The sequence below is a fragment of the Apodemus sylvaticus genome, chromosome 6, assembly GCF_947179515.1.
Source record: "Apodemus sylvaticus chromosome 6, mApoSyl1.1, whole genome shotgun sequence".
In the NCBI taxonomy this organism is placed as follows: Eukaryota; Metazoa; Chordata; class Mammalia; order Rodentia; family Muridae; genus Apodemus; species Apodemus sylvaticus.
Window position 1 is genome coordinate 135,713,136 of NC_067477.1, and position 127,991 is coordinate 135,841,126.

General features: G+C 46.3%; 3 protein-coding genes across 4 annotated transcripts; all 3 read left to right on the plus strand.

Annotated features, from left to right (window-relative positions):
• Positions 1-22,603: 22,603 nt before the first annotated feature.
• Positions 22,604-38,358, plus strand: Epcam (epithelial cell adhesion molecule). Its single transcript, XM_052184810.1, has 9 exons — positions 22,604-22,820; positions 26,271-26,378; positions 26,623-26,863; positions 28,018-28,083; positions 28,728-28,791; positions 30,001-30,102; positions 32,476-32,679; positions 37,090-37,134; positions 37,873-38,358. The coding sequence occupies exons 1-9, from the start codon at positions 22,745-22,747 to the stop codon at positions 37,912-37,914; spliced, it is 948 nt and encodes a 315-aa protein (XP_052040770.1). The 5' UTR covers positions 22,604-22,744; the 3' UTR covers positions 37,915-38,358.
• A 10,112-nt stretch (positions 38,359-48,470) lies between these two features.
• On the plus strand, positions 48,471-105,377 carry Msh2 (mutS homolog 2). Its single transcript, XM_052186573.1, has 16 exons — positions 48,471-48,773; positions 53,493-53,647; positions 55,424-55,702; positions 57,841-57,987; positions 62,449-62,598; positions 63,107-63,240; positions 66,516-66,715; positions 75,002-75,111; positions 91,065-91,188; positions 92,288-92,438; positions 94,113-94,210; positions 97,691-97,936; positions 98,856-99,060; positions 99,486-99,733; positions 101,063-101,238; positions 104,999-105,377. Exons 1-16 carry the CDS (start codon positions 48,563-48,565, stop codon positions 105,164-105,166), a joined length of 2,802 nt encoding a protein of 933 aa, XP_052042533.1. The 5' UTR covers positions 48,471-48,562; the 3' UTR covers positions 105,167-105,377.
• Positions 101,597-104,992, plus strand: LOC127687692 (uncharacterized). Of its 2 annotated transcripts, none has more exons than XM_052186574.1 (2): positions 101,597-103,021; positions 103,245-104,992. In XM_052186574.1, exons 1-2 carry the CDS (start codon positions 102,040-102,042, stop codon positions 103,418-103,420), a joined length of 1,158 nt encoding a protein of 385 aa, XP_052042534.1. In that variant the 5' UTR covers positions 101,597-102,039; the 3' UTR covers positions 103,421-104,992. The 2 variants fall into 2 exon arrangements, with proteins under 2 accessions (XP_052042534.1, XP_052042535.1); XM_052186575.1 differs by having other exon boundaries at positions 101,597-102,913.
• Positions 105,378-127,991: the final 22,614 nt, after the last annotated feature.

Sequence of the window (127,991 nt, forward strand, 5' to 3'; positions counted from 1 at the left end):
AAAGGCACACGTTGATGCAGAAAGAACGGGATGCGATATGCACTGAATCAGGGCGATTCCTACAAATATTCCTAAACAATGCCCGCTCTTTGAACATTTGGGAACTACAAGGCAAGAGTGTGGACTTTACAAAGACCTGGGACAAAGTCGCTTTCAAGTAAGAATTTATTAGCTTAGCGCCGTTTTTTTTGTTTTTTTGTTTGGTTTTTTTTTTGTTTTTTTTGTTTTTTTTTTTACGTTTCCACTGACCTTAAAACAGGGAGATCTAAAGAACTGGCGTTTGGAGTTAGAGGGAAGAAAATCTCAGGGCTGCGGAGACACAGCCACATCAGTATCCAAGCAAAGGGTAAATGACAAAAAAAAAAAAAAAAAATGAAGCCGCCTGAAACACACCCTGGTCCCCCAGGAGCACCGCCCCCTCCTGCCACGTGATCATTCTCCAGCCTTCCTCCCAGACAAAGAAGCCGGGAGGAGACTTGGGAACAGAGTGAGAGCCGAGCGCGGTACTCCTGCCTGGGCTCCTGTCGTCCTCTTTTACTTTACCCAAAGAATATTAAAAATTAACCCGAGCTGCAAAAGGAGCCGAGGCACCTGACTATCTCGGCCTAACCTAGAGGAGAGGGAGGCTTTCCCAGCCCGCCCAAACCCAAATGTGTTCCTCCTTTTGAGTGTTGCCTCTTCTGGACAGATCTGGGTTAAGTTTCTTCCCTCCGTACCCCGCCCCCAGTACCCCGTCCACCCCAGCCCCCGGTCAGCATGTATGTATTTGGAGAAAACTGCCTTCTGATAAATGAATGTCGCCACGGGAAAACTTGGGAAAGGGCTTACTTCTGCTATTTAGTGTTGTTTAGGAAAATGCAAACAGAATTATGATGCCACTCTAGAAGGTAGTTGAAAACTAGACAGAGACTCAGGACTCCCGCCCCAAGAGAGACAGACAGTGAGGCAGAGAGTCAGACAGAAATGGAGTGAATGGATATTAACGAATCAGGGCCTGCATTCACTCGGAGACCATGCCCTCTAACTACTGCCTCTGACTTCACAAATACGACTTCCATTATGTTCAGTATATGTGACTGTCTTACATACAGGCCCACATTTAGAAATAGATGCAATTTATAAATAAAAGCTGTTGAGCAGTCTGTGAATCTAATTTTTTCAGAAAAGGAATAAAATCTCATTTCTAGCCGGGCAGTGGTGGCGCACGCCTGTAATCCCAGCACTCTGGGAGGCAGAGGCAGGCGGATTTCTGAGTTCAAGGCCAGCCTGGTCTATAGAGTGAGTTCCAGGACAGCCAGGGCTATACAGAGAAACCCTGTCTCGAAAAAAGCAAAAAACCAAAAAAATTAAAAAAAAAAAAATTAAAAAAAAAATCTCATTTCTATAATTCAGTGTGTTTAATCTGCTTTGTCATTTTCTTTGTAGATTTGCTTATAGAGATGACTGGCTTTGTATGTGTGTATGTATGTGAGTGTATGTGTGTGTGTATGTGAGAGTGTGTGTATGTGTGTGTGCTTATGTGTGTGTGTCTGTGTGTGTGTGTGCGTGTGTCTGTGTGTGTGTGTGTGTGTGTGTGTGTGTGTACTACTTGCATGCTTGGTGCTGGTGAGAGTCAAAGGGCCTGGATCCCCTGGAACTGGAGTTAAGGATGATTGTGAACCTCCATGGAGGTGCTGGAATCTGAATGTGGGTCCTCTACAAAAGGAGCAACTGCTCTTACCAGCTGAGCCATCTCGCCAGCCCTGGCCTTGTCTTCTTGTTCTGAGATTTGCCTTCGGCTTGTCCCTGCTTCAGCTGCCCAGTGTTCTCCTCTGACTGCTGGAGCCCCATCTTAAAGTGGTAAAGCTCTTTCCAGACTCCTATCACATCTAACACACCCTCAGCATCACACACAGTCTCTTAAAAGCGACCGGCTGTGGGGACAGCAAAGATAGCTCAGAGGTTGAGTGCTGGCTACTACTCCAGAAAACCTGAGCTTAATTCCCAGCACACACAAGGTAGCTTACAACCACCCATAGCTCCAATACCCAGGGATCTGAAAACCTCTGACCTCTGTAGACACCGTGTGGAACAGAGACACACGTGTAGGCAAACACCTATACACACAAAATAATGGTAATTTTTTTAGTGACTCACATGAGTCAGACACAGTTGCTCATGCCTTTAGTCCTAGCACTTGAGAGGCAGAAGCAGGCAGATGCCTGTGATTTCAAGTTCAGCCTTGTCTGAAGAAGAAGGAGGAGGAGGAGGAGGAGGAGGAGGAGGAGGAGGAGGAGGAGGAAGAGAAGGAGGAAAAAGAAAGAAGAAACAGGAAGAGAAAAAGAAAGAAAAGAAAGAAGGAAAGAAAGAAAGAGTTCCAGCCCAGTTAGGGCCGCACGTAAGACCTCTTCTCAAAACAAAACAATGGAGCTGGGTGTGGCGGTTCAGGCCTGTAACCCTAGTGCTTGGGGTCCTGAGGCAGAAAGGTCTCTTCGAGTTCAAGGCCATTTTGTATTATGCAGTGCTACCCTGTCCCCCCACACAAGAACACTTCACTAATATATGTAAGGCCCTAGGTTCTATTGCTGGATTTAAAGCCAACCATTGTGATACCCAACCCTCCCCAGAAGGAAGCTGAACACATACACGAGCTACACACTGCACTGCATGCTCTCCTGGTTATTTATGTCCCTGTCACCTTTATTTGCTGTTCCTGTTATTGTTTTCTTTGGAGACAGGCTCTTACTGTGTAGGTCGCCCTGGCTGTCCCGGAACTCACTCTGGATCCAGGTTGACTTTGAACTCATAGAGATCCTCCTGCCTCTGCCTCCCCAGGGCTGGAATTAAAGCATGCACCAACGCAGCCGTGATTTAAAAAAAAAAAAACAAAAACAAACAAACAAACAAAAACAAACAAAAAAACCCGATTTACTTATTTAAGTGAGTACACTGTCACTCTTCAAACACACCAGACGAGGGCTTCAGATCTCATTACAGATGGTTGTGAGCCACCACGTGGGTGCTGGGATTTGAACTCAGGACCTCTGGAAGAACAGTCAGTGCTCTTAACCACTGAGCCATCTCTCCAGCCTGATTTTTTTCTAATGTTTTTGTTTATTTGTTTTGTTGAGATAGAGTCTGGTTGTGTGGCTCAAGCTCACTTTGAATGTTTGACTCTCATTCCAGCTTCCATAGTGCTGGGAGCACCTGTGTGTGCCAAGCCCAACCTGGAGGAACTTTAAATTTAAAAACTACACACACACACACACACACACACACACACACACACACACACTCACGAGAGCAGTTGCTCTTATAGTCTAGTACATCAGCCACCCATCAAGTGTGCTAGGAACTAAACTGAGGTCCTCTGCAAGAACAGTACTCACTCCTAACTGCTGAGCCATCTCTCCAGCCCATTACAGGTGCTTTTAATAGAACCCCCATCAAGTTTCTAAGTCTTGTGTGTAGCATCTGTTTCTTTCTTTCTTTCTTTCTTTCTTTCTTTCTTTCTTTCTTTCTTTCTTTCTTTCTTTCTTTCTTTCTTCCTTTCTTTCAAAGATTTATTTATTTATTATATGTAAGTATTCTGTAGTTGTCTTCAGACACTGCAGAAGAGGCATCAGATCTTCCGGATGGTTGTGAGCCACCATGTGGTTGTTGGAAATTCAACTCAGGACCTTCGGAAGAGCAGCCAATGCTCTTAACCACTGAGCCATCTCTGCAGCCTGCAGCATCTGTTTCTAAGCACCGGTTAGTGTGGAGGGGACAGAGTAACTCTCTACTAGTTTAACCAAGCTAAGTGGCAACTAAATGTCCCGAATCCCTATCCCTGTATATCCTAAGTCAGTTAAAGCATCCTGTGGTGTTTGGAAGACACAAGTAAGGTCAGACTTTTAAACGCTCTGAAGGTAAGCTATGGGCAATAGGTCCCAGGGCTACATGAGCCTTGCTCCCGGGATTCGACCCCATAAGCATTTGGCAGCACCAGGCCCACAGTTCCTCCACCTTTCCAAGGTCTGGGCCTTGTACATACTAGACAAGGGAGGACAGCATCTACCGCAAGGCTCCACCAGCACCAGGCTCTGAGGGAACCTAAGTGAGACCTGGCCTTGAATCAGTTTTTATCCGTCCTCATGAGTTCCCATATGGCCTTGCTCCCATCCATGTCTGGCTGTCTTTCTTGGCTGCCAGTGTGATGACCTACAGTGACTTCAGGCTAACCAGAAGCAACACCTGCTGCTTTCCACCAGTTCCCCCAGCGTTGTGACTCTACATCATCCTGACAAGTCCTCCAGTCTCTGCTTCTCCAACCACACTGCAAAGGACTCAGGAGGCAGAAGCCAGCAGCCTTGTGACAGCGCATCCCCCCTTAGGTGGAAACCCACAGCAGTCCCCAGCTAAGCCACACCCGAAGCGCTGGGACTCTCAGGACCGCGACACCTCAGCTTCTCCCACACAGAGTTTCGTTCCTCCTGTTTCCTTTCTCCCTGGACCACACCTGGCCTCCGCTTCTCCTTTTTACCCCATTTCTTGAATCTCAGCAGGCTTCCCCCTCTGCTCCAGCGAACACCCAGAGAGCATCACCTCTGCTTCCCTGCAGTCTCAGTGCTGTAAAGAAAATGCAACCGCAACTCCAAAACAAAGTGACTGCATGCCTTCTCAATGTGGGCTAGCCTGGTTAAACAGGCTTGTCAGGGGCTATTTCATATCTAGAACAAAGAATCTAGTGTGACTTTGCTATTTCATGTGATTATAGCCCGGATACAATAAGTTACATGTTAATTTTCAGGTTGTTGTCTAATAGGAAAACTTTTTTTTAAGATAGCCTTACTCTGTAGTTGACCCTGGCCTAGAACTTACTACGTTGTCCAGGATAGCCTCGAACCCTCAATCCTACTTCAGTCTCTTGCGTGCTGGAATTGTAGGCATGCATGCATGTTTCACTATGCCCAGCAAGATACAAATCATTTCTATCTGGTGGAGATATAAGCTCTGTTTATACTGCTCTATGGGAGGCTGGCCAGTTGGTATCTAACTTAGCAAATGCACTCTACCATTCTAAACGCCCAGTGTCTTGGTGTCCTGGACCTAGCCTTACCGTCCTTCTGGTTACTCACTAATAGGAAAACTGAATAAAAATAGGTTCTCAGACTTTTGGCTAAGGACACATGGAAAGTTTGGACATATATAACCAGACTTTTTGGCTTCTTTATTGGGTTCTTATATCTTCCTCTGTACTCCACCCTTATCCCTTTCAACCCCCAACATTGGGTCGGAGAGAAAGGACAGAGGGAAAGGGGGGATCATGTCAATCTCATTAGACTACTTCCTGCTCATAGGGGCAAGTCTGATCTTCATCTTCAGGATATCCAATGTCTTCTTCTAGTCTCTTTGTTCACAACCCCTTGACAAGCAAACCTAAGCGCAGGAGCAGATGCAGGCAGCCGCCGCCTCCACAGCCTCTCTGGGCACTGGCATTGTTATATCCTCTCAAGAGTGCCCAGAATGCCAAACGTAAACTCTCTTCAGCTGGCAAAATCACACCCCGGGGGCTGGAGAGATGGCTCGATGGGCCAGAGCACTGGTAGAGGTCCTGAGTTCAATTCCCAGCACCCACATGGTGACTCATAACCATCTGTAATGGGAGCCAATGCCCTCTTCTGGTGTGGAAATGTACAAGTAGGTGAAACACCCATATACATACATACTACATACATACATACACACATACTACATGCATGTATACATACTTATATACATACAAACACACGCACATGCATGCATACATACATACTACATACATACATACATCACACGCCTGCCAGAGCATAAAACAAATCCTAGTCAGCTGCTGTAAATAATCTGAAACAGCCCCATATCCCACACCTGGGATTAAAACAAAACCACAATACACCTGGGTTTTAAAGAAACCAAAATCTCACGAGCTGAGAAGCACCTTAAGAAATGTTCAACATCATTAATCATTAGGGAAATGCAAATCAAAACAACCCTGAGATTTCACCTCACACCAGTCAGAATGACTAAGGTCAAAAACCCAGGAGACAGCAGGTGCTGGTGAGGATGTGGAGAAAGAGGAACACTCCTCCACTGCTGGTGGGATTGCAAGATGGTGCAACCACTTTGGAAATCAGTCTGGCAGTTCCTCCGAAAACTGGACATGACACTTCCTGAGGACCCTGTTATACCATTCCTGGGCATATACCCAGAGGATTCTTCAGCATGCAATAAGGACACATGCTCCACTATGTTCATAGCAGCCCTATTTGTAGTAGCCAGAAGTTGGAAAGAACCCAGGTATCCCTCAACGGAGGAATGGATACAAAAAATATGGTATATTTACACAATGGAGTACTATTCAGCCATTAGAAACAATGAATTCATGAAATTCTTAGACAAATGGATGGAACTGGAGAACATCATACTAAGTGAGGTAACCCAGTCTCAAAAGATCAATCATGGTATACACTCACTGCTAAGTGGATATTAGCCTAGAAACTTTGAATACCCAAGACATAATCCACAAATTAAATGATGTCCAAAAAGAATGGAGGAATGGCCCCTGGTTCTGGAAAGACACAGTGTAGCAGTATAGGGGAATTCCAGAACAGGGAAGTGGGAAGGGGTAGATGGAGGAACAGGGGGAAAGAAGAGGGCTTATGGGACTCAAAGTGGGGAGTGGGGACCCAGAAAAGGGGGAATCATTTGAAATGTAAATTAAAAATATATCAATAAAAAAAAATAAAGAAACCAAAATCTCACTATAGAAAATGCTCATTCCTTCTAGTCCTCTTGGCTTCCTCCCCACATCTAGGCGGGCCGAGTGCCTGCGGCTGGGGTTTCTCTGCAGCACACTCACTGACTGCCTTCCTTGTATCTTTACTTTCTCTTCCTAGACTCTTCCCCTCAGCCCATAACTCTGCTAAGATGTTGCCCTCCTTGAAGAAAAATCACATGCTTTGCCTGAGAGCACCCACGTCCAGGGTCAGTCCTGAGGGCTTTTGTTTTTTTATTGGACTCATTTATTTTTATTTATTTGTGTGTGTGTGGGGGGGGGGTGAGAGGACATCCTGTGGGAGTTGATTCTCTCTTATTTCACCTCATGGGTTCCAGGAATCAAACTCAGGACATCAGCCTTGACAATCAGCACCTCTGCCCTCAGAGCCATCTCAGCAGCCCCATAATTATGATTATTAACCGAGGACATTTTGCTTACTTATTGTAGCAGATCCTGGACAAATTATACACCGACACCTCTACCACCCTCAATCAGCCTTTCTTAGTGTTTGTGTATTTAATGTGTGGCCCAAAACAATGCCGCTTTGTCCAAATTGGCCCGGGAAGCTAATGCTTGGGTGTGGAGAATCAGGGCTTTCCTCCTGAGCGCAGTAGGAATGACATCACCACACTTCCCTCTGGTCGCTGTGTCGACAATGAGCTGCTAGGCCCAGGAGCAGAGGAGGAAGAGGTAGGCATGGTGCTGGGTGAGGTGCCACGGATAAGGAACCAAATGTGACTTCATCAACAGCGTTGACGCCCCCACCCACCCCCTCCCCTGAGTTTAGGTTTTAGAGTTCTAGTGTTCATCTTACCGGTCGAACTGCCAAGGGCAGAGTTTTGTGTGTTTTTTGTTTTGCTTTGTTTTTTTGTTTGTTTCATTTTACTTGCGGGTTTTGTGTGTGTGTGTGTGTGTTTCTTTTAAATTTATTGATTTTTAAAGTGTGTGTGTGTGTGTTTGTGTGTGTACCTGCATGCACGGCTGCTATATGTGGAGGGCAGAAGAGGCTTTAGACCCTCTGGAACTGGCGCTTCAGATGGTTGTGAGGCTGCATGTAGGTAATGTGTGCTGAGCCCAGGTCCTGCACGAGAATAACAAAGTGCTCTTCGTTGCGAAGCCACCTCTCCAGCTCCGGCTTCTTGTTGTTGTTAAGCCAAGGTCTCACACAGTGCAGCCCACCCGCTAACTCCCCATTGCCACTCCTAGCCTTCCTGCCTCTGCCTCCTAAGCCCTGGGATTTATAGCACGAGCCACACCCAGGTGAGAAGTTACTCCTCCTCACCCTTTTATTAATATCTTTATTACTTTATTTATTTTATGGTATATGTATTTGTGTGTGTACATGTTTGTGTGTGTGTGTGTGTGCATACATGCATGTGCCATGGTGTGTGTAATGAGACAGAGGACATCTTGCAGAAACTCTCTTCTCTGCTCTGACTACATGGGTTCTGGGAATGAGTGAGGTCGTCAGCTTACAGCAGATGCCTTTCCTTACCTCTGAGCAATCACCACAGACCCTTATTATTATTGTTGTTATTGTTGTTGTTGTCATTTTAACTTTCCTGTTTGGAAATTTTTGAGTTTGTTTCCTTAACCAACTCTCTTTAGATATATTAGTTTTCTGTGTTTTTTTCTTGTGCTTGTTGGGAGACAGGGTCTATGTAACCCAGGCTGGCTTTGAACTCACTATTCATCAGAGAATAGCCTTGACCTCCTGATTCTCTTGTTTTTATTCTAACATTAGAGACACATGTCACCACACCTGGCCTGCTCATTTGTGGTTTCATTTTGCTTTTTTCTAGATTTATTTGTGTTTGTGTGAATGTATATCACATGTGTGTGGGTGCCCATGGGTGCCAGAAGAGGGTCTCAAAGCCCCTGGAGATAGAGTGACAAGGGGCTGTGAGCCACCCGACTTGGGTTCTAGGAACTGAACATGGGAGGGCAGGAAGCACCCTTAACCTCTTTGGCCATCTCTCCAGCCCCCTTTATTTGCATTTTTATAAAGCAAGGTCTCATTGTATGTCACAGACTGGCCTGCAGCTCCTACAGAGCAGGCTGACCTTGAACTCATCAGGATCCTCCTGACCCATCCTCCCAAGTGCTGAGGCTAGAGGAATGAGTCACCTCACCTGGCTTTCATCCAGAGTTTCCTATCGGGTCTAGAATGATCTTCCTTTTCTTCAAATTTTGGGGTTCTCAGAAATCCTATCTCAATTTTCTTCTTTTTAGGCAATTCATTCATTCAGGTTTGAATCATCAACCACAATCTTAAATACTAATGACTGCTACATCTATGCATCTACCTATGTATGTATGTATGTACCTACTTATCTATATATCCTATGTATCTATCTATATCTAACAATATTCTTAACCTTCCTCCTCCTAAGTGCCAGATGAATGTTTTTAACAGAGCGTCGATGTTTGTACCCTGAGCACAGCTCAGCTATGAGTTTCCTATTGGAATCTTCAGCCAGGCTCCGCTCCAGTTCCCCACTTCCTGTCTTTGTGAACGGGACAATCTACAGCTCTATCAGATGAGGAAAGTAGGAATCATCCCAAGTTGCTCTTCTCTGCGCTCTACATTCTGTGGCCATATCCCCAAACACCTCTTGTGCCTCTTCCTCATCTCCACGACTGAGGCGTTTAGCTCAGGTCCTGGGTGAGCTCTCCTGTCACGTGGTTTCTGGGCCTTCTCCTCTGGCTCTAAAGCAATCTTCTGTATTGCTACCAAAGGAATTTCTCCATCCATCTGACCACTCATAGTCACTCCCCAGGTTAGTCATCAGCAAGATAACATCCAAATTTATCCAGCGTGATAAGGATCACTTGCCCTTTACTGGCAGATCGGCCATCTTTCCTACGCTATAATAATCTAGCCACAGCCAACTACGGTTGGCTTCCCAAACTTGTCATAGAGTTGACCTAGCTTTTGTTTTTGTTTTTTTCTTTCTTCGATACGGAGTATTGCTGAGTGGCAGAGCCTGGTGTCTACTTTGAGATCTGTTGTAAACTGCTTGTGCCTGGCACCAGGGCCGATCCCTTGAGTGATTGGGTCAGGCCCGGTGGATCACACCCATCATTAAGAGTGGAGGCGGAGGAAGCAGGCCAGCCCGGGTTACCTAGCAAGACCTTGCTTAAGAAACAAACAAACAAACAATAAAAATAGAGGGCTTGGTTAAGTAAAAAGCATAATCAAGAAATGTACGTTTTCTGCCTAGCATAGTGGCATTTTTTTTTTTAATCTCAGTACTTGGGAGGCAGAGAGTTGCTGAGAGTTCAAGGACAGCTGGTCTACATAGTGAGTTCTAGGTCAGCCAGAGCTGAGTAGAGAGACACTATCTCTCCACCCCTACACACACACACACACACACACACACAGACACACACAGACACACACACACAGACACACACACACACACACACCTTTTGGTTTTCTGGAGTCAGAGTCAGACTGGAACTCACTTCATAGACTAGGCTGGCTTCTAATTTGAGAAAATCCTTCTGCCTCAGCTTCCAGAATACTGACACTACAGGCATAAGCCGGATGCCCACTTTTAGAAACTTACTACAAAGCAAAATTAAACTATAAATAAAGAAAAAAATGTAGAGCTAAGTCTTAACAAGTATAAAGTAATAACATGTCATTAGTCTAGGATCAGAGCTTCTTAACTAGATAGGCTTCTGATAAAAAATCATGTTTATTTATTGTCACACATAAAGATTATATGCATACATATATTGCTTTCTAACACTTTAATTATATTATACTTATTTTGTGTGTGAGTGAGCATGTGATATGATGCACACATGGCGGTCAGAAGACAACTTGCAGGACTAGTTCTCCCCTTCCGTCATGTGGGCCTCGGGACTGAACTCAGGCTCCTCTGGCTTGGTGGCAAGTGCCCTTACTGCTGAGCCAGCTTGCTGGCCCACGGGATATTTTGATACATGTAAACATTACATAATGTCTGAATCAGGGTAAACATACTTACCTCCTCAAACATCCTCATTTATTTGTGGCAAACAAACAAACAAAACCCAACATTTAAAAGCTTTCCAGGGGCTGGATAGATAGATGGCCCAGTGGCTAAGAACAGGGGCTGTTCTTCCAGAGGACCGGGGTTCAGTTCCCAGCACCTACATGGTGCTCCTGACTTTGTGCCCCCGGTTCTAGAGGATCTGACACACTCACCTGGCCTCGATGGCAGATATACAAGCACTGTACAGACACACCCACAGGCAAAATACCCATATGTATAAAAAACAAAATAAAATAACTTCTTTCTAGCTTTCAGATTATACAGAATAAACCCATTAACCTGGCACTCTGGCGTTTAGGAGCGTAAGAGGATCAGAAATTCAAGGTCAACCTCAACTACAGAGAGAGTTTAAAGCCAGCCTAAACTAGATGAGACCCTAACTTAAAAAAAATGTAACTGGGCAGTGGTGGTGCACGCCTTTAAATCCCAGCACTTGGGAAGCAGAGACAGGTGGATTTCTGAGTTCGAGGTCAGCCTGGTCTACAGAGTGAGTTCCAGGACAGCCATTGCTACCCAGAGAAACCCTGCCTCGGAAAAAAAAAAGTGGAGTGAGGGTCTTGAGACATGGCTCAGTGGTTAAAAGTGCTTGTGACTCTTGCAGAGGACCTGGGTGCAGTTCCCAGCACCAACATGGTGGGTCACAGCCACTATAACTAACTCCAGTCAGAGGGGTGCATCCAGCTTGGTAATACACATGCATGCTTGCAGGTAAAACACGCATGCACATACAGTTAGATAAGGAAACCCAACCACAGCACGTTGTTATTATCCATAATCACTCTGTTGTGTAGTAAAACCTCAGACTTAGGTAATTGCATGTTAACATTGTTTCTTGTGGGGTCTGGGCAGGAATCCCAGGCCTTTTGCACACAGTGTGCTCTGCCCCACTGACTGCAGTCCTCAACCCAGTCACTGTTTTCATTCATTTATGAGTGTGTGTGTGTGTGTGTGTGTGTGTGTGTATGTGTACACATTTGTATGTGAATACCCTCAGAAGCCAGAAAAGGCTACTGAACCCCTGGAGTTACAGGTGTTTATTAGCACTCCGACTTGAGGGCTGGGAAACCAACTTCAGTCCTCTGCAAGAGCAGCAAGCCCTCTTAACCTCTGAGCCATCTCTCAGTCCTATTTTATATTGTATTTGATTTACAGATTACCCCCTTTTACAAGCAGTTACATCTGTCAGACCTTGAATCCCTTTCATATGTAGAAGATCTTCTACCCACACAGGCTCTCCCCATGTAGCCCTGGCTGGCCTGGAAGTCACTATGCAGAGCAGGTTGGCCTACATGTGGCTGGTTGTTGTATTCTTGCTTGCTTATCTATTTTGATTTTAATTCTTTAACAGCTTTCTACCAGGAAGTTAGAATGAGGACTGTGTCATGGATAGAGCTAGAGAATGTTGAGCCCCACTTTAGTATTACTTTGGGGTGATACTAAAGGTGCAGAATCTGGTTCCAGCAATGTCGGGGGACTCACAACTGCTTATAACCATTTAACACCCTCTTCAGGACTCCATGGGCACCTGCACTCACACACACACACACACACAAGCACTCACACTCACATACAAGCACTCACACACACACACTCACAAGCACTCACACATACACACACACTCACATAACAGTCACACACTCACATATACTCTCACACACAAGCACTCACACATATACACACACACACTCAGAAGCACTCACACACATACAAACACACTCACACAACACACACACTCACATACTCACATACAAGCATTCACACACACACTCATATACACGCAAACACACTCACACACACAGCACACTCCCCCCCCCCACACACACACATGCTCATATGCACACACACACCATTTTTTTTCTTAAGAAAAAAAAAGATAGCAGCTGGACATGGGTGTCACACACCTTTATTTCCAGCACTCAGGAGGCAGAGGCAGGAGGATTACTTGAGACCAGGGGTTTGAGATCAGCTAGGCAATTCAAAAAGATCTTTTCTCAAGAAAGAAAGAGAAGAAGGATCATGTGGGAACTGGTTGAAAGGCATGCCCTTTGACCCAAGTAGTGCCTCCGTGTGAATCAGATGTATACTCAAACACACCCACGTCTGTCTGTGTTACATGGTAAGGACCTCCGTGTTCCCAGCTTCCCTGTGTTTTTCTAAGAACTGCCTTCTAGGGTGAAGGGAAGCCAGGAGTCAGCAGTCAACCAGAGTGTGTGCACGTATGACGGCCACCAGGCAGGACGGGCCGTCCTCCCAGCTCTTGGCAGGAAGCAGATAGGGACAGCTCCTATGGCTCCCAGGGCCATTCTGCTTTATTGCTTTCACTCTGATGAGTGGTTCTTACATAAGCAAAGTACAACTATTTTATGGCCGTGTGAATAGAAAAACTGATACCCATGTGGAAGATTAAAGTATCTCTGATCCACAGCCCCTGTGGGGATCAGCAGGAGGCTGGGAACTGGGGCTTGTCTGACACTGGCTCTCTAACACCTGACTACTAAGACACAGGCCTCCATGTTGACAGTGCTGAGGCCCCATGGGCTGGTGGTTATGGCCACAGGCCTAGGACCAGGCCTTGTAGTCCCGTGCACTAAGATAGCCTTGCTACCCACTTTTCCCATGTCACTGGAAACAAAAGACAACTGTGCACAGTCTGGAGATTCAGTGAGAAAAAGAAGGAAGCACACTCTGAGCCTTAACAGACTTCTTCTTCCTCCACCTTAGAAATACTCAGCTGTGTAAGCCAGTCACTAATGAAGTCTGGGCAGTGGCCGGAAGACCCTGAAATAAATCCAGAGTCAGAGGATTTTTTTTAAGGTCTATTTTTAATTGTGTGTGTGTATGTGTGTGTGTGTGTGTGTGTGTGTGTGTGTGTGTGTATGTGTATCATTGGAGTGCAGGTGTCCCCAGAAGCCAGAGGTGTCAGGTGCCCCTGGAACTGGAATTACAGGCAGTTGTGGGGTGCTGCTCCACATGGTGGTCTGCATGGGTCCCGAGGAGGAAAAAACAGGATCTTAAGTGCTGAACCATCTCTCCAGCTCTAAGAATATTTTAATTATTAATTTTAATTAATCTTTTAGCACGTTTTTTATTTGTGTGTGTGTGTGTGTGTGCCTGTGCCTACTGAGCCACCTCCCTGCTCCCAAGCATGAGAGACTCTCTGAGTAAATCTGCAATAAAGGAGAGGAGTATATCTCATTAAGAAAATTATAATTAGCCAGGCAGGGGTGGTGCACACCTTTAATCCCAGCACTTGGACAGCCAGGGCTACACAGAGAAACCTTGTCTCCAAAAACACACACACATATATATATATATATATAAAACTTGGGGCTGGAGAGATGGACTTAGCAGTTAAGTGCACTGTCTGCTCTTCCAGAGGACCTAGGTTCAATTCCCAGCAACCACATGGTACCTACCAAACATCTATACTTCCAGTTTCAGAAGATCCTATGGCCTCTTCTGTGCGCACATGGTACACAGACTGAAGTACTACCAAACCACCTAGGCACATAAAATAATTAATACATCTTAAAAGAAGTATAATGATCTAGAACTGAGTATTGTCCTGACTGATACCTATTCTGTCTGTTTTATGCAGTGGGGTTATCTATCAATCTGGGTACTAAAGCAACAAACTCCTCAAGAAAATATATAAAGACAAGAATACCATCTTGTTGAACCTTAGTCTCCACAGAAATGTTTAATTGCTTATTAAAATGGAGGCATTTCAAGTAGAGGTACAGACCTGTAACTCAGAACTCAGGCAGCAGCGACAGGAGGATGGAGGATAAAGTGACCAAGAAAAAATGGGGGAAAAGATTTGTGGGTTGAGTATGGCGGCACGTGTTGTAATGTCAGCAGGGTGGTGTTAGGGCTGCAGAACCCGGGCAGGTCGCAGAAGGGCGAGGTGAGCCTGGCCTGCACAGCTTGTTCCTGGCCACCTTGAGCTACAGGGTAAGACCCTGTCTCAGAAACTGACAGGACAAAACAAGACTTCCCTCCGGACTCCCGGAAGTTTCCTTTCATTTCAGACAGAAGCGACAAAGGCAGACTGCTTCCACACACTCATTCTCAATTTTCTTCTTTCTCTTCGGTCTCTAATTCTTTATACTCTTCCTCAGTCCCCATGACTGCCCATTGGCACTCCAGGGTGTCGACGGGGAGACTCCCTAGGACGCCGTCCAGTTGGCACATTGGGAGTCTGGGATGGTGTTTGTGTGTAGTTCATCTGGACTATGATGTACATATAGCTCAGCCCCTGAACGTGCTCAAGAGGTGGGACACATCATTCCAGGAAGGACCGTCATCAAGCATGAGTTTCCTTTTTCTTGTCTCCTTATCATGGATTTCAAACAGCGAATGTATTAGCTCTCAACCAGCTTCATGAGAAACCGCAGCGATAGTTGTTTGCTGCTGCATGGCTACCGAGAGAGGCAGCTTCCTCGTAGTTACCTGAGTAGTTACCTGAGTAAGCCTGGCGGTGAGGTCATTAAACTTGAAAGCTGCCCTGCCTGAGGAGCGTCAGGTCTCGTCAGGGTACACACGGTAATGGCCCTCATAAAGACCCACCCTCTCTGAGCCTGATAAGACAAGGTGAAGGTCCAATTTGTCTGCCATTTCTTAGTTCCTTCTAAGTTAGAGAGTTATCTAGAACCAACAGTCTCATTTGACTCTAAGAACTAAATCTTTTTATTTTCCTAAGATGTATTTTTTTTACTTTTGTGTATGAGTGCTTTACCTGCATATATGTCTGTGCCCCATGTGTGTATCTGGTGCCCACAGAGGTCAGAAAACCTTGCCATTCCCTCTAGACCCAGAGTTCCGGGTGGTTGCGAGCCTGCGCTCAGATCCTCTGAAGAGCAGCATGCTCCTCAGCAGTTGCTCCAGCCTCTCCCTTTCTTTCCTCAAACCCCGTATTGAAGAGTTAAATTAGACAGGTAGATGCTCAATAAATAATTCTTTGTTTTGTTATTTTGAAACAGGATCTTACTGTGTAGCTCTGGCTGGTCTGAAACTCAGAGATCCAGCTGTTTCTGCCTCCTAAGCGCAGAGAAGCTTAAAGGTTTACTCTGCCACATCTGGTTTCAATTAATCATTCTTTTTGAATTTCTTCGAAGCCAGGTCCTTCGCCACCATACTTACCTAACTCGGGATAGGAAAGTTGCTTTGAAGCTAGTTCTACTTTTTTCTGACACCACAGGCACCACAAGCCAGAGGCTGTCCTTTTCCTTCTCCTCCCCTTCCTCCTCCTTCTTCCCCCCTCCTCCTCTCCCTCCTCCTCCCCCTCCTCCTCCCCTTCCTCCTTTCCCTCTTCCTCCTCTCCCTCCTCCTCTCCCTCCTCTTCTCCCTCCTCCTCCCCTTCCTCCTCCCCTTTTGTCTTCTCTTTCTTCTTTTGGAGATTTGGTTTTGCCATGCATCCTAAGCCAAGGATTACTCAAGGTAATCCTGCCCCGGCCTCCTAAATGTTGGGATTGTAGCTGTGCCACCACTCCCAGCTATGGAAAACTTTCTGCTTACTCTTTCCAAAATATCTCTTTACATTCTGCGACCTAGGAGGTAGAGGCAGCAGGACTGGTTCACACTCCATCTGGGGCCATGGTGAGCTCCGTGCTGCAGTGAGGCCTTGACTCAGGAAAACAAAAGAAATCAGCTCTGCCATCATCCTTCAAACTTTTCTCACACTGATGGACTCCGGTGTCTTCTCGTGTGAGCCTGCCCATGTTCTAAGGCCCAGCCTTCCACCCTGCCCTCCCCAAACCTCCCTCCACGACCTTTCCCTTCCTTTTTCTGTTGTACTGATCCATTGATATGGACGATGTCCCACAAAACTTGAATCCAAGCGCATGCCTGGTCACAGGCTGCACCTGAGCAGCTGTGTCACCCACACAGGTAGATGACAGACTTTCCTTGGAAGTGGGAACCCTGGAGCAGCTAGCACTGCCACCGTATTTCTCCTGCTTACCTCCCAGTCTGTAATGAATGCTGCTCACACACACCCCAGCGCCTCCATACCACAAATCTTTGAGGAATAACAGGGTATCCATTAGCCTCAAAAATTTCAGTCAGTGGGGACTGGTGACACAGTCCAGTGATTCAGAGCAAGGGCTGGGCGGTGGTGACGCACGCCTGTAATCTCAGCACTCTGGGAGGCAGAGGCAGGCAGATTTCTGAGTTCGAGGGCAGCCTGGTTTACAAAGTGAGTTCCAGGACAGCCAGGGCTACACAGAGAAACCCTGTCTCGGAAAAATCAAATCCAAAAAAAAAAAAAAAAATGCAGAGCAAGGGTTGTCCTTGGGGATTCAATCCCGTCCAGAGAATCCTATGCTAGTTCTGGCCTTGCGGGATACTACAGTCATATGGCACATTTACATATATGCAGGCAAAACACATACACATAAAATAAAAAGAATTTTTTTTTTGAACTTTGGTTTTTTCAAGACAGGGTTTCTCTGTGTAGCCCTGGTTGTTCTGGAACTCACTCTGTAGACCAGGCTGGCCTCGAACTCAGAAATCCGCTTGCCTCTGCCTCCCAGAGTGCTGGGATTACAGGCATGTGCCACCACCGCCCGGCAAAAGAAATCTTAAAAACAAAGATCTGCAGGGTATTTATAACTCTAGTGGTCTTAACATGTACAGTTTTGTGTGTGCTGGGGGGCAATCTTGAGTATTGTTTCTCTTCAGGCACTGCCATCTTAGTTGTTGTTTAAATGGTCTTAATTTCCAGATTCACCTAACATCCATCCATCCATCTGTCTCTCCATCTATCATCCATCCATCTGTCCATCTGTCTGTCCATCCATTCACCAGTCAGCCATCTATCTATATTTTTTTCTTTGTTTGTTCTGAGACAGGGTTTCACTGTGTAGCCCAGAATGCCTGGAACTCGCTCTGTAGACCAGGTTGGCCTCAAATTCACAGATCCTTCTGCCTCTGCCTCCCAAGAGTTGGGGTTGAAGGATGAATGCACACCCCACAGCTCACTTACTTATTTTCCTTTATGTGTGTATATATGTGCGTCTAAATGCGTTTATGAGTGAAGTGTGCATGCAGATGTCCTTGGCAGCTGTGATTCCCTGGGTTTACAGGCAGTCACCAGCCCCAACGTGGGTGATGGGAACAAGACCCAGGCAAGAGGAAACATTCATAACTATTCTGGGTTCTGCCTTGCTTTTAAAGGACAGGTGTCTTGCTAGGCCCAGGCCTCACCAGTTAGGCCAGGCTGGCTGACGGTAGTGCAGGGTTCTTTCTGCTCCTGTTGCTGTTCAGTGCTGGGACCGAAGCATCTGCTTCCACATCTGGCTTTTTATGGATGCTGGGGAGGGAACTGAAGCACTTTACCAGCTCAGCTATCTCTCCAGCCTCCCTCACATAATTTTTAATGCCTCTCCTTTCAACACACCTTTTAATTTCCCTCCCCTCAGGTTACACTCGGTGACTCACTTCTCTGTGTGTGGAGTGTATATGTGCTGCTGCGGAAAACAACAAAACATGCACACGCATTAGACCAGTGGGCTGCGCTCCAGTCCCTAATTATTTCTTCTCCTCCTCTTCTTCCTCCTCCTTCTTTCTCTTCCATTTTGAGGTCTCAAAACATTGGTTCAGAGTGGGTCCTTTGCACAGAAATCTTTAGATGAAAGATTTACACACAATCTAAAGAGGAACTAGAGTATATGAGCCACAAACGTCTATTGAATAGCAAATGAAAAAAAATAAGCTTTTTTTTTTTTTTTAAGAAAAAACAAAACCCAACACTGGGGTGTCCTGGGAGACTCCACTTTATCCAAGTGTCCAGGGGGAGCATCACCGGCAGTAAACTATAAGTGAGATCGCACACCTGCTGACATGGGCGTAAAGCCTTTGTATCATCTCTGTCTTCCACACCTCATCCCCTCAATCCACTGCTGAGGACGAGTGTCTGAAGCACCTGACCAGACCTGTTCAAAACATCAGGATCAGGGAAGGCTAGAGAAAGACTGAGCTCGACTCCCATGGGTTGGGGATGGTGGCAATCTAATAACTAATATATAATATGGGTAGAGAACTTACCTAGCATGTGCCAAGCCACAGGTTCACCCTCCAGCCGCACCCTCCAGCCATGGGTGTGTGTGTGTGTGTGTGTGTATGTGTGTGTGTGTGTGTGTGTGTGTGTGTGTAGGGAGGAGGGGGCATGGTGGTTCCTGCCTTTTTTGTTTGTTTTCTTGTTTCTTTGTTTAGCCTTGGCTATCCTGGTACTCACTCTGTTGACCATGCTGTCCTTGAACTCACAGAGATCCGTCTGCTTCTGCTTTCCAAGTGCTGGGGTTAAGGCGTGTGGCACCACAGCCCAGGTGTAGTTCATGTGCTTTTAATGATGACACTTAGGTGAAGATTGATAGGCGTTGTGTCCAATCTCATACAGTGAGACCCTTCCTCAAAACAAACAAACAAACAACAACAACAAGAACAAAGACAAAAAAACCTAGGTCAGGCATGGTGTCCTATGCCTGTAGCCTCAGCACTTGCCAGCCAGAGATGAAAGAATCAAGAGTTCAAGGTTATGCTTAGCGACAGAGTGAGTTTATGGTCAGTGAGTGCTTCCAGAGACCTGTCTCAAAAAACAAGCAACAACAAAAGATTCCAGATTGGTCTTGGTGATACAAGGGAAATTGGGGTCCCCTCTTGGGGTTCTTAGACTCATTAATCAAAGAATGTAAAAAAAAAAAAGGACTCAATCAGAAGCTCAAGGACACTTTTATTAGAGGTTAAAAGAAAACATCCAGAGCAGGTAAACTTTAAATCCCAGCAGCCTGGCAGAGGAGGAGAGAGGAGACATGGAAAAACTGTTCCCCTGAGTCAAGCCAGTGGAGGAGTCAGCTACAGGGCAGCCAGCAGCCACAAGGGGACAGGGGGTCTCCGAAGAAAGAACAACAGAGTCCCAAGAATCATAAAAAGCAGAGTTAGGTTCTGGCCAGCATTAGAAAGAGAAGACAGAAAGAAGAAAAAGGAAAAGCTGCACTTGGAGCAGGCAGACTCTCCGGCTGCTTGGGTAGTAAGGACTGCACCAGGAAGAGGGGATTGTGGGAAGGAAAAGTACAGGATGTCATTAAAGGACTAATTATTCTACCTCTCTGCTTTAGAAGGCTTAAGGTGAACCCACCTTCCTAAGGGTGATCCCTTGGCCAGGTCACTGACCCAGGCCCAGGCCCCTGATTCTCTTGACCAGAAGTTTCCCCTAAATAGACCTTTGTTGCTACTCTAACACACAGATAGGGAAAAACAATTGTTTGGAAAGAAAAAAGAATAAACCTGCAGTCTAGCAACACTGAACCAGTGCTGATGTCTTAGACTTGGCAAAGTCATGTTTTGTAAGATATCAGCAATGATAATAACTCCATAAACACATATGGGAGCCCTCAGTTCTATTCTTGGACACATAAACAGCACCATTCCTCCTTACCCCACGCCATCTCCTCAGCTGGGAGATACTTTAACACACAGGGCATTGCACAAGGTATCATGTGGCACATGCCCGTATCCCAGGACCTGGGAGGAAGTGGGGGTGGGGGTGGGGGGTGAGGGGGTTACATGGTGAGTTTGGAACCAGTCTGGGCTGCAGAAGACACTGCCTTGGCGCTGGAGAGGCGGCTCAGGGACGACCAGGGTTCAGTCTCTGACACCCACACGGCAGCTTACAACTGTCTGTAACTCTTGTTTTGGAGGATCGGTGTTCTCTTTGGCCTGTATGGGCACTGCATGCATGTGATGTACAGACATACATGTAGGCAAAACACCCACACACATAAAATAAAAATAAAATATCTTTTTAAAAAGAAGGCAAGCCACCACCATCCGACTCTCTCTCTTGCCATCAGTGATGACACAGAGCAGTGAACACAGGAAGGAGCAGCCTTGGTGGCCATTGCAAATCAGCGTCTCAAGATAGCCCAGGCTGGACCCCAACTGTAGAACTAGCTGAGGATAACCTTCAACTTGTGATTTTCTGCTTCATCCTCCCTGTGCTAGTATTACAGGCCTAGGCCACCAAGCCCGGTTAAGGAAATGCTGGAGATCAAACCCAGGTTTTCAACTGTGCTCAACAAACACTCTTCTAACTGATCCACATCCCCAGAGGGATGGAAATGTGTGCAACCTTTTCTGAGTTGTGAGTTAACTGAGAGATTGGGGCAGGAGGGAGGTTAGAGGCTATCCTCCTCGAAATGCTATAAAGGATATCGTATCCAAAATTCTCTGTGCTCTAGGTAGAGCTATCTAGTCTATGCTTCCCTGTACCCCAGCCCCACACACGTGGAGTGTGTCATGCTACTTCATGAGTGTGGTGGTCAGAGGATTAACCAGTGGGGGTTGCCTCTCTCCTTCCACCCTGTGGGTCCCAGGGCCTGAATTTTGGACATCGGGTTCTCAGTGAGGAACTAGATCAGAAGATCCGCACAGGGAGACATTTGAGACTTCCAGCTTGCCCCTCACCCTGCCGACCTGAGACAGAAGCCTCGGCCTGCTTTTTCTCCCGCCAGCAGGGCCCACCTGCAGGAGGACCGGTCGGACAAGTTCAAGACAATCAGGACTGTTTATCACAGCGGTTCGACCTATCGGCTGCGCCGCCTTTGTTCGAACTGGCCAACCCAAACGGGGCTGAACAGTGTGTCTGCCCCCCACCCCCACCCCTCCAAAGACCCATAAAACCCGGCTCTGGAAGAGAAGCAGCGCTTCTACCCTCTGGCTGCTTCTTTATTTTGTTGTGTGAGATCTTCCGCGGCGTCTGCTGCACGTTGCACTAGAGGTCTTACATTGCTCCCACCCCCCCTTGTTTTTTCGAGACAGTTTCTCTTGTGTAGGCCTGGCTGTATTCGAACACACAGAGATCATCCTGCCTCTGCTTCCGTAGTGCTAGGATTGAAGGTGTGTGACCCCTGCCCGGCTTTTTCCTGTCTTTTAAATCTTTGTTTCTAAGACTTCCCTAAATCTTCGAAGACTAAGGATGCCTTGAATCTGAAAGAGAGCAGGGAGGGATATATGGTAGAGTTTGAGGGAGGGAAGTGGGGAATTAATGCAATTCTATCATAATCTCAACAAATAAAATAATTAAAATTAAAATGCGTAATAATCAAAGCAAGCACTATCTGGGCTGGGGATGGCTCAGCGGTTAAGAGTTCTTGGTTCTGTTAGTGTTTCTTAACCTGTGTTGAGTCGCCTATGAACATCGGAAAACTGGCGTTTACATTACGAATCATAACAGTACCAAATTACAGTTAGAAGTAGCAATGAAAATAATTGTATGGTATGTGTGTGTGTGTGTAGGTCACCACGACGAAAACTGTATCAAAAGGGTAAGCAAGGCTGAGAAGAATCACTGCTCTGGTTCCATTTTGAGCACTCACAAGGGGGCTCCTAGCCATCCATCCATAACTCCTGCTCGCGGGGATCCGCAGCCCGCTTCGGACTAACGCGAGGACCAGGCATGCCGGTGGTGCACAAGCATGCAGGCAAAAATTCGTACACATAAATAATAATTTTAAAAGTTTGAAAAGGCATTGGAAGGTAAACGGCCAGGCGCAGCGCAGACGAGTATTCTCTATTGTCTTTCCTCCAGGAAGTTCTCGGTTTGGCTTGGTATCCCTTTCGGCTTTCACGTCCAGTCTCGTCCTGGTGTCCCCGACATCCGGTCCTCTGGGGGCACTGGAGTCCCCGCCTCAGGTCTGGGGCGGCGCACACCTGGAGAGGGGGCGGCGTGGGGCGGGTGACTCACCGCGGGCGGGCGAGCGGAGGGGCGTGGCCGGGGCGTGGCCGAGGCGGCAGGTCCGCAGGTCCGCTCCCGCCTCGCCGCGCACAGAGCGCTCAGTCCTCCGGCCGCCGCGCGACGCCACGGTCACTGGAGCTGCCCCGCGCCGCACCTCTGCGAGTCCCCCGCCGCTCCGCGCGCAGCATGGCGCCCCCCCAGGCCCTCGCGTTCGGGCTCCTGCTCGCGGTGGTCACGGCGACGCTGGCCGCCGCTCAGAAAGGTGAGGCGTGGACCTGGGACGGAGGTGTGGGGTCGTGTTCGGCCGGGGATGGGGAGCGGACGGCGGGGCTGCACTTTGGCCCCGAAACCGACGGTGCGGGCGGGACGCGCGCTCAGAGGTAGCGGGGTGGGGGGGCGTGGGGCCAGGGTGGCCGAGCGGCCACCGCCCGGGGTCTGGAGACTCCAACTTGGGGTTCCGAGTCCCAAAGCGCGGGCCTTCGCTGCTGCGACCTGCCAGTCAGCCCTCCCTCCCTCCCTCCGTCCCTCCCTCCGTCCCTCCCTCCGTACCTGCCCGGGTCCCCGGATGTGGGCCCCGGGAGGGGACAGGTAGCTCCCCCGAGGCCGCTATGCACCTGCGCGGCGTCGGAGGCCAACCTGCTGGGACTTAGTGGCCGGAGGTGTGTTTTCCCTTTTCTAAGAATCATGACTAATGCAGTGTTTATTGTAGGGAGGACGGAGACAAAGATAAACTGGAAGGACCTTTCTAAAAATCGCATAATCTTTCCACTCTAAAAATTCCCTGATTAAAAATTGTCCATATTTGTGTTTCAGAATACAGGTAGATTTATATATCTTTCTAACATTTCATGAAGGAAGTTTTCTATTTCTTTTAGGCTTTTATTTTTAAAACTGTGTTTGCATGGAGTAGGACAGTTTGTGGTCGTCAGTTCTGGGGACCACACTCATGGGCCTTTGTCCCCAGAGCCCCCGGGTTGTCCTCGGTTCCTTTACGAGATGCGAGGACATGAAGGACATGAAGCCCGAGCTTCGTTGTTCTTACTATAGAGTTTTGTTCCAACTTTTGATTTATTTCTAAGATGGTGTCTGGAAGTGGAGAATTGAATAAAACAGTCTGGGTAGAATTTCTTTTCCTTTTGTTTCTTTCTCAATTTTTAAGTTAACTATAATTTTGTTTTGTTTTCTGGGAAGGATTTCATTTCTACTAGGAGGTGTGGCCTGTATTAATTACACTTTCATCCGGTTTAATCAAGTTATAGTTTTCTGATCTCTTGGGCTAAATTGTAAATCGAGGGCTGGGATATGGGGTGCTTGCTAGCAAACCCTGGGCTTGGTTTCCTAGCACCCCATTAACAAGGGACCTGGAACCCCAGACCTTGGGAGTGGAACCTGGAGGGTGAGCAGCTCAAGGTCATTTTGAATTGGTGTAGAGTGGAGGCCAGCCTGGGCTAAGGGATCCTGCTTAATGAAACAAAGCTTGACTAGATACCTCCTGGGCCCCAAGTAGGCATTCCTTAGGAGAACTTGGCAAAGAAGGAACACGAGGGGAGGATCCATACAGTGCAGAATTGGAGTTGTTGGCTTGGAGGAAGAGATAAAATTACTACTAGACAAGTGTGTAATCGTAGGTAAAGAGGGAGAACCTGGAAAATGAGGGAGCAGCCAGGTGTGGGAGCTTCCGTCTGGAAGCTGGGCCCCAGCCCTTGAGAAGCTGAGGTATCAGGGCTATAGTGAGCCTGGGCTGTAAAATCCAGAAACATCCAGAAAGGGAAGGACGGATGGAAGGGTGGGGAGGGACTCAAAGAAGAAGGAAGGGGAAAAGTTTTTTTTTTTTTTTAATGACAGGACCTTTACTGGCTCAGTGGGTAAAGTTACTCCTGAGTTAAAATCCCAAGGCCCACAGGCAGAAGGGGAGGATGGACTTCCACGCTGGCCTCTGACTAACACATTTGAACTGTGGCATGTGTGTATGCATATGTGTCTATACACAAAATCTATAGCTAAATGCACAGAGCAAACGAATGAACGTTAGCTTTAAAAAGGAAAGCCCGTAGTGCGGCAGCAAGGCTGATAAGATCTTTAGAGGGCGGGTTTGTTTCTGGCTGGGCTGGTGGTGCGAGCCTTCAGTCCTAGCACTCTGGTTGAAGAAGGCCTAGTGTACCCAGAGCCAGACCAGCCGCGGCTACATATTATGTACATAACTACATGTCTGTGATTCCAGCCCTTAGTATTGTGAGCTTAAGGCTAACCTGCATTCTATAGCAAGACCCTGCTTTAAAAAAAATAATTAAAAATTAAAACCAAAGCTAGCAACAAAAGTGTCCATGGGTAGTAATCAAGACCTCTAAGCCCAGCACTGAGGAGACCAAGGGCAGAGAGTCTCTAGTGAGGGAGCAGTGAACCGGCTCAGTGACTGCAGGCACTTGTGGGTCACTAGACACAGTGAGCAGCGTTTGATCCCAGCACCCAGGATGAGAGGAGCTCTACAGGTCTATCCTCTGACCTCTGACCCCAGAGTGCCCTGTTCCAGTTAGTGAATAAATGTAATACACTTAAAAAGAAAGCGAATGCCGGGCGGTGGTGGCGCACGCCTGTAATCCCAGCACTTGGGAGGCAGAGGCAGGCGGATTTCTGAGATCAAGCAGCCTGGTCTACAGAGTGAGTTCCAGGACAGCCAGGGCTACACAGAGAGACCCTGTCTTGAAAACCCAAAACAACAAAGAAAAGAAAAGAAAACCCCAAAGTTGTCTTCCCTTGGGGCCACTCCCACCCTGCAGAGTTCTTGGCCACATTTCCTTAACAAGTGTTGATTCCCTCTGCTTAGAACAAAGTTCTGCCCTGAAAAATGAACAACATACAGACAGTGGAAGTGGGAACTCACAAAGATTAGACTGTATGAGCTTACGAAGTAGCCGGTGTGAGACGTTTTTTGTCTTAATTTTTAAATTATTTATTTTGATTATTTAAGAGACAGGGTCTGTCTACACAGTCTTGGCTTTCCTGGAACTTACTGTGTAGACCAGGCTGGCTTTGAACTCACAGAGATCCACCAGCCTGTATCTTTGTAGTTAGAACTGGGATTAAAGGCGTGCACTATTATACCCTGGTTTATTTATTTTATTTTATTTTATTTTATTTTTGGTTTTTTGGATTTGGTTTTTTTCAAGACAGGGTTTCTCTGTATAGCCCTGGCTGTCCTGGAACTCATTCTGTGGACCAGGCTGGCCTTGAACTCAGAAATCCGCCTGCCTCTGCTTCCCAGAGTGCTGGGATCACAGGCATGCGTCACCACCGCCCGGCTATTTTTTTTTTAATAAGATATTTATTATAACTACACTGTAGCTGTCCTCAGACACTCCTGAAGAGGGCATTAGATCTCATTACAGATGGTTGTGAGCCACCATGTGGTTGCTGGGATTTGAACTCAGGACCTTCAGAGGAGCAGTCAGTGCTCTTAACCATCTCTCCAGCCCCCTATTTATTTATCTGTTGAGGGATAACATTTGTATGACATGGCACATGGATGGAGGGTAACTTTTTTTTTTTTTTTGGTGTTTTCAAGACAGGGATCTCTGTGCCCTGGCTTCCCAAGTGCTAGGACTAAAGGCATGCACCACCAGCATGTCTGCCTCAGGACGTCTTAAGGGCATGATTGACAGATTGAGTTGACAGTTGGAGCTACATCTTAAACTAATTTTTTACAATTTTCTAGACTGTGTCTGTGAAAACTACAAGCTGGCAACAAGCTGTTCTCAGAATGCGAATGGGGAATGCCAGTGTACTTCCTACGGGACACAAAACACCATCATTTGCTCCAAACGTGAGTAAAGGTTCTTACTGCCTGGACGTTTAATCTTGATAATACTTTTCAAATCAAGGCTCCCCGAGTGGAGTTTTATTGGCTCTAATCTGTTATTTTGTGGAAATTATCTTCAGTAAGTAATTAAGTGCGGGGAAATGGAAGGGAGCGTGAATAATCTTTGGCCTGGGCGGCAGCAGGTTAAACGTTCTGCCCTGGGCACGGGAGGGTTGGTTGCCATTTGGCGATTCTGTCCTCTTTTCAGTGGCATCCAAGTGTTTGGCGATGAAGGCGGAAATGACTCACAGCAAGTCTGGGCGGAGGATGAAGCCGGAGGGCGCCGTCCAGAACAACGACGGGCTGTACGACCCCGAGTGTGACGAGCGGGGCCTCTTCAAAGCCAAGCAGTGCAATGGCACCGCCACCTGCTGGTGCGTGAACACCGCTGGCGTCCGACGAACCGACAAGGACACGGAGATCACGTGCCCCGAGAGAGTGAGGACCTAGTGAGTGAGCCCCCTCATGCGCTTGCTTGACTTTAGCGTTGAATACGCAAGATTTTGTGTTTCGGAATGCAAAAACCAGGAAAAGCTGGGCATGGGAGTTCAGGGCCAGCCTCGTCTACACAGTGAGTTCCAGACCAGCCTGGGCTACTTGAGATCCCCTTTGGAGTGACAAGTGTCCATCCTGTCTCTGTGCCTTATAGAATGGCAGTCACCAGTCTTGAGTTGGCCTTTATCAGCCCTAATCCAGTTACATTTGTTTTCTTGGCTCTGATCCAACTCTGTTGTTTGGTGGAAATTGTCTGACTCCTGAAGCTTTTTATCTTCAGCAAGTAATTAAGTGTGGGGAATGGAAGGAGGCCTGGAATGATCTTTGGCCTCAGCTTGTGACATTTCCAGAATTGGCTTATGAATTTCCTGTGTAGACAGGTTGGGTATTAGGTTTTATGGAAACAGTAGTGGGCGCGACATCATTCCCTTTCTTGTCACTGAACCTCTGGTCCCCATGTCTCCATAATCAGGAACACTGGATTAGTGTAAGTGTGCATGGGTGACTCAGACTGTATGTGCTCGCTGACTGGGTTCTAAAGCTGAGCTATTTGTGCTGGAGACAAGGGGGGGGCTCTACAGAGCGCTGCACAGACGGTGAGGAGAACAGACGTGAGTCCTGTCAAGCAGAAGCCACTGCTGGAAAGGATGAAACTGGGAAGGGGCAGGCCAAGGCTGGGCGTTGCCGGCTCTGACTCTGGTCAGCTGTTGCTCTCTGTTCTCGTTCCCCACCCCAGATCTTTCTGACATGGTTTTCTGCTGGAATCCTGGCTCGCCTTCTCCTGCCTCTGCCTCTGCCTCTGCCTCTGCCTCTGCCTCTGCCTCTGCCTCTGCCTCCACCTCCGCAGTGCGACGCCGGGCCCTCTGGAGCAGGGCTCAGCACAGCCAGCCCGGCCCTGACTCCAGGTGGCCTTGTGCAGTGGCAGTAGCGCAGTCAGTGTCAGAAAGGGCGTTTCCTTCTGGGTGCGGTCTCTGCATGATATGGGAGGCACGTTTACCTGGACCCTAGTTCAGTTAGCTCTAATCCCTCCTTGTTCAGAATTAGAATAGTGGCCTCTTTGGAAAACAGGATAAGAGTTATACACCATTGACACCATCTTGTCTTACAGCTGGATCATCATTGAACTAAAACACAAAGAAAGAGAAAGCCCTTACGACTTGCAGAGTTTGCAGACGTAAGTGTGATTACAGTACACTCTGTATTTATGCACCTTGACAGGAAAACTGCCAAAGTGATCGTGTGACTGTCCCAGACTCAGACACATCACGGTGGGCTTCGTCCCTTGAAAGCTATGTCTGCCAGGTTTCTCTATTGTGAAGTTACCATTTTCCCTTTTGGAATTTATAAATATTGTGTAAATGTTCTGCTTCCAATCAGACTGACACTCAACAGTCTAGGATCAATGGCGGATGCTGGCTTGAACCACTTACTGTGATTTTAAATTACATTAATTAAATTTGTGTGTGTGTGTGTGTGTGTGTGTGTGTGTGTATTAAAATTATATAGTCTAGCCATCACTGCACACCAAGTCCCAAGTCAGCTAGGGCTAGCTACATAGCCCCTTTCTTAAAAAAATGTGTGTGTGTGTGTGTGTGTGTGTGTGTGTGTGTGTGTATTAAAATTATATAGTCTAGCCATCACTGCACACCAAGTCCCAAGTCAGCTAGGGCTAGCTACATAGCCCCTTTCTTAAAAAAATGTGTGTGTGTGTGTATTACAACAACTATAGCAACTAGGTCATAAGCTGCTATTTGCTTAAAAGGTAAAGATTCTATTAAGCTACAATTTAAAAAAACAAAACTTGTAAATTATTTGCAGTGCACTTCAGGAGGCATTCACATCTCGTTATAAGCTGAATGAGAAATTTATCAAAGGCATTATGGTAAGTTTTGGGGGGGTTCTTTTTTTGTTGTAAATGAGCTAGTTTTAGCAGCAAGTTGGTAGGGAAGTATGGTTTGAGTATAAATGACAGCCACTGTTGATCTCTCCCAGCCCCAGACAGGGTTTCTCTGTGTAACCCTGGCTGTCCTGGAACTCACTCTGTAGACCAGGCTGACCTGGAACTCAGAGATCAGCCTCCCTCCGTCTCTCAAGTGCTGGGATTAAAGGTGTGTGCCACCACTGCCCAGGCGAACAGCCAGTGATTTTTAATGGTAGCTAAATGATGGGGCATGCTGCTCTTATACACTGTAGGGATCTGTGGCTGCCTTCAGCACGTCCTGCCTTAGCAACCTGCCACAGGCTGTCCTTACCCAGGGTCTTGGTTTCCTTTCCTGTTGCTGTGATAAGGTACCCTGAAGAAAGCAAGTTAGGGGAGAGAGGGTTTACTGATGGCACTTTCAGGATTATTTTACTTGTCTGAGTGTTACACCCACGTGTGTATCTGAGCACCATATTTTTGCCTGGTGATCCAGGAGTTCAGAGAAGGGCCTTCGACCCTAGTGTTGGTGTTACAGATGGTTAGCGGCTGGGAACTGAACTCCTGTCCTCTTCAAGAGCAACAAGTGCAAAAACTGCTCAGCTAAGTCTTTAGCCCCCACAGGGTTTATAATTTTAGCTTACAGTTCCAGATGAGAGCGTCATTGTGCAGCAGGAACTTACTGTGTGGCGGCTATTAAGCATCTAGCAATATCCGCAGTCAAGAACGGAGAGCATGAATACACGCATGCCTTGTCCAGCTTTCTGTCTTTTTAGTCCAGGCCCCAGCCTAGGAAGTGATGCAGGCCATAATCTTCTTACCTCAATTAACATAATAGAGATAACCCTCACAGACTTGCCCACTGGTCAACTCAATACAGACAGTCCCTCATCCAGACTCAAACGATTCTAGATTTTGGTTGATGATTAAAACTAACCATCATACCTAGTTAGTCCTTTCCGTAACTCTTTAAAAAACCTGTTTGTATGGCTAGTTCATTTTCTTAGATAAAGTCCTCTCAAAGATTTTTCAATTACTAATGATAAATTATTAATTAATGGATACATCCTGGTGGGTGTAGATTACAGAAAATAAAATTCTATATTCAGACTGTTGAATAAACTTTTCATATATTTTAATTATATTAATTTGTATTCTCACTTTTTCCCCCAGTATGAGAATAATGTTATCACTATCGATCTGATGCAAAACTCTTCTCAGAAAACTCAAGATGATGTGGACATAGCTGATGTGGCTTACTATTTTGAAAAAGATGTAAGTATAAACTGTGTAATTTTTAAAGCTTAATGCTTTTTTTATTGTTTGTTTTTTGAGACAGGATCTCAATATATATGTCCCCGTCTGTCCTGGCACTCAAGATACATACATACATACACACACACGCATATATATATATATATATATATATATATATATATATATATATATGTGCGTGTGTGTGTGCGTGTGTGTGTATATATATATATATATATATATGTATATATATATGTATGTATACATGCATGCATACATATCCCCGGCTGACCCTGCAGTCACACAGACCTGCCTGCCTCTGCCTCCCGAGTGCTGGGGTCAAAGGCATGTGCAGCCATGTGCAGGGCTTGTTCCTTTTTGAGACAGGTTCTTGTAGGCTGGCCTTAGACTCCTGATCCTCCTGCCTCCATTTGCCCAGTGCTGGGCCCTTTCTACAAAGAGAGAAGTAGTTTGGGAAAGGACATGCTATGGAATTACCCTTCCAAAGATGAGCTTTACGAGGAGGGAGGGCCATGCAGTCACAGGGCTGTGGCAGGGCCCTGGGCAGGAGAGCTTTATCAGAACTCACTCTGCAGGGCAGGAAGATGGCTTAGCAGAGGAAAGAGCAGGTCCTGTTCTTTCAGAGGACCTGTGTTTCATCCCCAGCAAGCACAGCAGGCAGCTGTCAACGGAAGTTAAAGGGTGGAGGTGGCACTGCCACGTGGGAGGCAGAGGCAGAGGCAGGCACATCTGAGTTGGAGGCCATCCTGTCTACAGAGTGAGTTCCAGGATAGCCATGGCTGCACAGAAAAACCCTGTCTTGAGAAACAACAAAACAACAATTAAGGATAATAAAAATAAGTCTAAGTCAGAGAAAAATGTAAAATGAAAGAATAGTGATCTTACCGTGGCAGGAGCAGGCCGGCTAGGGCACCAGAGGGAGCCCTTCCTTTCGGAGCTCTGGGGAGCCCAGCCACAGTCAGAAGATCTTCGGGAGGGTGTCCAGGCTTCTGCATCCATGCTAGGAGCGGAGAGATGAGAAAGCATAACTCCTGTCAGCAGGCGCTATGGTAGAAAGTGCACGGTCTGCCATCTTGGGGGGGGCACTAGGGGCCTGTGATGCAATAGTCCCAAGTGCTAGACTACAAGTGTGTGTCACTATGACTAGTCTATGTCATACTGACGGCTGGACTCTGGACATGCTAGGTAAGCATTCTGCCAGATGCTAGGCCCGCTGACTTCTGTTTTAATCTTGCTGTGTTAGGAATTGAACCTAGTATGTATTCCAGTATGCTGGGAATAGTCCACTACTAAACTATGTACACCTAGCTTTCACTTCTTATACTCCTTATTTTCTCTTTGGTTATTACATTGATTATCTATCTATCTATCTATCTATCTATCTATCTATCTATCTACCTACCTATCTCCTCATCCAGTATTCTAATAATTTCTATGGATAGGAGTCGGTCTCCATTTTAAAGACTAATTATTATTCTGTCGGTGTGTGTCTGTGTGTCTATGTGCGTGTTAGTGCAGGTGCTTTGAGACCAGGGGCTGAGTGCAGCCCCAGGACCAGGATTACAGTTTGTTGTGAGCTGCCCGATGTGGGCTCTGGGAATCAAACTCAAGTCCCTTTCATCGCTGAGGCGTCAAGTCAGTCTCTGTATTGTTTTTCTTTTTTCCTGTGACAGAGTTTCTCCATGTAGCCCTGGCTGTCCTGGAACTCATTCTACAGACCAGGCTGGCGTAAAATTTATAGAGATTCACCTGCCTCTGCTTCCCGAGTGCTGAGATTAAAGGCATGCACCACCACTGCCTGGCTTCCATTTTAAAAACATGTGAGCACCAGATGTAGATATACTGTAATTCTGACACTGAAGGCTGAGGCAGGGGGACTGAGTTCAAAGACAACTTTGCATATAAGTATATGTTTGTTTATTGTTTGTTCTTTCTTTATTATACCTCTTTGTTTTGAGACAGTTCTACCTTCATCTAGGCTGGTCTAGAATCCATGTAAGGGGGGCTTCCGCCTTCTCAGATGGAAGATACGCACCTGGCTAAGCTTGTGTTTGTTACAGTGAGGTAGTCTTCTGAGGTCTCCTTCAGAATATTCTGGGCATGGAATGAAGGGATAGAAGAAAGGCGGAGACTGAACTGGCCCTGTGCTGTTAGTTTTAGTCTGGAGGGCAGGTCCATGGGCTTCATGTCTCCTTTTGGGGATGGCATTTTCCTGTAATATAGATCGTGCCTTAAAGTTCACTGGATCAGATTGTTACCATGGCAACCGTGAAGATTCTCGGCAGTTCTCTTCCAGCCTGCAGATGGTGTGTAGAGACTGGTGCCTGTGCTGACTGGCTGGACGGCTTTTAGATTGTCTGTTCTCCTTTGTAGGTGAAGGGGGAGTCCTTGTTCCAGTCTTCTAAGAACATGGACCTGAGAGTGAACGGAGAGCAGCTTGAGCTGGACGCCGGGCAGACTCTGATTTACTACGTTGATGAAAAGGCACCCGAGTTTTCCATGCAGGGCCTCACGGCTGGGATCATCGCTGTCATTGTGGTGGTGTCATTAGCAATCATCGCGGGGATCGTTGTCCTGGTAAGAACAGGCTGAGTCAGAGCTCAGGGAAAGATGTCTTCTTAGATTATCCTTAAAAAACTACCCATGTCTGGAAACTAGTGAAGTACTATATTGTATTTCTGGTTCCTCTTTACAAAATAGTCCCTTCCTAAAGCTGGAAAAGACTTATCACTCACGAGAAAACACCTCAGCTGATTAACAGAGCCCAGTTCCCTGCAAGGAAGTCAGTGCTCCCGCCAGAGCACAGCGGACTAGAACCCCCGGAGCAGTCACTGACATGCGCAGCACAGCACTTATTTGTTAGGCTTTGGTGTTGGCAGTGCTGCAAACTAAGCTCTAGCCCCCAAACAAAACAGAGCTTAAGTTAGCAAGAAAACAGTTAAAAGTATCCATGTAGCAGTGATTCTAAGCAGATGACACTGGCACTGGGTCCGGTGCAATGGTACATACTCCTAATCCCAGCACTGCAGAGGTAAAGTAATCTTAGAGATTTAAAGAAGTCTGCTTTATCCTGGGACCTGAAGGGTGATCGGTATCAGGTACTCTCACCAGTACATCAGAATTCACAATATGACAGGGTATGATGCCATACTTCTGTATTCCGATTCCTTGAGGAGCTCAGGCAGGAGGATGGAGACTTTAAGGCCAGGGTCTAGAGAGATGGCTCAGTGGTTAAGAACACGTGTTACTCTTGGACAGGTCCTGGATTCAGCTCCCAAAACCCTTAGGGAGTTGACAACCATCTGTAGCCCAGGTCTAAGGGATCTAATTTCCGAGTCCGAGGTACTAGGCATAAACATAAAATGAGTAGAAGTCTTGGGGCAGGGAGTGGATGGGAGGGAGAGGACCCTCATGGAAGCAGGGAGAGGGAGGATGTGATGGGCTTCCAGAGGGGAAACCTGGGAAGTGGAGAACATTTAACATTATATTAACATTATATTTAAGCCGGACAGTGGTGGCACAAGCCTGTAATCCCGGCACTTGGGAGGCAGAGACATGTGGATTTCTGAGTTCGAGGCCAGCCTGGTCTACAGAGTGAGTTCCAGGACAGCTAGAGCTACACAGAGAAACCCTGTCTTGAAAAAACAAAAAACAAAAAAAAAACAAACAAACAAAAAAAAAAACAACAAAACCCACCACATTTTATTTAATAAAATATCTAATAAAATAGTTAAAAACAAAAAAAGAAAAAGAAATCTTAGTTGGGAGGGGGAGCGTAAAAATAAAACAGCTAGAGTTATACAGCCAAGACGTTATCTCAGAAAGCCCAAATAAAGCTAAATTTGAAGGTGTGTGGTGACTTGGTTTTCAGTCTAGCACTGTTACCACACCTGATTACCATCCCATAAAAGCAAAGGACTGCCCATGCTATCCAGGGCTTGGGTTAGGCACTGGAGGGCACGGGCACCCAGGAGCTGGGCAGCTCACTTGTTCTCACACAGACTCTGGATGAATAACTTCATGGAATGTAAGAAGGTAATCTCAGACGTTAGCACAAGGAAGGCTGATACTCTACAGTAAAAGAAACCATGTGATGCAAGAAACTTAAAATTATAAAGGGATATATTAGTACATAAATGTAGCTGTGTTTTTGTGGTACTAGGGATTAGATATTAGGGCTCTCACATATGCTAGGCAAGTGCTTTGCCACTGAGCTACTCAAGCACCCCCAACTGCCTTACACACGTTGGTGTGACAAACACTGTAACCTAGTCAACTTATAGAAAAAGCAAGAGTTTATTGGGAACACTTGCTCATAGTTCCACAGAGTTAAAGTCAATGACCACTGTGGGGAGCATGGGGAGGGTGGGGGCGGGGAGGGGTGGGCAGGCTGGGAGGAAGGCAGGAGTGGTGGCCTAGAGCTTACTTCTGACCCATAAGCAAACCTCAAACCTAGTAACACACCCCTCCTACAAGGCCACGCCTCCTAATCCACCTACTCTGGGCCAGGCTGGCATTCAAATGTGTGAGCCTGTGAGAGCCATTATCACTGAACCGTCACACTACCCTTTTCTTATTCCGCTCAGTAGTCCCATTAGCTTCCAGTCCTACTGTCAAACCTCAGCCTCCCACGAACTGGAGTTACAGACGTAAGATACCTGGCTTTTTCTTTGTGTCTTTGTGTATGGGAATTTTTATTTTAATTTTGTTTTGTTTGTTTCCTTTTGTTTTCAGTAGTGCAAACATGGACCCCTGTCCCCACAGAGATGGCCAGGGGGTGGAGAGGGAGGGAAGGAACGAGGGGAACTTCTGAGTGTAGGAGGGTAGAAGGGGCTCCAAAGGGAGAAATACCCTTTATTTGCTTGTTTTACTTATTTTCTTGTGTGTGTGTGTGTGTGTGTGTTCGTGTGTGTGTTCACATGCGTGGGGATACTTTTGTGTACAAGTGCCCATGCATGTGTGCCAGTGCACATGGAGGCCGGGGGTAATGCGGAATCTTGCTCTCCGGCTCTCTATTGACTCCTTAAGACAGGCTCTCTCAATCAAACCCAGAGCAAATGGCGATGGTGAGGCTGGCTAGCCAGCTCGCTTTCAGGCTGGGGATCTCATCTCTGCCTTCTAAAGATGGAATTTCAGGTCTGTTTTCACACTTATCCGGTACTTTTGTGGGTTCGAGAGATCCAGACTCTAGGCCTGTTCTTGTGCAGGAACTGCTTCAGTTACTGGGCCATCTCCCTGCACCAGACCAGCTGGTGTGTGTGTCGTTGTCAAGTATGGAGGTCAGGGGTCAACACTGGGAGTCTTCCTTTGTGCCTCTCCATTTGTTTGTTTGCTTGTTTGTTTGGGTTTGTTGAGACAGGGTCTCTCTACACAGCCCTGGCTTTTTTATTTTGGAGATAAGGTTTCTCACAGAACTTGGAGCTTCACCATCTCAGTCAGACTGCTTGGCCAGCCAGCAGCTCTGGAGAGTCTGTCAGGTCTCGACTTCCCGGCACTAGGCTTGCAGACACACACGGCTACCTGTGGCTTCTTTTACAGGGACATGGGATGGACCTCAGGTTTTTGTGTTTGTCCAACAAGCACTTCACCTACTAAGCCATCTCTTCTACCTCGCGCGCGCTTGTGTGTGTGTGTGTGTGCGCGTGCGTGTGTGTGCGCGTGCGTGTGCCTGTTCCTGTCTTCCCCTGCCCATGGAGTCTACCCAGGCTGGTGTTGGACTCTAGGGTCAACAGATCATCTCACTTTGCAGGGACACTAGACATGTGCCATTGTGTCCGATTAAAATTGAGCATTTTGACATTTGGTGCTGGCCTGACCCGCAGGAGGCTGGGCTCAGCAGGCAGACCAGGTGAGCACTAGTTCCTGAGAGTTGTTCTCCTGTCTCCACACATGTGGGCTTGCGCACACCACTCCTACACCCAAAAATAAAAATAAATACAGCAAAGCTAGACACAATGCCTGAGGAGGGAGGATTGGGACATCAAGGTTCAAGGCTAGCCTAAGCTACATAGCAGAGTCCTATCTTAAAACAGCAACAACCCCTTCCCTCAATCCAAGACTGGTAAGGAGGGATAGATGGAGACTGGGAAGGAGGATAGATGGAGACTGGGGAAGGAGGATAGATGGAGACTGGGGAAGGAGGATAGATGGAGACTGGGAAGGAGGATAGATGGAGACTGGGGAAGGAGGATAGATGGAGACTGGGGAAGGAGGATAGATGGAGACTGGGGAAGGAGGATAGATGGAGACTGGGGAAGGAGGATAGATGGAGACTGGGGAAGGAGGATAGATGGAGACTGGGAAGGAGGATAGATGGAGACTGGGGAAGGAGGATAGATGGAGACTGGGGAAGGAGGGATAGATGGAGACTGGGAAGGAGGATAGATGGAGACTGGGAAAGGAGGATAGATGGAGACTGGGGAAGGAGGATAGATGGAGACTGGGAAGGAGGATAGATGGAGACTGGGGAAGGAGGATAGATGGTCTACAGGAGAGGAGCTTCAGCTGGCAGATAACACACAGAACAGATAGACGTCTGATTGTCACATAGAGACCCAGTAGAAGTAGAAACTCGGGGAAGATGCTTGACTGTGAACACTTTCAATCCCCGTGCTCAAGGAGTCAGAGGAGAGCTCGGGCCAGCCTGGTCTCCATAGTGAGTTTAGGCCAGCTGGGGCTACGTGTGCAGAGAGACCCAATCAACTAACACACAATGAAGAAGCACATTCAGGGTCACGCGTGATGTCTGAGGGTGAGCTGAGAGCGGGCTGAGTATTCATTGTTTGACGATGGTGGGGAAGTGAATGTGGGCTCTTCTGCCTGCGTTCAGTTAACAACTTTTGCTTCAGCAAGGTACCTCTGGTATTGATTGATATAGCTGTTCAGAGAATTGGTCCTCAAACTTGTATACACGTGTTTAGGTATGTTCAAAGCACATATGTTAATTTTGTCCCTTTTGAATAGTAACAGTAATGGTTTTTCTTTCAGGTTATATCTACAAGGAAGAAATCAGCAAAATACCAGAAGGCTGAGGTAAGGATAAAGGCTGTGCTGAGCGTCCTGTCCCGAGGGGAGGGTCCCTCCCTTCAAGATACTGGCAGGCAGGCACTGAAGTCCTTCACACTGTAGACTCTGAGTTCTGTGACACGCCACTTCATACTGCTTTCTGTTTCCTTGACAAGTGATGCAGAAGCCTCTGGCTTTAGATTTTGGAGTCTTGTAGAGGCATATTCCAGTGAAGCCATGTTTGAGAAACCCAGTACAACTGCTGACCTGACTTCCTGTGTCTCTACAAGTTTTTAAGAAATCATTTGAGTTGGGCATAGGATGCACACCTTTAATCCCAGTACTAGGGAGGCAAGGGCCAGCCAGGACCTCACAGAGAAATGAGAAACTCTTTATTTGAAATATATATTGAAATATTTAAGGTATTTTGAAAAACCTTTATATATATAAAGGTCCCTTTACATAGCTGTGCTTGTCCAATAACTCACTCTGTAGACCAGGCTGGCCTCGAACTTAGAGACCCGCCTGCCTCTGCCTACTGAGTGCTGAGATTTCAGGTGTTTGCCACCACATCCAGCTGAAAAAGTAACTTTAAGACCCAAAAACATTGTGTGGTAGTGGTGCTCGCCTTTAGCCCCAGCACTGTGGAGGCAGAAGCAGGGGATCGCTGAGTTCAAGGCCAGCTTGGTGTACTGAGAGAGTTCTAGGACAGCCAGGGCTGCGCAGAGAAACCCTGTTTCCTTGCATGTGCCTCTTCTGCTGCAGATAAAGGAGATGGGTGAGATACACAGAGAGCTCAATGCCTAACCTGCTGAGGGCGGAACTGAGGGAGTCACCCGACGGACGGCCAGTGGCAGAAGGACTCGGACTGCAGATGTGTGAACCTGGGAAGATGAAGACCTTTCAAGGTTACTGCTTTGTTAGTTATCGCCACACATTTGTAATAGTGAAATCTGTACTCGTAAATACAAGCAGATGGCATTGGCATTACCAGTCTTACAATTAGATGACTGTCTTACAAGTGCAGGCCCAGTGTGGGGCTCGGGACTTAGTCTGCAGAGATAGTTCATGCTTATTGTTAGAGTGTACGTCACCTCACACACACACACACACACACGCACGCACGCACGCACGCACAGGAGAATGCGATGACTAGTCTCACTGTTCTGTGATTAAGGCCGCCCTTCTATAGACCTGAGTCTTGTACATAATAAACTTTTTTTAATGAAATAAAACATTTTTAAACTGAGTTTCTAAGTTTGAATCAAACTTCCTAGTATATGCATATTTAAGATAATAGATCTTAAATAGATAATTAAATGCTCTGGCACTGCTATCTGGTACAGACTTGTAATTCTGTACTTGGAGGAGGATTAAGGTTTGCAAGGTATCTGACTGGCCTTGGGCATCCAACACCCTATCAGAAAGAAATAAAAAAACAAACTTAAAAAGCCTGGATAAGTCTTGTGTTGTGGGAGGCTAAGGTTTGATTGTGGTTTTGAAGCTAGCCCAGGCTATGTAGACACAGTTCCAGGCTACCTAGTGAGACCCTGACTGTCAGTAACATATTCTGGAGGCAGGGCAGTGTGGGGTGGTTGGGGAGAGTTGTTCAGTGGTAGTATCTGCTTAGCATGTGAGAGGCCCGGGGTTCAATTTGTACTACTAGGAAACACTATTTGTATTACAATCTTAGTTCAGACTGGAGCTTTCGTGAGTACTTTACACATCCAGGATGGGAAATGGCCCTCAATGTAGAACTTCATAGAGAACATGCTGTGAAGATTCACACACACAGTGGGCTGGTGGTGGCGGTGGCAGCAGCGGCAGCAGCAGCAGCTGACTACTGATGCCTTGTGGGCAGCTGCCCCTCCCCGCAGCTGCCCCTCCCCACTGCTGTGATGGACTTGGACCCTTCCTCCCTCTGTAAGCTGCTTTCCTCAGGAAGTTTTGTGGGAGCAATGAGGAAAGTGACTGACACTTGTTTTTGAGCTCAGGAGAACAACTGTGAGACTGCTACTGGGCATGTGAGGACTCTGAGGTATAGACAGGGCTGTGGAGCACAGCTGCAGTGGTTCACTGATGCCGCCGTGTGATACGGCTGCAGAGCTGAGTGACAGCAGCCTGTATGGAAAAGTTGGCTGACTTCTAAAGTGCTGGGAGAAAGTTATCCACAGGACGTGTCTCACCTTGAAGGATACGGTCTTCGGGTTTCTATTGCTGTGAAGAGACGCCATGACCAAGGCAACGCGAACAAAGGACAACATTTAATGGGACTGGCTTACAAGTCAACAGGTTCAGTCCGGTATCAAGGCGGGGGGGGGGGGGCATGGCAGCCATAGTCAAACCGCATGTGCCAACAGCAGCTTTCTTGAGACGAGGTCTCACTTTGATCCCAGTATTTGGGAAACAGGCAGGTGGATCTTGGAGTTTGAGGCCAGCTTATTGAGTTCCACGCCAGCCAGAGAGCTACTTTCCCCATATATCCCTTCTCAAAAATAAATAGGTAAGTAAGTAAATAAATAAATAAGTAGCATCCTATGGGGTGAAGCAGCAGGTGTGCTGGTGGCCCCAGAAGAAGCTGGAGGCTGTGAGTGCTGGAAGCCACCCAGACTGCAGCCTTGGATGGTGCAGAACTAGGCAACAAGGTCCCCTTGCTCTGCCTCTCTAGCGCCCTCTGCTGATATCACATCATATCTACATGCACGACATGGCGAATTTGGAATTGATACATTTAACACATTGAATTCTCTTCTGAAGCTTCCCCTGCTAAGGTGTGTGCCTAGGCATGTCCTGTACCTCCTCTCCAAAGCCTGTCATGGTGATACTGCTTCAGGCCCCACCTAGTATGCTGTCTGTACATTATCTTTGGTGTCTCCTGGCCATTTGTCACTTGTACCAATCCTGAAATGCTAATGTTTGTTCTTTGTTTTGTTTCTCCTGCAGTGGTCACATGCCGTCCTCCACAGACCCATTTCTTGTCTTCAGTTTTCGGATTAGATTCAGGCTGTGTGTGTGTGTGTGTGTGTGTGTGTTAGGCAGGTGCTCTACCACTGAGCTCTAGCTCTAGCCCCATTTCAACTCAACCATTTAATGACAAATGGGGCTTGGTGACAAAGACCTTTAGCATTTAGGATATAGACACAAGAAGGTCCCTGTCAAGTTACAGCCCCTCTGATATACGGCATGAACTCCAGGGCTACTTCACCTCCAACACTAAAACCCAGGAAAACAAAGATGGATTGCCTGCCTCATCAAAAATCAAGCCCCAGCCAGGCGGTGGTGGTGCATGCCTTTAATCCCAGCATTTGGGAGACAGAGGCAGGCAGATTTCTGAGTTCGAGGTCAGCCTGGTCTACAGACAGCCAGGGATACACAGAGAAACCCTGTCTGGAAAAACCACAAAAAACAAAACAAAATAACAAAGAATCAAGCCCCAAATAGTCTATGACTGAAATTATTTTCAGTCACTAGATCCAGTCTCCATCAGGAATACATGTTTCTTTAATTTCTCTTCACTGATCACTTTGCAATGTATTATTCTCTCTCTCCCAAATTCCACATTGGCACCAAAATAATGTGCCTAAAGCTTAGTGTACCGTCTTTTGGAAGTGCTGGGTACTGAAACCAGAGTTTCACAAATTATTCATTATTTAGGTGAGTAGTCTACCATTGGACTACATCCTTACCCTTGGCAGGTTTGTTTTGTTGCTGTGTGTTTTTGAGACAGGGTCTGACTATGTAACCCTGGATGGCCTAAAACTCACTCTGTGAACCAGACTGGCCTCTTACAGAGATCTGCCTGCTTCTGCCTCCTGAGCGCTGCTCACTTATTTTAGAAATTTATATCCTTGGCCCTTTTCCTTCTATTTTTGAGACAGGAGTTCTTTAAGTTGCACAGGGACATTGCAATTCTCTAGTTTTAGTTTTCAGGGGTTGCCGCCAGGCCTGATTTATTTACCCTGTCTCATGCTGTTTATCTGACCTGGTTGAATGTCGGTCATCCATATCTCTTCTTGTTTGTATTGAGATAGGGACAGAAAGTCTGTAGGCAGGAAATGGTTGAATCTAACTCAGCGCCTGCCAAAGTGACCGCCACAGACAACCTCCTGTTCTTTATAATCCCACCTGCATGTTAAGTGACATGTTCCCAGTGTAGCAGGACAGTTGAAGACAGCCATGGCTGGAGCCAGGGAGAACTGTGTGAAAAGAGGTGGCATTCAATAAAATCTATCATTTCCAGAAAATGCAGGGATTGTTTTTATTTATTTATTTATTTATTTTTCTGGAGACAGGGTTTCTCTGTGTAGCCCTGGCTGTCCTGGAACTCACTCTGTAGACCAGGTTGGCCTCGAACTCAGAAATCCACCTGCCTCTGCCTCCCAAGTGCTGGGATTAAAGGCATGCGCCACCACTGCCTGGCATCCTGTGGCTTTTTCAACCCCATATTTTACCTTAGCTCTTAGATAAAGTTCCCCGTGTAGCTCTGCGTGGACTTCAGCTTGCGACAATTCATCTGTCCTTGCTTCCGGATCACAGACTTTGCTTGTGGGTCACTTGCTATTTGTAGGTTTTAATTTTTTTTCTTTTGAGTCAGGGTCTCATGCACAGTCCAGACTTTCCTCAAACTCCCGCCTCAGCCTCTGGAGGGCGCTGCACGCTCAGCTGTCTCTCAGCCTGTACCTGTAAGCTCCCTGCCCTCAGCAGGGTTTCTGTTTTGTTTGGAGACCGGGTCTCTTGTTGCCCAGGCTGGGCACAGATTTCATATGTGGCTGAGGCTGGCCTTGAACTCCTGCTCTACCTGCCCCCACCTCCCAAGAGCTGGGCTTACTTCCTGTGTCCCCACACCCACCTGCCGTGCTGTGAATGAGCAGCAGTAGGTAAGGATAGACTGTGCGCTATTCAGCTCCCACCATCCTGTTCGTGATTCCACAACGTCATGGGGGAAACTGGTGATGGCCTACCTCAGTGCCCTCACCTTACATATCACCGGCAAGAAAGAAATGTTAAACCACCCTCTCAAAACAGACACACTGGTGTGACCCCAACACTTGAGAAGGAGGCAGCAGGTGGAGGTGAGTCCTGGCTGTCTATCTATGGAGCCTGGGCTGCTACTATTTAAGACCTGCTGCTTGTCTTTGCCAGGGTTGATAGCCAGCTCATAGTCTTTATTTTATAGCCATTAACTTCCGAAATGGTAGTAAAATGTCCCCCAAACAGTAGCCATACGTGAAGCTAAAAACCTGTCAGACAAACTAGTAAATGTTTGTTGGTCAATATTACTATGAATAAATGCATGAGCATTTACCCCAGTCCTTTTTAGGTGTGTGGTTTAAAAAAAAGGGAGGCAAGTGCCCAGACTCCTGAAACCAGAGTTGCAAAAGAGATGTGGTGGAACCTCAGAAGAAATGCAGCTGGTCACTACCCGGGGAGTGAGCAGGCTTTCCTCGAAGGGATTTGGACCAAGGATTGAAAGATGACCACATATTTCTGACAGAAAGGTCAAAAGAGAGTCATTCCAGAGCAGAAGGTCAAATATGTACAGAAGCCTCAGGTTGCACGAAAACCTAGGTTCATGGTCCCAGATCGGTGTCAGGGAAACAGGCAGGCAAGCTCAAGCTTCTGGAAACGTGTGTGTGTGTGTGTGTGTGTGTGTGTGTGTGTGTGTGTGTCAGGGCAGGGGGCAGTTCGTGGGACGTCTAGAACCCCTCTGTCGCTAAACATCATTTTCCGGTTGTCATTCAGTTACTGGACCCTACCAGGTACATCACCCAAGCTCAATACCCCCTCTCTCTCCAGAGCCTCAGGGGACTTTAGCCTATCATTTCTGACCTCTTAAGAAAAAAAGCTTCTTCATCCCACCTCTTCTCCTTTCAATACCCCTATACTAGCAGTTAAAAAGCCTAATAGTACCTATCACCTGGTTCAAGACCTCAGGCTCATTAATGCTGTAGTGGTTCCTCTCCATCCTGTCATAGCTAATCCCTACACACTCCTTTCTACTATCCCCTCAGGAACTTCTCATTTCTCAGTCCTAGATCTAAAGGACACATTTTTCTCTATCCCTCTTGATGCCCAGTCACAGAACATATTTGCCTTTACCTGGACGGATCCTGACACCCACTTTTCTACCCAACTTACCTGGACTGTTCTACCTCAGGGATTCCGAGACAGCCCACACCTATTTGGCCAGGCTCTGGCTTCTGACTTACTTTCTTTATCTCTCCCCAGATCTAAAATTCTTCTTTATGTAGATGACGTCCTTGTCTGTAGTCCTCGCTAGAGATTAGCCAAGCTGACACCTCTGCTCTTCTAAATTTCCTTTCTAGTCGAGGCTACAGGGGGTCTCCTTCTAAAGTTCAACTGTCCACTCCTCAGGTTACCTATTTTGGATTAACAATTACCCCAACCCATAAGGCTATCACCTTAGATAGAAAGAATCTAATTCAGTCTTTAACTGTTCCTTCTACAAAGGAAGAGATTTTATCATTCCTAGGAATGGCTAGCTTTTTACGTTCCTGGGTTCCTTCCTTCTCCCTCCTCTCTCTTATATGAGGCAGTGTTAGGCCCCACCCAGGAACCTCTTCTCATATCTGTTGCCAAGCCCTTTCAGAGGCTCCAACAGGCTCTCCTCAAGGCACCAGCCTTATATCTCCCTGACCTGACTCGCCCTTTTTCCCTCTATGTAACTGAAAAAGAGGGACTTGCCCTTGGAGTCTTAGGCCACCAACTGGGACCTTCCTTTGCACCTGTAGCATACTTGTCAAAAAGACTGGATTTAACCATCCAGGGATGGGCACCTTGTATTCGTGCCTTAGCAGCTGCTGAACTCCTTATTCGAGAATCAAAGAAATTAACCTTGGGGTCTCCTATAACTGTGCTCTCTTCTCATAACCTGTCACAGCTCCTAACTTACAAAGGCCTGCAGACTCTACCTCCTTCTAGAGTTCTTTCTCTCCAGGTAGCACTAATAGAAGATTCCATGCTCACCTTCCAATCATGTCCTCCTCTTAATATTCCTACTCTTCTCCCCCGACCTAACCCTAACCACTCCCTGTCTCATCCCTGCACTGAGACTTCAGAGCTGACTTTCACTGACTACTCCTCTTTGTTTTCCAGGTATGTGGATAGTGGCCTGTGGGCCAGTGGTGTCTAAATCTGGCTGTCAGAAATACCCTGGAAACTCCTTAACAACACTGGGAAAGGCCAGGAAGGGTGGTTCGTGCCTGTAATCTCAGTTTATGATCATTCTCAGCTACATAGTGAATTTAAAGTCATCCAGAGCTACACATAGTCTTGTCCAAACAAAACAAAATAATACAAAATAACAACAACAACAAACCAAGATCTCCAGAGTAATTTTCTACAGAATGGTGTGGGGCGTGGCAAGCACTGTGGGCCCTGACCTCCTTCAGGTCTTTATCCTATAGAATTCAAACCTATAGCAATACAAAACACAGCCTTTGCTTCAAAAGGACAAGTAGAGGTGACCATGCCCTAGAAACGCTGTTGGCTGTTAGTCTAGGCTCCGCCCACAGTTGCCTGGCAACAGCTGGGTGTGCCTGACTCACTATAATAGGGGCTGCTTGCCCCTCCTTTCTCTTACACCTGCTCCCCCTCCCGATTCCCTAACCCCCTCTCCCTGTGCTAAAGCAGGCCTCTACTCCTCTCCTCTGTCTCTCTCTCCTCTCTGCCTTTCTCTGCCTCTGCTACCCTCTTAACTTCCCTCCCCATGTCCCGAATAAACTTTATTCTCTACTCTACCTCTGTGTGACTGGTCCCTCCGGGAAGGGGTGCCTCAGCGTGGACCGCAGAGACTCCCCTCCCCCACACCTTACCTCACCTACACCAAACACATTCCTTCTCTCCTTACACCCCCCCACCCCCAGACAGGGTTTCTCTGTGTAGCCCTGGCTGTCCTGGAACTCACTCTGTAGACCAGGCTGGCCTTGAACTCAGAAATCCGCCTGCCTCTGCCTCCCAGAGTGCTGGGATTACTGGTGTGCGCCACCACACCTGGCTTCTCTCCTTATCTTTTTATAAAACACAACAAACACTGTTGGTATCAGGACCTCCAAAACCTGTGACATCACATAAGCAACAACGCAACCTGCACACCTGTTGCCAAGGCAACAGTCACCATAGTTCCAGAATCCACTTGGCTCACCCCCCACATTTACCTGCGACTACATCACCATCCCTATATAAAGAAAGGCCCCTCTGATCTCTCTCTTCCTTTCCCCTTCTCTTTCCGCAGTCACCTTGCTCTTTCCTGTCTCAATAAACCTCACGTGGAACTGTCTGGCCTGGTGTGGTCTTTCTGGAGCCGCCTGACGATCACAACAGAGTCTAGGTCAATTCCAAATACCATGTTCCAACATGATACCAGGTTTCATGAAGTTTTTTTATTAATTAAATCAATAATTTATTTGTGTTTTGTATGTTTTTGTGCTCACATCCATAAGTACATGAGTCCCATAGCATGGGCGTGTGGAAGTCTAGGAATGACTTGTGAGAGTTGGTTCTCTCTATTTTGGGGCCTGTAATAGGCCCCAGACCTTAGCACAACTAACTCCATGATGGAAGTACCTACCATTCGGGCCGTAAAGTCAGCACACAGACAGCACCACTTGCCAAAACTAAAACAAAGGCCCAATTCATCAAAGTTTATAGCTCTGGGAAAGTCTCTAAATGTACTAATATTGTATTTTGGCTTAGGTAGCTCTGCTTTGGGCTAACTGTTCTTGTTAACTGAAGTATGACAACCCAGAATATATTTTTTTGTGTGCTTAAAAGCTCACCCCATGAAAAGTTCAGTGCTACACTGGGATCCTAAACACCCAGGGTAGTTAACTGTCAACTAACAAACCTGTCCCATTGGCTTAAACCTGTGTATAAGTTGTTTTCTCTGGTGTGTTAGCATTCTGTCAAAGCCCCACCCCACAGTTACCTGGCAACAGCCAGGTAGGCCTGACCCACTATAAAGGGGCAGCTTGACCCCTTGCTCTCTTGCCTCTCTCTCTCTTGCTCCCCCTCTCGCCCCATTCTCTTCTCCCTCTCTCCACGCGGCCATGGCCGGCCTCTACCTCTCTTTCCCTCTCTCTGCCTCTGCTACCCTCTTAACTCCCTCCCCATGTCCTGAATAAACTCTAGTCTATGCTCTACCCCACCACACCCATAGAACATATCTTATACCTCTTTGCCCTTTTATACACAGGTCATGGTGGATACCACACAATAGGTCCAGGCAGGGAACTCAGGCCCTCAGGCTTGGTACAGGTGCCTTTTTCCAGAGCCATCTCAATGGCCCTCAAGAAATGTTACAGTAACAGAACAAAGGAAGTTTTAAGTCAAGGCTGTAGACGAAGGGCTCTGTCTGTCTGTACAAAGATTTTACTTGATAATCACACGGCTGTTAAGGTAAAAAGAGGTGGGCGGTAAGCAGCTCTTCAGGGGACTAAAATTAGCTCAAGAAGATTTGGCTCAGGGCTTGCAATATTTCAGCTCTCTACAATCACATCTTAATCAGTTAATTAGTCCTAGAGAATATTTATCACCCTGTAGTTTTCCCTGTCAGTTTATACCTCGCCCTTCCATCTCTTTCTGTGTATTCCTACTTCCAAAACAGTGTGCTGTCGGCACCTATTCACTAGCACATAAGGAAAATGAGATGCAACCCTTCTGCCTCTTTCCTCCCTTTTCATTACTGAGACAGGGTCTTGCTACCCAGAAATCCAAAGTGGGATGTTTATTGGTTTATTTAGAACTGCAGTGCAGGATATTTATTTATTTTGGATGCAGTCTCTGTTGTGATCATAAAAAGCGGCGTGAGGATGTGTATGAGGCGATGTGGGAGAAGGGGGTACTTCAGCGGGACCATGTTGAAGCATCCCTTCCCTCTGAGGGACCATACACACACACACACACACACACACACACACACACACACAAAACGGTAGTGTAGAATAGAGTTTATTCAGGGCATGGGGAGGGGAGTTAAGAGGGTAGTAGAGGCAGAGAAAGGCAGAGAGAGGGAGAGTAAAGAAATAGAGGCCACCATGACCATGTGGAGAGACAGGGGTGGGGAATGGGGAGAGAGAGGAGCCCAAGAGGGCAAGAGAGAATCTAAGAGAGCAAGAGAGAAACGAGGGGCAAGAAGCCCCTTTATAGTGGGCTAGACCTACCTAGCTGTTGCCAGGTAACTGTGGGGTGGAGCTTAGACAGAATGCTAAGTCTCTGGTAGCCCACTCTGACCTCCAACTGGGTAGCTCAGGACAATACTGTACTGAGTTTCTCTAGACAGCCCGACTTTTAACTTTTGGCCCTTCTGACCCGACCTCCTGGGAGCTGGGGTGTCAAGTGTGTGCCACCATACTCGGTTTCCAAATTTTATTCTTTTCTTTAAATTAAGACAAAAATAAATTATTATTGTGTATGTGTTTGTCTTTGTGAGTACAAGTGTCTTCCACCCACACAGAGAATCTGGAGTTACCAGTTATGATGAGCCGTATGGGACTGAACTCAAGGTAGGCAACTGTGAAAACATTAGCAAGTTAGAAAACTGCTGAGCCATCTCTTTAGCCCCCAATGTGTCCTTTCTTGTTTATTTTTTTTTCCCAGATAGGGTTTCTCTGTGTAGTCCCGACTAACCTGCAACTCAATTGGTAGACCTCAAAGGCCTCCCGAGTGCTGGGATGTTTTAAAATAATTTATTCATTATATATATACACACACGTACACTGTAGCTGTCTTCAGACACATCAGAAGAGGGCATCAGATCTCATTACAGATGGTTGTGAGCCACCATGTGGTTGCTGGAAATCGAACTCAAGACCTCAGAAGAGCAGTCAGTGCTCTTAACCGCTGAGCCCTCTCTCCAGCCTTAGTGGTGCAAAATGTCTTTTGGATGAATTAGTCAACCGATGGGCGAAATGCGAAACTGAGTCAGTAGGAGACTGCAGAATAAACCGCAACACTTACCTTGCGCAGTTTGCACTACAAGCCTATGTCACACCCTCAAGGCTGGATTTAGGAAAAAGGAAAGTTATAGGTTTACAAGCTCTTTGTGATTCCGCTCCTACATCTCCGGTCATTTGATAAACAAATTCCTAGCTGGCCCCGCCTACCCTAGCTGCCCACCCACCTGGCACCAGGCAGTGCCGACGTGAAAGCGTAGCCTCCGGAGGGGTCGCACGTCTGCAGGTCGGCGTGCCCGCAAGTCGGACGCATGCGCAGTAGCTAGAGTCCCTCAAAGTTCGCGGGAAGCTGGGGCCTTGCTCGCTTATGATTGGCTGTCGTGGTAGACTCCCACCCACCGAGGCGGCAGCGCTGCATGGTGATTGGGCGAGGCCACAGAGGCCGGACGCGGTTTAGGGGCAAGGTTGGGGAGGCGGGAAACGACCGGGCAGCGCAGGGTCGCGCAGTACTTTCTCTCTGGTCTGTGTGGAGCGGTTCGGAAATGGCGGTGCAGCCTAAGGAGACGCTGCAGTTGGAGGGCGCGGCCGAGGCGGGCTTCGTGCGCTTCTTTGAAGGCATGCCGGAGAAGCCGAGCACCACGGTGCGCCTCTTCGACCGCGGCGACTTTTACACCGCGCACGGCGAGGACGCGCTGCTGGCGGCCCGCGAGGTGTTCAAGACCCAGGGCGTGATCAAGTACATGGGGCCGGCAGGTGAGGGCAGCCGCGGCGGGGCCGGAGCGCGGCGGGCAGCTTTGCAGCGCCGAGAACCCGGGCGCATCCTGCGGTGGGCCAGCGGCGCTGCTCCCCGGCGCCCGAGGGGAGCCTCGGGGCCGCGCGTTGAGCGTATTGTTTTGGTTTGCTTCCGCACCGTGGGCTGGGCTTGTCTAGGCACCGTAGAGCTCAGGACGACACATCGCCTGGTCCAGGCAGTCCTCGAACGCCTCGAGTTTAGCCTCCCAAGTTGCTAGGATTAAAGTCTTGTGTCACCATGTATAGCTCCAAATCATTAACGGCCTGCAGCCTACGAGCGAGGAGAACCTGTGATGAACCATTGCTGAAGGGCAGTATCGCCAAGTGGTCAGGACCTGGGATCTGTCCTGGAGCTGAACTGCCCGGATTTCAGTTGCTAGTTGGAAAGCTGTGCTCAGCATTTTTTTTTTTTTCCTTTCCCTGCCACCTGGCTCTATCACCATAATACCACACCCACCCACCCATCCATTGCTTTTTCTTTCATTTACAATGAATGCCTTTTCTATCCTACTTTGGAGTTGTGAGTTCTAATTCTTATGCTGTTTTATGCAAATAGATGAGATAGCTCTATCCGCCTGTCTGCTGCCCGCATACCCAGTTGAATTTGTTTTTGTTAGACAGCAATTCTTTATCTTGAGTTAAAGAGTGAAACTCACGCGCGCGCACACTCACACACACACAAGAAAAGTTGTGTCCATCATTACTCTTCCCTCTCAGTCGTCCCTGCTCTTGCCACTAGTTTATGTTCCTTCTCTAGATATTCTGGGATGTAACATGTAAATGAAGTCGTATTTGTTTTTTGTTTCAAGGTTTATCTGTGTTATCAACATTGCATTCCTTTTGGTAGAGCTCTTCGTTCCTGGGATTTGTTTTGACTGGGTTTTTGGAGACGAGGTCTTGCTGTTTAGCCTTGGCTGACCCTGAACTCTGTTACTTGAGCCCACGCTTCCGTTTGCCTTCGTGCCTGCTCCTCACAGCAGTGCACAAACAGCACGCGCTTTACCTCTATGGGTCTCGGGCTTGGGCAGGCTTCTGCTGCTGTTTCACAGTTCGCTGCCGCTCCCTTGCTTCTGGTGGCATTTACAGACGTTGTTCATGCTTGATTGTGACCTGTAAAAGATCTGTTATCCTAAAGCCCTGTGATGAGGGACAGCCTCCTGCCTCAGCCGTGCATGCGTCTTCATGTGGATCCATTCATGCCTCAGTACCCGGCACAACGGAATGCAGGTAGCATTCTCAGGAGGCTCTTGTGTGAATGTGAGTCTGTTCCTCCCGTGGAGCTTGGGTAGGTTGGAGTTCTGATCGTTTGTTTCACAGCAGAAAAATCCTGTTCTCTTTATAGTTGCTCCTTCAGGAACTTAGAGTATACACAGACAGGGCCTCAGATGCTTGTCATCAAGTGTACACTGACTGTCATTGTGTCACACATACTCTGCCTTCTAGGGAAATGGCTTCTTCAGAGGATAGCTGCAAACTCTTTTGGAGCTGGATCTACATGGGGAAGCGCAGGGTGGCCTCTGGCTTCAGACCTGTTGCCCTGGCCTCCCTGTGCGCACTCCCTTGCCTGGGAAGTCTGTGTCTCTGCGGTGTTAGCGTTAGAAGAGGGGACTCTCTTTATTTACCTCTTTGCTCCTGGGTCTTAGACAGTAACACATTTAACAATGAGTTCCTGTCAGTAAAAAGACCAAGAAACACGTCTCTGGGTTCTAGCTAGTGCCAGGTAGGTACCAGGTACTGTAGTTGGGCATGAGAACAGAGAAGCCAGGCATGGTGGCGAATACCTTTAATTCCTAGCACAGGAGCAGGTGGATCTCTGATATCAAGGCCAGCCTGGTCCACATAGAGTGTATGTAGGACAGCCAGAGCTATGTAGAGAAACCCTGTCTCAACACTGTCCCCTTCCCCCCACTCCCCCAAAAACCCAGCCCCTTCAAACTGAAAAACACTTAACTATAAAAAAGAGCGGAGGGCCTTGTACATCTGAGATGGCTCCATGAGGTGATGAACCTTTAATGCAGTGGTTCAGCAGCCCCACCCAGACCAGATGGTTCTGACTCTGGGTCAGCCGCCTTTCCAGAATTAATCCAGACCATCTTCCCCAACCATCATATTTTTGCCATAAGACTTTGAATTTTAGTTTCTTTGAGGGGGGCGGGGGTGGTTGGATTTTGTTTTTCGAGACAGGGTTTCTCTGTATAGCCCTGGCTATCCTGGAACTCAGAAATCCGCCTGCCTCTGCCTCCCAGAGTGCTGGGATTACAGGCATGTGCCACCACCTCCCATTTTAGTTTCTAAATTGAGAGCTGATACATTTCTATTTATTTTCCTTTTTGTTTTTTTGAGACAGGGTTTCTCTGTGTAGCCCTGACTGCCCTGGAATTCACTCTGTAGACCAGGCTGGCCTTGAACTCAGAAATCTATCTGCCTGCCTCTGCCTCCCAAGTGCTGGGATTAAAGGCATGCGTCACCAACTGCCCAGCCTGTTTTTTGCTTTTTACACAGTGTCTTAGTGTGTATAGCCTTGGCTGACTCTGAATTTACCATGACTTACAGACATCCACCTGCCTCTGTCTTCCCAGTGTTAGGGCATTCTCCCTCAGACTAACCTCCTAGACATTTGTCTACTGGATTTTATATGTATGTGTTTTGTCTGTGTGTCTGTCTGTGCATCGTATGTATGCCTGGTGCAGAGAGAGGAGGCCAGAAGAGAGCTTCAGATTCCTTGGAATCACAGTTAAACATAAATGTAAGCAGCCATGTAGGTGCTGTGACAGTCGAGTTTTTATTCCAGTGGATGGTTCGATGGTTTTATTTGTGTGCCTGTGTGTGGGAAGATTTACTTTATGTGTCTGCATGCATGTCTGTGCACCATGTGCGTGAATCTACAGGAGGGCATTGGAGTCCTTTAAAACTATTATATGTCCCCCCAGAGGAGCAGAATAAAGCCCAGTTGAGATACAGATGGAAAAGTTTGAATTTTTTTTAAAAATGTATGTGTGGGTGTTTTGTCTGCATGTATGTATGTATGTATGTATGTATGTATGTATGTGTATCATGTGTATCTGGTGCCCACAAAGGCCAGAAGAGGGCATCTGATCCCCTGAGACCAGAGCTACAGATGGTTGTGAGCCACCATGTGGGTGCTGGGACCCACAGAGCTTACGACCTCTGCAAGAGCAGCCAGTGCTCTAAACCACCAGGCCCTCTCTCCAGCCCCTGAAAACCCTTGCTTCATTATATTTTTTGTTTGTTTGTTTTTTCTTTTCTTTTTGAAACAGAGTCTATATACACACACACACACACACACACACACACACACACACACACACGGCCTGGCCTGGACCTGGGTCCGGCCTAAACCAGCTTGGCCTTTCCCTCACAGAGGTCTTGCCAGTCTGTGCTTTGACTGCAAAGGCACCCAGCTTCCTGAGCCCTCTGCTGGCTATAGGAAGGTAGATTGCACATAACCGAAGCGGAAGCGGGAGAGAGGCGGCTGGTATTTTATTGACATCACTCACGCGATGGAGCGTGGTTTTAGAACCTGGAGGTTTGCTGGCTTCTTTGTGAAGCGTGGCGATGCTGAGGAGATCGACGAGATCACTAGACATCTCCCAGTACACGGAAGCCAGTTCTGTGTGGTTGGAGCAAGCCCTAAGGTGATAGGGACCAGCATGGGTACTAGGAGTATATAAGAGGGGAACTTAATGATTTACATATGCTAGCTATGAATATAGATGGTAACGTTCAGCCCACTCTAAGCTGCCGGGTAGGGACAGGGCTAAGAGGGAGACTTCACTCGTTTGCCTCTTGAGTTCTGTGAGTGGAGTGTGACGAGCTGTTGTTTGGTGTTGTGTTGCTGAGAAGCCAGCCCAGGATGTCGTGTCGCACACGCTGGGAAGATGCTTTAATGATGAGCACAACCCCAGCCTGAGCAGTTCCATTTTCAGGAGCTCTAGAGTCCTTTGTAAATGTCCTTTTTTTTTTTTTTTTTTTTTTTTGAGACAGAATTTCTCTATGTAAACCAGGCTGGCCTTGAACTCAGAAATTCAACTGCCTCTGCCTCCTGAGTGCTGGGATTAAAGTAGTGCACCATCACCACCCAGCAAAGGAATTTGCTTTTTGTTGTTTTTTTTGTTTGTTTGTTTTTCTGAGACAGGTTTTCTCTTGGTGACATCCCTGGATTTTCTGAAAATCATAGAGATGCTCCTGCCTCTGCCTCCTGAGGCCACCACATCCATCTCCTAAATTATTTTTATTGATCTCTTTTGTGTGTTATGTATATGGGCGAACACAGTGCAATAGGTATGCAGGAATCAGGTCTCTTTTCTACCCTAGGGTCCCAGTGATTGAACTCAGATTCCCAAGCTTAACCCCCCAGAGGTGAGGTGCCTGGATAGCCCATGCTTACTTGTTTTGAGACTGTATCTTGCTATTTAGTCCAGGCTGCCCTCAAACTCCTCCTGATCTGAAGGTATCCCCCTGCCTCAGACTTCCAAGTGGCTAGAGTGCTGATATATGCTCCATTGTGCCTACGTAGTGTTGGTTCATTCAGTAGTTTGTTGAAAGGTTGGCTTGCTGAGTGAGGGAATACAAATTTGGGCTAATTTGTGAAGTTCTCAAACATGCATTGCCTCAAATCCTCATCTTTGTCATTTAATCTTGTTTATTTGTTTATTTTAGGGGCCAAGACACTGCAGAGTGTTGTGCTTAGCAAAATGAATTTTGAGTCTTTTGTGAAAGATCTTCTTCTGGTTCGTCAGTATCGAGTTGAAGTTTATAAGAATAAAGCTGGGAACAAGGCATCAAAGGAGAACGACTGGTACTTGGCATTTAAGGTAATTATCTTCCTTTTGAATGTTTTAGACAATTAAATTCAGTGCATGGTTTACTATATTAGCTAGGTTGTGATAGCAAAATGCTTTGAGAAATTTTGATACAGTGTTGGGTTTCTAAAAGTTACAGTTTAATCACAATTTAAAAATTCAGTAGTCTTTATAAAATGTTTCTGAACATGCTGAACCCTGTCTTACTGTTCCTGAAAGACAGCATAAGATGATAACGTGCAGCCGGGCGGGGGTGGCGCACGCCTGTAATCCCAGCACTCTGGGAGGCAGAGGCAGGTGGATTTCTGAGTTCGAGGCCAGCCTGGTCTACAGAGTGAGTTCCAGGACAGCCAGGGCTACACAGAGAAACCCTGTCTCGAAAAAATCAAAATCCAAAAAAAAAAACCCAAAACAAAACAAAAAGATGATAACGTGGACATAAATATAATATTTAAAAGATTGGTTTTATTTATTTATTTTTTTTAATTAAAACATTACTTATTTTTAATGTGTACTAGTCTGTCTATACCATGTGTCTGTCTGTACCACTTTCACGCCTGTTGCTGGAGGGAGGAATCCCGAAGAGAGGGCGGGCCTTGGATCCCTTGGGACTGGAGTTAGAATTGGGAGCTTTCTGGGGCCTAGATTCTAGCAGAGCACCTAGTGTTCTTAATCTCTGCGCTATCTTTCAGCCTACAGTTTTTTGTTTTTAGGTTTTTTTTTTTTCTTCTCATTGTGTCCTCAGTGCAAGATGGCCTAGAATTCATGGCAGTCCTTGGAGAATGGCTGTCTTGATGGGCAGGTGGCCACGCCTCTGATCCCGGCTCTGGGAGGCAAAAGCAGGTTGATCTAGACCAACTTGGATGGAGAACTGCACAGGGAAACCCTGTTTTGAAAGCCAAAAACAAACAACAAAAAACAAAGAAAAATGCCTAACTCAGCTTCCCAAGTTGAGGGATTAAAGGAAACTTATTTTTTCTTTTTTAATTTTTCTTAGAAGAAGCTCATTCTGGTGTCATTGATCATCCTGCCTCTGCTTCGCCAGTGCTGATGTGATTGATTCCAGACATATTCTGCCACACCTGCCTTTGCCTTTTCTGTATCTGTAGTATGTCAGACAGGCCTTAGTGTCCCTAATGTCTTATTTATAAGAACATTAGTGACTGTGCACATTTCTCAGTCCACACCTTTAATGAGCAGTATAGAGTCACACAAGCCCGGAGGATGCTTTGGTTTTTCAGATAGCATCTTCCTGCAGCCCAGGCTGGCCTTGATTGGACTCTGTCATTCTGTCTCAGTCTCTCCTGTGCTGGGAGGCTTGAAAATCAGTTTGGCAGAATAGTTTCTCTGTATGGTCCTGGCTGTCCTAGAACTCATCCAGTGGACCATCTCTCCTCAAACCACAGAGATCTGCCCTCTGGGGCTAGGATTAAAGGGATGTGCCACCATTGCCCGGCGGCAGAACTGCTTTTAGATGTGCCTGGTTGCTACAAAAGCACCCATAGCCAGGCCTGGTGATGTGTGCCTGGAATGGTAGTGCTCAGGGATCCACAGGAGCACAGTGTCGTTGTTGTTGTCTGGCTAAGCTTCAAGGAGGCCTGTCTCTGGAGAAATCAGTAACTGCAGAGGAGGAGAGGGTCTTCATAGCACATGGAATGATAATTAAAAATATACTGACGGGTATGTTTTTGTAAGAAAATACAAAATTGATCAAGTTTGGATAATTACTCACTTGCAAAATTTAAATATGTTCAGTATTTCTTAAAATGTGCTTTTGTTTTTGCTCAGGCTTCTCCCGGCAATCTTTCTCAGTTTGAAGACATCCTGTTTGGTAACAATGACATGTCAGCTTCCATTGGCGTCATGGGTGTTAAGATGTCCATGGTCGATGGTCAAAGACAGGTTGGAGTTGGGTATGTGGACTCCATCCAGAGAAAGCTAGGACTGTGCGAGTTCCCCGATAATGATCAGTTCTCCAATCTCGAGGCTCTTCTGATTCAGATTGGACCAAAGGAATGTGTTTTACCAGGAGGAGAGACTACTGGAGACATGGGGAAACTGAGGCAGGTAAGGGCCATCTTTAATTTAAAAAAAAATACCTTTTCCCCTGTATTTACTTGAACCTAGGACCTCTAGAATGCTAGGCCAGTGCTCTACCACTGAGCTGTGGTTCCAGCTGGTGATGCTTTCATTTATGGGGGGAAGAAAACAATCAGTTTTAATTCTAATTAAAATAATGTTTTATTTTGAGGACAATCTTGACTTAACTTTGAAAGAAACTTGGCATTCTTAAGTTATCATGACAAGAGTTTGTATAAGACTTGTTCTACTAGGCAGGGTAGTGGTGGCGCACGCCTTTAATCCCAGCACTAGGAGGCAGAGGCAGGCAGATTTCTGAGTTTGAGGCCAGCCTGGTCTACAGAGTGAGTTCCAGGACAGCCAGGGCTACACAGAGAAACCCTGTCTCGAGAAAACCAAAAAGAAAAAAAAAAAGGAAGGAAGGAAGGAAGGAAGGAAGGAAGGAAGGAAGGAAGGAAGGAAGGAAGGAAGAAAGAAAGAAAGAAAGAAAGAAAGAAAGAAAGAAAGAAAGAAAGAAAGAAAGAAAGAAAGAAAGACAGACAGACAGAAAGACTTTACTGGAAGAGATGGCTCAGCAGTTAAGAGCACAGTGGCTGCTCCTCCAGAGGTCCTGAGTTCAATTCTCAGCAACCACATGGTGGCTCATGACTGTCTATGAGGGGATCTATGCCCTCTTCTGTCATGTGGGCATATGTGTTCATATACTTGAGTAAATAAACCTTAAAAAGAACTTGTTTTACCTTCAATCTTTTCTCCTTTTCTGTTGTTACTCCAGGAGAATAGTTACAGTATTATTGTATTTGGCATGGTTTGTATTTTCTTGGGGATCTTGGCCAGGAGTGTGCTCAGCAGGCAGTGTATCATTGAGCTATATCAACCCAAACCTAGAATTTTTCTTTAAGTGTCTAGGTTTTTTTGAGTCATGGTCTTACTTGACAGCCCAGGTTGGCTTAGAACTCACAGCCATCCTGCCTCAGCAGCCTGATTTCTAGGATGACTTGACTGCTGCCACAGATGGCTCCTTTTTCTCTTTTTAAATTTAACCTTTACCTAGTGTTTGTGTGTGTTGTGTGTGTACATGTATATGGTTTACTATTATTATTTTAGATTTACAGCCAAACCTGGCCTTGAACTTAAAAAATAATTAGATTTTTTTTTCTCCAGAGACAGGGTCTCTCTGTGTAGCTGTAGCTGTCCTGAAACTCACTCTGTAGACCGGGATAACCTCGAACTCAGATCTGCCTGCCTCCGCTTCCCAAATCTTGGGATTAAAGCTGTGCAATGCCACACCCAGCTAAAAATTTATGAATGTTTTGCTTATATGTGTATATGTGTACCACATGAATGTCTGGTGTCCATGGAAGTCAGAAGAAGGCACTGGAACTTTGGAACTCTAGTTACAGATGGCTGGGAGCCACCGGGTGGGCGCTGGAAGAGTAGCCAGTGCTTTTACCTGCTGAGCCATCTCCAGCTGCCGCAGGTGCCCCTTTCTTTGTCTGCTAACTCACTGTGTAGTCCATGCTGACCTGCTTGTAAGGGGCAGTTCTCTTGTTTCTTCCTCCTAGGGCTATGATTACAGGGATGGACTTCCCTGCTCACCTGATGATACCCCTTGTAGCACTGGGCAATGATAAGGTTTCCAGCATGCCAGGCAAGCTCTCTAGTACTGACTGAACTTAGCCCGAGCTACCCCCTCTCCCCCAAGGGTCTCAACATGGTACTCAGACTCCATTCTGTTTCAGCTTCTTAGCTGGATTAAAGGTGTGCATCATCACAGCAAGCAAGAAACTTTTTTTGGAAACTTTCATTTAGTCATAACTTTAAAGTTGAAGTCAAAGGTCACAGGTGTTTGTTTAAATGAATGGCAGGGTCTCACTGTGTAGTTTTGGCTATCCTGGAGCTCCCTGTGAAGACCAGGCTGACCTTGAACTCAGAGATGTGAGACCACTACCTCCACTTCCTGAGTTCTTAGATGTAAGAGTTGTTCCTAAAGGCTTGTACAGTGAATGAAATTTGGTGCATATTAATAGTCTTCTAGGCTGTTGTTATTTTATGCTTTCTAATGTTAGACATTTCCTTTGCTCATTGATTTCCTCAAAGTAATTTGAAATCTTTCCTATAAACAGGTTATCCAGAGAGGAGGGATTCTGATCACAGAAAGAAAGAGAGCCGAGTTTTCCACTAAAGACATTTATCAGGATCTCAACCGGTTATTGAAAAGCAAAAAAGGAGAGCAGATAAATAGCGCTGTCTTACCAGAGATGGAGAATCAGGTCTGTGGGTTACAGATGTGTGCTTAAATCACAATAGTGATGCTTTTTTTTTTTTTAAGATTCATTTATTTGTTATCTGTAAGTACACTATAGCTGTCTCCTGACACTAGAAGAGGGCATCAGATTTCGTGGTTGTGAGCCACCATGTGGGTGCTGAGATTTGAACTCATGACCTTTGGAAGAGCAGTCGGTGCTCTTACCCGCTGAGCCATCTCTCCAGCCCCCAATGATGCTTTTAAAAGCTAATTCAGTCACTTTAAAAATTGCATTTATTTATTGTGTGTGCGCCTATGCTCATGCACATGCATGAATACATACCACACCATGCGTGGGGAAGTGGGGACAACTTTCAGGAGTCTGTCGACTTTTTACAACAACTGAGTGAATCCTGGGGTCACGGTCAGGCTTCTGCTAAGCCTCCTCACTGGCCATACTTCTGCCATACTCATTTTGAAATCTAAACTCTGCATCTGTGACATTATGTACAATAAAGTCTGTGGGAAAAAAATCAAGAAAACAACTATGACTAGAAGATTTTAAACATAACCTTATATTTAGGTATTTACTGTTATTCTAATTTATGTGTGTGTGTGTGTGTGTGTGTGTATGCTGCCCTTGGTGGGTGGAGACGTGGGATCCCTAGAGCTGGAGTTGCAGTGGACGGAAGCCACCTGCAGTAGGTGCTGAGGAGCCAGTGTGGCTTCTCGCGAGGAGCCTGCTGAACTGTCTCTCACCCCATAGGCATATCTCTCTGCATCTGTACAGTTTGTATGTGGAAGGGGTTTAATAGTTACACGTGAACTCAAACCTGTAGTCCTAGCAGTTGGGAATTGGATCAGAAGTCCAAGATCACCCTTGTAAATGTTGCAAACGAGGCTAGCCTGGGTGATTGAGACCCTGCGTTTCTACAAAGAGGAGGAAAAAGTTGTCACAGGAAAGAACTTGATGACTGTCACTTTTGTAGGGGATATAGCATAGTCTTGCCTGTGCACCAGTTCCAGGAAGCATTGATAAATTACTTAATGTTTCTGAGTGAGAAATTCATGTTTTGCTAAATAAGTATAAATATGTCTGCAGTGAAGGATTGTTATTGGAGGTTAGCAAGTAATAAACTGAAAGTATGCATACCTTTAAAAAAAGATTTATTTATTTCATGTATATCAGTACACTGTAGCTGTCTTCAGACACACTAGAAGAGAGGACTTTAGATTCCTTTGCAAATGCTTGTGAGCCACCATGTGGTTGCTGGGATTTGAACTCAACCTCTGGAAGAGCAGTCAGTGCTCTTAACCGCTGAGCCATCTCTCCAGCCCCTGCTTTTTTTCTTTTTAAATGAGAACATAGAACAATGTGGGCAGGAGATGGAGGCAATCTCAGATATATATTGTGTTGGAGGGCAGCTTGGCTAAATGAAACTACCTCAGAAAGGCAAATAAAAACCTGATAAGGATGAATAAAAATCCCAGGGGTTAGAAAACTTCCTTCCTTCCTGAAAATGTAAAGAAGCTGGTAGAGATTTGGTTTTTTATTTATTGTTTATTTTTATTTTTTGAGACAAGGGTTTTATTCTCTAACTGTGCCTGGCCAGGAGCACACTGTGTGACCCAGGCTGGCCTTAAACATACAGAGATTTACCTGCCTCCTGAGTGCTAGGATTAGAGCATGTATCCCCTGCTTTTTAGTTAATAATTTCTTAGATATGGTGGCTGGCTTCTGTAGTCCAGTACTTAGGAAGCTGAGGCAGGAGAATTACTGATCAGAGCAAGCCTGGGCCACCAAGTGTGCCCATTTCATAACCAAAGCAAAGAAGGCTGATGGCTGCTCCCTGGTGAGGTAATGGGAGATTGTTTGGGCAACCTTACATGTTAATTAGTTTGACACAGGCAATTAGAATATAGTTACCATATAGGATAAAAGTAGGCCTATTAAAATGAGCCAGTACCCTGCGTTGGTGGTGCACGCCTTTAATCCCAGCACTTGGGAGGCAGAGGCTGGCAGATTTCTGAGTTCAAGGCCAGCCTGGTCTACAGAGTGAGTTCCAGGACAGCCAGGGCTACACAGAGAAACCCTGTCTTGGAAAAAACCAAAAAAAAAAAAAAGTAGGCCTATTAAAATGAGCCAGTATGTTTCATTTGAAACAGAGTTTCATGTAACCCAGGCTGGCCTTGAGTTAGTAGTATAGACTTTGAACTTTTGACCTTGCCTTCATATCCTGAGTCCTAGGTTTATAAAGGCTACCGTGTCTGTCTCACCAAATAGGTTTTATGTATTATTGTTGTGTGTGTGATTGCTGATGTGAGATGGCGGTTGGAAGACAACTGTCCTTACCCCGTCGCTCCCATTGATTAACTTAGTCATCAGCCTTGTGTACAAACAAGAACACTTCCTCACTGACTACAAGACAGTAGAACACCTTACGAGTTCTCAAGTATATTTTAAATCAGTGTTTATTGTTATTTGATGTCTTGAATTTCTTACTGTTTTAATTTTTATTTTATATTAATAATGCTGAATATAGATTACATATTTATTTGAGGCAGGGCTTTTCTGTGTCGTCCTGGAACTCACTCTGTAGACCAGGCCAACTTCAAACTCAGAAATCCACTTCGAGATTTTCTTATTGTCTTCATCTGCACCAGGCATTGTCCTGGTTCTGACTTCTGACAGTATAGATTAGTTTGTCTTTTTTGTTTGTTTGATTATATAAATGAATTATAGGACATTTTTCTGTCTTTTTTTTTTTCTATTTTGTTTTTGGAGACAGGTTTTCTACTTTTTCATGTATACTATTGAAATAAATATAGTGTGGCTTATTTATAAATAAAAGTAAATACTAATGAGCAGTATTTTAGAAGGTATAGAAAGGCAACCCAATGCTGCTGCTGGTGGTGGTGGTGGTGGTGGTGGTGGCACACACCTTTAAGCCCAGTACTTGGGAGGCATAGGTAGGATGATCTCTGGAGTTGGAGGCCAACCTGGACTACAGAACATGTCTCAGGACAGCCAGCACTACACAGAGTAACCCTGCCTCCAAAATCCAAAAAGAAAAAAAAGTTGTAAAAATACTTCAACAGGATTGGGTCCATGACTTTTATTTCTTCCAGACCAGAAATTTGGGGCTTAATTATCTAAAGATGAAGGATCAAGTTTCACAACCTAAAAATATTTACATATTAAAACTATATATTAATCTATACAAAAAGAAAAGGAGACAAACATAGGATTATGAGCTGCATGCCAGTTAGTCCATCTTTTCCAGAGGCCGTTCCAGGCAGGGTCTTAGTCATCTGTGAGGAGCAGAGCAGTCCTTGTTTAGACAGACCTGTCATCTCGGCCAGCTTGAGCTACTCTTCACCTCTTGGTGCTTTCCTTCTGTGAGTGCACGTCTGTCAGCATGTCAGACCAGGCCTGGACTGTCCTCAGCCAGGGAGGTGGTTGGTCGGACCTGGTCTCCGTGGTTGTTTCTGGTGACCCTCTTCCATCGTGGCTGGTCTGTGGAGGTCCTGGTGCCTGTTTTCCACAATAGCTGAAATCAGATGAGCTCCTATTGCCTCTTCTTTTTTTCACATCTTGCTGAAGCAGAGTTTTGAAAAGGAAGGGAAAGGGAAAGGGAAAGGGAAAGGAAAGGAAAAACAACCACAAATTTATTCCCCAGGCAAAATCTTTTATAAAAGACAGTCTTTGTGTGGTAGTAGTGATGGTTCATACCTTAAATTCCAGCACTTGGGAGGCCAGAGACAGTCAGATCTCTGAGTTCAAGGCCAGCCTTGTCCACGTAGTGAGTTCCAGGATAGCTAGGGTTATACAGAGAAACTCTGTCTCAAAACAGCAGGCAGTCTCCGTAGGGACAGATTCTAGCTCTCCAGCTCTTGTCTATGTGAGATGTAAACCGTCTTCCTCTGGCTCTCCCTCTTGTAAGCAACTGGGTTTTTCCATCTTTTTTTGAGATGGGGAATGACTGTGTATTTTTGTCTGGCCTGGAACTCACACTGTAGTCTAGACTGGCTTTGAATTCACAGATCCTTGTACCTTTGCCTCTCAATGACTGGAAATAAAGGCTTGTGCCGCCATGCATGGTGGTTTTCACTTTGATTATACACATATGTAGGTATTGTCATGTGAGCATGTGTGTATGGTCATGCAGGTGCTTCATGATGTGTGAGGACAGGACACCGTGGGAGCTCTTTTTGCCTGCTGTGGGTCTAGGGGTGGAGCAGGCACTTTACTCCTGAGCTGTCTCGCCAGCATGAGAGATAGGTTGCACTTTGTATTTACATTTGTGTAGACTTGCCATGCATGCCGTGCTGGCTACACTCTTGGTTTGCCTGTGTTGGCCTTTCCCTCACGTATAGAATTCCAGACACATGCCTCCGAGCCCAGCTGGTTGGCTTTTACTTTGTTTGCATTTCTAGTATCTAGTCTTCTGATGGAAGAATCTGTTATTTAATTTTTTACTTTTAGGTTGCAGTTTCATCATTGTCTGCAGTAATCAAGTTTTTAGAACTCTTATCAGATGATTCAAATTTTGGACAGTTTGAACTGGCTGCTTTTGACTTCAGCCAGTACATGAAGTTGGACACGGCAGCAGTCAGAGCCCTCAACCTTTTCCAGGTAAAAAAGACAACCTGGGTTAAAAATATTGAATAATTAAGAAAAAATTCCTTTTGCAAGTAATGACTTATTTAAGGGATCTGTATTTTACAACATTATTATAGTTAGAATAGATAAGTTGTTTTTAACGTATTTCCTTTTTTCTGGCCTCTAGTAATGTATGTCGATTTGTCCTAGTTTTTTGAATAATTTTGTGTGATCATAGCAGTGCTTTAAAGATCTATTTTGAATGTGGTTAAAAACCGCAGTAACTGGGAACAGGGACTGGGAGGAGAGGGGAGGGAAACTGGTGAGGACAAGTAATTACGAAGCAGTGTAGTTGAGGCAAAGTCCCTCTGTAAGCTCAGGTTAACAGCTTGAAATTTGGTCTTAGCTTACAAACAGTTTTGTAAACAGTTCTCAGTTTATATTTGGGGAATAATACTCATTTTTGGCCCAAATTGTTTTTCATGGGATGTTAGTCTTTGCTGATAAGTGTGTATATGTATTTATTTATTTTGTGTTCTAGGGTTCTGTTGAAGACACCTCTGGCTCTCAGTCTCTGGCTGCATTATTGAATAAATGCAAAACTGCTCAAGGACAAAGATTGGTCAACCAGTGGATCAAGCAGCCGCTCATGGATAGGAACAGGATAGAAGAGAGGTACGGCGCTGTGTGTGCTTCCCTGGCTTTGAGCAGCTCGCTCGCACTCCGTGGGGAGTGCCACTTATCCTGACACCCGATTTCACACTCACTTTTGTTTTGTTTTGTTTTGTTTTGGAGTCCTGGTTGAGCCTGAACTCAATATTTAGTTGAGGATGAGGATGTGTATGCTGTGTTTTTGTGTGTATGCCTGTGTGTGTGTGTGTATGTGTGTGTGTGTGTGTGTACGTACATGCAGACAGACAGGAGGGCAGGCAGAAGCATGAGTGTGCACAGGTGTTCTCCACACATGCGTGTGGCATCCGTTCTTCCAGCGTCATGTTGGCCCAGGGGGCAAGCTCATCACATAGACAGGTTTCTCAACGAGGGGCTTCATCCTCTGAGCCTCTCTCTTGCCAAACTTTGAGCTTTTGGTCCTTTTGCCTCCGCCTCCCGGGTCCTGGGCCACCAACCCCAGTTTTGTGGTACCCAGAGGTTGACGCAGTATTGGAAACTCAATCGGGACGTTGTGCTGGGCTCTGTCGCTAGCCCAGGTTATTTTCTTAGCTCTTCAAAAGTGAGTTTTGTTTGTCAGCTGTTGGGGAAGCACGGGCAGGGCAGCTTTCGCTCTTCTCTTTCACCGTGGGTTCTGGGGCTCGGATCTGGGGCCTGACTGGCCTACAGCTTAAAATTAAAGTAACAATTGTGCTTTTAGATTTATCTATTTTCTGTGTATGAATGTTTTCCTGTGTGTATGTATGTGTACTATGTGTGTCTGGTGTCTGGAGGCAGAGATAGTCTTGAGCTGCCGCGTGGATGGCAGGAACCTTACCTGCCATTTACCTAACATTTATCTGTTTATTTGTGCCTATGTTGGGAGCAAGGTTGATTTGAGGACTTTCCCTGAAGTCCTAATGTTATGGAGAAGGGACCTTGTTCTTTATCTAAAACCAGGAATAAGTTGGCAAGACCAGTAGTAGCCTGGGGTCATTGAGGAAGCTTCTGCCCTGGGTCCTGAGAAACCTCTAGGTCCCCTCTAAAGGGTCATCATTTTCAGTCTCATGGCCTCTGTGCACTTGAGATATCCTGTGTTCCCTTTGTATAGCATTGCTTGATTAGCTTCCTAATGATAGCAGTCCGTTGCGAGATAGTCTCCTGCTGGTTCTGTCACGCTTTTACCTTCGAAGATGCTGTACTTTTGGGGGGTTGGGGATTTAAGACAGGATTTCTCTGTGCAGCCCTAGCCATCCTAGAGCTCACTCAGTAGACCAGGCTGGCCTCAAACTCAGAGCCTCTGCCTCCTGAGTGCTGGAATTAAAGGGTGCTGCTGCTGTCTGGTGATATTGTACTTTTTTAAAAAAAGATTTGTTTTCTGTATACGAATACACTGTTGCTCTCTTCAGATATACCAGAATGGTTGTGAGCCACCATATGGTTGCTGGGACTTGAGCTCAGGACCTCTGGAAAAGCAGTCAGTGCTCTTTCTTAACCAATGAGCCACCTCTCTAACCTGATGCTGTACTTTTAATAAGCTGGTTTGGTACAAGCCACTGGCTTACATAAGACCTGGTCCCAGCCCACATTTCTTTTATGTTTTCATCCTCTGTCTTCCCCGCAGGGTCCTGTCACTAAAGAATGACCTGCTGCAGGTCCAGGCTCTATCTGAGTGTGTGTGTGTGCACATCGCGTATGTGCGGGAGCCTGAGAACATCAGAAGAGGGGTGTTCAGTACCCTGAAACTAGTCATAAGCAACTGTGACTTGATATCTGGGTACTGGGACTCAAACTGCTTTCTTTGGAAAAGCAGCCAGTGCTCTTGACCACTGAGTCATCTCTCCAGCTCCTGAGAATGTTGGTTTTAAAAACCAAATGTTGGGTTGGTGAAAGGCTCAGTGGTTAAGATGGTTGCTTCCAAGCCTGATGACCTGGTTCATCTGAGGCACCCACATAGTAGAGGGAGAAGATCTTGAACTTTGTCCTGTGACCGCCATGTGTGTGTTGTGGCACATCTATAAATCCATATACACAGAGAAGTAAATGGAATAATTGTTTAAAAATACCAGATATTTTATGATTAATTTCCAAAGGCCCTTTCGAATTTTGGGGATTAACTGGCTTTTAAAATTTATCTTGCATTCCAGTTAAATTGTGAATTAATTCCGTATCAAATTTTGTGCAGCTGAGGAATTTAATGAGTGATAGGTGTACTCGTTAATGCCACTAGAAGCTTTGATATTTCTAAAATTGTGATTTTTAAAGTGGCATTGTCAAGGAGACAGAAGTCTTCCTTTTTTACAGTGTTATCTAGAGGTGTAAACTGACACTGTAATTACTTCTGAAGTGGTTTACTGAATACACTTGTAAAACTGGCAATTTTTCAGGCTTTTCAGGATCTCTGGGCCAGACTAAAGGAGCATTGTGATTTGCTTTGTGCTGGTGTGTTTTGCTGCCTTTGCTTCCAGTCAGGGTGTTGCATAGCCCAGGTTGGCCTCAAACCCATTTTGTTAGGCATGGATAGCCTTAGCGACTTCCTGTTCTTCCTGCCCTCTTCTCCCCGGTGCTGCATACAAGTACGGCCTGCTGTGCCTGGCTCTCTCTTGTGCCAGAGTTCGTTCTCTCTCTCTCTCTCTCTCTCTCTCTCTCTCTCTCTCTGTGTGTGTGTGTGTGTCTGTCTGTCTGTCTGTCTGTCTAGCCCAGGAAGTCACTGGAAGTCACTCTGTAAACCAGGCCGGCCTTGAGCTCAGAAATCCATCTGCCTCTGCCTCCTGAGATGGGGATTAAATGGATTCGCCTCCATTGCCTGCTGCTGCTCCTACTGCGCCTCCAGATTTATTTATTTATTTTATGTTTATAAGTACACTGTAGTTGTCTTTAGACACACCAGGAGAGGGCATTGGATCCCATCACAGATGGCTGTGAGCCGCCATGCGGGTGCTGGGAACTGAACTCAGGTCCTCTGGAAGAGTAGGCAGTGCTCTTAACCACTGAGCCATCTCTCCAGTCCTGCTCTTTACTTTTTAAAGTAAATTTTTTTTTTAATAACCATGTTGATGCCCACATGTAATGAAATTCCAGCCTTGACGAGATTGAGGCAGGCAGGATAGTGGCTTATGTGTGTGGTGGCTTGTGTGTGTGGTGGCTGGCGTATTGCCACACTCACGGAAGTCAGAGGACAGCTTGGGGCATCAGTTCCCTCCTGGGGAGTGGACCTCCTGGGGAGTGAAGTCAAACGTGGTGCACCTGCCTTCCTGTTGAGCCACCTTATCACCTAACTCTAATTTTATTTTTTTTTCCAGGTTAAATTTAGTGGAAGCTTTTGTCGAAGATTCAGAATTGAGGCAGAGTTTACAAGAGGATTTACTTCGCCGATTTCCAGATCTTAACCGGCTTGCCAAGAAATTTCAGAGGCAAGCAGCAAATTTACAAGATTGTTACCGACTGTATCAGGGTGTGAACCAACTCCCCAACGTCATCCAGGCTCTGGAGAAATACCAAGGTATCGGTCGCAGCTTTGTTTTACTCAACTCCAGCCTTTTATGCTTCCTCACCGTGTGTTACTGCACTCGGAACATGCCTAGCAAATGCACTGTTGGGTCTGGTACCTCTCTGTGATGAGGGTCACATTTTCTAATAGGTTTGTATTGAGTCAGGCATAGAAAGTGGTCCAGTAAGGAAACAGACCTTGGTTAGGATGTAATCTGATGATTCAGCAAAGGGCAGGCCGAGGCCTGCCGGCTCCATGTTTGCCATGTTTCCTGTGTTTGGGCCTACTAGAGCCCTTCAGCAGTTTAAGGTCAGCCTAGACTGCATAACATCATGTCTCAATAAAAAGGTACTAGCATACAAAGTCCATGGAGTTATCTGATAGGATATATGTGAGTGAAATCACGTCTTTGACAGAGGTGTCTGCACGGGCACTGTGGAGATGAGTGAGCTTTGCACACATAGGTGGAGCATGTGTACCTATGCAGACATGTGCCCAGAGCAACACTTCAGTTTCTCACCCATTCGGACGCTTGCTCCAGATGGGCTGATGGCCAGTGACGTGGCTCTTGGGATCTGCTGCTCCCCTCAGTGTGAGGTTCTAGGTAGGTGCAGCCATGTCTTACTCTGTCTGGGTGCTGAGGATTCAGAGTCGTTCACATTTGTCCTAAGCCAGTGCTCTTAGCCACCGAGTCAGCCATCTTTCCAGTGTCCCAGTGTAGCTTCCTTGGATGGACTGGTGCAAGTTTTTACAACACCAGTTTTCATTTGTATAGTTATTAAATATCTAACATGTAAAGCATTTTAAGTTTGAACTAACCACAAGAACTCTTAGAGCTATTAAAGCACCCTTAGGGGCTTGGCAGTAGAGTGCTCATGTGGCTGACGGGGTTGAGTCCCAATGTCTCAGAAGAGATCTTTGAGTATTATGGGGAAACTCGCTTCCTTTTCCAGACAAATGTAGATGCAGCTTCATGGTAACAGAATACAATTTAAATTTTAATTTGTTTTAGTTTATTTTGTTTTATCTGTGGGCATGAGTATGGAGGCAGGAGGATGGCTTTTGGGAGTTGTTCTCCTTCCATTGTGTGGGTTGCAGGAGTCGAAATCAGATAGTCATGCTTTAGCAGCAAGTCCCTTCCCCACTGAGCCATTTTGTTGGCCTGAGGCACCAAGGTAACTGAGGGCTAGGCAGTTTAAGCACTTGGTCCACAGGCCTGGGGACTGAACATGTAAATGTCAGGTTGGGGGCTCATAGTTCTTGTTTGAGATGGGGGCTCCTTGAAGCACCATCCTGGCTCGCAAGGCTCATATCAGTGAGCTCTAGGTTCATTTAAGAGACCTTGGGTGTTGGGTAGCTGGAAAGATGGTTCAGCAGTTTTTAGAGCACTGACTGCTCTTCCAGAGGTTCTGAGTTCAATTCCCTCTTCTGGTATGTCTGAAGACAACAACAGTGTACTAACATACATAAAATAAATACATCTTTAAAAAAGAGAGAGACCTTCCCTCAAGAGATCGCTGTGGAGAAGCTTCCTGACAACACCTTTACCTGGATGGAAAAGGTGATGAGTGTTCTTACCTTTTCAAAGGACCGTTGTAGAAATCTTCCTCCTTGGCTGCTGAGATGGCTTGGTGTTGCAGGCTGATCGTCCCTGAGCCCGGGGCCTCGAGTGACCCTCAGAACCCATGTGGTGGAGAGCTGACTCTGCAGGGCTCCTGGTCTTCACACACAGACCATGGCTCAGATACAAAGTGGACAGAATAAAAACCTGACTCCTCACACTCTGTAACTATATTTCTGCTCTTCATGCCTCAGTTTCCCCATCATATAAATGAGTAGCAGCCGCTTGTGTTTCCTGTTTATATCGTTTTGTCTGGGTTCAACAGGAATCAGGGATCGCTGACTGAGTGGGCGCTAAGCAGGAAAGCCTCAGCACAGAGCCACTGTTGTGGACTTCTGCTCTCTTTTCTGTGTCTTTCACCTTGTACAGTAAGCAGACATCCTTTTGTTTCCTGATAACTTACTTAGTATAAATTTAATTACTTATTTATCATTTACTTACTTACTCACTGATTGTTTGATTGAGATAGTGTCATTTGAAGCCCTGGGTGGCCTGGGATTCTATATTAATAAGGCTGGTCTCAGCTCACAAAGATCTGCTTGACTCTGCCTCTTACGTGCCAGTTAAAGGCAGTGTACAAGTGTGTGCAGCTTGTCAGTGTGTGTGTTTCTTTTTGAAATCATCTTTCTGTGAGTTTGCACATTTAAATGTTCATGTTTGCCCTATTCCCTCAGCCCCAGGTCTGATCGTGAGAGGCAGATCTCTGAGCATAGAGGACTAACTAACTAAAAAGCAGGTCTAGTCTGAGTCCCTTTTGGTACCAGTGTCCTTCCTCTGCCCCCTTTCTAAAGCCTGCACTTCATCCTCTGCCCACGCATTTGCTTCCAACCGTCACCACAGGGCTGAGCTGACAGACTTGAAGCAGACGCCTTGCTTTGTGTTTCGTGTTCCTGATTTCCTTCTGTGGGTCCTGCCATCATTATTTTTGAAGAGTTCAGCACAGTTCTTTAATGTGTTGAATTTACCGAGAAAGCCAAAACAGACTAATTTACAAAGAAAGAAAGAAAGAAAGAAACAAACAAACAAACAAACAAACACAAAGAAAGTACAATATTTTTGAGAGCAAAACCATGCTTTAAAAAGTACATTAGCATACATTGTTTTGAAAAATTACAGTTAATTTGTCGCCCTGTGATGTTTTCAGTCTTGACTCATTCATTCTAAGCTTGTTTTTAGTCCAGTAAGCGACTGTGAGTAAGGTGTATTTACAGACAGCAGGGGGCAGCAACATCCTGGAAAGAACATTTACATTGGTTAAAGTTTCTCTCTGTAAGAAATAGGTACTTGGCTGGCTGATTTGGAGGCTCTAGCTGGATAAAGCAGCTGCACAGACTCTTATTTGAGGGACAGTGACTGCTTAGCTTCAGTTGATCCCATGGGGAGGTAGAGCAGGGGGACACCTGTCCAGTCAGACCACCCTCATCCAGAAATAGGGATTTGACAAGATGAACCTGGCCTTTATTTCTATCTCAAAAATTCCAGGGTAAAATAAAATAAGTATATTCTACATTTGAACACATTTCTAACAGATTAAAATAACTCATACACTTGTACAGATTACTTCATGTCTAACTTATCCATTCAGATAGAACTACTTTGAAAAGTTATTATTTTATGTGTATGAGTGTTTTGCTTGAGTGTCTGTCTTTGCCTGAAACTGGTATTATAAACCATTGTCAACCCCCGTGGGTTCTGGGAATTGGACCTTGACCCTCTGGAAGGGCAGCCAGTGCCCTTAACCACTGAGCACCTCTCCAGCCACATGCAGGTGGAATTTTGATAGAGTGCATTGAATCTTTAGGTTGCTTAACATAGCCGTTTTCACAGTATTCTGCCAATCTATGGGCATGGGATGTCTTCAGTTTGTTTCTCTCTCAAGCCCTACTCATACTTCAGGTAATTTAAGAAGTTCCCAATTCCTTGGGTCATCTTTGAAATTACTTATTGAGTAATAAGGTGTATTACTCAATCCTTATTGAGTAAACATATAAGTGTCAGAGTTAATGGCCAGTGCTTGCTGTCTTTCCTACGCTCTCTTCCTTTAGAAAACTGTCCTCTTAACAAACGGCTGTGCTGCCCGCTAGTGCCTTATGTTGTTCACAAGACTAAATGGCAGTGACAGGGGTGGCTCTTTGTTTCCTGGAGATCCCATGAGAGTGGAAGGGTAGAAGACACCGAGTAAATACCGGAGACTCTCAATGCGTGGTAACAGGTATAATGAGGACAGCTGCAGCCTCAGCAATACTAGATGGAGTCTAAGAAGGCTCTGGGAGGATTGCTGATTGGGACTGAGAGATGGCTCAGCACTTAAAGAGTGCTGACTGCTCTTCCGAGGGACCTGGGTCTGATTCCCAGCACCTACATGGTTCATAGCCACCTGTAATCCAGTTCCAGGGGATCTGACACTGTCTGCTGGCCTCCTTAGGAAACAAACATGTAAGAGATGCACAGACATACATGCAGACAAAGCACCTGTGCACTTAGAGTTTTAAAATTTGAACAAAGAGAAATTATTGTTGCTGTATATAGTGGCTGATACCCGTAATTCCCAAACTTGATATGTTGAGGCAGGAGGATTGCCATAAATTCAGAGGTACATAAATTCTGGGCTACAGAGTGAGACCTTGTCTCAAAAACCAAAACAAACAAGAAGAAAAGAAACTTTCCAACATCAGATTTGAATGATGAAACAGCCAGCTTCTAGGATGTGAGAGGCTGGGGAGCCTACCGTATCAGCCAGTGATGTGTTTAAGGCTAGCAGGGGTTCGACATGCTGAATTTGTGACATAAGGTAAAGTCACAGGGGAAAGTGGTGGGAATTACATCTGGCGCTGAGGCCTGCTAGTGTGTTACTCTCTCAAAATTAAAAAGCAAAGCCAAGTTGCCCCAGCCTGCAGAGTACAGTGAGGGCATCCGGTGCTCTGTAATTGGAGTAACTAGATGGTTCTGAGCTGGCGTGTGGAGCTGGGTATACAGCCCAGGCCCCGCTCTGGGAGAGCAGTCAGGCCTCAACCTCCTCAGCCCTCTCCTCTGTCCTGGGAAAGTTTGTAACTTTGTTTGGTTTTATACTACACAGGCTGTTTTGGTTTTTAATAAAACTTATTTTCAGAATAATGGTTTTAAAGATATGAAATAAAACAAGTACAAAAGAAACTAATTCCATTGAAGTATAGTTATCAAGATACAAAGCCTTGATACAGAGCTATAGACTTGTAACTAATGCATTTAAGTTGTGTGTGTGTCCATCTATTCGTTCCTCTCCCTCTCCTTCCCCTCGGCAGGGTCAGTATATCTGGTCTTCTGGAGCTAGAGTAAATGTAGTTGTTTGCTGCCTAGTGTGGGTTCTTGGAACTAAACTCTGGTCCTCTGCAGAAGCAGCACACAGTGTTAACTGTCCAGCCCTGTAGGTAATGCATTTAAAAAGATTCTAAGGGACTGGAGAGGTGGCTAAGCGCTTAAGAGCACTGGTTGCTTTTGCAGAGGACAGGTTTTATTTCCAGCGCTTCTGTGGCCACCACAGCCATTCCAAACTCCAGTTCTAGGGTATCTGATGACCTCTTCTGACTTCTGCAGGCACCAAGAATGCATTTTATATACAGTTAAAGATGAATAAATCTAAAAGGGGTGGGGGAGATGCTGACAAATGGGTGGGGTAGTTTAATTCTGTATCCCAGCTGCTCAGGAGGCTGAGGCAGGAACCTCGCTTTATGTCCAGGTGTTTATACCACCTTATGCAACATAGGTACTGCCTTGTTTCTGAGAAAGAAATGGCAGGCCTACTCCTTCAATTTCAGAATAATGAGTCTTTATTTTTAATTTTAATTAGGATATGTGGGTCTGTCTACATGTGACTGTAGGTGCCCATGGAGGCCAAAGTCTGAATGCCCTGGAGCTGGGGTTACAGATAACTGTAAGCTGCCAGTGTGGGTCTGAAAACCTGGGCCCTCTGTCAACAACAGTTTATGCTTGTAACCACTGAGCCATCTCTCCGACCTGAGATGATGAATTTAAATGAAACCTTAGGATAACTCTAAAAGCTACTAAATGATTTGAGAGTGTAGTCAATATTTTGGTTGGTAACAGGCACAGAGGTGTAATATTGTGAACGTCATTACCTGTATTAGGAAAGGGGAAATGAGGACCTGTGTCCATGCTCTACCCCGATGTCCGGGTCTGCAGACCCTGCCCTAGCTTGTGCAGGGCTCTCTAGATTGTGGCAGTTAATGGAGAATGCAGTTTTAAAAATCTAGTTGGAAATTGGCAACTAAGGTTCAGTGGAGGTTAAAGCTAGGGCAGGAGCCTGAGGGTGGAAGTGACGTCCCAGGAGGTCTGTGGGAGAGGCTAGGGGACTCTGAGGGTGACCAGAGCCTCACATCTGCAACAGCCACTTGGGTTTCTGTATGTAACAGGGATTTTTGTAATACCATGGAAAATCTGTGCGCGCGTGCATGTTGGCACTTTTCCCGTACACTTGTGTACCACTTCTGTGCCTGGTACCCTCGGGGGTAACTGAGCCGCCACCGTGCAGGTGGCTAGAAGTTGAATTCAGTCTTCTGGCTATACAAGAGGAGCCTGTGCTCTCAATCTCTGAACTGAATTCACCAGCCCCATCCTGAGAGTTCTTAGAGATCCTTCTATGTCATGAGCTAGAAAAACAGTAGTTTATGGAAAACACAAGTTCTTGCACAAAAATTGTCAAATACTGAACTGACAAAGTTTTAAATAGAAACAGGTGGTCTGAACTCTATAGCCTTAGGTTCTCAAATTCCTTCCTTTTCTCTCTCTCTTTCTTCCTTCTCTCTCTCTCTCTCCTTCCTTCCTTCCTTCCTTCCTTCCTTCCTTCCTTCCTTCCTTCCTTCCTTCCTTCCTTCCTTCCTTCCTTCCATCCATTCATCCATCCTTGTTTCTCCTTCTTTTTTGGTTTTGTTTTGGAGACAAGGTTTCTCTGTGTACTCCTGGCTACACTGGAACTTACTCTGTAGACCAGGCTGGCTTCAAACTCAGTGATCCTCCTGAGTGCTGGGATTAAAGGTGTGTGTATGTAACACCACTTAGCTACTGCAGGGTATTTGCTTTTAATGGAGTGTGTTATTTATTTATTTGTTTGTTTGTTTGTTTGTTTGTTTGTTTGTTTGTTTATTTATTTGAGACAGGGTTTCTCTGTGTAGCCCTGGCTGTCCTGGAACTCACTTAGACTAGGCTGGCCTCGAACTCAGAAATCCACCTGCCTCTGCCTCCCAAGTGCTGGGATTAAAGATGTGTGCCACCCCCGCCCGCTATAGAATGTGTTTCAACAAGATTACAGATTAGCATTGAGGTTCAGGCCTTGTGTGCTTGTTGTTAAGTATTAGCAAATGTTTTTGTGTCCTTTGTATATCTTACTTAACACAGTGGAAGGCAAAGTGGTTGTTGTTGCTAAGGTTCATTCTTGGAAGTATTTTAGTTTAGTTTTGTTTTTGTTTTTTTGGATTTGGTTTTTTTCGAGACAGGGTTTCTCTGTATAGCCCTGGCTGTCCTGGAACTCACTCTGTAGACTAGGCTGGTCTCGAACTCAGAAATCCACCTGCCTCTGTCTCCCAGAGTACTAGGATTACAGGCGTGCGCCACTACCGCCCGGCTGTGATTCTAGTTTTTAAAGACAGGATCTCCTAGTATAGTCTAGGCTGTCCTCAAAACCTGTGATTTCTCCAAAGTGCTGGGCTTACCTGCTTACTGCTGCCAGACCTCTTTGAGATGTTAGTGGAGATGGGCGGTGGTGGGCTTTGCTAGGATCCTTCTGTTTTGATTGGCTGCCATTCACCCTTCACCCAGAGTTCCTGAGCCAAGTAGAGGTGAAGAGCTAGGCAGCAGAGTAACGTGCAAAGCGCTGGTTACAGTCAGTGTGTCCTGGTGTTTCCCACGTGTGTACTGCCTCCTCAGTATGTTAGAGGCGGGGCGTGATTAATGTAATGTGACTCCATGGTAGCTTTTCATCACTCTCATTCAAGAGCCATCAGAATTGGAATTAATTACTATGGATAGAAATTCAACATGCTAGTGATCACCTGTTCATCCTATAAGAAGTTGTTGGCAAAAAAAAATAATCCTTGTGTCCCAAGTAGTAATGACTAGTGTTGTGGTGTGTGGCGACTGTTCAGTGTGGTACACTGCCTGTGTGCCGTGTCATCTTAGGTACGCACCTATCCTCTGGGTGGTCGTCATTGTTAGTGCCTTGTGCTGACAAGGACAGGGCTTCAGGACGCCCTGTTGCAGAAGAGAAAGCCACAGAGCTGCTTGCAGACTCGCGCCAGCCCTGACTCTGCCTTCCTTGCACTTTGTTGGTTCTGTTTCCCTCCTCACACGATTCCTCGGGGTGGCCAAGTTCCAGGACTTGATTCAGCCTCTGCTGACGGAGCACCTGCTTGTTAATGGAAATTAGGGTGTAAATTAGAACTCTTATTTAGGTGGCTTTGTCTTTGGCTCATTTAGTCATAATGTTTCCACATGGTTCTGAAGGGGACGACTGACCTTCAGGGAGGGCAGTGTTCTAGTAGTAGGGCGCTGGGTGCTACCGCAGTAGTCCGCTGTTTATAGATAGAGTTGAGTTTAGAGACCTTACAGTTTGTGCTTTCTGGTTCAAAGGATTTCATTATTTTAATTATTACAAGCTCTTGCTTTTATTTCTGTTCTGCTTTTAGGAAGACACCAGCCATTGTTGTTGGCAATTTTTGTGACTCCTCTTATTGATCTTCGTTCTGACTTTTCAAAATTTCAAGAAATGATAGAAACGACTTTAGATATGGATCAGGTATGCAATTTACATTTAATTCTCGCAGCAAAGTATTTTTGGAAAGGAAAGATTAATCAGAAACAAAACAGAAAAACCACATTACAAAATGTCTAATTTATCTTGAGTTTGTATTTTTGGCACTTTGTGTGGCACCTTTGTGGCCAGTTGATGTAGACTTACGGGACAGACAAGGAAGAATGAACTTTCCAAGCAGTGCTGGGGATTGAACCCAGGGCCTTGAATGTGGTGAGTGAGTGAGTGTCTGATCATTGCTCCATCCAGCCCCAATCCTTGTCAGTGAAGATAAAAGTCGGCAGAAGCAATGACTGTTAAGTGCAATGGATTGGGTGCAGGAATTCTTCCTCTTGTTTATCCTGGAACATGGTATCCACCTGCCTCAGCTTCCTGGGTGTTAATGCCAGGAGCACAAGGGTGTGCGACTGTTTCATCTTGAAAGGAAATGATGTCATAGGTGATTCCAAATGTTCAAGTGTGTTACATTTTAATCAAGGTAGAAGGAATTCTGGTTACTGAACCGTGGTGGCTCATGTAATCTCAGCTTGCAGGAGACTGTGTCAAGATGATTGCATGAGTTCAAGTTCAGAGTAGACTACAGTGTACAACTCAAAGTCGGAGGTGGGACTGCAAGCTGGTACAACCACTCTGGAAATCAGTCTGGCGGTTTCTCAGAAAACTGGGCATGATACTACTGGAGGGCCCCATTATACCACTCCTGGGCATATACCCGAAGGATTCCCCAGCATGTAGTAAGGACCCATGCTCTACTATGTTCATAGCAGCCCTATTTGTAATAGCCAGAAGCTGAAAAGAACCCAGATGTCCCTCAATGGAGGAATGGATACAGAAAATGTTGTGTATTTACACAATGGAATACTACTCAGCTATTAAAAACAATGAATTCATGAAATTCTTAGGCAAATGGGTGGACCTGGAAAATATCCTGAGGTAACCCAATCACAAAAGAACACACATGGTATGCACTCACTGATAAAATGGATATTAGCCTAGAAGCTTGGAATACCCAAGATACAATTCACATATCAAATGATGCCCAAGAAGAAGGAAGAACAATGTATGGATACTCTGGTCCTTCTTAGAAGTGGAAACAAAATATGCCCACAGAAGGAGATACAGAGACAAAGTGTGGAGCAGAGTCTGAGGGAAAGACCATCCAGAGACTGCCCCACCTAGGGATCCATCCCGTATACAGTTACAAAACCCAGACACTATTATCAATGTCTACAAGTGCTTGCTGACCAGAGCCGGTTATAGCTGTCACCTGGGAGACTCTGCTAGTGCATGACAAATACAGAGGGGGACACTCTCAGCCAGCCAGTGAACTGAGCACAGTGTTCCCAATAGGGGAGCTAGAGAAAGGACCCAAGGAGCTGAAGGGGTTTGCAGTGCCATAGGAGGAACAATGATATGAGCCACCCAGTACTCCCAGAGCCCCCAGGGACAAAAACATCAACCAGAGAGTACACATGGAGTAACCCATGGCTCCAGACGCATAGTCAGCAGAGAATAGCCTTGTTGGACAGCAATGGGAGGAGAGGCCCCTGGTCCTGGAAAGGCTCGATGCAGCAGTGTAGGAGAATACCAGGACAGGGAAGCAGGAGGGGAGACAGTTTATGGGACTTTGGGGGCAGGGATCAGGAAAGGAGAAATCATTTGAAATGTAAAGAATATATCTAATAAGAAGAGGGAAAAAAAGGAATATAAAGGATTCTGCAAACAGGTAGATTGTATAGGTGACTGAGCTGAGTCTAAACTCAGGTAAGAAATGAGTAGTAACCCTCTACAACCATGTATCATGTAATAACCAGGGCACTCAGTATGAGAAACGTGTCCTTAAATTGGCTTCTTCTGGAAATGCCATAAAGTATAGCTACCTAGTTCTGGAGAATATACACTACTATACATCTAACTTATGTGGAAGAGCCTGATGGTTTTCAAGGCCATGCAGCGTGTCACAGTATTGAGTCAATTGTAATAATCCATGAAAGCATGTATAACCTTAGGGGAAAAAGTGTAGTCAAATACCAACCGAAAATATTATCTTCTCCCCATTATACATTTATGGGTTCATCGTTTATGCAGTCTGGATTAAAACCTGACCGTAGACTGGATTAGTCAACAATCTATTGCAGTGAAGAATATGACCGGAACCCTTATAAAGGCAAACATCTAATTGAGGCTGGCTTCCCGGTTCTGTGTGTAGTTCGTTATCACCATGGCAGGGGGAGGGGTAGCTGAGGGTTCCACACCCAGAGCAGCAGGCAGCAGGGAAAAGCTGGGTCTGCCTGAGCTTCTGAATACCCAAAGCCCACTCCCCGTGGCTCACTTTCTCCAGCAAGGCCACACCCACCCCAGCAAGGCCACACCCACCCCAGCAAGGACACACCTACCCCAGCAAGGACACATCTACCCCAGCAAGGACACACCTACCCCAGCAAGGACACACCTACCCCAGCAAGGACACACCCACCCCAGCAAGGACACACCTATCCCAGCAAGGACACACCTACCCCAGCAAGGACACTCCTACCCCAGCAAGGACACACCTACCCCAGCAAGGACACACCTTCAAATGCCATTCCCTATGCGGTCAGTTATATGGGCCATTCTTACTAAACCACCACGTATACCATGACTCTATGTTACACCATATGCTCCATGGAGTGATTTTATGGTTGTCATATATTTTCTCCTCTCTTACAAGTTAAATTGAAGAAAAATAAATGTTTTTAGATTAATATATTAAGGACATGTTGTTAAATATGTATGCCAGATTGTACAATAGAACATTGAGTCGGAAAATGGGGAAAAATACTCAAATTAGGAGTGAATAGGAAATAAGGAAGCATATTTATTTTTCCTGAAGAAAGTTCTTTTGAGGAGGTAAGGTTAGTTTGTGCATAAAATAGGGTGTTTACTTTTTGTTTTAGATTTATTTATTCTATGTATATAGTGTTGTGCCTGTATGCATGTCTATATTGTGTGTGTATCTGGTGCCCTGGAAGCCAGAAAAGGCCGTCTGGTTACCTGTAACTAGATACAGATGATTGGGAGTACCACTAGATGCTGGGACCCGAGCCTGGATCCTCTGAAAGAGCACCCTGTGCTCTTACCCTCTGAACCGGCTCTCCATCCTCTGAGTGCTCTGAGGACAGACAGATCTTACTGTGTCTCTCTGACCTTGGCTGGCTTCCAACTCAAGGCAGTGCTGGCCCACTATTCAAGTGCTAGGATTACAGGCATGCACCACAGTATCTTGCTTACATTTTTTCTAAACTTAAAATAAAAATGTAAGCTAAATTTCTGATGAAAAGACTATGCAATGAATAGATACTCAGATTATTGGCATCAAGGTAACAGTTGGTGATCAGACTAATTGTTAGTCTTTGGGTTCTTAGGACCTGTAGATCTATTTGAATTGATTTGTGCTTTGTGATCTTGACTTATTTGGTTGTGGTAGATTGTATGTGTGTGTTAGTGTACGTGTTCTGGTATGAGCATGTTCTGGAAAGAATAAGACAAAGTTTAAGGAGTCTAGAATGGATAGGATAGGTTTTATTTAGAATTGCTAGGTTCAGTGAAACCCTCTGGAAGGCCTGGTTTCCCTTTGGCTTTCGAATGGGTACCAGTAGCAGTTGAGCCAACAGTCTGAGCCCTTTTATTTGCCATGACTCTCTGCCCAAGAAATAAGCCAGTTTGAGCTGAATTAAAAGATAATAAGCAAGTTTATTTGGGAATGAGCCAACTTGGGCCTTGGAGGATGAGAGCTGAGAAAGTCAAGTGCAGACTATGGGAAGGGAGTTTTGTATAGTGTGTTGGTGAAGGAAAATGGCTGCCTACCGGCTGGGCGGGGAAGGGCCTGAGACAGAAATGTCAGATGTGTGGTCCTGTTGACAGGAACCTGTTTCCTCCAGCTCAGCTGCTACTGAGGTTTGTAGGAGGATGTCTGGAAGAGGATGCGCCCCGTGGACCTGGAGGCGCCGGAAGCTAAACTGTGGGCTACTGATTAAACTCTGGCATTACGCAGAGCCGCTGGGTCAGTGGACATCTCCTGTCCCTGGCAGTGAGTTATAGCCACCACTGCCGGGAGTTGGAGAGCCTCCAAAAGTTTGGCCATAAGAGACCATGGCCAATGTGCTCTGCAGTTGCACAATTGACAGTGGCCGTGCCCTTGGCGGGGTGGGTATGATGGAAACCCTTATAAAGGAAAACATTTTAATAGGGTGTACTTAGAATTGGTGGAGATGTTGGCCCCTCGGCTATGTGGAGTGCCCTGGTTAAGGCACTCAGCCTTCTGTGAAGAGGTCCCCACTGGGAGGCAGTTTACTTCAACTGTTTCAGTGGTGGTGACCACAAGCATAGAGGTCTGCGGTAGAAATCTGTGAGGCAGCTAGGGAAGGAAGATGGGACTCAGGAAAGGTTATGGGGCCAGTGGCTTCAGAGCTGCTAAGGGTTTCATGGCGGAGTAAAGGACGGGCAGACAGGCATGACCAGAAACGCCTGAGAAGAATTACCTTGCAAGAATGCAGGGAAGAACGGGGTCTTAGGTGTACAGGAGGTGGTTCCAGCCATCCCCTGGGAGGGACAGAAGTTGGTGATGGCACTGTGGGACCCAACTGTTAAAACTCAGAAGGTATTCCCTGTCCGTCAGGAACAAGGTGGGCTTCCCTGCTGCTGCCCGTAGCATTGCCCTTGCCTTGGCAGTCATCAAGTCTGGGAGCCATCATTCTCAGCCAGGCCTCCGTTGTGGGGCTGGGCCTCTGTGGCTGGGCACAGGAGATGAGGGGCAGTCTTGACTTCTGGTGGCCAGCCTGCCAGCAGGTCGGGCGTGGTGGCTTCAGGGGCTGCGGAAAGTTGCTGCAGTTGCCACATTTGAAACAGGCCTCTGGCAGAGTGTAGCCTTCTGTTGGGAAACTCTGCCATCTCCTCTCATGATTTTAAAGACTTTAAAAGCCATTTTCACCAACTTCTGTATGGGGATTTGAAAACCATCCTCTGCCTTTTTGAGTTTTTTTCCAACTGTGTGGCTATGACTTGTAGAAGTTAGGTCTGGTTCTGCTACCTTCTGGTTCCATGCTTCCAGAAGTAAGACTCAGACTCGAAACATTTACAAATGCCTTGACCATATAGCTAGGCTCTTCACTGACCAGCTCATAGCTTTACAACCAGTTATTTTACCCTGCATTCTGCCACGTGGCTCGGTACCTGGCTAGTTACCTGTGTTCAGGTACCATGCGTCTGTCTTGGTCCACTTTCTCCTGTGAATCTTGCTTGGCTCTATCCCAGAATTTTCTGTCCTGGATGCCCCACCTCCCATTTCCTGCCTAAGCCATAGACCATAGGCTTTTTTAATTGACAGGCGATTGTCTGTACAGTACAGGAAATATTCTCTCTACAATGACTGAGAAATAAAACGAGTAGTGAGGACCAAGGCCTCTGCTGAGGAGGCTGGGTCCAGGCGGGTATATTGAATCATGGCAGGATTTTTCGTCAGCTTGCTGCATAATTTCATGGAACTTACTGCAGTCAACTTAGTTGACTCTGTCTAACTCCATTCCCTGAAGGAGGCAACAGACCATAAGGTTCTTCCTCTGGTGGCCATCTTGACCTGGCTGGTAATCCCAGTTGGGTTCTGTAGCTTGTCACTCACAGGGACTATATTGTCCACTAGGTGGGTCTAGTCTGCATACTTCCTGAACTCACCGGTGTTCCTCAGGAGTGAGAGTGGAGCCCTGTATGACATACAGGTCAGAGGTCATAGGCCTGGCAAAGGTAGTGGAACTCTTTGCCACTAGATGCCGGAGCCTATCTCGAGGAGGTCGTGTAGGGAGAAAGGATGGAAACGAGCAAGCCCCTCAGCTCCTGCCACCTCTTGGAGTGGGCAGAGGAGGACAGAGGTCTGCCAGACTGTGTCCTAAGAAGCCATGGGGGAGAATCCAGGCGGAGCAGTCCAGGGTGTGGGATGTGGGGTCATAGAAGGAGGAGGGGACAGAGAAGGAATGAGGACGGAGAGGACGTTGGTGAAAGGGAGGTGCTACATTAGAAGGGGAGCAGTGTGAGGAGAGACAGGAGGGGGAGAGGTCAGGGAGCCAGTGATTCGGGCAGCTCAGCCCTGGCAGATGACTCGGGGTCCAAGTCCCTGAATAAAAGGCCGTTTGGGGTGCTGTAACCCTGGCCAATAAGACGGGCTGTCAAGCACTGGCCTCAGAAATGCAGTTCCCCAAAAACTTGAACATTAGGGAGCTCATGCCCTATGTATACATTTTCAAGGTTATGGAGAGTGTTAAAGTTTAGAGAGTGCCTCTTGGTGGCCATTTGGATCGGTTATCTAGAATATACTGAGGCCAGGCCACAGAGCAAAGAACCAGGTGTGTTAGATAAGTTCTGAGATGGATCCAATTTGGATATGTTTCACAGCAGACAGTCTGGGGGTGTTTGGGGATTGATTTTAGATCTGGCAGTGCCCATTTTCCAGTCTTTGCCAGTTGGCTGATTTTTTCAGTGGAGAAAACCTCTTGATGGCAAAAGACAGGACTCAGGATGTTGGGTCAACTGCTACTGGTAGCCATTCTAGAGCCAGAAAGGTTAGAGGGTTGGCTGTTGGCTGTTCATACTAACTTGAGCAGCAAGGGATGGCTTGTAAGCCCTTCCATCCCTAGAGACCTTCACTGCCAGGCTTCTAGACTACTCTGGGAGCTGACCTCCTAAGGCCAGGCCAGGCCCCTCCCACTGCTGGGACCCTGCCCTGTAGGAAACATCCCCCCAATCAGGCCACATAGTCCCCAATCCTTGACCACCCTGAAAAGCTCCACTCCTGCCGAGAAGCCCTTTACTAAACCCCGTGCTCTGCCCATTTCTCTGTGGCAGCCACCCTCCTGTGGTTTTCCCTCCTGGCGCATGCCTTGTGGAAGGTTTGATGTGCTGTGTGACTTTGTGGTGGTCTCTGGCTCCCACCACCAGGACCTTTACATCCAAGCTGTGGCACTCACTTCAGATTCCTCCAGAAGGAGGAGGACCTTAAGTGTGAGCACTGCAGGCCAGGGAGGACCTCTGTGGCCAGTAGCAGTAACTCCTCAGTCACTGGAACTGGGGGCACTCACAGTCCTAATTAAAGGCCGCACTCCTGGGAGCTGACCTACACACGCCTCTAACCGTAACTCGGGTTATAGGGCAAGTTCGAATCACCGACATTGAAGATATTTGTAATGAATGTAGGCTTTCAGGTCACATTTTTAGAACCACTTTCAGAAATTGTCCAGGGACTCTCAGGTGTTCCTGTCTACTCTTTGCAAGCCTGGCTGTGTTCCAGCTGTGCTTAGGCGTTGATGTGATGAAGGATGTCGTGTACACAGTGGCGGCCTTCCTGTGCCCTTCCTCACCCCACCCCCCAAGCACGTGCCTCTGTGGCTGCTTTCCATAACTCCTCGGGGTTTTTCTTTTTCCTATTTTAGAAATAAATGTATATCAAGGCTATCCTAAGCCAAAATTCCAGAAGGCAGTGACTTTTACAAAACTAAACAGTTTCCTTGGTGCTTCAGTGAACTATATTTTTAAAGATTTTTTTGACAATTTCGTACTTGTATACAGTTTATTTTGAACATATCCAATGCAGATCTTTCCACTTCTACTGTGGTGGTTCGCACATGCTTGGCCAGCTGTGTGCTGGGATGCGGGTGCCATCCGCCTCGGCCCCTTCCCTGGTGGCTGCAGCTGTCAGTGGTGGCTCCTGTAGCCAGGATCCCCATGAGCCCCGCCTGCATCCATGTTGGGCTGTGTGCTATGAGAGAATGGCTGTGTCATGTCCACACAGCGTTCCCAGCGCTCCTTCCCGTCCTCTGCTCCTCCATTTACCTCTCATTCTCCCAGCTGTTACCTGCTGTGTGTGTGCCTGAAGCCAGAAGAGCTACATTTTGGAGCTAGCTTTACAAGGTGGTCAAGCTAGGGTTACTGGAAACTCAAGTCCTCTGAAGAGCAGCAAGCACTCTTAGCCACTGAGCCATTTTTTCAGTCCCCCTTTTTTGTTTGACATTTATTTGTGTGTGGTCGGGTAGTGGGCACGGCATGTGTGGAAGTTTGTCATGTGTTAGGAGATTGTATTTCCTTTACTGCGTCTCTCTAGCTGAGTGAACCCACAGCTTTAGAAGGAGTCATTTACTCAGTTTGGTTCCCCTGCTGAGCTGGGGAAAGCCGTGTGGGTTTCTCACAAGTTGAACCTCACCATTTTTTTTTTTAGGTATGCCTTCTTTTAGTGATAACTTTGCCTTGGGTTTGATTTTGTCTAATAGAAAAGGTGATGCTTAGTTTTTTACATGTTAAAGAATTCCCCAGCTTTTGTGAGTCTTCAGTAAGTTAGAAAACTTATGCCCGGATTTTATTTCTGAAGTTAACATGAGCCTTTGTTTGGCAGAGTTGGACATTGCATCCAGGATCTTGTGTAAATACATTGCAAGCATTTTACCACTGAGCTATAACTAGCTGGTTCCCTGTGCACCTTGGAGAGCAATTTTAGCCGGTTACATATTTTGTGGTGTCTCAGATCTTTGAACTCCCGTCAGGTTGTTGTGTGATTCTCCTTCCTTGCCCATCCTTTCCCTGAGACAGTGTCACCGTGTTGTTCCAGCTGGCTTTAGCTCCCACGGTAGCCCTCTGTGATTACTCACTGTTGCGTTGATGGTGGTTAAGCTTTGGGTTGGGAATGTAGGGCACGTGCCTAACTGGTATACCCAGCCATTGGCTTGTTTTTCAGCACTGCAAAAATGAAGGGAAGAGAAGGGGCTTCCCTCCCTGTGCTCTTCCCACCCGATTGGGTAAACTGACTGGCTTGGAAGTTGTCTCCTTTGTTTATTCTTTCCATTTGTTTGGTGTTTGGGGACAAGGTATTATTACGCAGCTCTGCCTGGCCTGGATTTCACTGGGTAGAACTTGTAAATCTTCTTCCTTTTTGCCTCTCTCGTGCAGGGAGTACCGGTGTGCCACCATGCCTAGCTTTTTTTTTTCCTCATCAGAGTGAAAAGCCTGTCCCTATTGTCACACTGAAAAAATTACTAGACCCTTAGGACACCTGATAGCAAATTACATTGCTTTATTATCATTTAGCTCTGTGCTTTTTAGCCCTTGGGTTTATTTCCATTCTACACAGTAATTGTTGAGTTTAAATTTGAAATTCGTTTATTAGACTGTCCTAGAAAGGTTTTTTTATTTGCTTGAGAAACACTCATGCTGTTTGAGAATACTTCAGGTGCTTGGTTCCAGTTTTGTGTTTTTTTTCCCCTGGGTTGCCATAAAATTATAGTGTGCTGTGGTCTGTCTTGTTCATATTAGGATGCTTCAGTTCAGATGTTATTTCTATATACACAAAGGTTTATTTCATACTTTCTTTGTATTTATTGAGAGATGGGGGAGGGAGGGAGGGAGGGGAGAGAAAGAGAGAGAGAGAGAATGAGAATATGCCAAATTACAATCAGAGGATGATGTACAGAAATCTTTTTTTAATTTTTTTCACTTAATTTAGGGTGTGTGTGTGCACACGCGTGAGCGCATGCAGGTATCTGAGAAGCTAGAAGAGGGCTTTATGTCCCTTAGAACTAGAGTTAGAGGTGGTTGTGATGTCGGTGGTCTTCTGCAAGAGTCATAAGCCCTCTTAACTGCTGAGTCATCCCTCCAGTCCCAGGAGTCAGTTTTCCCCTACTATCTAGATCTGAGGAACTAAACTTGAATCATTATGCTTGGTAGCACTTTTGCCAACTGAGTTAGCTTGCCAGCTCAGGGTGTCTTTTCTTTATAGCCAGTTCCTGTTTCTGCTCTATTCCAGAGGACTGGCAATCATCTTAGCTTGCCCCTCTGTTGTGATAGAGAGCATGATCAGAAGGGCTTGTCTCACCTCACAGATCACAGCAGGCATGGAGGAATGCTGCTTACTGACTGATCTCCTCACCAGCTCTGGTTACTTTCTTCTGTGCCTCAGGGCTACTGTCTGGGGATGGCACCACCCACCCATCAGTCCTCCTCCCAGGGCCTTGCAGCCGCACTGGCCTTCCTTGAAGGGGGTTCCCTCTTCTCAGTGACAAGCTGAGTGACACAGTGCATTGAACCCTGCCCCTGCTGCTCCCCTCTTTTCTGGACTACAGTTGGACACAGGCGGGGTTATCTGCTGTCTTCTGTGTGCAGGTGAGCTGCTCCTGTTGGGGACATCTGTGTCTTGTCATCTTCAGATAACAGTGACTAACCGTTTTTCCAACCAGTTGAAATGTGTCATTTATTTTGGAAGTGGTACACATAACTTTTGTTCACATTCTCTTGTGGGTGATTTAGACCCCTCTCCCCTCCCCCCTCCCCTCCCCCGCCAGTTCTGAGGGAAGGTAGGAAGGGTTGTCTTTGTCCTCAGGTGTATGCTGTGCTAAGAGAAAACAAAACCTCTCTTCTTCCCTCACAGTTGGAAACAAGGGCAATAAAAAGCCAGAGGCAGTGTCCTTTTGTTTTGCCCACGTAAATAGGAGACACTTGCTAACTCCTTGGTGAGGTAGCGGGTGTTCTACCCTCACTCCTCTTCCCTGAGCTGCGGATACAAGGTCTCCTTATTGCCAGGTCTCAGTCAAGTTACCATTGCTGTGAAAGCACCATGACTAAAACAGCCTGGGTGGGACTGGTTTATTGGGCTTACACTTTTCTATCATTGAAGGAAGTCAGGACAGGAGCTCACACAGGCCAGGAACCTGGGGGCAGGAGCTGATGCAGAGGCTATGGAGGGCGCTGCTTACTGGCTTGTTCCCATGGCTTGCTCAGCCTGTGTTCTTACAGAACCTAGGACCCCAGCCCAGGGGTGGCACCGCCTACATGGACTGGACCCTCCCCATCAGTCACAAATTAATAAAATGCCTTAAAGCTGTCTTTATGGGGGCATTTTCTCAATTGAAGTTTCTTCCTTTTAGATGACACTAGCTTGTGTCAAATTGATATAAAACTAGTTGGGATTTTTTTTTTAAAGATTTATTTATTATATGTAAGTACACTGTAGCTGTCTTCAGACTCACCAGAAAAGGGAGTCAGATCTTGTTACGGATGGCTGTGAGCCACCATGTGGTCCCATGTTGCTAGGATTTGAACTCAGGACCTTTGGAAGAGTGGTCAGTGCTCTTGACCACTGAGCTAACTCTCCAACCCCTAGGATTTATTTTTAAAAAAACAACAGAATAGGTCTCACCCTGGCCATCCTGGAACTGGTTATATATACATAGGCAAGTTTGGCCTCATGCCCTTGCCTCCAGAGGGTGCAGTTTCAAGGCCCGTGGAACAATGGCTGGCATGAAGTAGACTTTGAAATAATCTCCTTGGTTTTATGTCAGAGAGTCTTCACTTAGCATCAGTTACGTGGAATTTTCTTCAACTGACATTTGTTTATAAAAACATGCTTATAATATTTTATCTAATACTTCTGGGGCAGTGGAGCTTTTATAACATAACTGGGCTAGAGCGTTGACTCAGCAGTTTATGCACATGTTCTTGTAAAGGACCCAGCTTTGATTTCCAGCGCCCACGAGGCACGGCAGCGCATACCTCCAGTCCCAGGGGATTCCATGTACGCTTCTGGCCCCAAGGTCTCCAAAGCACACATGCTACACAAATACTATGGGGAAGTCACTCACAGATATAAAATATGAAAATATATAAAACCTAAAAATTTAGTATCTTTTCTATTTATTTGTTTTGTAATTCCTTCATCTTTTGAGATGCATCCTCTATAAAGGGGTTCTACTCTTTGAGAATTGGTAATTTGATTTCAGACCATCTCTGGTGCATTAATGAGTCCACTAGTGACTCGGCTAAGGCCCAGCCTTACCTTTCTCAGTCTTTTCATCGCACTGTGAGCTCCTTGCTTGTCTGTCTGGCACCTTTGCTGATCCAGGGGCTTGTTCTAGTGCCGAGGTAGGTGGCACTGTTTGAACAACGCTTGACTGGAGTTCAGGTGTCGTGTGTGGGGCGCGTGCAGACTGCTGAAGGACACCCGTGGGATGGGTCTCCTTTAGCGGCATTTATTTCCGTTACACAAAGACCCGGCATTCCCCTCTTTGTTTAGCTCCCCTGCAGCTCTTTTTCTGTTTTGTTTTAAACATTCATTTGCTACATATTTACTTTATGTGCCTCCCTGTATATGTGCAGCATGCAGGTTCAGGGCCAGAGGAGGTCAGAAAAGTCATTGCATCCTCTAGACTGAATGCAGTAGGCGGTTCTGAGCCCCGTGTGATTCCTCCGACAGAGGAACTGAACTTGGGTCCTCTGCACTTAAGAGCAGTTAGCTGCCAGCGCCACCTCCAGTCATGTGGCAGCCTTCAGAAGTGCATTCTCTCATCCGAAGAAGGAGCTGAGGATAGATACCCCTCCAGATTTGGGGGTTTGTTTGCCTCGCCATTTGTTTTTTATATGGTGGGATCAGGGATAGGAGCTTGGCCTGACCCTGCTTTGCCTGTTCACTGGAAGAAGCGCGTTGTGCAGCACACTTGGACTCTTCCGTGACATCGTTGGGGTGCCCACGCCCCTGTCACTGTTACAAGTCTTGATCCTTATTTCTGGATAATCTTCATTATATGCTTAAATGATTATTAGAATTCTGTTCTGGGGGCTGGAGAGATGGCTCAGGGGTTAAGAGCATTGACTGCTCTTCTGAAGGTCCTGAGTTCAAATCCCAGCAGCTACATGGTGGCTCACAACCATTGGTAATGAGATCTGACCCCCTCTTCTGGAGTGTCTGAAGAAGCTACAGTGTACCTACATATAATAAATAAATAAATCTTAAAAAAAAAAAAGAGCTCTGTCCTGTTGATGAGTTATGCAGATTTTGTGACTTCAAATGCTGCTGTAAAGGTAACTGTACGCAGGCTTTATCAGAAAACTGTAAGGGTGCTTTCTCACGCCTTTGTGTTTATTTTGCTTCTACTTTATCATTTCTGTAAATTTACAGCCGAACGGACAGCTCTGTCAGAGTAGACATAGCCAAGTCTCATTGCACTTTGCCCTGCCCCTCGCCCTTTTTGTTTGTTTTGTGTTTCAAGGGTTTGTCTGTGTAGCCCTGGCTGTTCTGGAACTCTCTCTAGACCAGGCTGGCCTGAGCCCAGAGATCTGCCTGCTTCTGTCTTGGAACGCCAGGATTAAAGATGTGTGTTAATGCACCTGGCCACTGCTCTTTTAAAACATTATGAACTTCCCTCTCAGCAGGCGTGGCTAGTGAGGGTATGGTTTCAGGAAGCCTTCCTGGTGTCTGCACTTCCTTTTTCTTGGTGGGGGCAGGAACAGGAACAGAGCTGGTGGCCTGGCTGCCTGCATGGGAAGGCTCCTGTGCAACAACAGCTCGAGGCTGTTTAAATATTCATATCTTTTATGGCAGCACTTCCGTTGCTCTACTGCTCATGTTAGGTGCTTCTGCCTGTCATTAATGACCTTGATACTTTCCTTTTATGCAAAGAAGTGCCCCGACAAAAAAGCTTTTATGTTTTTATATTTTTGGTAAAGCTGTGGTATACCTTTCATCTTTAAAAAGATCTATTTAGAAATTTAAGCTTTTAATATTTTATATAGCTGGAACATGTTTTATTTTAAATATTTTATTCGTTTTCCACTAGCTTTCTGTAATTCGTTTTTTTTCTCCTTGTGTAATTCACTTTAGGAATGTGAAGATGTGCTCTGATTAAGTGGATAATAATTAGGAGCAATTTGTCTCAGCCTTATTTAGTGAATATGTTTTTGTCATCTTGTTTTAGAAAATTGACTCACTCTCATATTAAGCTTTTATGTATAATTGTCTATTTAATAACTTTTAGTGCCTGGTACAGATAGACTTTAAGATGTTCCTTTGTAATTTTATTTGTTTAAATTTTAGTCATTTGCTTTAAAAAAAAAAAAAAAGAACAATCACTAGGCTTGAAGAGCTATTAACATTTAAGTTTCTGTTTCCATGGTTTGCTCCTTAACTTGAAACCAATTCTATTTAATGTTCAAATAAATTGTCTTTTTAAAGGCCTCTACATAATGAAGACTTGAAAATTCCATGTATGTCTTTGCTTTTAAAAAGGACATCCATTTTTCATTATTCTTTCTTGCTGGCTAATAATACAGCTGGTAAATAATAAAAAAGCCAGATGTTGCTCCCAAGTACTCTGGTGGCAGAGGCGAGCTGCTCTCGGGTTCGGGGCCAGTCCGCAGCTAGACCCGGCTCCCAAGCAGTAGCCGAGGGACAGTTTACAAGGACTGTTGAAGAGTGCACTGCTGGATTTGATCCCAGCACTCACTGTGCTCTGAAATGTATCATTAAATTATGAAATTTTGAGCTGGGTGTTGTTGTGCACACCTTTAATTTCAGCACATGAGAGGCAGAGGCAGGGAGGTCTCTGAGTTTCAGGACAGCCAGGGCTACGTAGACAAACCCTGTCTCAAAAACAAACAAACAAAAAAATCATGAAATGTTGATGAGATTTAGGGGTTTTGAGGCAGGGTCTCGTGTAACCAGAACTGTGCTCCGTCTTTGTTTGTAGTCCTGGGTGACCCAGAGCTCCTGTTCTTCCTGCCTCTGCCTCCCAAGCGCCGAGATTGCAGGTGTGCACTACCATGCCAGCTGAACTGTAGATGATGTTGCATGTGTGGCTGTGGTATATATGCATGGGCTCTAGGGATCTGTCTGTCTCTCTCTGGCTTTTCCTGTGGTTACTGGGGATTGGTGCTTAGAAAATGCTCTTACCTATGAGTTATCCCCCTAGTACTCCAGCTGAACTTGAGTTTGAAGAAGAAGATGCAGGTCATTTGTTGATTCATTGATTCATTTTTTCTTTTTCTTTTCTTTCTTTCTTTCTTTTTTTTTTTTTTAAATTTAGTTTATTGCCGGGAGTGGTGGCGCACACCTGTAGTCCCAGCAGTTGGGAAGCAGAGGCAGGTGGATATTTGAGTTTGAGGCCAGCCTGGTCTACAGAGTTAGTTCCAGGACAGCCAGGGCTACACAGAGAAACCCTGTCTCGAAAAAACAAAACAAAACAAAAAAAAATTTACTTTATTATATGTGAGTACACTGTAGCTGTCCTCAGACACTACAGAAGAAGGAGTCAGATCTCATTATGGATGGCTGTGAGCCACCATGTGGTTGCTGAGATTTGAACTCAGGACCTTCGGAAGAGCAGTTAGTGTTCTTAACCGCGGAGCCATCTCTCCAGCCCGATTCATTTTTTCATGTTGAGTCATTGTGTCCCTATGTAATCTTGGTTGGTCTGGAGCTCGCTGTGTAGATCAGGCTGTCTTCTAAGTGTTAGAATTACGGACAAATGCAGTCACACAGATTTTGGACGTGCGTGTGTGCGTGCGTGCGGTATACCTGTGCATGGCACAGCTGTGGAGACAGAGCACAACCAGTGAGTCATTTTTCACCCTGTACCATGTGGGCTTCAGAGATGGTGCTTAGGTCGCCAGGCTTGGCAGTTAGAAGTTCTTTTACCCATGAGTCACTTTGGCCTGCACTAGCTAGATAGAGATTTTTAAGATTTTTTTTTTTTTTAAGGAAAGGCATTGGGAGTGGACTGCTGTGCTGAATTGGAGTATTGAGGTTCTTAAGGTAGATCTTTGGTTTGGGAAAAGCATAATGTAGTGATGGTTTGAATATTGAACATTCTTTAGTAATACTAAAGGAAAATGCAAATAGGGTAACATTGGAGACAGCTGTATCATGAACTTTCGATCTGCTTCCTATGGCTAATTCCTGTGTATCTAGAACTCTTAAGCGCCTGTTAAATTTTGTTAATATGTAGAAAGTTCTTCATAGTGTTGGCTGGACATGGTAGGGAGGGTCACTCCTGCCAGCAGTGGCCAGATGCACACAGGTGGCAGAAGCACCGTGCTTCGTGAGTCTATCGTCACCCCGTTTGTGTGTATGATTTACCTAGTCCTTGCTGCTTCTGTAGGTGGAAAACCACGAGTTCCTTGTAAAACCTTCATTTGATCCTAACCTGAGTGAACTAAGAAAAGTCATGGATGGCCTGGAAAAGAAGATGCAGTCCACCTTGATAAGCGCGGCCCGGGGTCTCGGTAAGGCGGGTCTGCGGGGCAGGGTCATCGTGCAGGGCAGGGCCATCCTGGAGGGCAGAGTCATCCTGGCCAGGTGTCCCCGTGTCCTTTCTCTTTTGTTTTGCTTCCGATGGCAGATGTAATTGCTGGATTCCCTGTGAACATTTTGTGATTCTATTATTAAAATCTTATTTTTATTCGCTGTCCTTTCTCAGCAAATGTGGTCAGTCTATAGTTTTTGTTAATAAATTCAGATGCTATTTTTCAGCCAACAAATTTGTATCTAGTTGTTTTTTTTAAGTGTGGTCTAATAATTACTTTAAAATTATAAGCAGAGGCCATGATAGAAAACTTTACAGATCTTAGGTGTATAAAGTTTATCAAATCATTATTTGTTCTGTGGATTCTTCTGTGCTTAAGAAAAACATATCCTAGGTTTTCTAGTGTCTCCTTGTCAGAGTCAGATATTTGTTTAGAAATTGCATTCGCCTGCTTTTAAATCTACCCTAGTTTTCAGACATTCTTTGATTAAAAAGAGAAGCCTGGCCTGGGGTGGGCTCAGCAGATACGAACACCACCACACAGCCTCACTAGGGAACATGGCTTACTTGGTGGGGAGAGACCGCCGCCCATAGTTAATCCTCTGAGCTCTACACTGAGCACAGCACACACTTCCACACACAAGTAGATGGAGTGAGGAAAAATGAATCAAGAAACTTTATGCAAAACTCCTTAAGCATGGGTCTTTCCATACCCATATTCATAGACCTCCAATATCTGAAACAGCACGTGCTCCCCACCCTTGGTGCTCCCACCCTCCATGCTCCCTACCACTGATGCTCCGCCATCTTGGGTGGGTTTACACATATAAAAAGCAGCTTCTCCCATGTCAGAAGCTAGCATTCATAAGAGAGGTTAAGGATTTCATAGATATTAGACTATATACTATATCGTTTCCCAATGAAATGGAATTTGAACCTTTCCAACAAGCCAATCATAATTTCTAGTATGTTGTCTTATAATAAGTTATGTTGCACTAATTAGATGTGGTTTTGACCATTTACACCAAAAAGCGGCTATATTTATTTATGACTTAAGTTTTTTCTTTCTAATTGTGAAGGATTGGACGCTGGCAAACAGATTAAATTGGACTCCAGTGCACAGTTTGGATATTATTTTCGTGTAACCTGCAAGGAAGAGAAAGTCCTTCGTAACAACAAGAACTTCAGCACAGTGGACATCCAGAAGAATGGCGTTAAATTCACCAACAGGTCCGAGAGCCTCTTAACGCTTACGCTTTTAGTTGTTCAGATCTTCTTTGGTAAAAGTAGAGTCTTTGACAAAGAATTTTTACTTGATCTTGTTCACTGATTACAAAACATCAACTAAGAATCAAGGTTTGCTTTCTTCCAAGAAGCTAGTAGATATCTTAGCACTGTAGCCTGGAGGGGGTCCTCCTAAAAGTCCCACGAAAAGAGCAGTAGCTTCCTCCTGCACTCGTCTAGAACCTGTGGCCTGCCTCGCTAGTACTGCCCTGTAGTGTTCCCAGTACAGGGGACATATACATGGGATCCACTCTTGTCTGTTTACTTTTTTTGAGTACCAGTGTTTTGTCTTCATGTATGTATGTGTGCTCTGAGCGTGCCTGTTGAAAGCCAGAAGAGCATGTCAGACCTGCTGGAGCTGGAGTTATGGGCAATTGTGGGATACCATGTGGGTGATCTGGGTCTTCTAGAGCAGCTCTTAGCCACTGAGCAGTCTCTCCAGCCCTGTAGTAACTTAAGTACAGTGTTGTGTATGCTGATGTTATTCTAGGGGTGTTAGACACCCCAGTTATGAAAAATTGTGTAATGATTCCTTATAACAATTTTCTGAAAGAAATAGGACAGGTGTGGTTATTTCTCCCTTCACAGATCTGATAAATCTCAGTTCCTACTTACAGGCTACTAATACTGCTATATACTGAAACCTAGCTGTTAATGTAACTCGGGTTGTTTTTCTAATACATTGTATCACTCCTGTTCAATAAAATACCTCTTAGGTCACATAAAGGCAGACCCTATGGGGTATTAGGTAAGAGAGACTGGAATGACTGGCCACACGGTGCTAAACGTTGTGAAGAACTTTCACACTGTGGAGAAGATGGAGTGCTTGCTAATCTAATCTGACTTTGGTCATACAAGTTTTCTTCTCTTAAAGGTTTACTTATTTTATGGAAATAAGTGTTGTATCTGCATATACACCCACATGCCAGAAGAGGGCATCAGATTACACTGTAGATCATTGTGAGCCACCATGTGGTTGCTGGGAATTGAACTCAGGACTGCTGTGAACTGCTGAGCTGTCTCTTCAGATCCTTGTTTTTCTTCTTAAGTCTCAATGTTTGTCCATTATTCAGAATAAAACCTTACATGTGGCCTATATGACCTGCACTAGCCACCTCTTCTGTAGCTCAGCTCTTCAGCTGGAGTCTCAGTTTGTGACATGTTCACACCATTTCTTTAATTCTTTCCATTTGTGTATTCCCTAGTAATCTTTTTGTGCTGCTTTTAGGCCCATGGCCAGGTTCAAAATTGTCCCTCTGGCCTGCTAGTTCCATCCACTTCCCCTGCATCCCACGGTTTGCTCTTAATAATTTTTCTCTCTAAAAACATCTACATTTGTGTGTGTGTGTGTGTAGGGGGCACACATACGCTGCATGTGTATCCTTGAAATTGAACCTGCTGGCAGCACTCAGCCTTGGCCGCCCGAGCCCTCACCAGCTAGGTTATCTCTTTTCTTTGATGGCAGCATTGTTTGCTAAGTCTACTTTCAGTTCTCTAAAGCACTTTTTATTTTAACCTGTAATTTTCATTGTTCAGATGCTTCGTAAGACAAATTTGGATATAAATGCATATTACTTCTGGCAGGGATTTTGATACTTTCAATAATGTTTTGATTTGCAGTGAATTGTCCTCATTAAATGAAGAATATACTAAAAACAAAGGCGAGTATGAGGAGGCCCAGGACGCCATTGTTAAAGAAATTGTCAATATTTCCTCAGGTAAATGCAATAGAGCATAAAATGGTGGACCAGTCCTATTGGGATGTGTGAGGATTGTTTTCTTCTGCTTTAACTTTCTTATTATTACATTTATTTATCTCTGTGTGTGCATGTATTCTTGTGTTTGTGGAGGCCAAAGAACAACTTGCAGGAATTGATTCTTTTTTTCTTACTGCTGTGGGTCCTGGGATTCAGCTGAAGTTCTCAAGCAGCTGGCAGTTTATCCGCTCAGCCACCTCACTGCCTCTTGTGGGGTTGGTTGTTCTTTTTTCTTTTCTCTTTTCTTTTCTTTTCTCTCTTCTTTTCTTTTTTCTTTCTTTTTTTTTTAAGGTAGGGTCTTTCTGTGTTGTAGCTAGCTTCTAATCTCTTAGTTGAAGTGTTCTCTTGCTTTATCTTCTCAAGTGCTGAGATTGAAGGTGTGAGCCACTATACAGTGTTGTTTTAAATCATTATCTGGGTTCACACTGAAGGGTATGGAAATAAATATCACTGTAAAGCAAATGCAAATTGCTGTTGGTGATGCTGTATGCTGTTTTATAGATTTCCAGTCTATTCTCGGCACAGCAATGGAGGTGTTGCTTTTTTTTTTTTTAAGATTTATTTTATGTATATGAGTACATTTTAGCTGTCTTCAAACACACCAGAAGAAGGTGTCATTACAGATGGCTATGAGCCACCATGTGGTTGCTGGGAATCGAACTCAGGACCTCTAGAAGAGTAGTCTGTGCTCTTAACCACTGAGCCATCTCTCCAGCCCTCGGAGGTGTAGTGTTTTGTATTTAAGGGGCAGTGTGACTTGGCTGCATGTTACTTGCCTATAGAATGGGTGAATGTATGTGTAGTGCAGGGTAGGTAGTGGTGTTAGGCTGAGGGTTTAGACGTGAACTTATATCCAGATGGGAACTACGGTAGTAACTGTAGGACAGATGGCATGAGCCAAGGTGGTTCGGGAGAGCCACCGTCTCACTGGAGTGTCCTTGCCCCACACATGAACCTGCTTTGACACGGGAAAGCATGGGATAAATATGGATAAATGTGGAGCATTCTTCTTCATGCATGCACTTGTTACAGATATTCCCTTCAGGAAGCATAAAGAGGACAGGCTCTGCTCAGGATTAAGGGGACAAAAGAACAAAGTAAAAGACCCAGCTGCTGACTGACTCCAAGGCCAGGGTGTGGCTGGGGAAGGGTTCTGTGACACTGCCCTCATGGCCCAGGAAAATGCAGGAAGATGGCCTTTCCCTAAGGGTTGTGAGCTAACTTATTTAGGTGTGATGAATCTTTTTAAAAGCTGTGTGCATGTTTAATTCTGTGAAATCAGAAGAAACAGAACTTAAGGTTATTTGAATATGCGGTATGTATTGATGCGGAGATGAGTGGGATGATTTGTGAAGACTGCGTTCTCGATTGGCGTGGATGCCAGGTAACTGAAGCTCAGTAATTCAGTTGGTTTGTCTTCTTGAATCTAGTTTGCATTTTAAAGAGCCCTGTTAATAAAATACTGTTTATTTCAATGACGAATCTTCCTCAGAAAAACAAAACAAAAACTGTTCATCCCCAGGCTAGTTGAGGCTCTGGGTTTTAACCTTTGAATCAAGAGCTTTATATTTAGAATCAACTTGATTTTTATGCTAACTTTTAAAATTAGATTTTCCTTCTTTTCTCCTTCTGTCCCTCTCCATGGGCTCAGATTTTGACTCAGGCTAATCTCAAAGTTGAAAAAAATGCTTTGAAAAATGATAAGGCTTATGAAATGGCTTAGTGGGTAAAGGGGTTGCTTTATGCTATGTGGCCCGGGGCTTGATCACCAGGCCCCGCATGGTGGGGGGACAGACCTGACTGTCCCTACAAGTTGCTCTGATGTCTACATGTGTGCAGTGGATAATGTGTGTGTATGTGCGCATGTGTACACAATAAATAAATGATTAATTTTTAAAAATGATTTATGTATTTTATGTATATGAGTACAATGGAGTTGCATAGATGTTTGTGAGCCATCATGTAGTTTCTGGGAATTGAACTCAAGACTTCTGCTTGCTCCGGCCCAAAGATTTATTTATTATTATATGTAAGTACACTATAGCCATCTTCAGACACCCCAGAAGAGGGCTTCAGATTTCATTATAGATGTTTGTGAGCGACCGTGTGGTTGCTGGGATTTGAACTCAGGACCTTTGGAAGAGAAGTCAGTGCTCTCAACTAGGACAATGCCTTAATTTTTAATTGTAAAAATTTTATTTTGTCTCATTTCAATTTTGTTTGAGACAGTCTTAGACACTGCAAGCTAGCTTTGAGTTTGTAACCTCCATATACATGCAGGTGTCTGCAGAGGCCAGAAGAGGGCATTGGAGTTATAGGCAGTTGTAAGCTACCAGGTGTGGCTGCTGGGAACTGAACTCAGGTCTTCTGCAGGAATAGCCAGCCTTTTCAATCACTAAGCCAGCTCTCCAGCCCCGCTATGGTTGAAATCTTACAAGTTTATAATAAGGAGTGGGAGCACAGCTGCAAAGAGTGTGTCTGTCTGACACCAGTCATGGTGGCACACGCCTCTGGTCCCAGCACTGTGGAGGCAGAGACAGGTGGGTCTCTGTTAGATTAAAAAACAAAGCAAAACATACAAAACGTAGATGACGATATGGTTATTTTATGTGGGGATTTAAAAGTTAATTATCCACAAAACCTTACTTTTATGTGGACCAAGAGGAAGAGCAGTAGGTAGTGTGGGCATGCGACGTCAGCATTCCAGCCATTAAAGCAGAGTCTTGTAATCTGAAGTTTAACTCTGGGCATGCAGAAGTTAGGAGGCGCTCGGCAGTGCTGCAGCCCACGAGCACACAGACTCTGCTCTGAGACGCTGACTCTTGTTGCTGTCACACGTTTTTGTCCAGCCTTAGAATCAGAGGATTGTGTGGTAGCTAATGCTGTGGAGGCGGCACAGTGGAGTCTTGAGTGTGTGTTAAGTGGGCACGAAGTGGGCATGTGTGCGTGCTGATCCCACAAGATGAGGCTGCCAATATTCTTGGAATCTGTGCTTACAGTGCTTATGGTGATTTTTTTTTTAAGTGGTTTTGTGTTTTTTCAAGACACCGTTTCTCTATGTACCTTTGGCTCCTTGGCTGTCCAAGGAACTCACTCTGTAGACCAGGCTGGCCTTGAACTTGGCAATCTGCCTGCCTCTGCTTCCTGTGTGCTGAGATTAAGGTGTGCATGTGCCGCCACAACTCTTTTGTGGTGATCTTAACAGTGTTGTCATGCTTTCTTAAATTTTCCGACTTAGGGGAAAGTACTTTGTGGTAGTTAATTGGGGTTTTGTAAGGAAAGACCTTGTTTTCTGTTACTGAAGCATGGAAGGAGATAGTAAAACATTTAACACCAAGTTGAGTTTCAGGGCTTTTCAGATTTTGTTATAGCAAACTGGTTAATTTTTTAAATGTCCTTGAGTGAAGTCTATTATAAGGTGAACCTTTTATGTTTTTCCAGGCTATGTAGAACCAATGCAGACGCTCAACGATGTGCTAGCTCACTTGGATGCTGTCGTCAGTTTCGCTCACGTGTCCAATGCAGCTCCTGTCCCCTATGTACGGCCAGTCATCTTGGACAGAGGAAAGGGAAGGATTATACTGAAAGCCTCCAGGCACGCTTGTGTTGAAGTTCAAGACGAAGTTGCATTTATTCCAAATGATGTGCACTTTGAAAAAGATAAACAGATGTTCCACATCATTACTGGTAAAAAAAAAAAAATTGTTTTTTTTCCTCTTCCAAATGATGATGGAATGGAAATATGTTAAATTGATTAGGAAAGTCTCTCTTTCTGACATTAAAAGGGTACACTGCTCTGGTGAGCCATACATTCAGATCTTGATTAGAAAGAAGACTTTTGGGGTGGCTAAAGTTTAGGAGATAATATTGTATCGATATAAAACTCACACCCTGACTCACCAGAGCCAGTCCTGGGAAGAATGGGTAGAAATTGTCTTCTGGAAAAGCTTGAGCCTAAGTCAGGACTCCTTGTAAAACAGGCCTGTGTTCATACTTGTTACAGGGAGGCTGAGCTGTTCTGAGTTAGTAACTAGAACTAGAGATTTAAATAATAAGAGAATTACACTGTAGAAATTATGGCTGCATCCTAGTATTTCCCTAAGTGGGTATTTAAATTATTTAACCCAATCCAGACAAGTAAGTTGTACATTTGCCAAAAGAAAGGTTGTGTAGCATGGAGTTTAAGTGATTTGAGGTGTTTGCCGTCGAAGACTGGTCACTTATAACTAGCTCATTTTTTAATGAATATGATTGATTGTTGAGTAACCAGTCGGGCACACTCGCCGTCATCAAGTTAGCCTGCAGGCACCTGTGAGCCAGGAAGGATGTGTGTGTAGTAGCCACAACAGCGAAGCTCCTCTTAGCTGTGTGTTTTATGACCCTGCTCTCCAGTGAGAGCAGCTTTGTCTGCGGAAATGGTAACAAAGTTGCCTTGGGGGCCGTGTGGACAGTGACTGTTCATGCATGTTTTTTGATGGCTTGTGGGTGGGCGTCTGGTTTGCATATCATTGTGACTTAAGTAATTGTCAATTGCAGTTTTGGACTTAAGTAGCTTAATTGTTAGTAGTAAAAGAAACCAGTGACCTTGTGCATAATTCATTTCTAGGTCCCAATATGGGAGGTAAATCAACATACATTCGTCAGACTGGGGTGATTGTACTCATGGCCCAAATTGGGTGTTTTGTGCCCTGTGAGTCAGCAGAGGTGTCCATTGTGGATTGCATCTTGGCTCGAGTCGGGGCTGGTGACAGTCAACTGAAAGGCGTCTCCACATTCATGGCTGAAATGCTGGAGACTGCTTCTATCCTCAGGTATTGTGTCCTGGTACCCTGAAAGTGGAGACATGTGGCCCCATTTTGTGTGAAAAGCATTTGCAGATTTGTCTGTTTAGTGTGTGTTTGCCTGTGCACTGTATGTACTTTATCTCAGCACTTGGGCTGCAGAGGCAGGTGGATATTTGAGTTCGAGGCCAGTCTGATCTGTGTAGTGAACTCAAGGATAACTAGGAACACAAAGGCAGACCCTATCTGAAAAAGCCAGAGAGAGAAGAGAGAGAGAGAAATAACTCGCACGAAAGGCTACCGAAATCACTAATGTGAATGTATGTGTTCTCTTGCCTTGTGTCTAACAGACACTACTGTGCTGCATACACCACTTCCTCCGGCTCTTTGTCTTTCTATCCTGTCTGCCGTGATGATCCCTGGACTACATTTTCTATCATGTAATTATGTTTCAGGTCAGCAACCAAAGATTCCTTAATAATCATTGATGAACTGGGAAGAGGAACCTCTACCTACGATGGATTTGGGTTAGCATGGGCTATATCAGATTACATTGCAACCAAGATCGGTGCCTTTTGCATGTTTGCCACCCATTTTCATGAACTTACCGCTTTGGCCAATCAAATACCAACTGTTAACAATCTACACGTCACGGCGCTAACCACTGAAGAGACCCTAACGATGCTTTACCAAGTGAGAAAAGGTGGGCTTCTCCACGCAGCGTGGGACTCAGTCTGAAGTACCACTGGAGCATTCTTTATTCTCCGTTGTGATTAATTGTTTTAAGAACATACTTACCTCTGGCTTTTTAGTCTAGAGATGAGCAATATACATTATCTGCGTCAAAATGATAGAGGGGGAGATAGGGAGGTTGGTTTATTATAGCTATCTTGACTGTAGGGTTTTTTGTTTTGTTTTTAAAGTATGGAGATTATACTGACATAATTTTTTAGAGGATTATTTTATTTTTAATTAGTGTATTGTGCCTTGTGTGGAGGTTGCACATGACACAGAGTCTAGTGGAGGGTATTGACTCTACTCAAGCTGGAGTTGGAGAGGGTTGTGACCTACCCAACCCAAGTGCTGAGAACTGAACCTGTGTCCTGCAAGGCCACTATGATTTTACCCCGAGCCAGCCATCTTTCTGGCTTTTTGTGGTCCAGAAAACTCTGACACTGTTAGCAGTAGCTCTGAAGTTGGTTATCCATGGGTGTGGCATCCTTTCAGGAACGCTGGTGGCTGTGGGGCTAGCACCCACTCATATGACTAAATCAGTGATGCTAACTCCATGAGGAGATTTCTGTATCATGGATGATTATTTCAGAATGGGTTTTCACATGGCTATCTTCGTTTCCCATGAAAATGTTTTGTTTTTGTTTTTTTAAATCATTGCCCACATCATTTTGATATTTTCCTCTTTGTTATTTTTGCTTCAGCGGGAATTATTTTGAGTTACTGTGTTTGCATTATTGATATCTCTTAGAGAAGACAATATTTGTGTAGTAGATCTAGTATTCAGCATGAAACTGGTTCTGCTTTTAAGCTATTTGTGTTCTATACTGCAGAAGTGGTTTCCGAATACTTAGGGGCTAGATGAGTATGGCATGGATAAAAATGTTGACAGCCCACTGGCGTGCCGCACGCATTGACTGGTTAACCTTTGTTTGCTCAGAGTTGACACTGTCCAGCTCTAGGTAGAGTGTGTGGAAAGAACGCGTGAACTAGTTGGCTTTAAGCAGCTGTAGCGTAACCGAGACGCAGCTGCTCTCTGAGGTCACCCTGCTTACACGGCTGCACGCTAAGCTCATGTGTCACCCAGGTCGAGTGCCTTCACTGCCGCTGGTGTGCAGTAAGGCGGAACAAGCGAGGGTGCAGGCACATCGCTGCCATTGGTAAAAGGTTTATCTGGGATACTCTGAACCGTTTGGCTAATGTATTTGAAATATAAAATTACATTTTCTAAGGAGGCAATAAACAGGATAGCCCATTCACATAAATGCTGTTTCTTCCCACACCACCCCTGTTTCTGTAGGTGTCTGTGATCAGAGTTTCGGTATTCACGTGGCTGAGCTCGCTAATTTCCCTAGGCACGTGATAGAGTGTGCCAAGCAGAAAGCTCTGGAGCTTGAGGAGTTTCAGAGCATCGGAACCTCACTGGGATGTGATTACTCCGAGCCAGCTGCTAAGAGGCGGTGCCTGGAGAGAGAGGTCGGTGAGGGGGGCGCTAGTCAGGGGGCGGAGCTACCAAATCAGATGAGGTGTGCTTCCTCTGTAGGGTTGCAGTATTTACGTCTCAGTCTAGGGTTAGAGTTAGACCTAGATGACCCTGATCTGGCAGAAATCTGCCTGCCTTTGCCTCTAGAATGCCGGGATTAAACATGGGAGCCTCCAAAACCTGGTTCTTGTGCGCTCTCTCTCTCTCTCTCTCTCTCTCTCTCTCTCTCTCTCTCTCTCTCTCCCTCTCCCCCTCCCCCTCCCCCTCCCCCTCCCTGCCTCCCCCCTCCCTCCCTCCCTCCCTCCCTCTCTCTCTGTCTCTCTCTTTCCCCCCCTCCCTCCTTCCCTCCCTCCCCTTCTCCCCTCTAATTCTGTACCATCCTTTCTATGAGTATAGTCCTGCCCTCCTGAAAAAAACCATTGAGAGTTCTAGATTTGGTAATAGGAGTAAAGAATGAATAATGTAAACAAGTGTTAATCTACATTTAATTCTTAATGTCAATTAATAAGCGTAACAGTGGCAGCTAACACAATTCCTGCTCCGTGCTGTTTAAACTGTGTGTGAGCAGTAAGAGAAACCGGTCTTAGACTTTCCGAGGAGAGCGGATTGTGGGCAGTGTTTATTACCAGAACTGGATCTTCTGTTGAGCCTTCTCTGTAGTTAAGGGGTCAGATTTAGATGTTCACACAATACTGCAGCATATGTCTAACTTGTTTCTTTTTAAAAATCATAGACTTGCTCAGTAATGAAAGATCTTCACTACTGCCTGGTCCTTCACCGTGAAGCTGCCGTACATGGTGACAGGCCTTACAGTGACATACATGGTGACAGGCCTTACAGTGACATACATGGTGACAGGCCTTACAGTGACGTACATGGTGACAGGCCTTACAGTGACGTACATGGTGACAGGCCTTACAGTGACGTACATGGTGACAGGCCTTACAGTGACGTACATGGTGACAGGCCTTACAGTGACGTACATGGTGACAGGCCTTACAGTGACATACATGGTGACAGGCCTTACAGTGACATACATGGTGACAGGCCTTACAGTGACGTACATGGTGACAGGCCTTACAGTGACATACATGGTGACAGGCCTTACAGTGACGTACATGGTGACAGGCCTTACAGTGACATACATGGTGACAGGCCTTACAGTGACATACATGGTGACAGGCCTTACAGTGACATACATGGTGACAGGCCTTACAGTGACGTACATGGTGACAGGCCTTACAGTGACATACATGGTGACAGGCCTTACAGTGACGTACATGGTGACAGGCCTTACAGTGACATACATGGTGACAGGCCTTACAGTGACATACATGGTGACAGGCCTTACAGTGACGTACATGGTGACAGGCCTTACACCAGCGTACATGGTGACAGACCTTACAGTGACGTACATGGTGACAGGCCTTACAGTGACATACATGGTGACAGGCCTTACAGCGACGTACATGGTGACAGGCCTTACAGCGACGTACATGGTGACAGGCCTTACAGCGACGTACATGGTGACAGGCCTTACAGCGACGTACAGGGTGACAGGCCTTACAGCGACGTACAGGGTGACAGGCCTTACAGCGACGTACAGGGTGACAGGCCTTACAGCGACGTACATGGTGACAGGCCTTACAGCGACGTACATGGTGACAGGCCTTACAGCGACGTACATGGTGACAGGCCTTACAGTGACGTACATGGTGACAGGCCTTACAGCGATGTACATGGTGACAGGCCTTACAGCGACGTACATGGTGACAGGCCTTACAGCGACGTACAGGGTGACAGGCCTTACAGCGACGTACAGGGTGACAGGCCTTACAGTGACGTACAGGGTGACAGGCCTTACAGTGACGTACAGGGTGACAGGCCTTACAGTGACGTACATGGTGACAGACCTTACAGCGACGTACATGGCGACAGCCCTTACAGCAACGTACAATGTACGTGGCGATAGCCCTTAGAGCGACACATGTGGTGACAGGCCTTACAGTGACATACATGGTGACAGGCCTTACAGTGACGTACATGGTGACAGGCCTTACAGTGACGTACATGGTGACAGGCCTTACAGCGACATACATGGTGACAGACCTTACAGTGACGTATGACGTACATGGCGACAGCCCTTACAATGACGTACATGGCAACAGCCCTTAGAGCGACACATGTGGTGACAGGCCTTACAGTGACACACGTGGTGACAGGCCTTACAGCGACATACATGGTGACAGGCCTTACAGCGTCATACATGTTGACAGGCCTTACAGTGACATACTTGGTGACAGGCCTTACAGCGACGTACGTGGCGACAGCCCTTAGAGCGACACATGTGGTGACAGGCCTTACAGTGACACATGTGTTGACAGATCTTACAGTGACACACGTGGTGACAGGCCTTACAGCGACATACATTGTGACAGATAATGGCGTATTTGTAGCTTTTACCCAGTGGGCTATTTTTTCCCTGTAAGGATAGATAGATCCAGCTGTGTAAGCAGGAGTGACACTTAAGGAAAACTATATCATAGCTTGCCTCTAATTTTAGAAATGGAAAGCTACCGTCCTGAGCAGCGAACGGTTTATATCCAGACTTTCCTTAATAGATCACACTCACAGATCCTGATGATTGGATTAGGCAGGGCTGTGTTACGTGATTCCTGGTTTCCAAGAAAACAGAAATTGTGAACTTTTATTATAAGACATGTTTTGAAAAGTTAGCTACAGGAGACAACACATTCTCACTGCCGTTAGGATAGGCTTTTGGTCTTTGGTCCTTTAGGAAGCACAGCTGTATCTCAGCAGTGCTGGAGCGTGACCCACCCTGGATGAGGGGTGGAAAAGGGGGTTTGAGCTTCAGTGGCTCTCGTGTGTGTGTGTGTGTGTGTGTGTGTGTGTGTGTGTGTGTGTGTGTGTGTGTGTGTGTGTGTGTGTGTGCTTGCCTCAGCACATGCGGAAGTCTGAGGACGCTTTGCAGGATCAGCTCTCTGTTGCTGCCTGCGTGTGGGTCTTGGAGATCAAGTTCAGGCGCCCGGCTTGCCTTGCCTCAGCCATGCTCTGCATTCTTCACAATGAGTGTATGAGGTTGATAATATTAATATCCCCATATTGTAGATGAGGAGTGTGAGTTAAGTATTTGCCCAGAAAGTAATAACCATGTTCTGTGGTTCAGCACTGTGCATTAAATGATAATGGGAACGTCCCATGCGCACATCCAAGGCGTGTGCACTGCTGTGCAGCTCAGAGGATTGCAGTGTCTATGCCCTAAAGTACACCTTGGAACCTTAAGTTCCTGTCTCCTGAGATTAAACTCCCTGTCAGGTAAGCAGAGGGACTTAAGAGCGACTCAGTTCCTTGTCATCTGAAATTACAGTGTAAATGTCTTATTAATAGCTTGCTCTGGAGAAGCTCTCAGCAAACAAGGACTTGGGGATTCTCAGAATTGTTTGCCCGTTTATGATAAAAATGTTTACATCTAGTAGCATATTTAGATGAAAATTAGAGAAAGTTCATTGCTTATGCCAGAGAGATGACCCAGCAGGACAAAACCCTTGCTGCTCTCCCAGAGGCTCCAGGTTTGGTTCCCAGCTGCCCACGTTGGGTGGCTCTTGACCATCTGTAAATGTAAACCCGGCTCCAGGAGGGCTAACCCTGTCTCCTGGCATATGGGTATCCACAGGCATATGTCACACACACATGAATACATGGTAATGACTTTGGGACACATGTGTTTTTCAGCAAGGTGAGAAGATTATTCTGGAGTTCCTGTCCAAGGTCAAGCAGGTGCCCTTCCCCGACATGTCTGAGGAGAGCATCTCGGCGAAGCTGAGGCAGCTGAAAGCTGAGGTGGTCGCAAAGAATAACAGTTTCGTGAATGAAATCATTGCACGGATAAAGGCTCCGTGAGGGGACAGTGGGTGAAGCTGGCACGGCTGAGCTCGCCCGGACGCTGTGCTGTCTGTGGTAATGCTCACCACCGGAACCTGGACAGCAGCATACTGAAGTATTTAATGATACTTGAAAACGTTGGGGTCTGTAGCTGGGGACTGTTTAAATGGGCATGGGCAGCTTTGAGCACTATGCTGAATTTTATAAATAAAATCATGTAGTTTCTGTATTTGGGGTACCTCGTATTTCTTTGCAGTATGACTTTTGTATACATTTACACTACTAATATTTACCTATAGACCTTGTACAAATAAAGAATCTCAAAGCAGGGGCCTTGAAGATCTGCACACAAACATAATACATAATTAAACAAATAAACCTAGTGGGTGACATGTGCCTTTGATCCCAGTATGTGGGAGGCTAGCCTGGTCTGTGTAATGAGACCCTGCGACAAAAGACCTGAATGAGTATCTTTGCAAAGAAAATAGGTAATGGATGAGGAACCAGTGAGAAGGGCGGAGCTGAGGAAGGAAGTGAGAACTCCAGGAACCACCTCCCCACACTGGTGGGTGCTCAGAGTCTGCTGCATACAGGGCGAAGGAGTCCAGAGGGCACCCCCCCGGGGGGGGGGGAAGGGGGTGTGTGTCAACATTCAGCCCACTCACACACAGTGGGGGTGTCAACGTTCAGCCCTCAAACAGCTTGTGCTTCCTGTCCGGGGTATATCTAAGAGAGAAAACATCCCAACAAAATGGACACACAAACAGCAAAGGTTTCGTCTTTCACTGTAGACAAAAGGTGGAAGCTGTCCCAGCATCCTAACTGGGCCAGAGTGTGCTGCAGTGTGGTCTGGACGGATGATGTCTATTTGTGTTAGACTGAGTAACCTGGGAACGATTGGGCGAGTCTTGAAAACGTGCTGAAAGAAAGAAGCCAGTCCCTGGAGTCCACCCGGGGCAGCTGCATGGGGAGTCTCAGGCCAGAGGTCAAGGAGGTGAGCCTGGGCTGGGGTTGGGCTCAGTGTTGGTGAGTTACATACACAAGTATGAGTTACATATACAAGTATGAGTAGCTGAAAGCACTGGGTTGTGCACGTGGCTGGTCACTGTATGAGCTGTATCAGTAAAGATCACTTCGCCTAAGAGGGAAAGAGTGGTCAGCTGTAAACTCTAAAGGGTTTCAGGGCTGGGCGTGGTGACACATGCCTTTGGCCTTAGCACTTGAGGGGCAGAGGTAAGCAGACCTGAACATAGTGAGTTCCAGGGCAGCCAGGGATACAAAGTCGGACTTACCCAGTTTTTTAGTTAGCAGACAAAAAAACACATGCCAAGCCGCTTCCTCCTCCACCCTCCTCCAGACGTGACCATAGTATTAAGTGGCAGTGCCCACTGTTGGTCAGGTTACGAAGGAGCATTGCCAGTGGCTAAACACTTAGTAAACTTGAAAGCACAGTGCTGACACTCTAAAGCATTCTGTTATCCCAGGGGCACATTAGAATGTCTGACACCTGAAAGGAAATGAACTACAGCACCACAAGGACATCAACAGACCTCCAAACAGGAAGCAGAAGGTTCAGAAACCACTTTCCCCTCTGAGATGAAATTTGACCTTTATTGTTTCCTGTGTGCAGTGTGTGACCTCCATGAGCATGTTCGCCACATCATGCCTGGTGCCTGTGCAGTTCCAGCCACAGGCCCAGGGTCCCCTGACGCGATTACACACGGTGTGACGGGGTGCTGGAAATCGAGCCCCAGTCCTCTGCTTAATTTAGGCACTGAACTATCTCTCCAGACCAGTGTAGAATTTATGTGGAGTATAAAACTGTTGCCAGCAGGTGTAACTAAAAAATGACTAACCCAGGAGAGTCTTCCTGGCAGGGCCTCTACACACTGAGTTCCTGAGTGAGTTTGCAGGTTCTTTTTTTTTTTTTTTTTAAATTACTGTTAGGATGGGCAGTTTTGCTTCATACATAAAAATTTTGGTGTGAAGATAATTGAAAATTCAACCTAATCTTTAAAATACGGTTTACTGTGCTTTTTTTTCTTTGCCATTGGCTACCTTTTCTTTTAGGAGTACCAAAGACTTGTGAAGAAGGCCAGCTTGAGTATAGTGTATATGTATTTTGATACAGGATCATTCTATGACAAACCAAGCTGGTCTGGAACTATAGATCCTCCTGCCTCAACCTGCACTACCAGCTGCTCATTTGCTTATATATTTCTTTATTGCTTATTTGCTCTTTTATTTCTTGAGACTCACCGTGTAACCCTGACTTGTGCCTTGAACTCATAGCGGTCTGTCTGCCTCTGCCTCTCAATGCTGGGATTAAAAGCATTCACCACCACTCCTGGCTCGGCCAGGGATCTTTATATAATCCAACTGCAATTTTTAAAGTGAGCTGAAATATTTTCATCCCATGGCTGGCTATGGAGGGATGTTTTTAGATTGCTCTACAGAAGCATGTTGAAAATGGAAATCAGCTATGATAGACTGAGTTGTTAGGGCTACAAGAGACTGATTCCAAGACAACACACAATCTTGGAAGCTCTAAAAGCAAGACTACTTCCATACTCTGACGGAGGCTTGGGATTTAGTTCTAAGGCATGTTTGAAAGCTGATTAGGACCCTGGGGACTGGAGTTGTACCCCACATATGCATCAGGCCAGGCAGGTCCTTCCTTTTGGAACCTAAAGCAACCTAGTTTCTGGCCTGTCAGAGTTGGGCGGGAGAGATGGCTCAGTGGTTAAGAGCATTTGTTGTTTATCCAGAGGCCCTAAATTCAGTTCCCCACACCTGCACGGAGGGTCAATGCTGCCTGTCATCCCAGTTCCAGGGGTCCTAGGCCTCCGGTCTCTGGCTTTCTAGAGTACTGCACTTACATGGATACATACTCCCACATAAATAACACAAACGCACATAATTATAAAGTAGTAAGTCATTAAAAGACAGTTCATAAAGATTTTTAGCTCTGATTTTGTGGGGTTTTGTTCACAATTGAAATATTAGCCAGTATTACTAGAATAAAAGGAGTATGTTAGTAACAGATTACAAACTCAACCCAGTGTTAGCATAAAATCTTAGAAATGTAAAATAGTTTACATTTAACAGTAAAATAACCACCTAAAGCACAGCAGTGGTGGCATGTGCCTTTAATCCCAGCAGAGGCAGGCAGGTCTACAAAGTGAGTTCCAGGACAGCCAGGAATAGAGAGAGAAACTGCCTTGAAACCCCTGCCACCACCCTACAATGTATCTAAGATGCAATGTTGTAATTGATTGCATTTTTCTTTAAAAAATTTTGTTGATGGGGTTTAAAGGTTCTAAAGAAACAGTGGGGAAAGGTGTGAGTGTGTGTGTGTGTGTGTGTGTGTGTGTGTGTGTGTAGATATATTAAGTTACCAGCTGTACTGGCTTAGCTGGCCAGTGACTAGGGTAGGTATATTTAAAGAATAACTTTTTCCCCTCAAAGTCTCAATGTTCCACATACCGAGCACATCCTGTGAGACTTCTTGAGTATTAAATACATCTTCTATCCTTGGTCTTTCTGCATTTAGCTTTTTTGGGAAGTGTGTTTTTACCCTCAACATATGGTCTGAGTTGCTGATTCAGTATTGAATGGTGCTTTCAGCTTGTTAGTTACATTCTGTTGATTAAAATGGTGTGCAGAATAGTCAGGAAAAGCCAGTCCCTGGTCTGAAATAAACATTGTTAATTAGCTTGTGCAGAAGAACGAACGAGGGAAAGAGACTTTTACACAGATTTCTGTATGTTTGGGTTAAGGAGGGAGGGTGTGGTCAGGCAAGAGGATGAAGATGCCCAGAATGGCAGATTGTTAGTGTGAAGCTGGCAGTGCGGCCCAGTATGAAAGAATAGCTCCTGCCACATGTCCCCCCTGTGCCCACACCGCCTTTTTTTTTTAACAGAGCTTTTATTGCTTTGCTTCAGAATTTACACTTTCGCTATTGCCCACCTGTGATCATAGCCTAGGAGGATCCTGACTTTGAGGCCAGCCTGGATTTACATAGGCAATTTGAGGCCACCCAGAGCTACACAGTCTCAAAAGACTTAAAACAAAACCCCTGCATAGCCTCTCTGATTGTGCACAGCCTGGTACAGCCTGAGGGGTGCTAACTCTTTGTGTACAGCATGACACTGTAGCCATTCCTTCTTCCTTTCTCCCAGGAGGGAAACAATCTTGCCTTGCACAGGCCAGTGTTTTTCCTCCCTTGGTTTCAGGCAAGGTTCAGAATATACTCAAATTCCAGTCAGCACAGTTTTACTTTAGGGTGTGGCTTCTCTCTGAAGTGTCCCTCTGCATATAAGCAGCCATATTGGAAAGTCAGGAGCCAAAGAGCTGTATGATGGTGGTGCTGTTAGGTAGTTTTGTGTGGGCTGTCCTTATGTTCTAGTGAGTGTCTCAAGCCCAGACTGGCCTCATATCTTGAGACCTCTTGCCTCAGTTTCCCTAGTCCTAGGATGGCAGGTGGGAACCCTGATGTCTTCCCCCTTGCCCACTCATCATCTAGACCAGGTGATTAGGAGACTGTTGTAGTCTGTTCATCTCGGTGAGGGTTAGGGTGAGGGAAACAAATTAGAAATTCCCTTAAATGACTAAATTTAGAAGAAAGGAAGGAATTCTATCTATAAATACTTCTTATTTTAGATTACCACAACAGTCTGTTCAGAACCCACTAGTCACTGCAGCCCAAGTAAGCTTTGTAAGTTATCTTCGATGGAGATAGCTATAGACAAGTAGAGAAGAATTAAACCTAAAACAATTTAGGTTCTCAATTCAATCAGACCTTCAAGCTGAGAATACCCCACCAGGATGCTTTTTTCTTTTCTTTTCTTTTCTTTTCTTTTCTCTTCTCTTCTCTTCTCTTCTCTTCTCTTCTCTTCTCTTCTCTTCTCTTCTCTTCTCTTCTCTTCTTTCCCCCCAGGACTTTGTGTAGACTACTAAACTTGCTGTGTAGACTACTAAACTTGCTGTGTAGCTGGGGTAACCTTGGACTTTTCATTTTTCTGTCCTCACCTTTCAAGTGCTGGAGTTACAGGGCTTTCCCACCATGCCCAGTTTAGGTGGTGCCGGGGATAAAACTCTGTGTGTGCTAGGCAGGAACTCTACAACTCAGCAATATTCTGAACCTCCATTTTTCACATACTGATTAGGCTTAGGTTTTGATGTTTATTATCAAGCATACTGTGATGTTTTATTGTAGAACATTGGCTAGCGCAGTCATATCAATCAAGAAAATGACTCTCCATGCTGAGTCCTTAATGTCAAAACATGGATTCATAATTTGCTAAAATCAGCCTTAGTATTTACTTCATGAAGCAATTCATCTCAGACTTCATGACGGTCTAAGAAAGGCTTTAGCTGTTTGCGGGTTGGGGAGGCTCTTCCAAAGCCTCCTAAGCAATTGTCTTAGTTTCTCTGGCCAGGACAAACACTGTGACCCTGGTAACCTAGAAAAGATGTTTAATTTTGGGCTCACAGGTCCTGAAGGTTAGAGTCCATGGCTATCACAGCAGGAAGCATGGGGGGGGGGGCAGGCAGGCTTGGCTCTGCAGCAGTTGCTGAGAGCACACAGCGGGGGGGGGGGGGGGGGGGGGGGGGCAGGCAGGCTTGGCTCTGCAGCAGTCGCTGAGAGCACACAGCTTTTGTTTGTTTTTTGTTTTGAAACAGAGTCTTTTTTTGTTTGTTTTGTTTTGTTTTGTTTTGTTTTGTTTTGTTTATTTGAGACAGGGTTTCTCTGTGTAGCCTTGGCTGTCCTGGAACTCACTCTGTAGACCAGACTGGCCTTGAACTCAGAAATCCACCTGCCTCTGCCTCCCAAGTGCTGGGATCAAAGGTGTGCACCACCGCCCAGCTTCAAACAGGGTCTTACTATATAGTTCTCATTGTTCTGGAGGTCTCTGTAGACCAGACTGACCTCCAACTAACAGAGATCCACCTGCCTCTGCCTCAGCCTCTGCCCCCTGAGTGAGATTAAAGGTGTGCATCACCACGCTCCACTGTGAACTCACATCTTGATTCACAAACATGAGACAGAAAGATGTAGCTAAGAATGGTGAGAGCTTTTGAAACCCCAGAGTCTGCCTCTAGTGACATAATGACTCCAGCAAGGAAATACCTCCTGATCCTTCCAGTTTCATCAGCTGGGGAGCAAGTATTTAGACACAGAAGCCTGTGGGGGCCGTTCTCATTCACATGTCTACCGCCTCTCCCTGGCTCAAGGCTTGCTACCTTACTACGACACAAATGCATCTAGTTCAACTTCAGAAGTTCCCTGCCTTTCTGTCTCAACACCATTTAAAAATTCCAAAGTCTCTCCTGAGACCCAAGGCAATCTCTTACTTGTAACCCTCTGAAAAACCAAAAGAGCAAATTAGACACTTCCCGTATACAGTGGAACAGAATGTACATTACCATTCCAAAAGGGAAGAAGTATGGGACATGGTAAAGAAATACTGGACCAAAGCCTGATTATTGCCCCGCAGGGCAAACCCTGAATCCAGCAGCTCTGTATCTGATGTCAAAGGGCTTAGATGGCTCTGCCCTTCCAGCTTTGTTGACTACAGCACACTTCTCTCTTGAGTTGGTTCCACTCCCCACATGCAGCACTCCCTGGCTGACATCCCATGGCTCTGGCACCTCCAACACTCTGGGGTGCCCAACACCATCCTTGACATTCATAGACCCTCTCAGAGCCTCCATGTAAGGATTCCCTTGCCACATGTCTGGCCTTAGTGGCTCCAGTTAACCACAGAGTAAGGCCCTATAACTCCCTTTACTTGTGAATCATTCATGACTTTAAAGCCAGAGCCACACGGGCAGTAATGTCTGCTGGGGATGGAGCCTAACCCTTCCTGAGTTACAACCAGCACCAGCTTCCCACGGATTCCATAGTCGTTTTCTTTTACAAGTAGGATGCTTAGCTGTGTGGGGTCTTGCCTGAGGGCTCCACTCCCTTAATTCTATCCTGCTACAGGCCCCTGGTCTATTTCAGCAAGGGCTTTGGCTGCGACAATCTCCTCCAACTGTACATTTTGTTTATCTCTTTGCCCCACCCACCCTTCCACTGTAGACCTGCATAGCAGTGATCACAAATAAGAAAGTGACAAAGTCAATATTAGGCTATCTTGAAATCTCCTTTGCCAATGAAATTAGTCCAAAACTTCAATTTAGGTTCAGGAAGTTCTTAGGACAAGGTAAAACACAGCCACATTCTTTGCCAAAATATCATAGGAATGGCCCAGATACTTCCCCTCTGTAACCTCTTAATCCAGGCCTCCATAGTCCACACTGGTCTCAACACTTCTGTCTTCCAAACTTCTATTACGATGGCCTGTTAAACTCCACTTTCGGCAGTCAGTTGTTTTCCTGGTTCAAGGTCCCAAAGTCATCCTTTATAATCCCAGCACTTGAGAGACAGAGGCAGGTGGATCTCTGTAAGTTCAAGACTGCACAGTGAGTTCCAGGGCAACTATGGTTACATAGAGAAATCCTGCCTCGAAAAATTAAAAAGTGTGTGTGTGTGTGTGTGTGTGTGTCGGGAGAGGGGCAACATAGCAATAGCCCACCTCCTGGTACCAACTCCTGTCTTAGTTACTTTTCCATAGCTATGACAAAACATCACACCAAGGCAACTTATACATGGCAATGTTTAATTTGGGGCTCTCAGTCCCAGAGGGTTAGACTCCATGACAGTCTGGGAGCATGACAGCAGACAGACACAGCACTGAAGTAATAGCTAAGAGCTCACAATACAATTCACATGACATCAGGAGGCGGAGAGCTAACTGGGAATGGCATGGGCTTTTAAAACCTCAATTGACATTGATAGTGAGAGTATAATGTTAGCAGTGTTGGTATTCTGCCTAAGCTCCACCCCACACCTACCTGGCAATAGCCAGGTATGCCCCGCCCCAGAGATCTGGCCCACTATAAAAGGGGCTACTTGCCCCTCCTCTCTCCCCCCTCTCCCACATCCTACTCTCACCTCTCTGCCCCTTGGGCTCTTCCCCCTCCACGTGGTCATGGCTGGCCTCCACTACACTCTCTTCTCTGTCTGTCTGTCTGTCTGTCTCTGCCTCTGTAACTCCCATCCTCTACCCAGAATAAACTCTATTCTATATCATGTCTGTGTGCGTGTGGTCCCTCAGGGGGAAGAGGTGCCTGGACAAGGGCCTGCCTGGGCACCCCCTTCCCCCACACTGCTGTGCCACACTCCCTTAACCCCCAATCCTCTCTTTAAAACCCTTCATTTGGTGCTGTGACTTTGGATGAGAAACACCATGGGTTTTGCTTAAGACCCCTTCAAGCAGTCTTTGGAGCAAGACACTGTGTGTGTGTGTGTGTGTGTGTGTGTGTGTGTGTGTGAGTGAAGTGGGGCGCCTCAAATCTTAGCATCTCTTGGACACCCTGCATGTTCTTCCACAAGCTAAGGATGCTTTGACCAGGCTGGGGAGCCGCCCTGGGCGTCTCCTGATTACGCTGTTGAGTGTGTGTTACTACTGACTGAGCCTCATGGGCCTGGACACAGCAGGACTGAAGAGAACAGCGGTGCAACCTACTCTAAGGCTGACTTGGGGCACAGTCCTGCTCCTCTCTGTCCTACCCTCCTCAGTTTCCTTCCCTTTCTGTGGCCTAAGATCTCAGAGTGGACATTAGAGTTCTCAGATGCCATTCCATCAGGGCCGAGTGAGTCAACAGTTCGGAAAGCAGGGGTACAGAGAGCGCCCTGGCCCAAGAGCATTCAAAGACCTACAAGCCCCACTAGTTAGGGCTGAGGGTGTAGATGCAGGGATACAGTCTGGAATGAGATGTTCAGGTCATTCCCCAGCTCTGCAAGGCAAAACAAAATAAAAGCCCCCTAACCAAGAAGGCGTGTCTTTGTTCTCAGTGTGATACCTGGGACCACATGGTAGAAGAGAACAGACTCCAGCAAGCCATCATCTCGCTTTCATGTGTATGTGCGTGTGCGCGCGCACACACACGTACACACACAAACGTACACACGCATACATGTACACACAAGACACATGTATACACACACGTACACACATGTGTACACACACGTGTACACACACGCGCGCACATGTATACACACACACATGTACACATACAACTAGAAAATCTCAAATCCTAAATAGTAACAAGATATAAAAGTCATGTTAATGCGAAGGTGATTTTTTTCATACATGTATATGTTGTTTATATTTAAGTGAATAAACATAGGTGCCCACAAACATTTTTCTGGGCATCAGACCCAGGGACCCACACATGCTAAGAAAACATTTTACCATTGAACTACATTTCAAACACTTATTTCTCTATGGCAAAAATACTCAAAATCATTCCCTGTAGCCTTTTGAGGGCAATTGCTTCTGAGATGCACAGTGCTTACTTGCTATGTTTAGTTCCTGTGCTGTTTGGGAGCACAGTGTGCTCCCACCTCACACAGTCAGCCCTTTCCTCCCTCTCCTCCAAACCTCTGCTCAGCACATCCACTTCCATGAACCAACCCTATTATTGCCACGTGAGTGAAGTCACCTGGGACTTCCTCCTGTGTCTACATTGTCTCAGTCAAAGCAATGTCCTCTGTTTTTCTAATGAGCTGAGCCACAGAAGTGTCCTGCACTTCTCTGCTGTGAATTCTAGTCATTTACCCACAGAAGAGATGTAAATGCCAATGAGTGTTAGGGTAGCAACTGTGCTGGGCTGGGGGTAGGGCGGGAGCTTGAGAATCTGCCTCTAAAACTGGAAAACAGCCACATAACCATGCTACTGAAAACCAGAGAGAGAAAGCTAGACAACTGTGCTTAGAGGGCTGGACACAGAAGAAGGCACCATTGGGAAGGGGCTGTGTGGTCCCTTATGTGCTTCTTCTGATCTACACAGTGAGTTTCAGGTCAACGAGGGATGCAGAGTGAGGCTTTGTCTCAAAAAACAAAAGAAAGGCCCCACACAACAAGACAAAACAAAACAAAAAACCAACCAACCAAAAAAAAAAAAAAACCAAAAACAAAAACCAACCAACCAACCAAACAGAAAGCAAAGCAAGCGATATAGTCATAGAGCAATAAAGTCATAGAGAAAGAAGTCAGGGAAATGTCCTTTTCAAAATGCTCCCCAACCGCACATTAAGTGCTTTGGAACATGATTAACTGAGGGAGAGAAAACTTCTACAATGAAAATTTCAAGGCATTGTAAGAGGAAACCAGGTTAACTGGGTGTGGTGACACACGCCTTTAATCCCAGCACTTTGAAGATCGAGGCACATGGATCTTTGTGAGTTCCAGGCTAGCCTGGTCTACAAAGCAACTCCAGGACAGTCAGGGTTACACAGAGAAATCCTGTCTTAAGAAACAAAACAAAGCTGGTGGTGGTGACGCATGCCTGTGATCCCAGCACTCTGAGAAGCAGAGGCAGGCAGATTTCTGAGTTCGAGGCCAGCCTGGTCTACAGAGTGAGTTCCAGGACAGCCAGGGCTATACAGAGAAACCCTGTCTCGGGAGGCAGGGGGGGGGGGGAAGAAAAAAAAAACAAAAAGGAAACCAAAGAAGATACCAGAGGACAGAAAGAACTCCCAATCTCCTGAATTAACAGAAAAATTAACATTGTGAAGATGGTTATACTACTAAAATTAACTTACAGATTTAGTGCAATACCTATTAAAAATGCAAAGTCATTTTCCACAGATCTAGAAAAAAATCAAGAATTCATATGGAGCCACAAAAAGTCTTAAATAGCCAAAGCAACACTATGGAGAAAGCCCATCTTTGCTGAGGGGTTATCACGTTGGATTTCAAACCATACTGTAAAGCTCTAGTGATAAAGACAGCTCGGTCCTGGCGTAAAACAAAGAGGTGGACCAGTGGGACAGAATAGAGGACTCAGGAATAGACCAACGAATAATAAACAGTGTGGCTGGATGTGAACATGCCTAATTCTTGACAATGGATCCAACAAACAAACAAACAAACAAACAAACAAGCAAACACTGGGAACAGGTTATTCTATAAATAGTTCTGGCAAAACTGAATATCCACATGCAGAGAATGAGATTACATTTGTATCTTTCATCCTATACAAAAATCAATTCTCAGTGGACCAAAGACCCCAATTAAAAACCCGAAACAGTAAAAATAAATAAACCTTTAAAAAAGAGAAAGTGCCAGTACTAGCCAAAGCAGGTGATTTCTCCAGGGACAGCTAAGTGCAAAGACTCAGTGAGAGCTCAGGGCCTGGGCCAGCTCACACGGCTGCACGGCTCACACGGCTGCACGGCTCACACGGCTGCACGGCTCACACGGCTGCACGGCTCACATGGCTGCACAGCTCACATGGCTGCATAGCTCACAGGGCTGCACGGATGCACGGCTCACATAACTGCATGGCTCACACGGCTGCACGGCTCACACGGCTGCACGGCTCACACGGCTGCACGGCTGCATGGCTGCACGGCTCACACGGCTGCACGGCTCACACGGCTGCACGGCTCACATGGCTGCACGGCTCACACGGCTGCACGGCTGCATGGCTGCACGGCTCACACGGCTGCACGGCTCACACGGCTGCACAGCTCACACGGCTGCACGGCTCACACGGCTGCACAGCTCACACGGCTGCATAGCTCACACGGCTGCACGGATGCACGGCTCACATAGCTGCATGGCTCACACGGCTGCACGGCTCACACGGCTGCACGGGTGCACGGCTGCTCCTGTCCCTCTGAGTCCATGCATCAGGCAGCTGACCAGTGCTTTGCAGCATGTCGATGGGCTCTCCTCACTGTGGCAACAAAATGTGACATTTTTCTCTTGAATCAGCCACAAACCAGCTAGTAACGGGTTCCTGTCCCTTCTTCTCAGGTTGACTGAAGAGATGGGGAGGATTCTTAGGGGTACGTCTACTTCCTAGCCCTTTCCTGGCTTCTTGCTGCCAAACTGCTGTGTAGGGAACACAGGCTCATGAAAACCATCTATAATGTATCCGTCACCTCCTCATTTGGATCATTTTGTGAGTTTCCAGATTCCTCATGAAAGATCCAATTAAAATCTTGGAAGAAGTCTGAGCTCTGCACATTGTCCTTAGAGGAGTGACAGAGCCCTGACTATGGAGAAAGGAAAGGAAAGGAAAGGAAAGGAAAGGAAAGGAAAGGAAAGGAAAGGAAAGGAAAGGAAAGGAAAGGAAAGGAAAGGAAAGGAAAGGAAAAAGGAAAGGAAAGGAAAGACAGAGCTGTCACCCAGGCTAGGATAACTAGAATGCGAGGCATCTTCTTGTATAATAGGGAAAGCGTTCTAATGTTCTCATCAGGGAGAAAGAAATTGGTGTCAATTAAGATGAGACTCTAGCACTTGTCTTGAAAAGGCCCGGGAGTATTTAGTCATCCTCTAGGATCTCTTAGGACATGTTCACATCCAGCCACATTGTTCATATCCAGGCTGGATAGTTAGCTGTTGCCACTAGATTGTAGTTTCCTGTCTACTTTGATGAACAAGTTGTGATGGTGTGAATAATAGGTTCTCAATTATTATAGGACATCAGCGGATAGCTCAGCAGGTAAAGACCCCTTCTGTGCAAGTGTGAGAAGCTGAGTTTGAGTCCTCAGAACCCCCATAAAAGCCAGAAGCAAAGTAAGAATATTGGATCCTAGAGCTCCTGTGGGAGATGAGCTGTGGAGGCAGGAGAATTCCTGTAAATTTCTGTGGCATATGAAATGGAAAACAGCAGTCAGGCAGTGGTGGTGCACGCCTTTAATCCCAGCACTTGGGAGACAGAGGCAGGCAGATTTCTGAGTTCAAGACCAGCCTGGTCTACAGAGTGAGTTCCAGGACAGCCAGGGCTACACAGAGAAACCCTGTCTCAAACAAACAAACAAACAAACAAACAAACAAACAAACAAAACAAAACAAAACAAAAAAAGAAAGACAGAAAAAAGAAAGAAAAGAAAAAAGAAACAAAAGAAATGGAAAACAGCAAGGAGACGCTGTCTCAAGGTGGAAAGCAAGGGCTGACTTCTAAGGTCTCTGACTTCCCACCTGTGTACCATGTGTGAGCGCGCGCGCACACACACACACGTGCATGCATGCACATACAGGATGTGATAAAATGTGGATGGGGAAATGGATGAGTAGATGAGTGAATGGATAGATCACTGAATGGATGAATGAATGGATGAATGAATGGATGGATGGGTGGATGGATGGGTGGATGGGTGGGTGGATGGGTGGGTGGATGGACGGGTGGATGGGTGGGTGGATGGGTGGATGGGTGGGTGGATGGGTGGGTGGATGGACGGGTGGATGGGTGGGTGGATGGGTGGATGGGTGGGTGGATGGGTGGGTGGATGGACGGGTGGATGGATGGGTGGGTGGATAGATGGGTGGATGGATGGGTGGATGGGTGGGTGGATGGGTGGGTGGATGGATGGATGAATGGGTGGGTGGATAGGTGGGTGGATGGATGGATGGATGGATGGGTGGATGGATGGGTGGATGGGTGGGTGGATGGATGGGTGGATGGATGGGTGGATGGGTGGGTGGATGGGTGGGTGGATAGGTGGGTGGATGGATGGGTGGATGGGTGGGTGGATGGATGGGTGGATGGATGGATGAATGGGTGGGTGGATAGGTGGGTGGATGGATGGATGGATGGATGGGTGGGTGGATAGATGGGTGGATGGATGGGTGGATGGGTGGGTGGATGGGTGGGTGGAAAGGTGGGTGGATGGATGGGTGGATGGATGGGTGGATAGATGGGTGGATGGATGGGTGGATGGGTGGGTGGATGGGTGGGTGGATGGATGGGTGGATAGATGGGTGGATGGATGGGTGGATGGATGGGTGGATGGATGGGTGGATAGATGGGTGGATGGATGGGTGGATGGGTGGGTGGATGGGTGGGTGGATGGATGGATGAATGGGTGGGTGGATAGGTGGGTGGATGGATGGATGAATGGGTGGGTGGATAGGTGGGTGGATGGATGGGTGGATGGATGGGTGGATAGGTGGGTGGATGGATGGGTGGGTGGGTGGATAGGTGGGTGGATGGGTGGATGGATGGGTGGGTGGATAGGTGGATAGGTGGGTGGATGGATGGGTGGATAGGTGGGTGGATGGATGGATGGATGGGTGGGTGGATAGGTGGATAGGTGGGTGGATGGATGGGTGGATAGGTGGGTGGGTGGATAGGTGGGTGGATGGGTGGATGGATTAACAGTTCTGGATAATCAGGTTTGGCACTGGAAAAAAATTGTGGATCCCTGAGGGAAGGAAAGAAAGGAGCTGGTTCTCACTGAATGTCTGTGATGGCCCTTTATAAACTTTATTTTAGGAGGTTCTAAACAGAAACAGTTGGATAGGTTTATTTCTTATTTCAAGATGTTAAAACATCAAGGCAGGGGTGACTCATGCCTTTATTCCCAGAACTGGGGAGGCAGAGACAAGTGGATCTTTTGAGTTCAAGGCCAGTCTAGTCTGCAGTGAGTTCCAGGACAGCCAGGGCTACACAGAGAAACCCAGATTCTTAGAGAACTTAAGGAGTTTAGTAGTCAGACTGCCACCTGGGTTGTTGTGATTGAAAGCGGCCACTATGTCGGAAGGTCAGGCTGACACCAAGTGGAGGGTAGATTTTACCCAGAGGTCTTGGCTCAGGTATAGGACTACAGAGGAACAGGTTCGGCCACACTGAGGGGTTGTGCTGGGAACTAGGGGTGTCAGCTTCAGCAGGAATTGGGAGACTCAAACCTGTGCCCCTTCTCAATGTGAGAATAGTCTGAAGACAGTGTTCCCTGCCCAATGCTGTGTACTGGGGCCCAGGACACAACCTGGGCCCCAGCTTTGTCCCCATGGGCTGCAGGCTACACCTTCTCCCTTATGCCAGAGTGTAAGTACTCAGAGGAGTTGTCACTTGGGTGTGTAGCTGGTGGCCGTAGAAATTTGGAGCCCACATGTGGACTCAGTGCTGGAGATGGCATCTTGGGTGTGGTGCTGTGGTACCCTGGTTCCAAAGCATCTTTCCACATCAGCCATGGGCCTGCCTGTCATAGGACTAACTGAGGTGATTCTGCGGGTAAGGCAGGCTTGCACGCACTAGCCCATGGAACGAGCACTGTTAGTTGCTGTCTTTTCTGTGACTGGGTTTCTGACAAACTAAAGATCATTTTGCCTTAGGATTCTCAGCACTCACTCTTCACTACTGTGGTTTCTGTTTCTGGCTGCCAGGGATCAGTGAGGTCTACTCTGTGGAATGTGTGTGTGTGTGCGTGTGTGTTTGGGCCAATGCTGTCATATGAGTAAGCACACACCCCTCTCGGTCTCTCTATAACTCCAAGGTCTGGGGCAGCTGTGGAGGGGTGGGGCTTCCATTGCACACAGTCATGTTTCTATAGCAATGATTTACACTGATGTAAAGTCACGGGGTGACCAGACACTCTGGTTGTGGGGTACAGATGTGTACATATGGGTGCATATGGTGAACAGTGCCTGGGACTCTCCATGGGACAAGGGAGAAGAAGCCAGTTGGAGGTAGAGGGGACCACACTAGGATGTGAGAGTTGGAAGAGGAGATCTACTTCAGGCCCTCTGCCCCCAGGTTGCCCCTGTTCAGGCTTTCTGTTCCTAGGGGTCTCTCTGTACTAACGCTGTGACAGCCTTCTGGAAGGACAGACACACTGTATTCTTTAGTGTGTCTCATTCTGTATTGTGGTGCCAGGCAAAGCTATTCGTGGGAAGAGGGGTTTATTTTGGCTCATGGTTTGAGGGTGCTGTCCTTGGAATAGGGAAGATGTGTGACGAGAGTGGCTGCAGCTATGCCAGTTGTTCTTCCCAGGACCCAGTCCATGAGAACATGCCACCCACATACTACCCACATGCTATCACATGCCACCACATGCCACCCACATGCCACCACATGCCATTCACATACTACCCACATGCTACCACATGCCACATATGCCACCCACATGTCATCGACATGCCACCATATGCCACCCACATGCCACTCACATACTACCCACATGCCACCACATGCCACTCACATGCCACCACATGCCACTCACATACTACCCACATGCCACCACATGCCACCATATGCTACCCACATGCCACCACATGCCATAAACATGCCACCATATGCCACCCACATGCCACCACATGCCACCATATGCTACCCACATGCCACCACATGCCATAAACATGCCACCATATGCCACCCACATGGCACCCAGTGCCATCTACATGCCACTCATACCACCCACATGCCACCACATGCCACTACATGCCACCCACATGCCACCACTTGCCACCCACATTTGTGTATCTTCCTCTTTAGCTGACTGTCCCTGGATAGCTTCTACAGACACTCCCAGAGGTGTGTCTTCATAACCTCAGCAAAATTATAGTTATAAAGTAGCAATGAAAATAATTTTATGGTTGGGGGTCACCAAAACATGAGGAACTGGACTAAAGGGTCTCAGTGTCAGTAAGGCTGAGGAGCACTGATAGACGATTTCATTTGCCTCCTGAGGCTGAGAGCCTACAGATGTTTCTCCTTGACTAGACCATAAGGCTAGCTGCCACTAAGGGGAAACCTCTTTCTGGGACACTTCCAGACGCCTTAGACCTAGCTTCTTGTCACATGTGGTGGTGTTCACCTTTGCTTTCAGTGGTTGGAGCCAGAGGCAGGCAGAGGATCTCTGTGAGTTCCAAGACAGCCAGGACTACAAATAAAAACCTTGTCTCAAGAAAGAAAGAAAGAAAGAAAGAAAGAAAGAAAGAAAGAAAGAAAGAAAGAAAGAAAGAAAGAAAGAAAGAAAGAAAGGAAGGAAGGAAGGAAGGAAGGAAGGAAGGAAGGAAGGAAGGAAGGAAGAAAGAAAGAAAGAGAAGAAGGAAGGAAGGAAGGAAGGAAGGAAGGAAGGAAGGAAGGAAGGAAGGAAGGAAGGAAGGAAGCAAAAAACCCAGTGCCTCCCTAATGGAACTCATTTCTTTCCTGTCTAAGGTTATTTGTCCTCCAGGGTTCTCAGTATAAATGTGGCCCCACTTCCAGCCACCTACTTAGCCTGAAACCTGGGGCCTCTTGGACTTACAGTTTTTGTTAGGATTGGGTTTATTTGGTGTGTGTGTGTGTATGTGCAAGAGCACATGTATTCCATGACACACTTGTGGAGGTCAGAGGGTGGCTTGCAGGACCCGATTCTTTCTGTCTGCCACATGGGATTGAACTTGGATCTTCAGGCCTGTCAGCTGATGTGTCGACTCCCTGTGCTGCCTCACTGGTCTTTCTCTCAAACTTCTTCCCACAAGTAGGTACAACCATGGCGTCTGTTGCCCAAGGCCTTTAGGAGCCCTCCCCCGACTTTCACAGACCTTTCTTCCCCCATCATTCTACAGCTCACGCATCCTTAGACTCCCTCTGGCTCTCCAGTGTCCTCGGGATGAGCTGAACCTGCTTTAGTTTACACGGCTTTGCATGATCGGACCCTCTGTCACATCTTGGTTCTGTCATCCCCGACCTGAGGAATTTTCTCCTTTCTGGAAGGAGCCTGCCTCTGTTCTTCTCCAAGGCCTGTGTCCTCTTCTGTGAGTCACCAGCGGCTCCCTGCAGCCCCCTCCCTGTGGGCTCAGTGTGAAAGCTTTCTTGCCAGCATCACATGTTTTCAGTAGTCCCAGAATCCAAGAGTCGCTGTGGCTACCGACCCTCCGCGGCTATGCTGAGTTATCAGTCACCATGAGCCTGGAGTCCAGGGTCTGCAGCGCTGACATGGTTTCTTATCCTTTTCCCTCAGCCTCTGATTCAATAGCCCCAAACTAGAGAAGCTCCTAATGCTCTGTGGTCCAGGACAAACTGGAGGGAAGCACCAATTTTTTTTTTATACTTATGATAAATATACAAGTCTCTTGTCCAGCAGCGGGGCCTGCTGCAGGTTAAGTTCCCTTTTGACGTGTTCTTATTAGGAGCACAGATATTTTTCATAGAAAGGTGACTGACATAGAGGAGACAGGGTGAGCGACTCCACCCAGGCTTTCTCTGTTGGACCCCTGAAATGTCATTGAGGAATCACAGGTCTCGGGACCAAAAAACCAGTGAAGAGTCACTGGGATCATTTCAATGAAGAGATGTTATGTTCCACACAGTTGGGCCACAGCTGGAGACCCTCAGCAAAGGCAGAGCTGGTGGGTGATGGAGGCGCAGGCACGCCCAGCATTTTAGCCTAGCTAATGGTCTTAACTGGACACACTGGTCAGGGTGCTTTAAACGGGAGGGTGACTCCACAGATCGTGACCCAGTCCAGCAGCAGGCTCTACTATTAAAACAAAAGGCAAAAACTGGTATAGAGTCAGTGGGTTGGTGAAACTTCTTTTACTTGTTTTTATTTTATGTGTATGAGTGTTTTGCCTGCATGTATGTAGCCTTATCGTGTGTATGCAGTGCTCAAGGAGGCCAGAGGATGGCGCTAGTGCCTGGAACTGGAGTTACAGCCAATTGTAAGCAACTGGGAATCAAGGAGCTGGGATCCAACCTCGGTCCTCTGCAACGGCTCTTAACCTCTAGCCATGTCTCTATCCCTGATTAAACTTTTTGTTCCATTTTATCACTGGATGTTATGAAAGTCCCTGGTGTAGACAGGAGAGGGGATTGGCTGGTACATTCGGTTGGTTGTGGTCAGCAGGAGGAGAGTTTAGTATGCTGGAGAGTGTTAGTAGACTCTGGTGGGTGGGGCCAGGAGAGGAGGGTGGAGCCAGGGTGGGTGCGGCCTTGGATTAGGACATATGGGAGAACTGCGTTGATGCTGATGATAAAGGAGGTAGAAACTGGTTAGGAAGTTTAGGGTAAAAGACTCCAAAGAAAAGTGACCCGTTTCTTTCTTGGCTAAAAGCAGGCAACTTCACCCTGGCTAGAGCTCAGAGATGCCCGAGTGTTTAAGCTCAAATGTCTCTGATTCTGGTCAGACCTGGGCAATGGGAGGGTAGCGTGTGTGTGTGTGTGTGTGTGTGTGTGTGTGTGTGTGTGTGTTCCTTCTCTCCATTTCTCTGAAAGAAATATACCCATCTCCTGGAAGTAATAATGACAATGTACCTGAAAGTTCTAGATACTTGCCATAGGACTGGGCTGACTGGCTTGCCTCCCCCTCTCCCTTTCTCCAACATTATTAACTCCAAGGCAGCCAGGCTCGTGGTATCCTATTTCCTGGGACCCTTCCTGCTGCAGAGGATCTCGGTTCTCTTTCTTTTCCCCTCGTGTTTGCCTAATAATATAATAAACATCTTTCTAACACCTTCTGTGGTCTGTGAATTCCACTCTTCCACTTTTCCAAAGAAGTACCTGATATCTCGGGGTAGCTTTGGTGGCAATTGAATTTCTGGGGCCCTAGATCCTGAGAAAGACTGTTGTCCCCAAAGATGCCTCCGTCGTCCTGCACCACTAGGAGGGGGCGTGTGGAGGAGGAAGGAGGTCTCAGTGGCTCTGTGATGCTAGAGCCTTAGAGGATGCTAGCGCCTTAGAGGATGCTAGCGCCTTAGAGGATGCTAGAGCCTTAGAGGATGCTAGCGCCTTAGAGCTTTGGCAGAGCTCCCTGGGGACAAGGGAGGGCTCCCAGAGTGGGGACACAGTGCATCTGTGAGCACTTTGTCCCTTTCACTTCTGCCTGCTCCTGATAGGGATGAGGAGTCATGATCCCATGTGAAAGACGTGGAGAGCAAGGAGCAGAGTCAGATCTAGATCCAGCATCCAGAGCTCTGTGGAATCTCTACAACAGCTTGCTGTGTGTAGTGCGGGTTCAACAGTCACCTGCGCTACTCACAGCAGCACTAATCCGTGCCCGCCCAGTGTCCCCTGGGTAGGGCCCCGCCCCAGCATCTTTTCAAGATCACTTTGGAGCATCAAGTGGACAGCCAGGTTTGAGAACATGGTCACGGTTCAGTGCCTGCCCTGACTCTCTACCAACCTCAGCCCAGCCTGGCTCAGGGGTAGCTCTGTGAATTTGTAGACCCTTGGCAGTCACAAGTCTGAAAGGGCCTGGAGAGGCAGAATGAGCAGAGCATCAGGAGGAGGAGCTCTGACCAGACAGAAAGCAAACAGCTCAAAGGGTGGCAGGCTGCTTTTTATTCATCGTTAATTTAAATATCCTTCAGTCCTGTCTCGGAGCAAAGCGCCGCCGCTCAGAGGGAGAAAAGTGTTGTTTTCAAGTGCCTGTGTGCTCGAACCGCTCCCAGAGACCACAGCATCAAAAATGAGTAGTAAAGCCAGGGCCAGCTTCCTGGGGTGGGGGGATGGGGTTGAGGGTGGGGGGAGCAGGGTCTTGAGAGGGGTTGGTGCAGAAAGGCCATTGCTTCTCCTCAGAACATAGTGAGGCTGGCTTCACTCTGTCACAGGTCAGGATGCCTATAGGTGCTGGGCCTTCTCCGGGGTCATGAGAGTCCAGGCCCCACATCTGTGCTGCTGAGACCAGGTGTGGCCAGGAATGGGTTCAGTAGGTCCTCTTCCTACTCTGCAGGTGGGGCCTTCAGAGTCACCAGATGTTATTCAGCAATCCTAGAGACAGACACTGACGTGCCCTGAGCTACTGGCTGGCAGGGCCGCCAGTCATTGATAGAGTATTGTGCTTATTTTGCCCCCATGAGTGTAAAAGTTTACATTAAGATAGACCCAGGTGGCCCACAGGCCTGGTCGTGACTGACACGGTGGGTGGGGTGCCACCCAGAAGTGTTTCTTCTATTGATAAAGACTCAGGTACCCTCACTCCAAAGCCTGTAGGAAGAGGTGTGCCTGCTGAGGGCCTTGGTGGCCATCTGCTTCTTAGGGGCGGGCTTGAGACTGGATGCTGGCTTCTGTGTAACACACAAACACATGCACACTGCACACAAAACTCCCCAGCACCGCGGGGAAGAAAGCCCTAGGGGGTCTTGGGAGAATTAAACAGGAAAAAAGACCATTCTTCTCAAAGTGGCCTCGCCTGGGAGGGTCCCTTGAGGAAAGGGCTAGTAGCTGATTGTAAGGCTGCTGTGCGCGTGTATACTTACACATGACATGCAAAGGCTAGGGCTCCCTGTCACTGCTCAAGGCTTGAAGGCCTGAGATTGTCTGACCTCTTAGACCATCCCACCAGGACCGTGGGCCTCATTGGGCAGATACAGGCTGACTGCATGGCTGTAGTGCTCAGTGGCCTCGGTACTGACCTGATTAACTCTAAGAAGGCTTGATGCCCAGCGCCTGGCTTCTGTGTTCTGTGTGGCCACAACCGGAAGACAAAGGATTATGGGAGTCACACTGTCATTATAGGAGCCCACAATGCACTAGGACACTGTGTGTGTGGACCTGAGGTCAGGCAGGTGAGCCGTAGCCCACGGGAGTTGAGAACATTGGTGATCTACCAATGAGCCATGGGTCAGACTAGAGACACCCATGATCACGGAAGAGGTGTTGCCATCTAAGGATGTGGAGCCCTTCTTAGAAAAGGGGTCCTGATCGACATCACGGTTCCCAAAGTGATAGGAGAGCCTTTTCTCCTTAGCTTTCCCTTAAACAGGAAGCCATACCACCTAACTCTATTGGTCCATAAAGTCCCCGACCAGGCGGGCAGCCCCAGCTTTTCAAGAGCTCAGTAGCTTCCAGGCGTCTGGGGCACTGAATCCTTTGGTTTGGGCAGGGAGAATGATGGTACTAATGACCACATAGTAGGACTGAGACTGGTGTTATGTGGTGGGGACCAAAGGGACAGGGACAAAGATGTACAGGTGTCACTGGATCCTGAGATACTATGTATTGTACTTGGAGGACAGAGATTTCTCTGGGAAGTCGTGAGAAGGAAGAAAGGGCCTTCCTTTCCCTGCCCTTCCGTCAGAGGCTTGCTCTAACTGCAGCCAATTGCTTCTTCCAAAGCCAAAACATAAGAAGGGAACTGGAAACAGCTAAGGCTGTGCAACGTACGCAACTTAGGAGAGCCCAGGAAGCATGGTGACAGAGACGGTGACAGAGGAGGCTGCCAAGGGACGCTTGGCATCCCTCTTCCCTGGAGGAGGACCCTGGGGGAGGACCCTGGAGGTTGGTCCCCCTCCTCCCAAGGAGGCAGGGATCCATACAGAGCAATGCATCAGTATGGTGGCCTGGATGTCTTGCTAGGTTCATCTAGCTGTGGTGACTTGGTGACCAAGCCTTAGCCCTACTGTGCTGACGCCAGAACTCCCGCCCTGTGGGCAAACTGCTATTTTGCCTGGTCTAGATGCCTCTGCCATGGGGATCTCTACTTCCCCCCCTGGATGGCTCAGCTCCCCAAGTTATTTCCCGTTGCCTAGGTAACATCTCTAATTGGATGTTTTTTAATCTGTTCCTCTTTTAAAGGGATAAGCCCGATGCTTTACTTCTAGGTCCTGTCAGAAGGCCTGTACTGGATAAAGAATACCCAGTGTATCCAGGGACCAAGGCCATCATCCAGACGCAAGTTCATGAGCTGGCCCTGATGGACAGTCACAGTGGATCCTGGAAGTGTGGCTTCTGGAAGGGTCTCTCCTGCCAGCCTTACTTCTTTGGTGTCACACCAGATTAGAGCCTGTGTTTAAAGACCAACTGCAGAGCAGGTTAGTAAGCAGGTTACTCAAACTAAGTCCCAGTGGCCTGGGTTGGTTTGCTTCCTTCCTATCTGAGGAGTTTGACATTCAAGCACAGCTCTTAGTGGTGTGTGTGTGTGTGTGTGTGTGTGTGTGTGTGTGTGTGTGTGCGCACTCCAGGCACATTGCCAGGGAGAAGGATGGTATTGAGGTGACACTTCTGTTGGAATTCCTATCAGAAGTGGTGCACAGTGGGCCACCCCGTGTGCTTATAAACACTTGACACTACTTTT

What these genes read in the sequence shown, in the direction of transcription:
- Msh2 (XM_052186573.1), top strand. Translation starts at nt 48,563, where the DNA reads ATGGCGGTGCAGCCTAAGGAGACGCTGCAGTTGGAGGGCGCGGCCGAG. An exon ending in CGACTTTAGATATGGATCAG is followed by an intron (nt 75,112 to 91,064) that starts GTATGCAATTTA and finishes CTGCTTCTGTAG; the next exon opens with GTGGAAAACCACGAGTTCCT. An exon ending in GAGACTGCTTCTATCCTCAG is followed by an intron (nt 99,061 to 99,485) that starts GTATTGTGTCCT and finishes ATTATGTTTCAG; the next exon opens with GTCAGCAACCAAAGATTCCT.
- LOC127687692 (XM_052186574.1), top strand. Translation starts at nt 102,040, where the DNA reads ATGGTGACAGGCCTTACAGTGACATACATGGTGACAGGCCTTACAGTG. An exon ending in AGCGACGTACATGGTGACAG is followed by an intron (nt 103,022 to 103,244) that starts GCCTTACAGCGA and finishes ATGTGGTGACAG; the next exon opens with GCCTTACAGTGACATACATG.
- Epcam (XM_052184810.1), top strand. Translation starts at nt 22,745, where the DNA reads ATGGCGCCCCCCCAGGCCCTCGCGTTCGGGCTCCTGCTCGCGGTGGTC. An exon ending in CACCATCATTTGCTCCAAAC is followed by an intron (nt 26,379 to 26,622) that starts GTGAGTAAAGGT and finishes TCCTCTTTTCAG; the next exon opens with TGGCATCCAAGTGTTTGGCG. An exon ending in TCGCGGGGATCGTTGTCCTG is followed by an intron (nt 32,680 to 37,089) that starts GTAAGAACAGGC and finishes TTTTTCTTTCAG; the next exon opens with GTTATATCTACAAGGAAGAA.